This window comes from Cryptomeria japonica, chromosome 10 (assembly GCF_030272615.1).
Source record: "Cryptomeria japonica chromosome 10, Sugi_1.0, whole genome shotgun sequence".
NCBI lineage: Eukaryota > Viridiplantae > Streptophyta > Pinopsida > Cupressales > Cupressaceae > Cryptomeria > Cryptomeria japonica.
Window position 1 is genome coordinate 574,776,786 of NC_081414.1, and position 144,179 is coordinate 574,920,964.

General features: G+C 35.1%; 1 protein-coding gene across 1 annotated transcript; it reads left to right on the forward strand.

The window, feature by feature from the left end:
• The first annotated feature begins 8,251 nt into the window (after nucleotides 1-8,251).
• On the forward strand, nucleotides 8,252-99,423 carry LOC131042758 (N-terminal acetyltransferase A complex auxiliary subunit NAA15). The gene is made up of 26 exons (XM_057976076.2): nucleotides 8,252-8,548; nucleotides 22,440-22,518; nucleotides 43,328-43,410; nucleotides 43,553-43,702; nucleotides 47,148-47,263; nucleotides 55,976-56,081; nucleotides 58,889-58,960; nucleotides 59,076-59,191; nucleotides 60,708-60,840; nucleotides 63,592-63,669; nucleotides 63,856-63,909; nucleotides 64,046-64,116; nucleotides 72,761-72,815; nucleotides 72,909-73,004; nucleotides 77,250-77,378; nucleotides 77,558-77,640; nucleotides 77,817-78,047; nucleotides 79,771-79,903; nucleotides 80,000-80,122; nucleotides 80,249-80,380; nucleotides 81,792-81,848; nucleotides 85,963-86,060; nucleotides 86,178-86,236; nucleotides 86,364-86,475; nucleotides 86,584-86,684; nucleotides 98,203-99,423. The coding sequence occupies exons 1-26, from the start codon at nucleotides 8,498-8,500 to the stop codon at nucleotides 98,436-98,438; spliced, it is 2,754 nt and encodes a 917-aa protein (XP_057832059.2). The 5' UTR covers nucleotides 8,252-8,497; the 3' UTR covers nucleotides 98,439-99,423.
• The last annotated feature ends 44,756 nt before the right edge of the window (nucleotides 99,424-144,179 follow it).

Below are 144,179 nucleotides of genomic sequence, written 5' to 3' on the forward strand. Positions count from 1 at the left end.
CAGAGCAAGGGTCTCATGGGTTTCTGTTGCAAGGTGTGGTTTTGGATGCAATTTAACTGGTGTTGTATCCAATCATGCCAGAAGCGGTGGATTGAGGTTGGTGTTGAATGATTCCTACGTTGGCAGAGATGGGGGTTTTGATGTGAGGCATGGTCTGGGGACACGACCCCACAATAGTAATTTTGCAGAGAAAGTAGGTGCTAAGGGGGAAAAGAGCCGATATGGGCCATATGGGAAGTTGGGTTTGTCTAAGATACAAGGAGAGGGTTTGTCTCACAGAGCAAGACTTCGGCTGGGCCTTCAACATTGAATAGATCTAAGATGGTTGAGCCTGTCATAGTTTATATGACAAAGGATGTGGAGAAGGAGGTGGATCACAATGAAAGGGTTTTTTATGAGCTAGGGCTTATAGGGTGTTTCAGAAGATTATGGTCGAGTTTAGGTGACCTACATAAGTGGATTTCGGTGAATTGGGAACCCATTGTAGAGGGTTGCGTACAGATTTACCCGCATGAAAGAGGATTTTTTTGTGGTAGTTTTTGAAACTGAGAGGGACAAGAACAAAATCCTATGTGACTGCCAATGGTGTTGGGAGGATAACCATCTGTTGATGCTGAAACCATGGCATTCGACTTTTAATCCACTTTTGAAATCTTTTGACCGGATTCCTATTTGGGTCATACTTCCTAATCTTCCAATGCAGTTTTGGTTTGATTCTTGCTTTGAAGCTATTGGTAAATATTTAGGTAATTTTTTTATGACTGATGGTGATTCTCTTAATTTGTTGCATACTACTTTTTCCCAAATTTTGGTAGAGATGGATTTGTCCAAGGATCTTCCATCGAAGATCTCTCTGGAATCATCAAGAGGTAGATGGGTTCAGCCGATGGACTTTGAAGGGGTCCCTTTTAGATGCAAGAGATGCTTTAAAATTGGGCACATTGCTACTACCTGTGACAGGCGTAGAGTGGAGTGACCAGCTTCGTGGTGGAAGGAGGTGGCTCCTCACCAGTACACAATGGAGAAGGTGGTGGTGAATGAAAACACCCCCTAGGCTTCATGTGGTAGGTACAATGTTATCCATGAAAAGGAGACAGAGTTCAAGGGCAGTTCAGGTCCTTTAAAGAACGGGGAAGCAAAGTAGAGTAAGGTTGGGGTCCGGGAGGGTGTAGCGAAAGATGTTTCTAAGTTGGGGTCTGCCACAAAGGTAATTGCTATGGACCAATCTGGTCGGCTTTTCCTGGAGGAAGGGGGGAAGGAAGTGTTGGGAGGCTCCAACTTGAAGTTACTGGAAAATGCAAATGGGGAAGGGTGGATTGAGGTGAAAAGGAAGAAGAACATGAGGCTCAGAGATGAGAGTATAAGAAGGGTACTGTGTTCTCAAGAGGAGGGGGTGTTAAACCAATAATGTAATCACTGATTTGTTTAAGGTCTGTCTTGTGGGGAGGGGCTCCCTAGATGTAGCCCCAATTGGTTCGGGCCAGTTCAAAACTCGTTTTCTTAATAAAATCAACTATTACCAACCAAAAAATATATATTTTCTCACACGTCATAGGGGACACTTTCCAAGGAACATGGAGACTTGTGAATGTCTTAGGATTAAAAGGTTAATGTCACCTTATCCTAATTGCATGGTAATCTTAATGTGATTGGAGATGGTGACATCTTGGTTTGCCATGGAGGACTTTTGAGTCTTTTGTGAGGTGTTAATTTATGATATTTTATTTGGACCATATGATCTTCCTTTGAGGAGTTGATAGATCATGATGTCATGACATGTTTCTGATTTTTCATTGGAACTTTAACAATCTTCTTATTTTTTCTCTTTGGTTTTGAGTACTAATCATTTGCTTGGAGCTTCATTATTTTGTAGGGCCGCATTTGAAGTTGGCATGAATTTATTGGTGGATGCTCATGGAGATTAAAGACTTGGGTGAGGCTAGGAGATCACTTACTTATGGGACCATGCGTTCAAATGTCCACTCTTTGGTGAATATTTCAACAGAAAGATTAAGGAGTCTACACCTTGTTATTCATGCCAATCCTCTATGGACCTAAAGAGAAGATTGTCATTTATTGTAAGATTATATTACTTGATTATAATTATCGTGACTAATTTTGTAGGTATCTTGTTGGAGCATGAAATCATGGCAAAGATTCAGGCAGTAAATGATTGGCTAAGGGATGCTCTTCCATTGTTTGTGATTCTTCTAGGTGTATTTACAATGTATGATGTCAAATGAGAGAATGTTAGGATTAAGATGTCATCTACCTTTTAAGGCCTGTGACATGTTTCCAACATCCCTATAAAGTGTCCTTACACACTTAGAGTGTATTGGAAAAAATATTTATAATATTTATTCTTGCTATTGTTCATAATACATTCATAAGGGGTGATGGGTTCGATTAGTTATGATAGAGGTGGGTTGCGAACATAATTTTAGTTAATAATTTTTTCCTCACATGTGGATGTCTAGAATGGTATAATTAATGACATGTGAAGATGAAAATGAGTGAGCTTAGGGGTTCTATAAGTTGGCACTCGAAAGAGCCAATGAGTGTCTATTGAAATTCTACCATCTATTACATTTAATTTAATATTTATCTCCCATGTTGTAGTGTCTTAAGTTGTATTTGTATACAATTTCATACTTACTTGGGCCTCACTTTGGTGTTTCTGCCCTCTATGCCCTGATTTTCTCTGATTCTGCTCATACCAATTCTAGATGTGTGATCCTTGTTCTCTGCTTTGATCTTTGGACCTTTGTTCAACTCATATGGATTGGACAAGGGCATTTAGTGCCCATTTCCTTATGGAAAATGGTGCCTAATGCCCTTTTCCAGGACAAAAGTGCCCAAATTTGAACCATCTGACAATCTTAAAAGCTTGAGCGGAAAATAATTTATGATCTTGGCCTTCTTTGTAATTTTCAACATATTTCATGAGGACATGTATAAAAGCAAGTCTTATATCCTCATTTGAAACATCTCTCAATTACATTCCCTCAAGAGTAATACAAATTCAAGTGAGAAAGTGATCAAACATCATTGGACCAGTGAAGAGAGGTCAATATTCAAATTTCAAGAATTCAAGATGATATCCATGATCAAGCTCTTGTAAAACATCCATGGATTTCTACATGACAACATCAATATTTTCACGAAGAATTCAAGACAAAGGAGATTCATAAAGGTATAACATTTGAATTTCACATCTATCTTTTGCCTTATCAAGGCATGCTTTCCTTTTAATTTCAATTCATCATAGGGTTAATTCCAAACTCGAGGCTTGACTTAGGAAAAACCCTATCAACTTAACAAATTTTTTTCCTCTTGTGTGTGTGGGTGACAAATTTTGGAGACAACAAATATAGATCTAGAAAGAGCAGATTAAGACACATAAGACCAAATTTTGAAGAAGTAGAAAGGCTAGGTCAAGGTCACCTAACATTAGTGATCAACATTTTTTTGATGAAATTTTAGGGAGACATTTAGAGTGACATCCTAATTATAAAACCATTTTTGTTGTTTGCATCCAAGACTTTTGGATCAAGGTCACGTAACATCATCGACCCACATTTTTGAGCCCAAAATTTTGCCATAGGTTGCTCTTTGCTTCCCATTTATAGATCTATACTTTATGTTTGCATTTTTATTTTGAAACTCTATATGCATGCTGATCATTGTCAATTTTACATCATCAATCCTAGTTATTGCATTCAATTTATATCATTCCAAAATAAATTTCAACTAAAAACTAGTAAGTGAATTCCAACATGTGTTCAACCCCTTTACCAATAGGTTTTGAGGTTGAACCTATTGAATTTCATTTACCTAAATGTATTCTTGTGAAATGGGCTTGATTTCCTATTTTGCATGCATAAACTAGCTCTTTGTATTTTCACCTATTACATATGTTTGGGAACCCAAGTTTGAGGAAAAGTATTGACGCCAAAGCTAATGTCTTTTCATATTTCACAAATGCAATCCAAGGGTTGGGGACATTTAGAATGAAGCATCTTGTTTAGTGTTGTAAAGCTCTTGTCATGTCTATATAAATGTCTCCTTAGATGTATAACTAAAGAGGAACAATTGAATGTAGAGTTACTCTATAGGAATAAGGATAGGTGGAGATGTAAGGAGGTTGTTCATAGGTACATAGGTGCTACCATGTTGGAGGAAAAGAGGACAGTGGAAGTGAATGTATTGTAATCACATTTATTTGTTGATAATACATACTTGGCCTTTTTTGTTGATGGATTTTTTCTCGCAAGGGTTTCTCCATGTAACTCTCATGTTATGTGATACTATTATGTTGCTATTTTGTGCCACAATCTTGTTATCTTATGGTGATATTATAAATTTTTTATTACTTTTATAAGTTCACACAAGGTAATGTTTTTTTTTTTTTTTTTTGATCAATAATAAGTTTAGATTTTATTAGATATCAAAATTTTAAGCCTAGGCTAAACTAGGTGGGGCTACAATAGGGAGCCACCTCCCTCAAAAAGCAAAGCACCAGAGTGTAGGACCCATGAAAATTTCAATGATCATTTACTAGATTTATTACCTCCCCTTCATGAGAGTGAAGAATCACTTTGAGAGTTCCTTCGCCTTAAACTCTATTTTCTCTCTTTCTCTTCATCTCCATCATTCAATACCACCTCCTCCATCTTAGAGTCTTCTTCATCAGACCTCCCCTCTCATCTAAATTCGATGACCGAGATTGAAATACATCTTTCTCCATCGCAACACAACACCCAACCCTTGAGTTAAAGTTGGCCCCTTCATCCAGATATTTGCACTTTCTTGCCTTATCAACACTACAAATAACATTAACACTATCAATAACCACATACACTAAATCTGCCATGATTATGGGCATTGTGGGACCATTTAATTAGGTTTAGAGATCTTTGTCTTGCATGGTCTCAACATTAGCTTTCTTATTCAAATATTTTACATTTTGATTGCCATGTTCAACCACATAGCATTGCTTCGAGACCTTCTTCCACTACGTGTCTTGCTTATTCAATTTCTTATTTTTACAATATGCAACACTGTCCTATTTGGAAGCATCTTTGACATTTGAAAATGACACCTTCATAATCAACCGGTTGTAGCCAACAACCATCTCCAAATTTCAAGAGTAAATTAGTAGGAAAACCCCTCTTTGAATCTATTTCAACCAAGATTCATAAAAGGTAGCATGTAGAAACTCTAAAGAGCTTTCTTTTGGCCCCCAAAACTTTCCAAAGAATCTCAAATAGCTTGAAAACAAGAATCAAATCAAAACTACAAAGGAAGGTTAAGAATCTTGCCCATGTTGGGATTTTGTCAAAAGATTTTGTTGAAGGGTTGAAAGTCGGATACTAAGGTTTCAAAAGCAACATATGCTTATCCTCGCAACACCACTGATACTCAAAGAGGATTTTCTGTATGCCTTGTGCATATTCAAAGACTACCATGAAAAAACCTCGCGCACCAGAATAAATCTCGACATCCTCGGCAAAATGGGGTTCCAGACCTTATTGATTTACTTGTGAAGTTCGCCTAGATTCAGCCAAAAACCCTTAAATTTGACAATCAATCCCTTCTCAAAGAAATAATTTTTGTTTTCTTTTACTTTACTCGCTACCTCTATGCATAGGCAAATTGTTGGCCTTTTGGCTGTTGCAATGTCTTGATTTAAACCCAAATCCATCCCATTTCTATACCCTTCATCTACTATACTCCTAAGAAGTTCCCCTCACAATAGTTCTACACTTGCTTCTTCCACTACACAACACCTTTGACTGCATTAAGGTAATATCATTTTATGCCATGCTCATACCTACCCTATTTCGCCTATGATTTCGCCACCATTCCACATTTTGCCCACTCTAGCCTCTGTCACTAATGGTGGCTCAAGCCTTTTTCACCCATAAGGAGTATCCCTTGTCATTATCACTTGGAATGAGAGGGGTAGGGCCAAAATTGCAATACCCATGCTTGCCTCCCACCAACACCTTGTCACTCCATTGATGCATAGGAATTGTGTTGACTACCCAGAAGGATGTGCATTGCCTTTGTTAGGAGCACTCGAGGCAGATAGAAGCTGTCGCAACACATTCCCACCCTGTCAATCTGCACAAACCCTAGCCCCCTGTAGAGAGTTGCAACAACATAGTTTAATACTAGTATAGTTCCACATAAGGTAATGTTAATAAGCATGATATGATGGTTGTTTCAGAATCATAAAGAAGAATGGTCTAACCATGGTATTTCCACATCAAGAAAAAATAGTTTTTAGATTTGCATATAAGTTTCATATTTACATTGTAGTAACTTCCAAGCCTTGTATCACATCCTTTGACTGATGATTTGGATAAAGATTGAATTTCTAAACTTTGGTATTAGAACCTATATACATCTCAATAGTTATTAAAAAAGTACTTGATTTATAGAAAATGTCACTTACTAATGGAAATGCCAAATGAGTGCATGCAAGATTCAAATCCTTCTAAAGTTTGCTTATTTATTAATGACAAACTAATTGATTACTTAATTTTTAAACGTGAATTTATTTTTCTTTATACGTGTGTTTTAACAACTTTCATGGAGCCATCTTTATAGTAAAACTAAAAGAGAAAACTCCCTATAAAAAATCTAATTTTGACCACTTTGTAACCTCCAATTCTAATGGACTATGCTCCAAAAATAGATGAATTTCAAATAAAGGACAAGTCACGTCATGTATAAGACTCACCAAGTCAACAACACAATAAAAGAGATGGAAATATTCACAATTGACATAATTAATATATAATTTATGAAAAAAAAGTTATATACAATGACTTTCTTTGTGTTATTTACTCTCTGATGTTAATGATGTAGTTTTTGTGCATACCATTGACAAATATACATGATCTAATACCAAATGTTATAAATTCAATCTTTATCCAAATAATCATACAAAGGATGAGATGTGACGCTTGGACTAATATTCTTAAAAATAGATTGCTAATGTCAACTTATCCTACACTTAGGTACTTTTGGCCAATGCTTATTTGTCATAAGATGGGACTTTAATCCCCTCTTTCTTGGTGGAATTTTGACACAACCTTTAAGAATGACATGTTAGTGCTTCTATATAAGGTTATTTATTAGTTCGCTTTCATCATTTACAAGCTTAACTGACTCTGGGGAATCAAAATTCCCCCCATACTTGGCTTTGGTAACTTAATAGCATATGGCGAAGAATGAAGCCTAAAATTGTTAGTGCCTTTTGGTGTCTAGTTTGTAAAAGACTTTTGATTGGGTGAAGAATTTCAAATATTAAGATTGCTCATTGAGATGTCATGCTTGCAACAAACTAGAGAACTCGAAGCATCTTGCTTGAAAATGAATTCATAAGCTTTTTTGTCTTTTCTTCCTAGATTTTTTCTTGGAGAACTGCTTTATTTGACGATTTCATGCCTTGACCATCATAGACTACTTTATTTAGAGTTTCTATTATGTTTCATCTTTGAAAATCTAAATAGATTATTTTTTTATAGTGTTGAGTTATTTTCTCTTTCTCTAAATGAGAAAGTTCATTTTCTCACCTCTAGATACTTTCAAATCTAAACACATGCAAAAAAAGGTGGCATTAGCATTCTAGCACCCATGGCCTAATTATGATGACCAACCTTGCTTGTCAAGTAAAATTTACATGACATTTATATGTTCAAAGTTGCCCTTCAAATGTTATTACATATCTTATTATAAAGAAAATATCATACACAATATAAATATGATCCTTTAGAAATTTTGTTTATTTGTTCAAAATATTCATATGTTAGAATCTTCTTAAAATTTTGATTGTGTTTAATGAAAAAAGTGCATAAAAATGACCTTTAAATTTAGCCTCCACTAACACTTCAAAAACCTTCTCAACTACTAAACAACACTCTATACTATAAAGAGAGTCTCCCAAACTAATCCTTCTAAAAAATAATATTTTGATATTTTTCCCATTTTCAATATATAATTTATATATTGATAAACTATATGCCAACCAATTATATTTTATTGTAAACCTTGGAGCATATAGTTTATAATTTTGACAATTAATATTATCGTAAATATGAAAAGGGTTTGGAATCTATGTTTAAAACCTTTTTAAACCTCTCGTAACATTAAAAGCACTATAATAGCTATATTCCCTGTCTTTTGGCGAGACGAAGTTAGCCACATATCTAGAATCCCTAGAGCAGTCTTCCTAATTATTAAATTCCTTCGTAAAGAAAGCAAAGCACAAAATCGCAAAGAAAAACACATCCCTTCGTATTATCTTCCATCTTTTCAATTTTCTTCCCTTTTGGCTCTCTTCTCTATTTCGTCGCTCTTCTTATTGTCTGCACGCAATAAGGTGGACACAAAAGAGAAGAAAATTTCATTGCGATAGGGTTTGGAGCTATTTTTTGGTTGCGGGAAAAGAACAGGACGAGGGTTTTTGCTGCTCAAATTAGCGAAAATGGGGGCCGGTCTGCCCGCTAAAGAGAGCAATCTCTTTAAGCTTATCGTGGTATGTTAATACACTCGGCTTTGTTCAGAATTCATATTTATTCACTGTGTATATGCCATTCCTTTCTGTCTCAGCATAGTTTAATTTAAGTACATATGGGAAATTTGATTCTACATATACCCTGTAGTATCTCGGTTTCAATGCCGGTTATTTAACTCCCTCAGACGGAAAATTATACCGGGTATATTAGGGTTGTTTTCAAAGTCAACTGAATGGATACCCTCATGTAAATGAGTTCGCGATCTTTGGGTAGTTAAATATTATAGTTTGCGGGATTCTTGCACACTTACTGTACTTTGCATACGAATATAGGTTTACTTGTTTTCTATTGTGGTTTGGAGTTTAAGTTGGGTTTCTTAGAGAAGGGAGTTCTCCTTGAGTTTCAAGTTGATTTTTTCGTGCGTTAATAGGAGTTATTCTGGTCGTGGAGTGCACGGTCAAAATTTGTTTGACTACTGTTGAGAAGGAGCTTATCGTAGGATAAGTTTCTTCATAACTTGCTGTTAAGACACAGTGAGGGGATTAAGCTCTGAAGCTTTTTGACCGAGAAATACTTGCTTTTTAACTTGGATATTACATCGTTTGCTTTTCTGCCAAACAAATCTAGTTCTGAAATTGCTAGTGTCAATGTTTACAACAGCTTGTATGCAATCGAAACCAGAACAGGATGTAAATTTCTTTCCAAATAAAAAACGTAGACAAGCAGATGCCCGGAAGGGCACTGGGATGGCACATGTGACGTACTTGTACAACAAGTTTAACACAAGATTCAAATGCCATGCTATTGGAAATGATAAATGATAAACAAAGAAGAATTCAAAATGAATGGTGAAATGATGTTTCAAGGTTTTAGCTTTTGGGAACAAGAAACATTTTAGGATTGTCCTTATATGTAAACAAATTGATAAAATTCAATCGTCATCATGCCAAAAAAAAAGTACAATCCTTTCATATTTATTCACTTACAAATATATATATTATATTAAGATTGTAGATGATTTGTATAATGCAATTAAAATTATAAATTCACTGCTTTGTAAGGAGAATTTCATATGATAAGTTTTCTTTAAAAGTAACAAGAATTGTTAAATTCAATTGTCAGCATGCACAAAAACAAGTACAATCCATTCATATTTATTCACTTACAAAGATATATCATAATCAGATTGCGGATCATTGTTTATAATCCAATAAGAATTATAAATCACCGGGTTGTAAGGAGGATATCATACTGCCAGAAGCAATTAGTGGGTACCAGATAAATTTTTTGTACAGCAGAACATTTGTGAAACCCCAGAAACAGACTGGTTGAACATAAGTACATCTAAATTTAGAGCTCACATTTATAGAACAGAAGACAGAATTGTTAGGGACAGATTTAAAATGGTTGTTTGATTATGGGCAGAACTGGTTTTTAATTGTTTTCACATTTTAATGCTTTTTGTTTACCATCCAGAAATGGCCTCATATATGGCTGTGTTTGGAGGAATGGATTTTTTAATGCTACAGATTCTGGTTAATCTCTTTCTGGTAACAGAGCTTTAAGTAATGCAAATTGTAGGTTAAGTATAATGTTGATAGCTTATGCCTTGGACTTATCTTCAAGGTAAGTTTAACACAACCCTCAAGCAAATGGGTTCTCCTACAAATTATGATATTTATCCTCATAAATGTCCTGATTGAAAGTGTTACAAATGTTAATGTATAACATTTTGCAGTGCAGACTTACTTTAGTCCATCGAATGTATCACAACCAGGTTGCCTCCCTTGTAAATGTTTTAAGGGCTATGGTGAGTGTCGGTCAAGCCTCAAATATAGGTTCATATTGTATTATTATTTAGAATGAAAGTAATTGTCTGGCCTAGACATGGTAGGTAATATATGTGGAAAGATCTCTTTTTCCTGCAATGCAAAACAGTATATAAAAAAATTAATATCAAACTCACCACTGACCATTATAAGCACAAACATACATACAAGTAATGAAAGGACAGCCAAATGGACAGATGGTCTAAGTAGAGAGACATAATTAACAATTATGGTTTGGAATATTATTAGAGAGTCTAGGTATAAAAAGGCTCCATGATACACCTTCTATTAGTTGGGAATATTTACAACTTGAAATGGCTGTTACATTCATTTTTTGGTTGCTATTGTTATCCATAACTAATTTGGAGATTGCAATGATCTCACAAGATTATTTTTAGATGGAAGTAGCTGTAAAGTCATCATTCAATTTTATGAAGTGCTTTTCACCTCTGAATGATGGATGTCTTATGAGCCGATAATTGATGCACTTGGTTCAATTGCATACGTGCTCTCCCAGCACCTTTGTTGTCAATTTATACATACCTTGATTGCTCAAAATGCAACCAAACCATGGATAACTTCAAGTTTCCACAAAAACTACAATTCTTTAGTAGCTTTTATATCCATGTATTTATTGTTTTTGAAACCATCTGTAAACTGGTATATTTCTTGCAGCTGTATAAGCAAAGAGTTGCAGTTCTTTTAACCTTATATGAGATGTTTATTTTAGTAAAATGTAATATTGAAATAGTGCTTTGCTATTCAACTAACATTCGTAAGTCCAGTACACAACTGACAGACATTACTTTCCTCAACATCATTTGCAATTAACTTTTTAGTGGCGGGTTTAGTTCTGAGATAATTGTCTTTATCAAATTCAATGTTGAAATATTGTTCCTTGGTTGTTGTCTGAATGTGCCCTTTGATATGTTAGAGCATCTATTTCTCCTTGAATACTATTATCTGCCAATGTGTCCTTGTTTGTTCTCTTTGCCTTTGATTCCTAAAAGTTGCCTTCATTTGCATATTGCTTTCTTCACTATAGAGCTTGCCTTTTTTTTAATTCTCCTGCAAGAGAAGTCCTAGTTATTAAAATTTCAAGATTACAAATCATCTCTATATAATCGATTGAAGCTTTGTAAGAATGCATCCCCAGATTTGGATGAATTTTTATGGGACACGGAAACAAGATTTTATCTTTTTTGTCTTTTTACCCCCCAAAACTCATCCACGTCTCTTAGTTCTGAGTTTATTGAGATGGTTTTGACCAAGTTATATTCTCCATTCATCAACTACTTGATCTCTTAATATAGAGGGCTATGGTTTCAGCAGGTATCTTGTAGAAAGCTTTTCGGTGTAACACAAATCCTTGAGAAATATCTGCATCTTCGACATGTGGTATGCTGTTATCCATTGTTACATACCAGAGACTGCAATAGCTTCCTTCATGAGGCACATAGCTATCTTTGAGATGATATATAGATATATCTAAATATATAGATTAAAGGACTTGCATGAAAGAGGATATCCTTTCTTAACACCAGCAGTTCGACTGTAAATGAGTTGTTTAGGTCCTGACTATGCCCTATTTATTGTTTTAATTTTTCACTCTATAGATTTTTATTCTCTTTCTGGAAGATAGCAATACAACCAGATATACCTTTGCAAAGCTTTCCTAATGAAATGATGTTCATCTCTGCTTTCAATTGAGAAAGGCCTTTAGAAAAGGAGAATCCTACAGACTATAGAAAAGTATGTGGAGCAACAGTAGGCCTCGGAGAACTATTTTCTAGGATCCTCATTTTATTTAGTAACTGTTGCTCTCGAGGAACTTGGTTGCTTTATTGCCATGAAATTTCAGTCTCTTGTTCTATTGCTCGATCAATGATTAGTTTATTTGTATTGCTTGGTCAAGGATTTATTCTCAATCACAATGTTATATGATTGGTGACATTTGTTGCGTTGGTTGATCAGTAAAATATCATATACGAGTGGGTTTTGGTAAAATCACTATTATATCTAGTTGAAACAGATAACTGACAAGTGATGCATTACATACCCATTTATTTTGACTGCAGATGACACAGTGTATTTTTATGTGCAAATTGTAATATCATTCCATTTACATTGCATTGACATGGTGTGAGAAAAGTTTAAAATGATTTCAATTACCTAGGTTTAAAATAAAATGAGAAAAACTTTACAAAAACTGGGTTAACTTAAAAAATGGTGTAATACTAGTAAATTTAGAGAAAGTACTGATTTTGCTAGTTGATGTAAAGTATATCATGTAGAGATAAATCTAAACATAATACACAACAAAATGGCAATCAGAAAAAAAAGCACAGGGCTTTAAAAAAATATCTTACTTTTACATCTGAGTGTATGTAAAAAAATATATGCTTGGACCCAAAATACTAGTTCATGCTGTTGTGGACTGCATGATGCTCATACAGGAGCAGATACACAACAAAATGGCAATCGGAAAAAAAAAGCACAGGGTTTTAAAAAAATATCTTACTTTTACTTCTGAGAGTATGTAAAAAATATATGCCGGGACCTAAAATACTAGTTCATGCTGTCGTGGACTACATGATACTCATAAAGGAGCAGCCTTGTGTTTTATACCTGAAAAATCTTATTTGGTTTTAATTTTCAAAATTGAACTATGAAAATAAATTTGTTTGAGATAAAACTTTAAAGGAGCTAAAAGTGAACTAACCTAATCCTGAAGTAGAAGTCTTACATTATCCTCTGTGCTGTTATTGCTCTCTTTAAGTGAAAATATGAACCCAGGAAAAGTGAGAGATTAAAAAAACTCAAAGAGACTATTTAGAAGACTTGGAAAACAATGTGGCAAATCCAGTGGTCATCATTACTCATAAGTAATACTATTAGAGTATAAATGCGAATTGCATGAATGATGTAGTTCCTCATTGTGCAGAGAAATTTGCGTGTCTTTCATTTAAGAGGGCGTTGGCATGCTTTGTGAATGGTTTGGAAAAATGCATGTTTTGTGCACCACGAAATTTGTGTGCATGTTCAAATTTGAGTTTGGGATGGAGGCATTTTCAATTTTCTCCAGATCAATTGTTCATGAGATGGAGTTTTGCATGATATTAGTTTAAGTTAAAGTGATGAGCCAAAATTGCTATCAATAGCAAGGCTAATATAAGGTAGGAACTAATATTGAAACACGTTTATTACAAGTGAGGTCTTATGAAGGAAGTAAGACAAAATTGTTAGGATGTAATTTGCTGCAGCCTGCACCAAAGTGTCTTTTGTGGGAACAATTAGAAAAGACCCAATTTTGTGAGATCTTAGGTTAGGATTGACTAAATTAGCACACATTAACATTGAGTTGATATGTATGCAAAAGGTTGAGAATGGCAATACCTAAGCTATTACACATGTTGTGGTGGAATTGGTACCTCGAGTCTTTTAATAGTTCCGTATGCATATCAGATCTATATTTAGATTACCTGTACTATTCATAGATATTTGCTATCATTGTCATTGTCATTGTCATTGTAATTTTCTATAGAGATGATTGGCTTGCAGTTATCTAATCTTTTCTGTCTTCACTATGCTACCCTCTAGGAAATTTTTGATTCGTGTATGCATTTGTTTTATTTGTCACCGTTATTCTATATAAAAAGTTGACTTTATTGTCCCACATGCATTTTTCCATCCTCACAATATTTCTAAGTTGTCATTTTGCTACCTCTTTTCAGAGTTTTTGCAGCATGTTTCAATCTCTAAAACTTCTGACTTCATAGTGTTGATTTTTTAGTGTGGACCATGCTTGTCACCCATGGTTGTACCCTTGCTTGTAACAAGTTGTCATCCAGTGAAAAGATATAACTATAATCATGTTTGTACCCTTGCAATTTTTAGAGATTGAAACAAATAATCATAGATGGGTTTGTTTGAATATTCATGAAATATAGGTTAATGAGTTTGACTCAAAAACTATGCAGTTGAATCCTGATATAAATATCATCAAAGGGTAGTTCATCTCCATGTCTTGTATGAAAATTGTAACTCAATTCGGGCTCATATTCAAATGATAACGACAACATATGACTATATCTACTTGGACCCCAATGATACCACAATACACATTGGCTCCCAAAGTAATTTTTTCAAGGATTACTGCAATAGAGGAAAGACCTACTGGCTAAATACTAACATCTCTTAAATATTTTATGTTGTGGGTGCAAAGGCTTTATAAGAAGTGGCATCCATCTGTCATGTTGAGATAATGTATGTATTGCTCTCTGCTAGTTATATTAGAGAATGACGATTATTTGTTTTGCTTAAAATGCTATTGTATTTGTCATGTGAGCAACAAGGGTAACAAAATGAGTTCATCTTCTAACACTAGGCAATATCTACAAATGTCTTATAAGGATTTAAATCTTGATTGCACTGTGTCTAACATCTATCCTAAGTGTATATTGAGTTTTGAAATTTTCAAATACCTTCCAATCAGCTGCTCAAAAACATTTACCTCTATGATGCTTCTCTTTCACCATGGCTTGAATGGATAGCAATTTAACACCACAAGTGGAGGGTTGTTTTTGTAAAGTTATTTCAATTTCAATTAAAGAACAAGTTATGAACTATGTATGCTATAAATGTATATGAGGAATTATGTTGATGTCTAATAATTCTGATTTTATCTGCAGGTCTGAAAGAGAGAGATCATTTTATGTTTTCTATGTCTCCTCCAAATGAATTCAATTGGTATATATATCATTTAGGCAACCGGTCAATTGGTGTATTGACCGGTCATGCCTTTTAGGCATGACCGATCAATGCACCCATTGATCGGTGCCTTTGTAATTATACCATTAACACAAGGCTGTTTATCGGTTCAAAACCTCGATAGCATATTGTAATATAATATAATGATTGATCAAGATAATGAATCGGTTCATGTAAACATCGATGATTCAAAATGCACGATGTATGTAATCCAACCGGTGCAGTTGTTAACCATTGTTAATTCCAAATGAAGCGGTGTATGTATTAAGCCCGATAACAAATATGCTCGATGATTAAGCCCGATAACAGATGTGGATCGGTGCCAATAGTTATGCACCCGATAGCAAGTATGTATCGGCTAATAACCCGATAACTTATAGCATTTAATATGCTATCGGGTTAATACCCCGATAGCATATTAATGCCAATTAATAATTGACATTAACAACCCGATAGCATAATGCTAAGCAATGTTTGTAAAATCCGATAATCATATGCAATATAAGTTTAGACATGAAGCATGTAAATAACAGAACAAGGAAGGTTAGAAATATCTTATCTTGCATAAGCTACCATGCATTAACAGTTTTGCTAGCTTTTTTAGGAGTTTTTAGTTCTTCGCTTATTCTGTATGCAGACATGTTTTGACCTCCAGCCTTCTGCATGGTTTTGTCGGGGGGCCTTTCCTACATGTGTTTTTGTACTTGTATCTTATGGCTTTGTCTTTCCCAACGTGTCTAAGATTTCCTTTTGTGTTCACCTCTTATGGTCAAGGTCTTGGATTGTATTAGTACTGTGTTGGTGTCTGTTTTATTATCTACCAAACATTAGAATAAAGTACCCAAAGATAATTTACCCTCTCTTGAAAAATCACCGCTTATGCTAAGATTGATAGAAGATCATATGTCGATTCCAAGGCTTCTTTAGTCAGGTCCTGACGTGTGGATAAGCTCAATGGGCATTGGATCAACTTCTTGGGGCGGCAATGGATGTTGCTCCCTTCGTATTTGTGTATCAATGCAATCGGCAATTTCTTCTTCTTCCTCAAGGATAAAGTGCATTCGATGCCAGTCAGGATAATTTCTTCTTACACTCCAAGCTAAGCTATATAATTTTGTGATGACGTTTTCCTGCTCGTTGTGAAAACTCAAGTTCGGCTGCAATATTGGTTCAGGAGGAACGATTGGTAGACCCATTCTTCATTGTGTTAACAGGTGAAGTTTTATTGGTGGATCGGAAGGAAAATTGCTGAATTTCTCTAAGGACTTGGCGCCGAAGAGCCGAAATTCTTCGCCTTTCTAGGTCTTTCTTGATTGCTACTTCTATCCGCCTACCCTTTTCTTCCTCCTCAATGATTATGTGATTGTCTTGCCTGAATTGAGAATGATCTAATTTTGATTTCCAAGCAAGTGAATGTAGCTGATCTGCAATATTTGTTTGACTTAGTCCTGGTTCAGGTTGCTCTAGCGGCCGATCAAATGGAAATTCATGCGGCAACACCATGCTGCATCATATCTACTACCCAAAATTGTGAGCAATCACTTCTCTATTATCATGCCCTTCTTTTAGCGCCAATTTATGTTGGTGTCTGTTTCATCATCTACCAAACATTAGAATAAAGTACCCAAAGATAATTTGTCCTCTCTTGAAAAATCACCGCTTATGCTAAGATTGCTAGAAGATTATATGGCGATTCCAAGGTTTCTTTAGTCAAGCCTTGACGTGTGGATAAGCTCAATGGGCGTTGTGATTTGCTGGTAATACACAAAGGGACTTACGCTTGGATCAAATTGTCAACAACTTTGGGACTTAGATGAATTTATCAATTAAAGCTCTCTCTTTCTCTCTCTTTTTGGGATTTTCAGGGTTTAAGACTCTTAAAAAGACAAAAGGGATAAGGGTTGAGAATTCTACTCTAATCCTATGAATTTCAGAGACGGTATTGATTCGGTGAACTCAATAAACCACACTTTGTTTTGCTTCACTTAAGATAACTTACACAATGTAGATGCAATCTTCAAGGGATGTGCTTATGATCAGAAGTTTAAGCATGCATAAATTGGAAAGCTCAGACTAACTTTGCACAGTGAATGAAAATCATCCATTCACCAAAAGTATGAGCGGAGATACAACATAAACCAATACTTATAAGATCTTTCATTCAATCTAACAACATGAAATAAATTCTAAACTAATGTGTTGAAGAAATTGAAAACCTTGCTTAATCACTCAAACAATAGGGATTACAAAGCCTTAATAGAAAGCACACATGTAATATATTAGCTGGAAATGACCTTCATGCAACAATATTTCAAAAACCTCACAGTTTCCAAATGAGAGGAAGCAACCTTATATAGTAGTCAAGAAATTATGAACGATCGAGATCGAACAATGATCAAGGGCCCAGATTGAAAGAACAAAACCCTAATTAGGGTTTCCCCAAGCTCTAACAGTTAAAATGAGCAAGGAGACAAGTGGCGCAATTGCTATTCTCACTGAGGTGAGTGTCCAAGTGGTGCAACTGCATTCATCCCCTGCTCATTAGCTGTAGCCCTGACTAGAGCAGTGGATGCAACACTTGAGGTCGAATGACCCTCATCCGATATATACTTTCTGCTTGCATCTCCAATTATTTTCTTTCCTTTACCCCTCAAAGAATTTTCAGTGGGTTCTTTCCTTGTTTTTGATCCAACACTTGACGAAACACCATGGTTTGAAGACATTGATTCATTGGTTCCCATGAGATCATATGTGAGACTGATACCTTTGGATCTAAGACCCTTTGTCTTCGCCGTTGCCCACCATTTTGAATATTCAATTACTGGTCTCACGAGGTCGCTTAAATCAGACCTCTCAGAATCTGACCAATCAACCAAGGCAAGGGGCTCATTTCTTAGTTTATCAAAGTGAGGCTGCTCAATCTCGGGATCATCTTCAAGCTGATCTGCTACTCGAAACACTTCTGTTACCCTAATCAAATTCAGGGGAAGTTTGGACCACAATCTCCTTTTGATTTCAAAGCTATTAGCTACATTAGCCCAATAGTCTTCGAGATTAGGTCTTTGCTCGAATATCTCTCCATCAACCTTTTTCATCTGGTGAAAAGGGTCAAAATGCTTTCTGGCCTTATACTGGAAGAATGGGTACCAAGAAAGCTCCTTTTCAACACTAGCGGCAGCTTGTGATGATGGACATGTCTCCAATCCATTTCCAATAGTGAGAGAAGACGTTCTTGCCTTCTTTTGCTTCTCTCTTTGAACAATCATGTAATTTTCAAGCTCCCTAACAACTTTAAGCAACACTACTCTTTTGATGGGATACATAGGTAACTTGTAAGGAGGTCCAGAGAATCCTTGAATTCTCAGATAAGTAAATCTAGGGTATTGGATGTACCAATGCCCGAATCTGCTGATAAAATCTTTAGATTCCTCAGAGAACCTTTGATGAAGACCACCTTGGAGCGTTTTGGTAATGTGCGTCAAGAATGTATCGTTGACTCTCTTAAAGTGAAATTTTTCCTCCAAGTGTAGTTGTGGGTAGCAATCATAAACAACAAACTGATTCTCCTCATTTCCCACTTCTCCTCTACAGGTGAGTCCTCTATATCTGTAAGTTCGAGCAATAGAGTACACCAAATAGGAACTCATATAAAATGTCTTGTTCTCCTCCAAGTTCTTCAGTTGGTCATCAAGATTATTACTTATAATCTTTGCCCAATCAATCATCTTCACTCCGGTAGTTATTTCGTTGATGAAGTAGTACATCTAAGGCTCAAATGGTGTGTCTTGTGGACTACCCTTGACTCTGTTTACCAAAACTATCAGGTTTCCAATATCTTCCTTGAAATAGGCTCTCAAAAGATCCTTGGGTAACTTGGAAGCACCCTTACTTGGCTTATCCAACCACAAATGGTCGATATTAGCCTCATATTCTTCAATATTATCTTGGTACAAACGTGTTGCTTCCTCCTTGGTCATGTAAATAGGGTTATGATATTCAGGGATGCGGAAAGCTTCCTTGATAGCAACATCACTAATGCTCGCCAAGATTCCCCCGTCAGATGCTATGATCTCTCGGTTTATAGGATTGTAGTGTTTAAAGCATTCCACCACCAACTCAGTACACTGCATCGCTAGAAGGAAACTAGCAGCCTGTACGATTCCATTTCTCATTATCTTTCTGGCAGTTGCTGTAGGCATCAAGTTGTCTAGGCCATACATTCGCTTCTTGAATTCCCTGAGGTTCATATGTCCCAAGTTAGTGTCTCCGACCAGCTTCCACTTGGACCTCATCTTGGATTCCGGAGGGGAATCTTTATCCACTTGAAACTTCATCCTGGCTGTGTGAGATATTCCAAAAAATCTGCAAAACAATCAAACCAACTTAAGTTAAATTCTATACTTTTAATCATAGTTTGTGAGTTTGGTGGCTAAGTAATCTATGGTTTTCACTTTCTTTTCAACATTTAGTCACAAAATGGGATTTTCCACACTTGATCATTAAGGTTTGATTCGCTTCAAAATCAGATTTTGAAACATAAGTCCAAGAAATTCTATTCAACGTTACTTCAACTCGCCTCGGAGGGCAGAAAATAAGAAAGAGAAGAAGATTAATCTGTGAAATTTACTCTTTTTTTTAAAACAAAACCGTGTTAAAACCTTGATGAACTTTCACCTTTGAAGAATGAAGAAAAAAAAATGAGAGAAGAAGCTGCCACAAAATCAGTGGGTTTTGCTTTCCAACCAGTCAGAAATTCTCAAAATCTGAGTATAATTTGATGAACAAAAGGTCAAAAACACCTTCAATCTGCAAAAAGCACTTCAAAATAACCTTTAACCTGCAAAAAGAAATCACAAACTTGCTCTCAATATGCTTAGAACTTCGAACTTCATATGTGAGAATGAAGGAATGGACATTGTATTTGTAATGAAGTTCGAATCTGTATTTAGAAACACAAAAGACCTTCGAGATTTGTTTCTAACTTGTCATTTAGTCTTTTGAATCTGCAGGGAAACGTTTCTAATTTGGTCTTTAGTGAACTTGTCATCACTTAAGCAAGTTCGAACTTCATCTTATCTTCCAAATGCAGGTTTCTAAATTGATTTTCAGTTCATAATTCTAACTAAATTTGCAATATTCTCCTTTCAAAAACTTTCTAATTCTCTTTCAGTTCGAACTTCATGAAGATCTTGCTGACATCACTTAGCATGTATCCCTCTCTTGGGCGGACTTTCCTTGACTTGTTTCTCCTTGCTAGGGCGGACTTTGTTCAACTTGTGATCAATGAGGGCGGACTTAACTGATTTAATGCACCAAAGAGGGTGGAGTTTATCAAACTTGTGCACCATTCCTTATGTCCATGGGGCGGACTTCATCTCTTCCATGCACACCACATTCGCTATGGGCGGACTTCTTAACACTTGGGAACCATATGCTCATGACCTTAGGTGGACTTCATCTCAACTTGTGCTCTTTCCCCATCATCTATAGGGTGGACTTGGCTTGATGTATGACCCTTTGGAGGGTGGACTTTCCACATCAGGGACCACATGATCAAAACTTGAAATCTCCATAACTTGTGCAATTTTTACCGGATTGCCTTGAAATTTGAAAATTGTGCTTCAATCATTCACTGAATTCCTCGGGATTCCTAAAATGGATTTTAGAGGAATTTGTTGATCATTTCAGTGCTTCTCAGTGTCAATAGTGCAAACCCTAGATCCACTTTCTGAAAAATAGAAAAAGCAAGGTTCCCAAAAAATAAGAAAAACTTTCTAAAAATAGCCATTTTGGGGATTGTGCTCAAAATGCCAAAAACAAAACTTCCTACAAAATAGGACAAAGCAAAAAGCAAAACTTTCCAAAAATATAAAGTTGTCCAAATTAGCTCAAATCAATTGTGATCTTGGTCCTTTGGGCTTCCTAGACACAACGACGACGTCTAGACTTTGTTCTAACCATGGCTTGCACAAACTGATTCATAATGCTCAAAACTCAGGTTGCTCAAAACTGACAAACTTGACGATACTGATGCAGGAAGGTCACAAGGCTCTAACAAAAACCCTATAAAGCAGGAAAAAGGGAGGGTCCCCATTTGCAATGGGGTGATGTGTGAAAAGGTCACAACATACTGTCTACTTTTTCATCTCTCGGAGCTCTTTTGACATTCCTCTTGGCTATTGTAGCTTGCTGTTTTTCCAAGTCCTATTTATAAATATTTTGTTCGTTCATAAAAATTAATATATATCATACAATTTTCATTCTTCTTTGTACTATTTCCTCTATCAATCCTTTGATACAGCTGCCTGAAATTGATTATCCATCTGTCAAACTTTGTAACTATCTGTCTAGACTCTATTTGTTTGCCTATATATATATTTTTCAGGATCATTGGTGCACTTTGGAACATAAATCCTAGTAGTAGGGGTGGCCCACAAACCATTATCATGCCATCCTCACAGTAGGAAGAATGTGATATACTCTGATCTGTCCATGACCATAGTATTACTTTTTCTTATTAAGCACACAGAAAGGAGGATGCTGATTTTGTTGTCATCAAATCAAAACAGGACATATTTTGCTTTTCTGTTATTTAATTTTCTCTTCTGTTACACTTTTATTTATGATAATGACAGATATGGTGGTGAAACCTTAGATTGATGGAGGAATTCGAATGCTAAAAGCATTGATTAATTCAAAAGTGGTAGATCCATTGCAATTTCGAGATCTTGCTAGTAACTATAAATAATCCTAAATCCATGCCATTGAGAAATAATAAGATTCATTCCCTTTGTTTAGGGTGTTTCAATCTTTTGGTTTTAGTTACTTTTCTGTTGCTGGAGTACCTTTTTTATAGCTTAATTCCTTTGAAATTTGTATTTTTAAGTTCCATTGATGTAGATTGTCCATTTGTGGGAATTAATATAAAATAATTACTTTCTTTTCTGTTTTTTCCATAAATGCATGTATAAGTTTTATCTTCAATGTACTTCATTAATTGTTGAATTCAGTATGCTGCAATTGGGATTGTGATATTTAAGGGTTTTACTTATTGTTCTAATGCCTGATTGGTCTGAGAAATAGACGAAGTTGTGAGTTATGATTTAAGGGGATTGCTGTCAAAGCTATGTTAACTTTCTCAGCATGCAAATTAACCTCACTTTAAGCACTCTTTAATAATCACATACCCTCTCTCTCTCTCTCTATGTTAATCTTGACTATTGATTTTCATAATCAAATTTCTAATAAATTGAGGTTGTCACCAATTCTATGCTTATGAATGTAATGGAGTTTTCATTTTGATTGTTGGCAGAAATCCTATGAAACGAAACAATATAAGAAGGGTCTTAAAGCTGCTGATTCTATACTCAAAAAATTTCCAACTCATGGAGGTATATTTGATTTTGTTTTGTAAGTCTTGGAAACTGTGTATTCCTTGCTGCTTCTGATAAATATGGTCTCTTGTTCCATTAAGGCAATGCTACCAATATTGAGTTTCTGTAGTTCTATTACTTGAATCTGTTAATTCTTGGTTCTGAAAGTTATTTACCATATATATTCACCTGGCCAGTATGCTGATATATTTGTTTATGTTTTGTAACTAATCACGAGTCATGTCAAGAAACACATAACCTGATCCTGTTATTATCATTAGAAGGATTCGTATTATGTTGTTTTAGAAAGGATGTAATAGTAATAGCTTGGAATTTAATTTCCATAAGCAGGGAGTAGTATCTTGGTAACTGCATGAATTATTGGAATACATCTTTGCTGTACTTGATTTGTTCCTTAGCTTTTCCAATGGCTTTCTTATATTTTGGCTATATAAATTTCAGGAGTAACTTGCAAGTAACTTGATATTTATAGTTATATCTTTTCACTGGATCAGGCTTCCAAGTAACTTGCAAATAGTATAGCAGCTGCAGTGGCATGCTATAGAATTAAAATTGTGGGTCTTTTGGGTACAACTGTGAAATTTTGGAGAATAACAAACTCACTCAATTGAAGCTAGAAGTTCTCCACTATAGATAGTTACACAACATAAAGCCATTTGAAGGCTAGAAACAAAATTACAAGAACAAGCAAGAAATAAACAAAGTATGAATTTTAACCATGCATATGGTCAATATTTGAATCGGAATAAGTTTTATCTTGAAAAGAATGTCAGTGGGAGTAAGTGTGTCATCAGCTATTATATTTAATAAATAAATGCAATGCATATACAACTATGGTAGATTTAGGGTCAAAGATCACATCCAAATATGCGTAAATGCTCCACACTAGGCCTTACCCCAATAGACTTCTATTTTGGATTCATGTCACTTAAATCCCTATTACGTGAACAATTATTAATATGACAAGTGCAATTAACTACTCCTTTCCACAATCTCAAGTCAAGATTCATGCCATGCAATATACACCTTGCCATCTCAACAAACTAGGTGTTCTTCCTTTATAATCCCCTACTTTGATGCAAAGCATAGAACATAATACTCTAATGAATGACCCCATGCTCCTTGAGAAATATTGTGCACTTGTCACTTGTCATCAAATAGAGCTTAACAAGGACATTTAAATTTTTTTTTTTTTGGTCAGTAATTGGTATATTGTATTAATTCATCAAGAAAAGTTTTACATATATCAGTAAGGAGCTAAAGTTCCAAAGATCTCCAAAATAGCTATCAATAAAAATTTATGTCCTAATTTCACCAATCTGTCTATCTATCATGCCACCCCCATAGCTACAGACATAAATATGAACAAAAAGATACATCCAAACAATCTACTTTAGACAACTAAATTTTTGCAACATTTAATCTGCTATCACTATTTCCTTGCCTTTGTTCTGAAGAGAATGAGCCTACTTGCCAATTTGAGAAGGTCTTGTTGCAGCATGATGCTCCTGAGGGATGCCTATCCATAACGTCCTCATCTTCTTCTTGGAGCCCTTTGGCCTTCCTCTTTTTCGTTGGGATGGAGATGCTTCTAGTGCCACAGGTGAACGTTTTCTGTATGGTCCCCATTTCTGCACCTCCCAACAAAGAGACCGTGCCTCCACACTCTTTAGAAATATCTTAACCTCGGTTGTGCCAATCTGCATAGATAGCCTACGTGCTTCCTTATCACCAATTGCACTTCATATGAGGAAGGGGCGTAATGGGGGCGCAAATTCACTCACTTGGAGCCACGTATCGTCAGGGCATACAAAACCTTTATTTCAAGTGCCATAGCCATTAAAGTTTTGAAGTGTCTGCACCATTCTTCTCTGATACAGTTTTCCACCAACCACCTAACATTTTCCTTTGTCTCGTTCGAAACACTAGGTGGCCAACACAGATGCGTAATGGGGGCGCAAATTCACTCACTTGGAGCCACGTATCGTCAGGGCATACAAAACCTTTATTTCAAGTGCCATAGCCATTAAAGTTTTGAAGTGTCTGCGCCATTCTTCTCTGATACAGTTTTCCACCAACCACCTAACATTTTCCTTTGTCTCGTTCGAAACACTAGGTGGCCAACATAGATGCAATGTTTGCATTGCATCTGTATTTAAATGGAGTGTTTAGCTATTCCTCGCCAAATACGATCCTGACGCGGGTCAAGAATTCTCTTGCATTGAACTTGAAAACGTTGGCTAGCTTCTCATCTGAGATCACTCCCCAGAAAGCTATCATTGACTTCAATGCAGTTAAAGAAAAGTTCGCCTCCATCCTGTCCTGGTATGAGATGCTCTTGCTCATGATTGCACCGAAAGTTTTGATGTTTCAAACAAACAAACTTCAATTGCAGTTTCTTATGGACGCCAAATTCATCGTACCCTTCTCCAAAGGATCCAATGCCGAGCGTGTAAGGATTAAATTCCAGCTCGACATTCATCAAAATTTCCATCAAGCTCCTGTCCATTAAATTCACATGACCACTTGAAGCATATTACAGTTGCTTTCACCATCCACGTTATCACTCCATTTGCCGCTTTGTACCACCTAGGCTTCTTGAGAAATGAGGCTCCTTAGTTTCACAGGCTTATCGTCAGATTTGAAAAAGAAATGCTATTCTCAAAAACTTTCTGCCACCAACTCTGCATTTATGAAATTGTCCCTTTCCTTCCTCTATTGTCATATCGAGAGGGGATCCGTTGAACTTATGTCCACACAACTATCAACCCCTACAACCAATTTTAATTCAAAAGCTTTCAATTGTTTGACCATTGAAACCAGATAGATGAATTCGTGTTTTTCCTTCTTGTAGACCGAAAGCAAAATTGGCACATTCATGTGCTTCTCGGTTACCTTCTCTATTGATATGAGACACTTTTAAATTTTGAAAAGAAGAGAGTAGCCACTTAATGTTTTGGATGTCTTGGTCTATTTTCCAGTTATCCGTCTTGCCTTTTGCTATAGAGTGAATAATGATCTGGGAGTCTCCCTCCAAGTGAAGGTTGGTCACATTCAACTTTTTAGCCAATTGTACTGCTAAGAGCGTAGCTTTGGCTTCTGATGTGTTATTTGTGTTCAGACCGATGTGATGCGTACCTTTAGCCAACATGTACAACCCTTCTCATCTCGTGCAATTCAACCCGCGCTGGCAGGTTCTGGGTTGCCGTGAGCTGCACCATCAAAGTTTATCTTGATCCAATTTGATTCCAGAGGGGATCAAGAGATTGTCTTATCATTTGAAAGCAAAGGATGAACCCTTGAAGACCCATTAACGAGCAATTTTAAATATTATTTTTATTACAATAATAATCCAGCAAATTTGGGATAGCACGATCATTTAGGGATTTAAAATATAGTATTCTATTTTATTTTTATTTATTATTTATATTCTTTATTGTTTTGAACTTAAATTAGTTTTATATATAATAATATTATTGTAATTATTAAAATCTTAAAAAGTAAAAATAATATTAAAAAGTTTTCAATATCTACTATTTATATGATAATAAAATAATTTATATATATCAATATTATATATAATAATAAATATTGTTATATTATATATAACTTAATGTACGCTATAAAAATATATTTTACATTATATATAAAATACAATATACAATATACAATATACAATATACAATATACAATATACAATTATAAATCTAAGTATAATATTATTTTAGAAATACTATCTATTAACTTTTACAATTAACTACTTAATATTTTAATTTTCAATTTATCGTATGGCTTTCCATAAACATTTTATTTATTTGTTAAGAAATTGTCAAGAACATTAAAAACATGTAAAGAAGGAATAAAGTTAATCGTACCAACTATTTACACCATGGCGGAAGTAATGACCTACTTGCTCACCATGTGAATAGCTTTCCACCTTTTGCTCAAATATTATTGAGTATGTTAGAATTAGGTCTTTCCACCATCATGACCTTAGCATTAAATTTGACATTTTATACCTACCATTGATGTAGACTTTGTACAACAATTATATAGAAAAACTTTATGATATGTCTTGTGTAGTTTACATTTTGATTATTCTCTACTATTCTTTTGTCATATATATAATGTTACATAAGTTTTGTCATGTATTAAAAAATATATTTTAGTTTACTTTTTATTCTACTTTTTAATTATTAGTGAATTTTAAATAAAACATACAATTTAGTGTAGAATAGGATTTGTAGTTAAGTATTAACATATTTTATATTATAGTACAATTTATATAATATCTATTATATTTTAAATATCTCTATTGCTGTCTTTCCTCCTACATCTCTCTTCCACCTCTTCCAATACCCCTCTCTATTACTTTTCTCTCACCTTCTACCTCTCTCTTCCTCTCTTTGTCTCTCTTCCACCTCTCCCAATACCCCTCTCTATTACTTTTCTCTCACCTTCTACCTCTCTCTTCCTCTCTTCCTCTCTATCTCCCCCCCCTCTCTCTCTCTCTCTCTCTCTCTCTCCTCCTTTCTATCTATATCTTGTTATCTCTCCTTCACATTTACTCTCTCTCTCTCTCTCTCTCTCTCTCCCTTTCTATCTATATCTTGTTATCTCTACTTCGCATTTACTGTGTCTCTCTCACTCTCTCTATCTATATCTCTCTATTCATCTCTCTCTCTCTCTCTCTCTATCTCTCTATCTCTATATTTCTATCTCTCACCCTCTCTCCCCTTATTATCTGTCTTTCTCTACCTATATCTCTCCCTTTCTCTTCCTCACTCTCTTTATCTGTCCTCTATATCTCCCCATCTCTCCCTCCCTCACTCCCTCTCTATCCCCTATCCATCTCTTTATATTTGCCTCTATCCCCTATCCATCTCTTTATATCTGCCTCTCTATCTATATTTCTCCATATTTCTCCTTTCATCTCATTATATCCCTCTCTACCTATATATCTCTCCCTTTGTCTACACCCCCACCCCCCTCTCTCTCTCTCTATCTCTACCTCTCCTCTTTATATCCCTCTTCTGCATCTCTATCTTCATTTATATATCTCCTTGATCATTATCTAATCCTCTCTCTTTCTTTCTCATCTCCTCTCTATCTCTCTCTCTTTTTATCCCTCTCACTTCTCCATTCCTATTATCTTTTTGATTTAGCAGTTTTATTTCAATTGTGTTTGGATCCATGTAATTGGATGCATATTTGATATGAAGCTATTACTTATCCATTGAAACCATTGTTTCAAAACAACATCATTTGCTAAATGGCCTACCAATTGACCTCACATATTGCACAGATGTATGCAAAAATAGATTCAAAATTTTCCTAATTTACTTTTGACACCTCTTTGGCGTACCCATTGCACACCAAGGTGCAATTGCTAGTTATATTTTTACCCATGGTGGTGGTAAGGCTGGATGGATGAACAATAAGTAGAATGTTGTTTCCAAATATTTTATAAAGACACAATAGCATAGTTTAATTTAGGTGAGACATTAGTTGCAATGGTTATTTCATCTGCTTGAGGGCTTGTCTTTGCACATGATGGACCTTACAAGATTTGGTTAGAGTTAGACTACTGTCAATATGAACAAAAAACCAATGTTGCCTTAACGTTCAAAAAACATTGAGCTAAACATGCATTGGATTTGTGAACAAGTGCGCATGGAGAGATATATTTGTATGATTACAAAGCAAATGATAATTATCTTCACCAAATCTTTGGTGAGGTTCCATTTGTTTGTCTTGGGAGATGATTGGGATATGGTATGTTGTCATCAATGGAGATTCTTTGGTTAATGACATCTACTACTCCCTATGCCCATCTCGAGGGAGGGTGTTGAGTGTTAAGATCGATTGATGTCTTGTGTATGTACATCAAGACTATGGCCTTTCAGTTATCTTTATGTTTAATGGTCATGATTTAACCCTTGTATATTGTTAGTCAATGGCCAACATTTATGTAGGCACATCCACACAAATTATGCCTTGGATGAGGTTGACTATTTGTATGTTATCCACCTAAACATTGTAATCTATTAAGTTCTTTCATCGTTAAGCAAGTGTGCTATGACACTTCATGAGGTGTTCATATCTTATTTCTCTTTTTCTTGTGGTAATTGGTATGATGATCGTTCTTGTGGTAGGGATTTCAAATTCCTAATCTTGATGGATTTCTCTCACTTATTCTCAATCATTGCTTTGAAGAAATAAAAATGTTTTAGAAAATTATTTTTAAATTTTAGAAAATAGACCCATAGCTTTCCATAGTAGTCATCAATGAATGTGAGAATTTTCTTAGCACTATATATTTAGAAACACCGATTATGCATGATGGGAAGTGATGCATAGTTCAGATGTCCCATATGATAATGCCTTAGTTTGCTGCTATTGTCAACCTTAGGAAGTAAGGCCTTACATTCCTTATGTGATTCATTTGTAGATTTGTCAAACTTGTAGGTTTTGGTCTCATCAGCCACAATCCCTACATCCAAAAACTTGTAGTTGTCTTTCTTGTTCTTGATGAAGATTTTATCACCATTTAATTCCACCATCATACACAATCACAAGATATCTGGTGTACAAAGAACAAGGTTACATCCATTTTTGAAACATAGTGAACTTTGAATATCTTGATATACCCTCTTTTGTGCTTCACATCTTTGAATCCACTGGTAGGAAGACCTTTATCATTCAATTTTTGAATGATTATATCACCATTCTTTTGATGCTAATATTCACAAAATGACAATTCCGAGATAGTTTGTATACAAAGAACAAGTTTACATCTATTTTTGAAACATAGTAAACTTTTAATATCTTGATATACCCTCCTTTGTGCTTCACCTTTTTGAATCCATTGATAGGAAGACCCTTATTATTCAATTTTTGAATGATTGTATCACCATTTTTCAATGCTAATAGTCACACAATGATTCCTCGTCCATGGAAATGGTGCGAAGTGCTTGAATCAACATATTAATCACTTGAAGAACTCTTATCATAAGAAGCAACTTTTCTTATGATGTCCAAGTGACTAAACTTCCAACACTCAAGGATTTCCCTTAACCATATTTAAGGAGCCTTCAATTCTGCTTTCAAGTCCTTCAACTTATTGAAGCATGAGCTTTTCATATGCTTAGCTTTCCCGCAATATTCACACTTAATTGATCTCAAGGTGCTTTTTTCTATAGCCTTTTTCAAAATTGCATTTGTTCTAATGCTTTCCTCGAGACTGCTTTATTCCTTGTGTGTAAAGAACCTTGCATTGCCCAATTGTGCCAATGCTTCTATCCATCTCATTTTGAAGAAGCTCTTTAAGTTGTCATAGAATTAAAGGCATTTTGATGTATTGATCCAGTCCCTAGGGGGTCTTGGGGACAAATCACTCTTGTGAAGGACGGGGTCTTTAAAATAAAAATATAGTAAACCAAATTCAAAATCAAAGTGGAAGCCTTTAGCAAATGTGTGCTACTTATATATTCACAAACAATAATGAACATGTTACAATGGATTTTTAGAATTGTGTTAACAATAATGTTTACAATAAGTGGGGTCTATGCTTGTACAATATGTCATCCTCTTTAATGTGAGAGATGCACAAATATACGGAATGCATTACTTTATAGTTACAAAAGAAGAAGTAGAAATGCAATGCCCATCTAGAACTATTGACCTTCCAAAGGATGGGTTCTTTAAAATCAAAATATATTAAACTAAATTCAAAATCAAAGTGGAAGCCTTTAGCAAACGTGTGCTACTTATATATTCACAAACAATAATGAACATGTTACAATGTATTTTTAGAATGATTGTGGTAACAATAATGTTTACCATAAGTGGGGTCCACGCTTGTCCTATATGTCATCCTTTTCAGTGTGTGAGATGCACAAATATATGGAATGCATTACTTTATAGTTACAAAGCAAGAAGTAGAAATGCAATGCTCATCTAGAATGTGATGCCCCCATCCAAATTCTAAATCTCTAGAACCAAACAACTCGAGAAGGCTCCTTGTATTATCTTTATAAATAAAGATAACAATGTGTAAGATAAACCAGATTGCAAATAATCAATAGATTTAAGCTTACAAAAGAATTAACAAAGGAATATATGCTGAACGAAAGAAGCCTCTCGATAAGTATTGCCTTTACAGATACCAATTATTATTGAGCAATCAGACATGTAGCACTCCAAGTTTCCTTCTTTGAAAGGCGGTTTAAAATACGCAGAGTTGACAAAGAGGATCCGATCAACCAAGTACTATAGATGCACATTCGGTGATGACTAACTAACGAATCAAGTTTAGTCTAAAGGTACAATTGATCGATGGATATCACGCAGCAATAGAAACGGAGCCAGTAATGATCGATCCCCATTATGACATGTAGAGCACAATTGATTATTACACTTCACGATCTTCCAAGGAATCAATGCTTCAGGCAATAGACGTCTCCATAAAGTAGACCCGAGAGGCTAGCATCATGAAAGACATCGATGCATACACTTTGTGGATACAACAATCCACATACAAAATAGAGATGCAGCGAATAATGCAATACCCACATTAGTACAGGCTACTAATCCAGGATTAAAGGTGATAACAATAATAGATAACTTTGATAGTTAAAGATGATACAAATAACAATCAATTAATCAAAAGACAGAGTCATTAAAAACTAAAGGACAGCACCCTTGCAAGAGGGATGACCATTTGGGAAGGACATAACCCTCTGTCCACATTAAGGAAATATATATGCAGCCCATCATCCATTGAAGGGGGAGGAAGAGAAAAAACAGAATTTAATCTGCAAGTAGCAATTGAATTGAATAAGTATAGTAGAATTCAGACCAAGACATGTCATCACAGCAGATATAAATATAGCACCATAGAAGACATCAACACATTATTACCACAAACATGAATACATGCTGTTGAGCAGATTTGATAGAATCGGCCAATTGACAGAGACCTGAATTGAACCAGGAAGGCTCGATGAAATGGTTTGTATGTCAAGCACAATTATTATAATCTTGTGATTATCCTTACAGAGGATGCAATCTATATGCTACTGTGATTCTTAAATGAGTTGACATATGTTGTGCGACTAATAATGGCAATACGTTTTTATTTCATATCTGAAAGGGTTTGGTGTGGCGGAAGGGGGAGAGTATGAAGAAATAGAATATCTTATGTAGGCTTATATGGAGGGTCAAAGGAAGATTATATGTATTCTAAATTGAAGTAGTGATTATAAGTCTTCTAAAGCAGCGATTAAAGCATAGAAAGATTTGATAACAAGGGACATACCTATTGAAAAGGTTGTCTCCTTTGTGAAGGATGTCTCTCTTCATAAGAGAGAAAGAAATATAAAAGGCAATTAGAAAAATAAAGAGAAGGGAATAAGTTTGGGGGAGAAATATTGTAAGTAATGAAAGAGTTTAAAGGCAGCGATCATTTATTAACAAAAGGTTATGTCCTCTCAAAAGGACATCACTATTCCAAAGATTTTATATCTTCATAGGAATATGACGCTATAAAGGGAGATTTTGTAATGCAAATAAGGGAGTGAGTATATAGAATGAAAAGAAGATTATCAAGGATGTATGGAACAGTATTGAAGATCTACATTGAAGGAAAGACGATGAATTTGATCACTTGCATCTGGAAATGAAGGATAAGTATTAAGAGGATTATTGGAAGATCTATAAATAATTTTGGGAGCAGACTTTGAATCATTTATAGAAGGTTTAGAAAGAAGAATGTTGCGGATTGGAGTATAGCAGAATTCGTCATTGCATAAGTCCATTTGTCAAATTAGGAGATAAGTTCTATCCTCCAAACTGCTTTTAGAATTTTAAGTTAAAAATTATGATAAAATGTATTCAGTTATGATAAAATCATGTTTATTAATATATTACAACTCTCACTTTAAGTCAAAATTGTGGTCTCAGGACTAAACCAAAGGCAAATCCCAAATCAGGGCATTACATAGAACTATTGACCTTCCAACCACTTGTGGGATGCACTTTTTGATGGTTATTAGTTACGTAGCTTGTGCCATTCATAGTAGATTTGTTGAATTTGCTAGTTGTTTGTGTGAGGTCACACATAGCCATGCACAGGAACATGGGACAAGAAAGCCAAAATATCATGTGCAATGGTGCAGGATGACTCCAAGAGCTGTGCACTTGGCACAAGTGTTGTGGAGGAGAGCATAGAGGTCATGGCACAATGTTTTTAGAAGCTCTTCAGTTTTCATTTGGTTTTAATATTTCAGTTATTTGGCTACTTTGAATAGATGATGTGAACCTTGGTGCATGCACATTGTTGTACTTTGAATGATCTCATCTTGTGGGATAGTGCGCAAGTGCTCAAGATCCAAGTTTGAAGCATGCCAAGTTGTTGCTTTCTCAAGAAGATGAGGAAAGTATGGCTTGATTTCCACATTGAACACTTATGCAAACCCAAGTATTGTTGGAGATTGGGAACAAAAGCATTTCCACCAATTATGCACATATAGTGTATCGATTGTAATGCAAAGGTTTCATCTTTTGGTGTGAACCATTGAAGCATTTCTTTTGAAGATGCAATTGGGCTTTGTCATTGATCTTGTATGAGTGAGGTTTGTGTCTTGACACTTGTTGTATTTCTATTGTTGGCACAAGAGAATTTGCTATACCTATCAATTATTACTTTGAATGTATTGTAGAAATTTCTATGCTTTATTGGCTCTTCTTTCTTGTGTGTATGGTGTTGTGCAAAAGGATGTGTTCAAGGTTGTTGCAAGCTGAAACCCAAGACATGTTATCCAATCTCTCACACAAAGATTGCCAAACACATTGACAAATCTAGGGTCACGATTGAACACAATGGATGTAGGTAGTTTGAAATTAACCCATACTTGGTTGAAAAAGAGGCATCTGATTTCTTGCATTGTGAACCCATATAAGCAACCATTATGGCAATATTTGAAAACTTGTCTACGACCACAAATACTGAATCGTTTTGGTGCTTTGTCATAGGGAGTCCTCTCATGAAACACATGTTAAATTCCTAGTCATTAAAACTTCAAAAGAGTGTAAACATACAACTTCCTAGTTGTGGGCTTTGCGATGCATCAAAGAATGTGGGACTTAGATGAAATTCACCAACTTGTTTATCCTATTTGAACGCAACATATTTTTGTGCAAAATTCTGATTTGTTGATTAAAGGCTATCCTTGTTGGTGAATTTGTGGTTGTGCAAGTCCAACACCACAATGAGTGTGCAAATGAATCTTTTGCTAAGGCAATTTGTTGCCTTATTGCCTTTCCCCTTTTGCTCAATTATTCGATAGAACTACTGCTAGTATGTCATCAACTGTTGAACGTTTTTCAACTTTATTTGTGTTTGCAAAAATAGAAGTGTCTTATGATCGAAACAAATGATTGTCTCCTTATTGAGTATGCAGTGTTTATACTCGACAATTTGTAAAATGGCATACTATTCTGTCTCATAGGTAGAGTAGCATTGTACCATTCCATTGAATTCTCTGAATGGTAGGCGATTGTATGCCCATGCTAAGTGAGCATTGTTTTGAGTGCATAGTTGGCAAACATTGATTTGACAAAAACGCGATAGACCCAAAATTTGTGAATCAGCAAAAAAATTGCTTTAACTTCTTTAAAAACACATTTTGTTTGTTACAATTAAATGACAATATATCCAATGTGTGCATAAATGAGTACAAAAGTGTTATTATCAAGTTTGAGGAAGTACCTTTCTCCATGAATGGGATGATGGAGTTGATTGTTACACCTCCAATCAATGATCTCCCAAATGGGATCAAATTTAAGTTTATCCCTCTTGTAATAGTTTTGGATGTACTCTTTGGCCCTATTCATGGCCTCATAAATGTACCCTATTGGGTTTTGATCCCCATCTACCAAGTGCAATACTCTAATTGATGGCTCTAACACCTACAAATCCAAACAAGTTAAAGTTACAAATTTATAATGAAAGTAAATACTTTTAAAGATTAAAGATGAAATATTCATTTTGAATTTTAAATCATAGTTTTGAGGTTACCTTGAGAATTTTTGTAGCACTCTGTGCAAAGAGATAATCAAAGACTATTTTTGTTATCCTCTTTCCTTTAGGCTTCTTTAAATAGTATGAGTCTAGCCATGCTTGATTCACAAACATTTGTTTCAAAGAAGTCAATAAACTAATAATGCTTTTCAACGTTAGGAAGTTCGTTGTAAGCCTTGTGACACTCGCTTGAACTAGCTCATTCCCTTTGATGTCATCTCTCATAAACTAAAAACCAAAGGGTGATTGTAATTTTTTATTTATGCTTCACACATCTTCTACAAGCGATCTCACCCAAACAATTTTCCCTATGCCCTCCAAAAGAAGGCATGGCAACGTGTTGGGCAAGGAGGCCAAAAAAGTGATAGGTGGTTCTCTTCAAACAATTTCGTTGGTGCATTGTAAGTTATAATTTGGTCTACTTTCTCCATACTCGCCTCTAAGACAACTTCCTCTAACATTAGATTTGCATTTTTTACTTTGTCAAAGGCATTAACTTACTTGATAAAAATACCTCACTATTTGAAGCTACCAGAAAGTTGATAAGGGTGTGGTTCTTTGCATCGATAACCCATTTAAAGAATAGTGCAGCCATATTTTTGCCATTGCTTCTTCTGTACTTCGACAACTAACTTTGTATCTTCCATTACATGCACAAGACACTTTCCACTTAAGTCTTTTCGAGAGTGTGCCTTGTAGCCTTTTCTTGCAATTGTCAATGCATTTACTAAATTCTCCTAGCACATGCTATCTGTCGTATTGAAAGGAAGGTTGTTGAAATACCAAACATTGGCACATGCTTTTATTTGCTTCTCAATGCACTTCCTTATTCCACCTTGTACCATCCAATGGTAGTTGTGCACTAGGATTGTTTTTGGGTACAAAAAAGCTATATGGTGTTTGCATAGGCACTCTACTCGAAGTAGATGTGCTTCGTATGCATGGACCATGAAAGGAGCCCACTATGCCTTACAATGCCATAAATTCATTTATTTTTGCTTGCGATTGAGGACAATAAGAAGTAGATATGGATGCTGCTATGGCTACTCTTGTCTTCTCTCTTTGTAGTTTTTTTCCATTCCATCAATGCAGGGTGTGCATTCATCTCTCGTTTTATTTCTTCTGTGTTGTCATAGGGCTTGGCATCATGACATATAATGCCTGCAAGATCGTATTTGAGGTTATTGATGTCTCCATGATATAGGTTCTAGCATCTTGTGCAAACAATTGTCCCAGGTGTTAGTCCTTGTATGACATTTCCAAGCAGGGTCTCTGGCTCTAGAGGGACGAGTTCTAGTAATTGGTATCAATTGGGCTGAGATATGATGTAGAGTGGGCGGAGCTTGCCATCTATGTTTAGATGCATTTGTTTTGATCTTAATGGGATGTGCAATGCCTTGCTAGAGTAGGCATTGCATAGTCACTGCTTGAGCTCCTAAACAACACGCTATTGCAGAGGCATCCAAACTAATGCTGCATTGTTGTGTATGCTTTGACAAAGTGACCAAGTGATGTGTGAAGTATGAGGACCAACCTATGGCAGAAGCTAGCAAGTTCTATAAACCTCTGTGATTAAGTGATGTTATGTGAAGTTGGCCTGTCTAGAATCACTTTGATTTTCACTGGGTCTACATGTATGCTTGTGTGATTAATGATGTAGCCTAGATGATGGATTTATGCAATGCTAAAGGTGCACTTGCTTCATTTGGCTTGCAACTTGTTTTGGCATAGACCGTTCCTCCCAATTCTTGTTGAAGATGAAAATATCATCCAACTAGACAATGACAAAGGAGTTGGTGAAGGGTCGTAGGGAGTCATTAATTTGGCACATGAATGTTGCTGGCACATTGGTTGGGCCGGAAAGCATAACCTTTCACTCATATGGCCCCTCAGCTTTGAATTTTCATTTCCAAAATTCTATGAGATGAATTGGTACCTCGTGATATCTTGACATAGCACGAGTGTATGAAGTTTTAGCAATTGCCCTACTTATGTGCTTGGTTTAACCAACTTCCCCAGTGCCTTACTTATTGTCCATCCTATTATCTTATATATAATCTCTTTTGGGTCATCTACTTTTCAAGGCATTTTACCTTTTCTCAATTTAGAGGTTGATGGATTAGATGCCTTATTAAGCATATATATAATTCATGTGTAGAAGAAGCTTTCCCTTGCCAATTTAATGATATTTAAGAACCAAAAGCTTAGGTGAAAGTATCTTTGAAGGTCTGGTTTTTGAGAAAATTAAATCTGCGCCCTTCGTCCTCTGTTTCTACAAGTCACAACTAGGGTATTTAGAAATCTGTGGCAAGGGCAATTTGTGCAGGCATTTACAAAATATTTTGAGTAGTTTTCGAATTTGGGAGTTCTGTGCAAAAAAATATTTTTCTTTTAAATTTGAGGATAGATTTGAAGGTGCATTAAATTTTTTTTGTCTTGGAAAATCAGGGTGACTTTGTTGGAAGAGAATGAACTCTAGGATATCGTAAAAGATGAGATGCTTCCACCTTCAAATTCGTAGCAGTTGGCAACTCATAAAAAGAAAGAGGTAAAGTCCATGTGGATAATCATGGATGCGGTAAATGATTATTTAGTTCTTCATTTATTTGAAAGAAAACAGCCATTGGGATGTTTGATGCTCTAGTTAGTCTTTACTAGAGTGAAAACATAAATAGGAAGATGATATTGTGAAACAAATTCAGATCCATAGAGATGACTAAATAAGATTTAGTCACACAACTTCATGACTAACTTGCTGCAGTTGGGGAGAAGGTTAATAACACAGAGATAGCAGACTTGGCTTTGAATTATTTCTCATCTTTGTGGTAAGCATTTGTATAGGGTATTTGTGCTCGATAGAATCTTTCTTCTTTTGGATTGTGGGACGACTCTATTAAGGAGGAAACTTGAATGGAGTCAAAAGTCAACAAGAAGGGTGCTGATGATAATTTAGCCCTCTTTGGATAGACAAAGAAAAGTATAGAGCCTACCAAGGGTAAGGGAAAGGATGTGGATCTATCCTTACAGTTAGGGAAGGACTTGTAAAATCAAATGCTTCATTTATCATTAATTCAGTCATTATGCATCAAAGCGTCCAAACAAGGAAGACAAAGGGAAGCATCAACAAAAGCAAGTGGCGGCTTTTGTAGAAATTCAATTGAACAAGTTTGCTGTACAGTTGGAGAAGGATTTCATAATGGTATCTTGTCTTTCTCCGAAAATGATTCCAAGAGACTCTTGGTATGTGGACTGTGGGGCATCTAGACTAATTAGATCAACCCAATAATGTTTTACCAATTTTAAAAAACATAACTCTGGAGTTAAGGTTGAGTTTGGTGATGATGCCAAGTATTTAATAGGAGTTGGCACAATTCCCTTTCAACTACAGTCAGGTAATTCTTTAGATTTAGATGATGTTTTGGTTGTTCATAGTCTGAAGAAGAATTTGCTTTCAATTTCAGTTATGGAGATAAGAGTGATGACTTCTCTTGCAAGACTTGGATTTATTTCTTGAAAACCAAAGATGAGGTCTTTAGCAGGTTATAGGAGTTCAAAGCTCTTGTTTCAAATTAGATAGGGAAGAAGATCAAGGTATTGAGGTTGAACAATGAGGATGAGTATACCTACAAAGACTTTTAGGGGTTTTGCGTGGAAGTAGGGATCAAGAGGGAGATAATGGTTCTGTACAACCCATAGTAGAATGATGATACAAAGCAGAAAAAATGATGCACAATAAGGGCTGTTAAGGCCATGATTCATGACTCAGACTCTCTAGTGTTTCTTTGGGCAGTCTACATCCAAAATAGGCGTTCTCACATGATCTTGGAGGACAAGACACCAGAGGAGGCATTCACTAGTATTAAGCCATAGGTGAGTCATTTTGCCATTGTTGGTTGTCCAGTTTATATTCATATACCTGTAGAGAAGAGGACTAGGTAGGAACCATCCAATTGAAATGGTTTTTATTTGGGTTACAGTGAGACTTCAAGGCCATTAGGGTCTAGATTCTAGAGCAGAGGAAGGAATTAGTTAGTAGGGATGTAAAGTTCGAGAAAGAATTTGCATCTAGAAAGTCCCAAGAGTTCATTCCAATTATAAAAGATGAGTAGAAAGCTTTGAAGGTTGAGTCTTTGGCTCTAAAGACACTAATTATTTCTATTTGAGAACAACAATCTTAGGAAGAGGCTTTAGCCCCTTCTACTTTAATAAGGAGACATTGAGGGATGCTTAGGAGCATGTTGAGGCTCTTAGGAGTATATTCAGGGAGAGCAAGCATTCTAAGAAGTTTCCAAACTACATGGAATTGATGAGTAGCATCATAGATTTAGACCACAAGTTTACGAGATGCTATGGTGGAAGAATACATGATCATCATTAAAAATGATGTTTGGGACATAGTGCCAAGATCTTAAGGGAAATTAGTTGTGAGTTCCAAGTGTCTCTACAAAATCAAGCATGTTGTAGATGGTAGCGTCAAGAAGTTCAAAGCGAGGTTTGTGGTGTGAGGATTTTCCCAGAAAGGAGGAATGAACTATGAAGAGTTATTTACACTAATTGCTAAGTACACTTTCATAAAACAATTATGTCTTTAGTTCCTTTATGGGATGGAAAATACATCAAACGGATATTAAGACAACTTTTTTTCAATGATATTCATTAAGGAAGAAGTGTAATATAGAGTAGCCTTAAGGCTTTGAGACAAATAACAAGGAATCCCATGTTTGTAGGCTTAAGAGAACCTTGTATGGACTCAAATAGGCACCAAGAGCTTGATATTGCAGGATAGATGGATATTTGCAAAGTATGGGTTTCAATTAAAGTGAAGCAAATCCTAGTCTAGATTATATAATTGTTGGGACTAATTTTCTTATTTTGGTGTTATATGTAGATGACTTGTTTATTACAGGAGCAAAGTAGCTTATTGCAAGGTGCAAAGAAAATTTAGTTGCTGAGTTTTAGATGGACATTGGCATGCTCTATTTCTTGGTTTTAGAGGTTTAGTAGAAATCAAGCGAGATTTTTCTTGGATAGGGGTAAGTATGCAATTGAGATCTTGAAGTGATTTCAGGTGGAGGATTGCTAACAACATGGTCATGCTTATGATCATTAATCTGAATAAGGTGACAACTACAGATTCAGAGTTGGTGGATCTGATGTCATATAGGCATCTTATAGGTTTCTTAATGTATTTTGTCAACATTGGACTAGATATATCTTTTGCAATTAACTCCTTGAGTCAATTCATGGTGGAAGCAAGGCATGAACATCAAGTAGCAGAAAAACATGTGCTTATGTATTTGAGAGGCACATTGGAGTATGGTTTGAAATCTTGGAGATGGTGAAGTAAAGTTGCAAGGGTATACAAACTTAGATTTGGTAGATAGTGCAGCAAATAGGAAGAGCACCTGGGAGTGTTTCCTTAGCTTGGGTTCAACAATGGTATCCTGGTTCAGCAAGAAGCAAATTTATATGGTACTTAACTCAGTAGAGGCAAAACACATGGCAGTCAATATTGCTAGGTGTGGGGCCATCTAGCATCACAAGTCACTTGCAAGATTGTTTGATCAAGAGTTGGATCTCATGTTCATATGCTGTGATAATCAAAGTTGTGTCAAATTTTCTGAGAATCCAATGTTTCATGATAGGTCTAAACCTAAGTTACCGGTTCGGGTTCGGGCACCGGTTCGGGTTCGAAGAACCCGGTACGGCAAAATTTTGAAAAGGGGTTTGGGTTCGTTAGTACAAAAACATGTAAATTTTATATATATATATATATTTTGATATTTATGAAGCCTATAAGCATGAATTAAAATTTGCATGTCACATAGCATCATATAAACAACAAAACAAACATAAACTTGTAATCATAGCATCATGATCATACCATAATAGCAACACAAATGAGGTGAAATGAGTCAATAAAATGTTTTAGAAGTCAATTTTGGGTTATAACTTTCACTTTTTACAAGGCGGAATTGAAAAAAAGAAGAAGTTTGCATTGTTTTTTGACTTTACGGGCCGCCCAGCCGCTTGGGTTCGACTGGGTTTGACCCCGGGTTCGACTGGGTTCGACCAGGGTCGAACCCACTTTGGGTTTTTCGAACCCTGGTCGAACCTAGTTTGAACCGGACCTGTACCAGGGGGGGGTCGAACCCACTTTGGGTTTTTCGAACCCTGGTCGAACCTAGTTCGAACCGGACCTGTACCAGGGGGGCCCAGAGGCGAACCCGGTAACCTAGGTCTAAACACATAGAGATCAGATAACTTTGTTTGATATAGGATTCAAAAGGGTGATTAAGCTCCAGTATATTTCCAATTTTCCACAGATCAGCAGATAGTTGATATTTTGACCAAGTCTTCAGCAAAAGGGAAATTTGAAGCATTCACAGACAAACTTGGATTGGTGCAAAATTACTTCCTTGATAAGAGGGAGGGATGAGTTTTTTAAGCTCAGATAGGAATTTCCACACATGTTTAGTTTGAATGTGCTGAAAGTGGTTCGAGTTATTCTATTTTGCATTTTACTTTTTGTAAATAGTGAAAGTACTGTATTGAGCTAACTAAGCATGGAGTGTAGATATACATTAGTGATTTAGACATATCTTCCAATTCATCTCTTGCAAGAGATAAGCAGCGTTTTATAGATTAGATTTTCAGCTAAACAGCATAAAGATAGGCGCAAGATAGGAGAATTATATCTAATGATAAAATACTAGAAGAAGGTCGGACTAGTGCACAACAGTAGTATCTCTCTTGGAGCTCATTGTGTATATAGGACATTGTAAAAACAAAGTTCTTAATATTGACTTCATGAGGGGGCATTGGTAGAAGATCATGTCATCCCATGAAATGAGGTGTTCAGCCTCAATTCATAAATTTTTGGAGTACACCTTGAGCTGGCCAAGGAAAATCTTCTGGTTGTGTGATCAATTACACTAGAGGTAGTTTGGCTCTAAGTCACAAGGGTTGAGTTTGAGTTTGTGTTTGATGACAATAAAATTCAGATGAATTTCAGCAAATAAAAAAATTGGTGATCAAATTCCTCTTATATAAATTTGATTTTTTTAAATATAAGTAATAAATTCATAAAAATAAAACAATATTATATTAATCCGAATTCATACAATATTACATTATAATATAAATTTTTATTTTTTATTTATTTTTATAGATGTGTGTGTGTGTTAGACTTTTTAGGACATTGGTGGTAGGGTTACCTTCACCGGGTCCTCGTGTTTTTCTTTATTCCATTGCAGGGATCCAATGGCATCCATGGCGTGCTCGAGAATCTTAATGTGCGGCAGAATGCAGTAGCTTGCAGAGAGAATATGTTGGAGTGAAGCACTTGAAGACCGGCATGGTGTATGACTGAGCCATGAGAGAGCAAAAGAATGGAAGTCAGAAAGGTCCAGGATTCGAAATCCTGATTGATAATTGTTTTTCTTCAAGGGGAGCAGTAAATTTTTCTTAAGATATTTAATTAAAAAAAACAATGCCTTTTATCCGTACGAATATAAAGCAAATTTCAACAAATTTCTAGTCATGTTTTGAAGTCTGCTGAATTTCGAACTTTATAGTTGAACCTTGTGACTTAGGTCTGTCTCCAAGAATGGATGGATCCAAATAAAAAGTTAAGATTAGCCACCTGAGTAGTCAACATTGCAATATTGTCACACATTTTCTGGATTGATTTTCAAGATTTGGTGCTCTTTCATTGCACATAGGAAAACATTTATCTTTAGCTTTATTGTCATATCAATGGGTGTCAATATAACCTTGACTGATTAGGGAGAGTTACTCCTTGCAAAGATATTAGAGAAAATATTTCACAACCTCTTGACATTGCAGGATATGAAATGGAAACAAGATCAAAAGCCAGACATTTGAGTTCAGAAATTGAAAAACCTATACTGAAATTTAAGCTCCCAAACGTTGTATTCATTAGGCACTAGTAGAGAATCTAGAGATCACCTTGCCCTCAATGTGTTGATCAGTAATTTTCAAACTTTTCTGTTTTCTGTATACTATATAGTAATAAAACAACAATTTTGTGTTTGTTATCTTTTTTGTTCACTCTTTTCCAAATAATTTTGTTAAAGCAAACATTTTTGTTCTTGATAATTATTTTGATAATAATGCTATGCTGTATGATATAGAGTCTTGTACCATCTTACTGTTTGCTATAAAAGTAGTGATGGCACATAAGTTAAAAATTAAAGTCATTAAACATGAGGTTTTTTTGACTTTTATTGAGAGTGGATGGTAGTGGTTCTTAAGCTGGCTGTGTGATGCCAGACCTTATGTTGCTGCTCTCTGATTTTGCTGTTCTGTAGGATTCAGGGCCTTCTCCCTACTAACTTAATCAAAAACTTAAAGTCATCAAACATGATCAAAATAATAAATAAATAATAAATATAGAATTTTATTTCTATTATTCCTCTCCAGAATTTCCTCAGCATGTTTCATTCCCCATTTACATTTTGTCAATGCTCATGACGTAGATACAGCTGCAAGACATATATATAGCAGATTCTTGTATCAGTTTCCTAATCTTCTCTGCTTCTGCTACTAATGCTTTCTTGTAAGTGGGTAAAGGACTGGAGTTTGAATAGTACATTATGTGCTATAGTGATTTGATAAGTATTATCCTCTATTAATGATGGGAGGTTTTTGTAAGTTTCAATGTAGTGCTATAAATTGTCTGTATGTATTTGTGTCTTTCAGAGACAATGTCAATGAAAGGTCTGATATTAAATTGCATGGATCGCAAGGCAGAAGCATATGAGCTTGTACGGCAAGGTTTAAAGGTAAAAATGGGAAGTTTGTGCTTCAATGCTATACTGATCAGGTTGTCCATTTAACCCATTATTGTTCAATCTCCATGTGTTGCAAAATGGTTTCCAAATCCAAAATATACATTCATTGTGGTGTATTGTTGCATCTATGCAGAATGATTTGAAAAGTCATGTGTGTTGGCATGTTTATGGTCTTCTGTACCGTTCAGACCGGGAGTATAAAGAAGCAATCAAATGTTATAGAAATGCTCTGAGGATTGATCCAGAAAATATTGAAATTTTACGTGATCTCTCTCTTCTCCAGGTGAGCTTAGTAAATAAACTTTTTTATAAATAATATTTTTCTTTTCTTCTGTAGTTTGAATTTCTTTTTTATATGAGATTATATGCTGATGTATGCTGAATTTTTGTTCCTTTTTATGGAGTGTAAATGGGTGCTTTCTTCACAAAAGTGTCAACATAGTTAATATATTGACCTTAAAGACTGCAAAGTTTAACTGGTTGTGGAATCAAGTGAAACGGGCTTAGTTGTGGAGCACACTTCTTGTAGATTCTCATACCCAAAGCAGAAAAGTAGCTATGGTAGTTATGAACTGTTCCAAAATGAGGTTTTGTAAGGTAAGTTAAACTTTTTTCCAATGGTCACCAAATAGCTGTCAACACAGAGAATGCTGAACAAAGGCAGAAGACAATTGACAAGATTCTAAATTGTTCTAGTGTCTAAATGTGTTTTTTGGTCTGTTAGGCCAGAACCAAAGAAATTGAATAATAGAGAACATCAGACGTATTAGCCTGCACATCTGATATGTTTAGAAAGAATCACCAAATATGACTTCCTGGATTTCAAGAATACATAGGTTGGAAAACATGGAAATTTTTTTGTCAAAGAATGTTTAATTTCAGGGTCAAGTCATTGGGAAATTTACTGTGTAGAATTGAATCCATCATGCCTTTACTTCTGAGTAAACCATCCGAGAAAATAAGGAAATCTGAGTGACCAATGAAAGTGCCCTGACACGCGAATTAGCCTGGAGCAATTAACGGCCTTACCGGCTGACCTCCTTCTGACAAGGCAGTCACTATTGAATTTTCATGCCTCAGCAGTCTTTTGGTTGGGTAAAGCTGGACAATCCAATGAACACAACTTTGAACTGAGATATCTAAAAAAGTTGGGATTAATAGTCATTTCTGAGAAACATTTAGTTTAAAACTCCAGTTGGTTTTCGTTAATAAGCTTGTCCCAAAAGATAACTCAAAATTTACATTAATAGATTCCATAGCATTCATGGATTATGTCTTTTGGTCTTTAGACTTCTTGATTTTTCTAGCAATCACACTTTCTGTCTTTCTATGGCAATAGCAGTTTTGAACTGTTACAAAATGAGGTTCTGTAAGATAAAGTCAAATTATCCCCAAGGGTTTTCTGACAACTGTTAGCACAAGGAATATGCTCATGCTGATGCAAAGACAAAAGAGAGTGAAATTCTGTGTTTTCTTAATCTGTTGCTAACCAGAAACTATTGCTGTTAGAAATCCTTCTCTGACCACTTGGAGGTTAAGTCAGTCTAAGTATGTTTTCATGATTTTACTGTTACAAATGAGTGGGGTCTAAAAGCAGTGCCTAACTTTTTGTTGACCATTAGTCCTGAAACCAAGTACAGAATAATAGAGAATATTAAACATGCCAGCATGCACATCTGTTATGTCTGAAAGAGTTACTGAAATTGACTTTTTAGCATTGAACCACGGAAACGCATTTCCCGGATGCAGCGCCCCTCTGCCATCCCTCAACCGCGCCGGAACGTCCAGACGTCTTTGGGACATCTTGGGCCCAGGCATCCCTAGAGCGCCTTGGGGAGGATGTCTGGAAGTCCCCCATCCTGGGACGCAACAAAAATGCACATTTTAAAAAAAGTTCATACTTTTTCTTATGTACAAAGAGAGTCCTGCAGCACAATGGGATGTAGAGCCAGAAGAGCCATCACAGATTAATGAGGATGCTACAACTTCAGATGTAGGGCTGGTTGGTGTTAGTTTGGTGGATCTTGATCATGAGGAGTCCAGTAGTCCCGGTGATGAGGAGTTTGGGGATGATTAGAGGCCTCCCTTGACTGCATTTTGACATTTTGTAGTTTGTACTTTTTGTAATATTATGCTATTCATTGTAATCATCTTTATGATATTTTTCATTTTGATATAATAGAAATCTCCAATTTGACAATTTCATTTGTCAAATTTTATTTAGTGCTTAAGTACTTAAAATTAAAATGAAAATCTTAAATCTTAGTATTGAGTATTTGCAATTTTGTTATTTTACTAATTTGCCAAAGTTTCACTGGAAATGTAATTCTTAGACATCTATTAATAACTGCTTTTTCAAGTACTTTATGTATATCAGCACTGCCACTCCTCGTTCCGAAACTCAGTGGAACACTGCGTTCTAGCTTTTAAGAATACATAGCCTGGGAAAAAGTGAACCAAAGTTTGAAAGCAGAAGGCTTAGGTTATTGTGGCAAGTCTGTGGGAAATTTACTGAGCAGCATTACATCTGTTCTAGCTCTGCTTCTGAGAAAACTGTGTGTGAAATCAGGAAAGCTGAGTTTACTCATGAAAATGAGTGCCTCAAAACATGAATTAAACGGCAGCAATTAAGGGCTTTACTGGCTAGCCTAAACCCAACATGTAACAGGAAAGCTCAGTTTACTCATGAAAATGAGTGCCTCAACACATGAATTAATACGGAGCAATTGAGGGCTTTACTGGCTAGCCTAAACCCAAAATGTAACAGTTATTTATGAAGAACATTTAGATGAAAAATTTAAAACCTCATTTGGATCACTTCAATAAGCTTGTATCAGGAGATAACTTAAAATGTGCTTGACTGCGAATATTTATGCTTTTAATACCATTATGTCTTTTGGCCACAGAATTAAATTCGCCAAGCTTAGTATCTGCCAATTACACTTTCTCCCTCTCCTGTTAAAATTTCAGATTTCAATGGCATTGTGCACTTTTGGAATTGACCTCTCTTACAAAGTTGCCTCAAATACTAGATGAGATTTGGTCTGTAGTGTACTATATAGCTTTGCAAAATTGTATTTTGAGTCACTTGATTGCTACCTATGTTATTCTTGTCTACTCTTGTTTTAGTAAAATAGCTTCCTATAGTTCTGTATCATATTCTGCTTGTCACTTAAGGAAAAACACAGTTTTTTTTTGTGAGAATAGTGGGATCTGTAAGTTTTAATGGATGGAAGAAAGCTGTTTTTAGCTCTTGTTTCACTTGGTCTTTACCTTAAGTAATGTTGGTTTTAGTATTCATTGTGTCATATTTTTTTTCCTGCGTGTTTCCCAATTGTGAAAGCTTGTATTTATCTAGCACGGCCCCATCATAAACATGTATCTCATAAGTGAAGAGAGGTATCTGAAAGACTTGAGGTGCCGCCCATTATGTTCTTACACTTGTGTTGGTATTGCCATCTTGAATATTTTTCCATTTAGTGCTATAACATTGCATATTTTTTGAAACTTCCTCATTCTTTTTTATTTTAAGAGTTACACATCTAAAATTACGGGTCTTTAATGTTGTCTATGCATTCATCCATGTAGACAACTCCACAAAGTCTAAGTTGATATGGTTGCAAAATAGGCTTCTTGTCACAAATGAGCTGCTTCGAGGATAGAATATAATCTCTTGTCGTTGGCAGCTTTTTTTACTTATTTTCTTGATAGGGTAAACATGCATGCAGGCACAAATGCGAGATTTAGCTGGATTTGTGGAAACAAGACAGAAGCTGCTAACTCTGAAGCCCAATCAACGCATGAACTGGATTGGATTTACAGTTGCACATCACTTGAATTCTAAGTATGTATCCGCATCTCTTCCTTGCTTTGAAAGTCTTTGATGCTGTTGGCATGGTATAATGCAAAACAATCTACTGATTCATTCAGTTATGAATATCAATTTGCTTTTTGTGTCTTTTGCAAGTGTGTGCTGTTAAAAGATCAGATGTGCTTGGCAACATGGGTAATGATAAATAGCCATAGGAATTGCAATTTGATATGCTTCCATGAGCCTCGCGAAACCTTGAGCAAATGTTGATGCTAATATAGATGATTAATCTATAATAATTACTTAATAGACTAGCCATGATAATAATTACCCAACAATATAGGTTGATCATATCTAGTTATCCATAATTTTGTAATTGTCAGAATTTTGTACAAGCAGATGTTGACCCTTGAGGTCTAATGCTGCATTTGAGTAGAGTTTATAGAGGAAAGTAGGATATCTTGTTGACAAGGGCAATTCAACAACAGTTAAACTAACCTGAAGTATAAAATTCTTATATGGGACAGTTAGGATATTTACAGTCTAAGTCTTACTTAGCTTATTTTCAATTGTTTGCTGGAGGCCTGTCTTTTCTATTTAGCTGTCTTGGCCTGGAAAGTTATCTGTTTTCTTATTCTGCTGCATATTACAGGTAATAGTAGGAAACATCACCCCACACACAATCACACAGCCTTCACTTCTTGGTGTTGCCTTCCTGTATTACCGTCATTCCTTGAAAGTGCAGATAAGCGCCTGCAAGTAGGTGCCAAGTGCAGAACTATTGCCAACCACCTAGCCATGATTTCTTTATCAAGCAATCTGCAAGTTAGTGGATAATTTTTTTGTCCTGCCTCAGGTATAGAAGGGCACTGATGAATATAGAGGCTTAATCAGTGTTAAACCTGTAATGGTGTGCTTCAGTCAAAAGTTGTTCATCAAGTAACCACTGAATTGCAAAGAGGATCAAACCAGAATGTATTCAATACTTTTCTCAGCCACAGTTCCTTTATATTGCCCAGGAAAGCCATCTTCCTCTGCATGCTGAACAACATCACATTTGTGTCCATCTTCCATGAGCCAGTGCATTTGCATAGAAGAATGAAGGAACAGTTCAGTTTTCCAATGTTTCTTGACGGGACAAACTCAAAACTAACCTGACTTTAAACAAATTATTGCCAGACCTGTGGACCAAATCTGTCAACTGATAGGAAATTTGGACAGATTCAAATAGAAGGCAAATACTATTACACAAGATAATATGTTGCTTCTTTATTTTTAATCTAATACATAAGATATTTATAGGATTCTCATATCCTATTTTATTGGAAACTATCCAAACAACTTTCCTAAAACAACTCAATATAAACACATTTATACCACTAATATATTAACCTATTTAATAAACTATAAACTTAATAATATTCATTATGTGCATCCTATGATGCAATATTCCTAGCACCCACCATATTATATCATTCTCCAAATGGGTATAAGTAGACCAACAATAATTGATGGATATGTTTGATAGTTCATCCCAAGGTATGAGTAGGGACATACACATCTACTCATGACAAGCAATTGTAGAAGTAACCTTACCATGGTTACTATACTTTCACCCAAGGATAGGGACAAACACATGTACTCATGGAACCATGGATAAGGACTAGCACATCTATCCAAGGTCGTCAAGTTTGGATAGGGACAAACACATCTTATCCAACATCAGTTATGAACAGGCACATACACGTCTTCTCACAACAATTGTGATTGGGGACAAACAGATCTAATCATAATCACCAACTCCTATGGCTGGGGACAAATACTTCCAATCATTTACACCATCTTGTGAATGGGGAGAAACACATCCATTCACAAATAACCAAGAATTGTGATTAGGGACTTGCACATCCAACCACAACATAAAATATTTGAGAACCAAGTCCTTGTTGTTATGTAAGTAGCCACGGTTATAGACCATTGCCACTCTAATCGTAAATGATATGAGATAGTTGTTGTTGTCACCTAGAAACCGATCTTGGCTTTAGATATTTTGGTATAGATAGTTTTGTCACTAATGCAATTTAATGGCCTCGTCGCTAGTCACTGACGAGAGGTCACTAAATGCCCTCCAACCTTTTGTGCTTACATCCTTCAATTAGTTTGCTACTTAGCAAATTTGTCTTTTGAGGCTTTTTCATAGTTGTGAGGAAAGAATATATTCCTAAATGCTGATGCTATTTCCCCAATTATATAAGGCACAATTTGAATTGTGTCCTTTCAAAATTGGCATGGCTTATCTTTGCTTTCTTGATCCTTTGTATTTGTGGCCTAGCTTTTATCTATGATCTAAAGTTAACTGCTAAAGAGGATGCAGATTTTGGGCTATTAATGGCATCCATCCCTTTAGAAAAGCCAAATATTTCATCTTTACCTGTGACTATTTTGAGCATATATTTTCTTTCTTAGATAATGTGAGTTTTATATTTTGCCTGAAAAAGTCATTTCCATTACTTCCCTTCCACTTTTTGGCAATTTCGTTGTCGTATTCTTATGTCAGAAGTAGAGTTTGGGAATCGCTAGAACTCGCCCGGACTCGGCGAGTCTTGGGCTAGGTGACCTTGGGCGAGTCCTAGGGACTCGAAACTCAGGTTCGTCCGAGTCCTTGGCGAGTCGCGGGACTCGCTGACTCGGCTCAGACTCTAATTGTTTTTTTTTTCTCAAAAAATAACAAAAATGGACATTTTTTGATGTTTTTCTCTAATTTTTTTTTTTTCGGGGGCATAGCTTCCGAACCCCCACTTCTAGCCTATGGGGTGCGTTTCCCAACACCCCTTTTATTGTTGGTTTTTTCTCACATCTAACACCTTGTGCAACTTATCATTGCTACCCCTCAAACCCATTAGTGTCTCCACTCCCAAACCCCCACTAGTTTAGTGGGACCTACCTTAGACACCTTCGTAGGAGGGATGTAGGTTCTTTTGAGCCATAGATTTGTAGTTATTGTTCTGATATTTGTTTGGAACATTTGATGTAATGGATTCCATGTTCCATGAGTTTTGTATACATTTGACAATATTTATATATCTAAGTTTGCTATTTCCTTTAACTACAATTTACACTTATACTTATGTGATCAATGTACATTTGTGTATGTGATCAAATTAGCTTCTATTTGTTGATGTTATTGTGTCTTTAAGGTTTATTTAATAAAGGGTGAATGAAACATGTCATAAATCCTTAAAAATCTCTAAATTTCTTCGGTTTTCACTTTGCCTTGTCTCGTCAAGTTTTTTGGCCGAGACTCAAGTCCTAGGTCGAGTCACCCTTGCCGAGTTCGCGCCAAGTCCGAGTCCCATTTCTATGGTCAGAAGGCATACCCTATACCTTTACAACTACTGGCAAAATCATGAGATGCGAAACTCTAGCAAGACCTCCACTTCCTTCAAGAACTTGGCACGTGGCTTCAGATCCTCTTTCGTGGCCTTCTCTGGGAATAACCTTTTAAACTAGGAGTTACACTTTACTTTTGACTAGATCATGTCCTTTTCTTCATCTCCAGTAGCAGATTCACTAACAGTAGGCTATCACTCATGCTCTTGAGAGTCATCTTCTGAACTCTTTTTAGCATCCTTGGAAGGAAAAAAAAAAGAGGTGCTCCTGCATTGCCATTGCCTATGTGTATAGGAGTCATTGCAATAATCTTTATTGAGTGTGACAACATGAGAGAACTGAAATGAATAAATACCCACACACTTACACTACTCGTCTTACAACTAAAAATTATAATGTGCGCATGTTTCGGGCTCTCTCGTAAGAGAGTCAAGGCTATCCTTGCTCTAATTCCATGATAGGAAATTCGGAAGATTCAAATAGAAGGCAAATGCTATTACACAAGATAATATGGTGCTTCCTTGTTTTCAATCAAATACATCACACATTTATAGGATTCTCATATCCTATTTTATTGGAAACTACCCAAACAACTTTACTAAATATAATGAGTTGTTTTAAGTCCATAGAAGCAATAGTCTGCAAAAAATCGTGATTATACCCTATTAATTCTGAATCCTGGAGCTAGCCAATTTATTCCCTGAAAAAATCCTGATTCATGAAAAAATCGTTGACCAATTGTTGACCCAAATTTCAATGATTTTTTGCATTTAAATCACGTTAAAATCATGTTAAAAACCCCAGAAAATGGCAAAAAAAGTGAAAAAAATCATTGTAAAAACTTGAAAAACCCTAGAAAAACCTGTGAAATTACTGAATTGCTTAGAAATAGGGTTGATTCAAGACGGAATCAGAGTCAATGTGGAATCAACGTTGAAAAGGTTTGTTATTTTGTCCATTTTTTGGGGGGTTCATCATTCCCCATTCTTCACTTGTTCAAACCCACGATCTTAATGACCCAACAAAGGCAAAAAGCCTGCGAGCTCAATGGCCCAGCAGGGGTTTGAACCTTGGTGGCTGCCTCACCAATGGAGTGTTTCTACCATGACACTAATTGTCTAAAGACATATATAATATATATAGATAAAGGTATATGATATTTAATTTGTAATTGATATAGTTAATTGTTGCTCAAACAAAGACATACAATTCATTATGTGAGCAATTTATCCTAACTGGTCCACTAAATAAATCTGAATAACAACAAACAAGCTTACATAGTTGTAATGAAAGAGCCTCCAACACACAATCATTAAGATTTGTCTCTACCTAAAATAGTAGTTGCAAGCTTGGTAATGCCAAAACCAGTGGCTTGCTAATCTTTTACTTAAGCTAAACAAATGCCTTATGTTGAATTCTACCCCATATAAAAGACTTACCAATTGCCATCAGGGAATATAATGCATTGCAACTGTGGAATATGATTTGATAAGTTTTCTCAAATATTGAACTACCCCTAGAAAACTCCTTGCCTCAATCAGAATGGAAGTCTTGGATCATTTCAAAATGGCTTCCACTTTTACTAAATTCCTAACAATGGCTAGATCTCTGTCTGATAAATTTTGATCTCAGCTACTTCATAGACTTAGCTAATCTTTGATCTCAGACTTAGACAACTATCTGGTGACTGCCCTTTTAAAAAGTTAAACGAATATTTGCCTCTATGTAATCAGCAATATGAATATAAACAACAAAAATCTATTTTCTACAATCATGGGGTAAACTATTTTGTAAGAATCTTTCACAGGCTGTGTTTATTGTCTCTGTCTGTTTAGTTGAACCTGGTGTGTTTGTGTTGCAATAGCAATTGTTTTTGATTTGAAGGAAAAAAAGCAAGTGCTATAATCTGGAAATTTATTAATTTCAGCCTGAGGTCTCTTATAACATTCAAACAACACTAATATTCCATGGAATGCTAAGACAATAATAATAGAATAATTTCATAGGTAAATTACTGATTTTTCTGATTGGAAATTCATCAAACCCTTGCTGTTCATGTAAGCAAATTTATGACAGCAGATCACTGTTTATTCAATACTAACCAGAATTGCCCATGCAATAGCTCAAAGTGTCAAGGAAGACTAGGCGCCACCTTTAGTAATTATTCCATGATTTTTAGAAGCTCCCTTGCCAAAATCGCAGTCTTCCAGCTATCTAGGGTACGGCTTCCAAAGCAGGTCAAATCAGCAACCAATCACTTCAGAATTTCTTTATTTCTCCTCTAGCTGTAGTTATCAAACCCTCTTCAAAGAACAATGCCTCTTTATCCAATCTGCTCAAGCTTAGTCTCTGAATGAAACCAACAGTAACAAAATCATCTGGTATTTCACAACTCTAATGTTGTTGCACAAGAATCCAACGTTTCCTTGCACCAATACCTTCGATCACCTGCAGAATAATCTTCTGCTGAAAACCCTTGGCCAAGTCTCTTCTCAGAGCAAAAATCAGAATATCTTCAATCACATTATCCTTTTCAAAACCCAAGGCAACCTTATAAACTCTCCAAAGGACAGCCCTAATTGGCGCAGCTTCCCAAGTTGCCAATTTTATCATTTAAAAGATGTTTAAACTTTTAATATTTCTTTTTGACTATTGAGGTGTCAAAAATAAATCATCTCCAGCCCAATATAAAAAATGGCCCCATCCGATGAGAAATAGACCCCCACTTAAGTTATAACTTAAAGTGACTTAATAATATTAAAACATTAAAGTTTGCCACTTAATATCTAATTAAAGTAATTAAATATTGATATCTCTCTAAGTATCTATCAGAATTGCCTACCGCCAAACCATACTCTGCCAAACCATACTCTGCCACTACCCAACCCAACTGGCTAAAAATAGTAGGACTGCTAAAAATAGAAAGTATCTCAAACGGTGTCCTGGAGACCTCAAATGAAAGCCAGTCCTGTAATGCTCACTCTGAAGATGAAGAATCAATCTCCAGAAGACCCTCTAACCAACCTCATCAGCCTACGAGGGTCAGTGATAGGCTAATCTACCCAGTTGACATATGTCAACTAGAAGGGGGCATCACATATTTTATCTACTCTATATATCTCTATGCTATGGAAATAAGTTTTTAAAAAAGTAGTTTGTGTCTATTTATGTACAATTTTTTATGATTTTTTAAAATCCAAAATTTTACCCACTTTTTCAAAAAATCTTGTACTTTTGGTTTGCTGATTTTTTCCCCAAACATTATTTGTTGCTATGATATAAAGCATTGCAATTGTGGAATATGATTTGATAATATTTCTAAAATATTGAATTAACCCTACAAAACTCCTTGCCCCAGTCACAATGAAATTCTTGGATCACTTCGAAATGGCTTCCACTTTTACTATTTGTCTGTTAACTTTTGATCTCAGTTACTTAATAGACTTGGCCAATATTTGATCTCAGTTACTTAATAGACTTAGCCAATATTTGATCTCAGACTTAGACAACTATTTGGTGTATTTGGTGACTGGCCTCTTAAAAAGTAAACTGAATATTTGCCTATGTAGTTAGCAATATGAATATAAATAACAAAAAATTATTTTCTAAAATTCATGTGTTAAACTCTATTTTATTTGCTCTTTATATCTCTATGCTATGGAAATGCCCTTAAGTTTAAAAAAAAAATAGTTTTTCTCTTTTTCTACAATTTTTTATGTTTTTTAAAAACCCTACTTTTTGCCGATTTTTTCCCAATTTTTTCAAAAAATCTTATACTTTTGGTTTGCTGATTTTTTCCCGATTTTTTCAAAAAATCTTATACTTTTGGTTTGCCAATTTTTTCGCCAAATGATTTTCGCTACTATGGACTTTTAACAACTCAATATAAACTCATCCATACCACTTGCTCTAGACTTGGGTGACAGAACTGGTTTTTTGAGAAGGAGCAAAGAAAGCAGGAGAAAAGGGATGACGTAATTTCTTTAGGCTGCCTGATATTTATGGTACATAAATAGCCTCCTTTATTACTTACTCGAACTGATCAAGTTAAATTACCATTTCAATTATACACTTAAAAACGACAATTTCTTACTTATGTAGGGAAGTTTTTTGTCTGTGATAGGAAACTTTAAATTAAATCTGTAATATGTTTGGCTTGTTGCTACAGGGTATTTTCCTCTTTTACCAATATCTTGTGGTTTCATTAGCTGTTACATTCTCTGTTGTTGCTCGGTTTGATAATATGGTGCATGGCTCTACTACATGCATATATGGACACACAACATGAATTTGATAGGGAGATTAGATCTTGTCTAGACTAATTAAGGATAGTAATTGAGTTTGGAAAAGTAACCTGAGCTTAATGGTCACAATACAGGGGTAGATATGTAAATGTAAAGGTAATGTTAGTTTTAGGTTACTGCCAAGTGAGATACCAATTTGGTGTATGAGAAAAACCTCCCATTTTGGATGGCAAATGGAATGCGTCATCATACATGTGGATTCATACAGTTTGCAATAAAGAATTGTTGAGCACAAATTGAAATTCTTGTTGCTTGATATCATACTGTCTAGAGGTCTGGTCTTTGTAGTTTGAGCTACGTAAGGGTCTGTGTTTCCCATCATGTGGTAGATCCATATTGGACAGCTGTAATTGTTCCCAGCTTATTCAGAGAGTTCGAAGCATAGCTTGTGGATACTATGTGCTGTTTGATAAGCAACCTGCATTCACATGGCGATTTGCTGCAAAAATAACTAAGCTTCATATGTTTGTTATTCTACCTTCATAAACGGTTTTACTTGCATATGGATGGAACTTCTCTTATTTGTTAAGAAAGAAAGAAGGAAATTATTTGAATACCAACAAATGACCCAAACTAGATCAATGGGACCCCAAAAGTACATTCATTTGTAACTTTGTAATACATAAGACTAGGGCAGATGAAACCTAGGTAAATCTAAAGCAGTATATTCCATACCATCAAAACTAAATTGTGAAATTTTTTTAAATAGTATGCATAAAGTAGACATGCAATGAGATTATTTTCTGCCATTTTTTTTTTCGGTTTCATTAATGGTTTCAATGCATCACTTCCATGAGTCTAATTATTCTGGCAGTTGTTGGATGGATGCATGATTTTTATAGAAAGAGTGGTTTATGATTCAATACATGAAGGTTATTAAATATTGAAAGGTTGCAGATTATGATGCTTGCTTAAGGAATATTTGCAAGGCTAGTCTGCTGTTTAGATTTGTGAGGGATGAAGTATCCAATTTAAAATAATCCAATGTTTTCTTATTTGATCATTATACACCAAGGTAAAAAACTGGTTACTTATTCATGTGTGACTTTAGTCCAAGGCAAGCTGCTGAAGTTTTGGAAGCTTATGAAAAGACACTAGAAGAGGACTATCCTCCTGAAAATGAGCGTTATGAACATAGTGAAATGCTACTATACAAGGTACACGATGTTTTGAAACTTTAAATCCTTGTTACAATGTTACTTTGATGTGTTTTTACTAGAGTAATGGTATAGTAGTTTCCTAGAATGGTACATGTGTGTGCTGTGTGATATAAAAAATGGAAATCAGCTTAGTGAACAATTTTTATGTTTTTATTTTCTTTCCTACTTGTTTGCCTTGCAAAACTTGTTTCTACATAATGAATTTTCTTCTTCTTTTTTCTATCAGTAGACAAGTTGTTACGTCCAACATTATGAACTTCTGTTTTAATCAAAATTTTAGTGTTGGACATACCAGTATTGTACATAGTGCTTTCTGCAACTGTGCCTAGCATGTCTAGTATGGTGGGTAGCTATTTTGATGGATACCAGTATGCAAATGTTGTTGCATCTTGTAAATACATGACAATATAAACAGATGCCAGATATACCTTTTGATATATTCCTTCTAATTTTCAGAAGATTTTGTTCTATGCTTTGGTTTAAACTATTATCTAAAAGTACCCATGCATTATGCTTAATATCTAGAGCATAAATCTTCTCGAGAGATGATTTCTTATGTAGTGTTGTTCCTGATATCTGAATTTATCTCACCATCAATGCAAATTTTGTCAAAGTTCCATTGTGTGGAAAGGAATTAGTATGCATTGAGGATAAACAAATGGGTTGTCTAAGAAGTTATCTTATACTAGGAAGGGAACAAATAGGTTTTTTTGAAGTTTTGAATATTAGCTACAATGCTTTCTTGTGCAGAAGAGGCGGTATGAACTACATAGCTTCATGGTAGCATATATTTTTTAAGTATTAAGAAAAGACATTATACTTTGTTATCATTGCAGAACTATTTACTGCCCAAAATTATAGAGTTTCCTGGCTTGAAATGTCTGCATAAAAATGTACTACCACCAGGGCAATTGAGATAGCAAAAGATTGGTATCAGAACTCTTATCTGCTACATTCTCAGCTGCAGTGATAGAACTAAATGAAGCAGCATTAATAAGTGACAATGATTTGTAATGCTGTTCTCATGTGCAGACATGGAGTGTATAACTGAAACTAGTTTATGAAACCTCTGACATTGTCACTCATACTTAAAATGGGATCATTTTAGGTGCTGGTAAGAAGGGGCTTTCTTTTTCAAAATTAATTGCTTATGATTTTACTGGTTTTGATTTTGTCTGATTGAAACTCAGACTTCTCTTGGGCTAGTTTTGCTATATTGCTGATAAATATTTGCTCACATTGGCAGTTACTGTTATACACAGTCATCTATGGCTTATCATTTTGGTTATATCTTTGATAAATTTGTTTTGCTTGTCCTCTTGTGCATGATATTTGAGATGTAACATCTGATCTAGTTTTTGGTTGTTATAGTGCTTTTGGTAGCTAATGGCTATATTATTTTGTTGACAAATATCCCAGAAGAAGTAGGTCACCCAGAAAATTCAATATGTACTTTAAAGCTACTCAGACTTCTGAAAGTACTTTTTTTTTTCCCTGAAAACAACCAAAGTGTGCTGTCTTACCTTTCATTTTAAAGTGAGAAACCAGGCAATTTCATTGCTGGTAAGTATGAAATAAATACAATTTTTTTTTTAACAACATCCACAAAAGGATTTACTCACACATATTTTAGTCTATGCTTTAAACAATCTGTTGAATGTGTATATCTGAGAAACTGAACAAAATTCCTGTACAGATGAAGTAGAAACATTCTGGGATAATGTATCTTTATTTTATAAATAGATGATTGAGCACAAATTGGTTTTTAGATTTGTTTGTGTAACATTTATTTTGCATCAGCATTTTACATCACAGTCTGTGATCCATTATTTACCTCCTTAGCTCTCTATGATCCTGATGATGGATCATGGAGTGTGATCCAAAACGTTGATGCAAAATAAATTTTACACAATCAAATCCAGAAAATTTGTGTTTTTGATTATATTTTTCGATAATTTATATGCAAAATAAATAAATTGGTATGCCTATGCCATTTTAGCCTTGATGACTCATCTACCTATGTAATTTTAAGGAGTGGTACAGTAGTATAGGAATCTTTATAATTGGTACAAAGCTTGGATGTTTACAGGGTGCACTACAAGTAGCATAGATTTTGACAATTCCATGACATAAAGGTTTAGCATGAAGCCTAAGATGGTCTTTAGACAGCATCAAATGTTAGCATAACCCGCTGATCAATGTTGCATGCATGTTTATTGGTGAAGATGCCTCAATTCCTGAATTCTAAAATACAAATGAAAAATTGGACATCAAGGAGAATCTTTAGGCCGGCGATCCTATATTGTGTTACTGCAGGTCCCTATATCCTAAAATGTCTAGGACCTAACCCAGTCCTCAATTTTATTCATTTCATGGCCATTTGCAAAAAGTTGATTAGTGAATAGGTTCTATGGTGCAGGATGTAGCCTGCCAATCCTCCCTTATTTTTAGTTTGATGTAATTCATCTCTTTGCTCATATATATAAATAAATTGATTGTGATAATAAGAAAAGGAATTTGGTTGTTTCTTTCGTTTTTTAATCATTTACATGTTTGTGGCAATCACAATTCCTTTTAGTGATTGATACTCTCTTAAACATTGCAAAAAAATGTAGTTTAAGATAGATTTCGTTTGAGCATTTCTATAGAGTGAATTTGTTGTGGGAGGCTTTTGTGGATGAAAGAGTATCCCTTCTAAATTTATAATCTACATTGAAAATATGTAAAACAAAGATGGAAGTTTTATATTTATGTTTTTAATATCTGGTTGTGGGTTGAGTACCACTTAAATGGATGAATTGTAGATTTCTCTTCTTGATGAATGTGGAGATCCAGAAAGAGCGCTAGATGAAGTCAACAAGAAGGCAGCTAAAATAGTAAGTAGATATGTATATTCTAACCCGAAGAATCAAACTATCAAGTGCAGTTTGTAAATCTCTAATTTGGAAAGTTGTGTGGGTTGAAATGTATATGCTATGAAATGCAATGCAGGTTGACAAGATAGCACTCAAGGAACAATGTGCTTCATTATTGCTAAAGCTTGGGCGTTCTGAAGAAGCTGAGGCAACATATCAATCCCTACTTGCAGCAAACCCTGACAATTATAGGTTTTTTCTAATCCGAGTTTAATTCTATAATAATTGTATGATGCAATTTTGAGTAACATTCTAGTTTTTTTGCCATATAGCTCATCAGGAAAATGCTATATGCAGGATTGTCTTGTGGCTATAAGCCAAGTCACAGAATATGGCGATTTTCATGGATGAGGTTCGAATTTAATTGAATTTCAAACTTTAATAAACAAATCGTTCAAATTCGGCCATAAAAAAATTCTCCTAAAAAGTGGGCAGATGGCAGAATAACTTTTACAAAAACTACAAATGTGAAATAAAGTAATCCAATACAATGACACTTTTGTATATAAAAGAAATGGCAAATTCCTAGAATAAGAGGGTGGTTTCCTGCACGCTAAGATTCAATTCGTCATGGTCCCCGGCTAATAAAGGCCAGACAGAAAATGATAACTTGCAAACCCACATTGAACTATCACCTAGTAAAAAATTTCTTAGAGAAATGCAGGTGTCAAGTGCACTTCCTTCTGCAGGTTCAAAAGGGATTCTGCTGTACATTGTATGAGGCATATCATATATGATCACTAGCATTACTGAAATTCCTATGTTTCTTATGGTTTATATTTTATAAATGTTCCATCTTTTTATAATGACTTCTAATCTATTTTTGCAATGTTAAGCTATTTTGATAATTTATTAGAAGTAGACATATATTTAAAAATAAACAAAAGTATATAAGGCGAATTTTATCCGATTTTTTTTTTTTGAATTTTTCCCTCGTCGAATTTCATCCGAATTTCATGGCTGTTGAATTCGAATTCGAACCTTGTGACTTAGGCTATAAGTTGTTGAACTCAGATTTTATACAAAAGTAGAAATTAAGAATCACATTATAGCTCATGTTCTGATTACGGGCTTCCAGTTTTGCTTATATTGAGATTGTGCAGTTGTCAATATTTGTCCGAGATGCATTTTTCTTCCTTATCTTTATATTATTGGATGTTGGTTTGCGTCCTCGTCTATGTTCATTTTTATCATTTTGGGTATTCATTTTCATTTGACAAGGGTTTTATACTTAATTGGCATAATATCTCAATCTCTTATCCTAGGTGGTTTCTTTCTTGGGTTTAGTACGCTGTCCTGTACTTTACTTTGACTGGAGACTTTTATTTTGCTTTTAAGGTTGGGCAGATTTCCCTGTAAGTGTGACATGAGTTGAATCCCACACAAGCATTTTAATTGGTGAAACATAATGTTGCATTGACACTAAAATGGCACATATTGTTTTTTGATAAGTTGTTTTTAAATGCAAGGATGTTCCTTTCCTAAGAAAGAACTTAAAGGACCAAGCTGGATGCCACATTGTTGATGATGCGTTTAAAATAGTCAAATGCTATTAGAAAATTCTTGAAGTTCGTGGAATTCTTAGTATTTGAAATTTGAACGATGTTCTATTTCATATTTGATTGTAGACTTAACTCAATTCAAGGCAAGATGTGCTTAAACATTTATTTTCAGTGTACTCAGACTTTGTTTTATCTTGTCTTGCTAGATATTATGAAGGGTTCCAAAATTGTTTAGGCCTATCACTCGAAAGTGGGAAACATTCACCCGAGAATGTTAATAAGCTATCTTCTTTATATAAGTCTCTTTATGAGCAATATCCATGGTCTTCAGCTGCCAAGGTAAAACTATCTTTGTAAAAGACACACTCCCATAGAATCAGCATTATGTTTATATCTCTGACATTGATTGAGATTTATTTTTCCTTGTTCAGTATCTAAAATGTTAACAGTGGTCTTCTTCTTTCCTGAGTCATGGATTTGTTTTTCTTGGCAAATGAGATCAATTTTTAAAGGGACTTAGTGTCTTTGTTTGTGCTCTTCCAATTTTCTTCTTGTTTGCTAAATTGGTAAACACTAATAGCTACTGTCTTACGTAATGCACACGTGGAACACACTATGGATCTTAGATGACAGTTGAGCTTAAAAACCATCTACAATATTATTCCATAAAAGTTTGCCTGGCATCTGCACACGACCTTATGTGGCTGGATTGTGGATGCATTAAATTATTTAAGGATGTGAGTTCTGGGGTTCAAAGGCTAATCCAGTTTATCAAGATGAAAGTGTGTTCAGATGGTTTTCTCATGATCAATTGCTCAGCTTTACCATGATCAACACTAAGAATTTTGGAATAGAATTGCATTCCTCAACCTTTGCAGCATCTTAGGATTGTGGCTTATTACATATAAATGTTTACTGATATGATTTTAGCATTTCATTATGTACTACAACAATAGAAAAAAATGATGTACAAGAAGTATGTCTTCCGATGTCATAAATATTCTTTGTTTGTTTGAAAAAATATATTAACTTGATAACCATAGAAATTAATATATTGCATATATTCTTTTACTATATTTTTTTCTGCAATTATAACAATGTTGTCAGATATACATGTTATACTTAAAGCATTTATCTTCCACACCTAATAGGTTTAAATAAGGAAAACCACCAACAAAAGCATGCTTAGGTGGGTTATACACAAGCAGAAGCAGGCAGGGAGATGCTGAAATCTTTTCCATGCAGAAGGAAAGAAACACCATTGCGCGTGAGGAAGATGAGTTCTTGCCTGACACTGTTCTTCCAAACCTGTTGCCTCTACCCTCAACTATGTCTCCCTCTTTCTTCACCTTAATAAATCTAACCCTTTTCACATCCACAGTTTGCATATTTTTACCTGCACAACTCCCACAAATAGGAAATGGTCTCAAGATAGATTGTCATTGTTGACTATTGAATAAGACTGATGTCCAGCTGACTGTATTACACACCAATGTTGGTATCCACTGACAGTGTCATAAAGTCTATTCAGGGTTGGTGTCCCTGTGACAACCAGCTGTCATAAAGTCTATTCAGGGCTGGGCACAGTTTCATTTCCTCTGTCATTCAGTGCTTCAAAATTTTTGTTTCTTGACGAGTTCCCAAGAAGTTCACAATTGTGATGTACTTACTACTTCAGCTGATTTTGCGTCAGTTTTTATTAATATTCCATTGATTTTCGAAATGACAAGAAAATTTTGACAGTTCTGCTTGAAAGTCTTCATGATGTGGGAAAATAAATCTGATTTTTTCTGAGGGAATGAGCCTTTCAAATGGCAACACAAAACATAGCCTTGTTACTAGTTGCCAAAAATAGTGTTATTAATCTAAATCATTAATCATGAAGCAAGAGGGACTACTCAGTAATAAGTATTGATTGAGTTCCAGATTGTTAAATGAATTTTATGTTGTTTTGTGTTTGGATGAACATTGGAGCTCAAAGGGGTAATTCCCTTGACTGATTTGATAAGGATCTGTAGCTGACATCAAATTTCAACTGAATTTAATATTTGAATTGGGTCCGATCATTCCTCAAACTAAATTCGTAGGATTCCAATTGTCTTTCAGTTGTCATGTGTTCAATCTGGGTCAAGTAGCCCAGAGTTAACCTGCATTTCAAGTCCTTACATTAGGATTTAAGTCAAGCTTGAGTTAACTGGATTGTAAACAATATCAGATTGGTGCCCTGTATCTTCTTATTCTTTGAACTTGTTTGAGGATTTAAGTCTGATGGTCATGTCGAGTGGATTGGACATTGTAATCTGATATAAATTCAAGTCAAACCTGAACCCTTAATGAGTGGGTTGGTTAATAGGTGATTGTGAATAATCATGTGTAAAGTGGATAACGTGATGCTTATGGAATAACCTGGTAAATTGCTTGAGAAAATAAAAGAAAAATCTGGGTTGGATTCTGCTTAAGCTGTTCAGTAGTGATGGGCCCTACAGATAGCTCTGCTTCAGATGCAATATTCTTGGACAAAATCATCCTTCATGTCTTAGGTCATACTCTTCTTATATTATGATACGTATTGTACACATTGAGCACTTTACTAGTTTTTGTTTGTCTTCTCTGTTGCATTTTTATGCTGGAGTTCATGGGCAATATTTTGCTGTTTTTGCTGGATGTTGAACATCGTGTGCTGTTGATCAATTTTAGTCATCTTTAACATCAACAATTCACTTTTTTTCTTTTCAATTACAGGGTTCTATGCACTGTTCTTTATATATGGCTGGCAATAATGGTCTACACTTGCTACTTTTAAAAAAAAATATTATAGAAATCTATTTTTGTATCAATTTAGATGAGTATAAAGTTAAACAAGGTTGTATATTGTCATGTAAGTCCAATGGACTGTGGCCATGACAAGGCCTTTTTTCTGTTGAATTTTTTTTTGTTGGTTACAAGTGTAAGATGCATGTGGTTTTTTGTGTAAGATGCATGATAGTTTCTCACCAAATTTATCTGAAAATATAAGGTTGGTGATTAAATGAGCTTTACTACATATAAAGCTATAAACATACATGCTGGATTATTGTTTTCTTCTTTCAGCGTATTCCTCTTGACTTCTTGGAGGATGATGATTTTCGGAATGCAGTAGACATTTATGCCAGACCATTACTAAGCAAGGTAAGTACTATCTGTAATTTTAACAGTTTGGCTTCAAAATTCTTGTGATGCTGCATATAATAGATATAGTTTGAATATTTGTCATTATAGAAGCCTGTAATTGTTTACGATTACTATAAAATTTATCTATGAAGTGCTCTGCCAACACCTTTGAGTAACTTGTAACATGCATTTGATTGTGTTTAGGGAGTTCCTTCACTATTCTCAGATCTTCGCCCTTTATATGATCATCCAGGAAAGGTATATCCAAAGTTCTAGAAACCCTCTAGCATATAGTTGGATTATTATCGAACTAATGAAATTTTATCACAATAATTGAGAAGCTGATTTTTGATTTTGAATGCTCATTGATTGAAAGTCTGTCTGTGGACAATAGGCAGATATTCTGGAGAATTTAATGATTGAAATTGAATCCTCTCTGGAGAAGAGCGGAAGCTTTCCTGGAAGGTGAGGCAGATTGTATTTTATGTTGCAAACGATTTTTAATAAGAACAACACTTTGTGTCTTGTAATTTAGCGACTTAAGGGCACACAGCTTTCTTGTTAATTTAACCTACTGACAGGCTCTAGGCAGAATGATTGTCATAACATGCACATATCACCAGTGTTATAAGTACCTAAAATCTGGACATATATTACATATATCTGGATACTGACTGGAAATCTAAAATGGAAAGCATATACATACTGAGAAATAGCATGTAAAATTACAGATAAATTGATGACATCAGAGTTTGTAAGTGATGGGAAAACTAATACGACAGAAGCTAATAAGAAGACTGATTTAAATTTTAAAAAAAGATTTTTGTCCCTTTTAGAGTGCTTTTAGAAGGTTTGCAAGCTTTTGTTAAGAGAATATTCTGAAAAGGTTTACAGAATGTTGGTCCTTTTTACAGAAGCAGTAAAATGTAATACATGAGCATACTTTCCTTTATTGGGGTAGATTTTAAATGCAGCAAGCAATTGATATGTTGAAACATATACCTGACACTGAGGCGCTGGTTCAATTGCCATAGTTGAATGTTGATATGTTGCTTACAAGGCATATTGAAGATGTTTGATGAATGCATGAAATTTAGGAGACCATTAGCTTTCATATGCCATGTATGTTAGGGTGTCATCAATAGTTACGTCAATTAAATGCTTATTCTTACATAGGTTATGTGCTCCCTTAAGTGCCATGCATATTAAGTCTGAATGTCAATAGGTGGGTAAGTAACCCGTATCTAGGGTGGTGGCTTTGGGGATCAATTATTCCATAAAATATGTAATATTTTCAATGAAATGATTATAGGAATGCCAAATATAAAATTGGAAAAATTACTAAAAAGAGTTCCCTTTCCAAGAAAGGTTATTTATATGCTTAATAAAGTAAGACATTAAAACATATTTTATATTGGTCAACACCTTTAGGATAGAGTTGTAGGATATACCGCCCGCCTCCCTTGGTACGCTACTGCTACTTGGTATGGTATGAGTACGACATGACACAAATACAAAGTGGATACTGTACCTGCACATATCTGGAAAAAGTTTTTTTTTTTTCTAGCTATGCTGAATTCTTCTACTCCATATGAACACCAATCCAACCAAATTAAGTCCAATCAGACACATAAATTCAAAATTGACAGGGTATACAGGAACCCCATAGAAATAACAACTAATAACCCAATTACAGAGCAAATAATTTTTTTTAAAGAACATAATACATAAACAATCTTTCAACTCAACACATTACATATACTATCAATACAACACAATGATAAACTATTATATTGTTTAGCAGAAGACTTATAAACAGTATCCATTCATATTCCTCTGTGGGTTCCCTAACGTTTCTACTAAGCAACACATCTAAACATGAACTAAATAACAAAGAGATATTTCATTGAAGATGCTATTAATTCGTCACATCACATAACCAACAATAATCATCTATCTTTAGGTACATACATGATACCAAAATAAATGAACATCTTTTCTTTACCTCCCATGGCCTAACATTAAACATTCATCACTATATTCATTTAAAGCATCAAATTAAATATTTCTAAGGTAATCTTTTGACATGAAGTAAGATCATTTTAACCATCCCAATATACCATTCACCTAATTGTTATTTCATCATTACAAGTTTTTCAAATACAATAGTCCTAATAGAACCACCTCTTTAAGGAGTGTTTCAAATACAATATCAAGTACAATTACAATTTTGCTAACAATTACATTTTCAATACATTTACTTCGAGAAGATACATAACAAATAACAACATAATGCTAGATCATCTTGTAACTGGAATATGAAGACACTGAAGAGCACATGGTAAAATTCCAACCAGCTGCACACCCAAATATTCCTAATATTCCTCATGGGTGAAAAAGTAACGCCACCCAACCATGTGGAATCTGTAGGCCCACCCCCTGTGCTAGGAGATGGACACAAGGCCCCAATCAACAAACAAGATGGATAGAGATAAAAGAACTAAACAATCTCACAACCAAGATACATAAGATGCCTTTTCACAAGACAAGAAGATAAAGATAACAACCAAAGGTTTCCAAAGAAAGGATTCCAATCAAACCTTCAAAGAACTTTTCACAATCAAGGACTAGCAAAGTAAGAATATCAACCAAAATCTTCCAGGAACATCAAAAGACTTCCAAAGGCAACCAAATAACTTCCAAGGTAAAATAACAACCAAAATGACATCCCAAGAGACTTCCAAAAACAATCAAAAGACTCCAAGAACAATTGAAAGACTCTTAGAGGCTTCCACATAAAAACTGACACAATAGGATAATAGGATACATAAGGAGAGTGTCATCGCATAGTCTCAACTTGAGTTATCTCGACAGTCTGACCCTCTCCTAACTCCAGACCCCGGTCCCTAAGGAGAACTCATGCGGTACCATACAATCCTTTTATGAAGAGAAGGTATTGCACAACATGCTAGATCCAAGCGCCTTTCAGGACGAATGCCTCTCTAGATGTACTGGCCTTCCCAATCTCATCCTTTGTCTTTACGAGCATTCGAGGTGATGAGTGGGGCACAAAACATTACCTTATTAGTGTGTAAATCCAAGTAAACTCAACCCAAATTTTTATTATTAATGTTATCACCTATTAATCAACTCTCTGATGAGTTACCCTGGCAGCCACTTTGGGCCTCGACCCCCATAGAGAGCCACTCCCCCATTATGCACTTAGATAACCTATCCTTTGGCCCAAAATAAGCATCATGAAACATATGATATATAAATAGGAACATCAAGAATCCATATACATGCATAGATAGCACAATCTGCAAATAGGATTTCCAAATAGAGACCAATCACAAGGTCAAGTCTTGAAACTGAATCATAACTTCTCAATCACCATTCCTTCCCACAAGCCAAATCAGGAAAGTGCATTTGAACTCCGATCAAGCCAAAATAAGACCAATCAGATCCAAAAATACTTGGATAACAAGGCACAAGTCCAACATAAGTCTTTGGAACAAAACGGGAGTCTAAATGGGATCAAGCTGCAAATACAGGACCCAAAATAGTGATTCTGCGCATATGAGCATTCTTGTTGCACATATGCACCTTCTTTCTGCGCATATTAACCTTCTTGTTGCGCATATACATTCTGTTCCTGTGCACACATGACAAAGACTGCTCACCAAATAGGGAGACTTGACACAAAAACGGGCTACGAAAAGACTCCAAAGTAAAAATCTAATCAAAACCCATTTGAGAAGGGTCTGATAACCTTCTAAAAACATTGATAAATCAAGCACTTGGATTCATACAAGAATTTCAATCAAGTAATAAGCAAAACTGAACAACTAAAATGCAAAATACCCACGCCCGATTTTAGCAAAACACAATCTTTCTAAACATAAATTGAATAATTGATTTAAAATAGTAAATATAATCAAATACACATTCCCAAATCCCCCTAATAATTCATTTTAACCAATATTGCAAATTAAACTGAAATTAAAACTCGGAAATAGGAACCTACTTGGAAATGTGAAGAAAGATAGAAGAAAGAAGAGAGAATTTGCAGACAAATTTTGGAACACGAATACTCCTCAGAACAACAACCAAAATTCCAATAAGCAAGCTTGAGAAATCCAAAATATGCTACAAGAAAACTTGAACAAAAATCTTCAATCAACACTGGATAACTACAAACCCTTCTCCAATTCCATGACACAAAAATTTCCTTCAAAATTCTCCACAAATTACCACAAAATTATTCTCCAAAAATTCATGGAAAAAGAATTGTAAAACATAACTCTCATAAGACAAAGAAACATGACTCGGACTCGGGACTCGGAGTCAGACTCGACTTCAGACTCTGTTGGACTCAGGAAAGTGAAAAACTCAAGAAATTTATAGATTTCAAAAGATTTAAAACTTGTTTCATGCACCCTATATTGAATACACCTTAAAGACACAATAACATCATCAAACTTGGCTCATTTGACTACATACACAAGTATACATCAATCACATAAGCATAAACGCAAATTATAACTGAAGGAAATAACAAACTCAGATATATAAATATTGTCAAATGTATACAATATTACAAAACTCATGGAATAAAAAATCCATGTCATTATATGATCATCATCAAATGTTCCACAAAAATACCAAAGGTAAATACAACTACAAGCCTATGGCTCAAAGGAGCGTGCACCCTCTCGCCCCGACCCCCTACGAAGGCATTTAAGGTAGGTCCTGGATGATTCGGCAGCCATAGCCGCTCCCTGTGACACCATGCCATGCTCACCAACATCAGGAACATCTGTGTCACTATCAGTATCTGCCTCTGAATCTCCTGTCTCTGCTCGTGCTCTTTGCTCCTCCTCTGCCATGGCTACAGCCTCAGCCTCTATATCTACCTGGTCGATCCAATCAGTGTCATCATCACTAAAGACAACCGCAGGATCTGTCTCATTGGCCCGCTCAGCATCAGGATCAACCTCATCTAGAATGATAGGTGAGATGCCAACTAATGCATTCTTTCTCATTCTCAGACGGAGGTTGTAGTGAACAAAGACGAGATCATTCATCTTCTCCACATATAATCTATTGCACCTCTTGGAGTGTGTGCTCAAATATACTCCAATTGCGCTCACAATCAGATGCGCTGCATGGTTGGCTCAAGATGTGAATGGCCAACTTTTGAATATTTGGTGTCATTGGGCCAAAAAGGCTCCACCAATTACTAGATTTTGAAATGAGAAAAATAAATAAAATCAGTCTCTCATGAACTCATTTAACAATATACAATAAAACTAAAATTAAGCCTTACAATTTATTTTTACCTAGCATCATAGTTGTCCTACCGTCTTTGGCGATAGGAAGAGAGGAGGTCTCCCCTTGTGCATTTGAGAACAACTGTAGCTCTCGAATAAGCTCTATCTTAGTAGTACCAACAGGTGCCATCTTCTCCATGATCGAGTATAGCCCATTAAGGACCTCCACATCAGCCTTGAAAGAAGGGATAAAATGGAATGCCGGATTCAGATAATAGGCTGCTGCATGGATGGGCCTATGATGCAAGTATGGTCCCATTTGGGAGATCATTGATAGGACCTCCACATCTCGTATCAATGATCTCCCAAATGGGACCATACTTGCTCTCATTTCCTCCATAGACGGATTTGATGCCCTCCTTCGCCCTATCCATGCCCTCATATGTGTAGCCTATTGTGGGCTTTTCTCCATCTGCAACTCGCAACAAAACCACCAAGGGCTTAACAAACTGCAAAATTGAAAATATTGTGTAATTTAGAAAAATGAGCAAATAAGAGAATATATATAATAAGTTATAAAACAAAAAGTTAAATTGTATAATTTATAAATTTTTTACCTTCACTATCTCATCACAAGGGACCCAAAAGTTTCGCTCATCAAAAATGTAGTCTGCCATATCTTTTCCTGCAGGGGTGGCAGCATAGGATGAGGAAGACCACTCCTCACCAACAATCATATGTCTCAAGGCCAACTTAGAGCGAAGCATGGACTGCAATGTGATGAAGTTTGTGGCAAATCTTGTGATTCTTGGACGAGCTAACTCCTTCTGCTCTGTGTATTGTCTCATAAGAGCCAACACCCATGAATGGTTATATACAAATTTGCACACATTTCTTGCCCTTTCTACACATCTCTTGACCCATGAGAGTTTTCCAATATCCTCCAACATGAGGTCAATGCAATGGACAACACATGGAGTCCAAACTATAGATGGGTGCCTCTCCATCAATAGTCTACCTGCAGCAACATAATTTGTTGCATTGTAATTAATGAAGTTACAAAATAGTAATTAATTTGCAAACAAAATTAGTTTGTAATCAAAAGTTTACCCGTAGCAACATAATTTGCTGCATTGTCGGTCAGCACCTGTACCATGTTCTCCTCACCCACCTCATCAATGACCTCCTCTATCTGCTCACATAGGTAGGTGGCTTTCTTGCAATGTGCGGAGGCATCAATGGACTTGATGAAAACGGTGCCCCCTGAAATAAAAAAATAAAGCAAGATCAATGATCACTCAATAAATCATTAAATAAAAAATAAAAAATTAAAGACTAAATGAAACTAAAATTAATCAATGACCTACGGAAGAAACAAGAAAATTAAGGAGAGTTCTATTTCTCCTATCCGTCCAACCATCAGTCATGATGGTGCAACCTTTAGTGCTCCATATCTGGCATTGTTCACCTAATTCCTTCTTCACATCATTCACCAATTGAGTCAAAATGGGTCCCCTCAAATCACACTCAGAAGGGGCTTTGAACCCTGCGCCGCATATGGTAAGGGCATCAACCATTTCTTGCCAATAAGGAGACCTGTCACAAATAAATTCAATGAGATAAGTTAAGCATGTACTATGTACTATGTAGTATGTACGAGAAAAAATAAAATGAAGAGAATAAAATTATAAAAATTAAAACAATCAAACATAAAAGTTATAAAACATTCACCTGGCTGTAAAGAATGGAACACTGCCGTAGACCCAAAACCTGCGAACTGCCATTTTAGCGGCATCATGGACCTCCTTGTTCCAACCCATGTCCTCAAACGACTATTGGGACCCAGGAGTAGTGTGAGGCACAAAGAAAGTATCCAACCTAGATTTACAAATCCTAGGTCCAATGCTAACACTCCCACTACAACTAGTAGTGCTAGGAACATGAGAAGTGGCAGTAGCACTACCACTTACAGAAGTAGAAGCAAAAGCACCAGCACCAGTAGTAGCAAACTGAGTGGGACGATATGGAGGTAAGGAAGAAGGGCCTCCAACACAACCTAATTGTGTCCCTCTTCCTAAAGTTGCCTCTCTCCCAATGGCCGCTCGATCCTCCTTTTGTTTCTTTTTCCTTTCAATTTCCTCAACCATTACATAACAATCACGTACGGCCTCAGGGAGTGCTTTTAGGCATGGTTCAGCATCATGTCCACGTGCACCATAAATATGGTATTTCAGTCTATATATACCTCCATGGAATATTGTTTTGCAAAATGTACATTTTGTTTGCCCCTTTCCTTGCCCTGGAAAATGTTCATGATATTTCCAAGCATGGTCCTTTCTAATGGGGGGTCTAGAAGCTGAAGTAGACATTGTAGGATAGTTTTGTGAAACTTGAAGTTGAGGCAAATAATAAAGTGAAGTTTGCTGCAATAAAACATAATAAGTTTACAAATATACAAAATATTTTGGAAGAAAATGTAAAACTTTCAAAATAAATGAATAGAAATTGGAATTTTTGCATACAAGAAACAAAAAAATCTTGAAATGAGCTGCAAACTCTTCCTATCCAACTCTTGATGCACCAAATCCAAACACAATGCAGCCCCAATGTGATAAATGGAAGAAATTTTGAGCTTCCTCGTTGGTTTTTCTTCAATGCACCCTTGTTTTTCTTCACAACTCACTTTTCTCCTCCTATTTTTCCAAATGAATGAAATGAAGTTCACTTTTAGGGTTGGAGGATAAATAACATAAAAAAAAGAAATTAAAAAAACTTTAAAAAATACATTTTTTTTTGCCTGTTTTGGGCCTTGCCGCCGGTCGAGTCCCAAGCACGGGACTCGCCGAGTTTGGTGAGTTCATGCCAAACTCGCCAACTTGGCGAGTCTGGCGAGTTTGCCCCCTCGGCGAGTCCGGGGCAATTTTCCGATCTCATAATAAATAAAACTCAATCACCTAAATAAAGCTCACTAAATCATGCACAAAAAACCTTAATTCGAAAATTATAAAAGTAGCTTTAAATTAATAATATCAAATTAATATCAAAAATAAAATCCCAAAAAACAATTAAATAACAATAATTAAATATTAAAGCACCAATTAAAAATTCTCTAAAAATAGTTACTCCCACTTGACGACCAAGAAAAGTATAAATAAATAATTAACTCCCACTCGAATAAATAATAAAATAATAAATCATAAAAATAAATAAAATAATAAATCATACAAAATAATAAAATAATAAATAAATTAATAATAAGATAGTTTCTGTGCAATCTTTCCTTCTATGTGATTTTTCTTTTGTACAATTTTTCTTAAATGTAGTTAACCTTTTACTTGGGCACACTTATAGATGATTATTAATGATTCTATTGTGGTTTTGGTCATTGATTGTTGACAAGTGCATTCATAGTTAAAGGTTTGCAACTTTTATCCTATTTATTGTGTTCTATGGATCAAAAAATATTTTTTAACCTTGTCAGTTAGTTTTCTCTTCAAATTGTCTTTGGAAAAATGTATTCATATGGACACGTGTCCTTCTTGTGGAGTTGTGGAGTTTTTGACCTTTCATCGTTCGTCATGTATCTCTCCTATTTAACAAAGATGTACCATTGTTTCTTTCATTGTTTATGTATCCAACTTTCCTTTGCATAAAACTATATATTTTCTTGATTGTTAATTGAAACCTTAAGCATACTGTTCTATTTTTGATATAGTTTTAAAGATGAAGCTTAAGGTTGATCAACTGGGCTGGAGTGATGTCTAAAATATGTTAAGAAGCAAAACATAATCACTAACTCATCAATTTAGGTTCTAATACTGTCCTCTTTATCGCAGTTCTCTGAAAGAATCTCCTTCGACACTTTTGTGGGTTCTTTTTTTTCTTGCTCAGGTTTGCAATATTTCATCTGCTTTTTGGATGCAATGTTGGTATGTTCTCACAATGAATACATGTTGGCTTATATGTTGTTTTTATGGTTGGCAGCATTATGACCTTCGAGGGAAGCATGATATAGCTCTTGGGAAAATTGATGATGCCATATCACATACTCCAACTGTCATTGATCTTTATTTAGTGAAGGTTTGGTTGGATCTTTATTGATAGTGATGAGCTACATTGGATGCATGAAATTAAATAATCTATAATTCTGTTTATTTTCCTTGCTAGTGGTATGACATCCTTGCTGCTTTGAAATGATATATTTTATTGAATAATTGAACCAGACCTTTATTTCTCTGTATGATGAACTTGTTCATTTCACTGACCAAATAAGGTCCATATCAATCTTAGATGTAGATGGGACAGCTGGTTTGTTGGGGTCATAGCTGTGTGGTCATAGATAAAAAAATTCTCTTCAAGAAATGCCAGACAGGTAAGGTAGTGTAGAATAGGATGAAAAGTTGTGGAACTGCAATTGACAAATCTGATCTCCCCAAACCTACTCCGGAAGACCCTAAACCTACGCAGTATGATTCTGAGCCAAATTTCTTGTGTACCTGCCAGATTCTTCATTCCCCCCTTTTTGAGTCTCTTCATTTCTTGATGTACTTGGCTTACTTAGGTGCCAATGTGAAGGCAAAAGTTTGGTGCCTTATTGTAAATAATTCCCACTTTTAGCAGAACTTAATTTACATTGCAATGTATATCATGTGTGTTATTAAATATTTTTGTGGCGCATTATGTTTCTGCAAAATAGTCTGTTGCCCATTGGTTTTCCTATCTAATCCAGATTTGGTATATAGAATTGATTTCGTCTATGCTTGTATGTTCCATGGAATAAGGTAAGATTATAGGGAGCATGGTATCGATATGCTACAAAGAAGTCTTCACAGCTCCCACAAGAGTTCCATTGCAATGTATGTTAAAGCACTTGATAGTTCTAATCCCTAGAACACCTCTGCCAAAAGGCCCCTTGTATAGACTTGATGTTTTGGAGGATGATGAGATCAAAAGAGAATTCTAAGAATCGGCACAAATTTATCATATCTGACCAAGCACATTGTCTGATGGAAACTTAAATACTTGCATGGTAAAAGGACGAGAGATTCTTGGGGATGATTAATGATGCAATTCAGACCTTTGTAGACTTCTTTGTGGTTGTCCATGTGGGTGACATACTCATTTTCATCAAAACATAGGAGGAGCATCTAGAACATATCTATCATGTTCTTTACACTACAAATTAATAGAAACTATGTTCCAACCTAGATAAATATCTGTTTGGGATCTAATGATACTTCATATGGTTGTATTGTTGATGGGATGCAAAAGACATGATTTGTAGGATATGCAATTTATGCAATATGGTTTGCACTAAGAAACAACTTGGTTATGCAGCTTCCTCAATGGGGCCTATTTCTATGGCATGTTTGTGTTGGAATGTGTTGACGGGTGTTTTTTGACCACACCAACACAGAATAAAGTTTCCAATGGGCACTCTATCCTCTCTTGATCAAAATCTCATATATGCTAAGATTGCAGGATGATCATACATTGATTCCAAGGTTCCAACTGCATACTAGCGACTTTACGATGGATATAGACTCGTTTGGTTGATGTTGCTGGTAATCCAAGGGACTTATTCACACTGAAGAAGACTTGAAACAAATTTTAAAACTTCATTCGCGAATGATTTTGGCAGTAAATAACTTTTTTTTTAGAACTTTTCAATAAGATAATGCAAGTAAAATAGGAAAGGGCTGAGGAATTCTAATCTAAATCTAGGAACTCAACAGATAGCAAAGACTTAGGCGAGATCGACCACACTTTACTTTGCCACTATCAGACAACTACATAAAGAGGGTGCAATCTTCAAAGGTTGTGCTTGTAGGATTTTGAACCATCTATGAGCACCATCAAAGAACAATATTCATTTGATAATCCAAGTTAAAACACACATGTAAAAGCTCAGTCCAGCCTTGCCCTGCGAATAGAAATCATCTATCGGCAAAAGGTATGAGCAAGTAATCTCACCATAAAGCAATGCAATCTACTTCATTCATCTAAGTACTTACAGCAAATCTATTCTAAGTGAGGAAGATGAAATCATGCAAGTTTTGAAACAACACAAGTGAACACCAAAAGCCAATGTATCACTATTATTACTTCAAAAACTTATAGCAACAGTTTTATACAGTTCTCCCTCTATTACAAATGAAGGGGTGACCCCCTTTTATAGGCCTCCAAGAAGGAAATGAATGGCCCAAATCACAATCAAATCGATGGCTAAGATTCAACATGCAAAACCCTAATTAGGGTTTGACCAAAGATTCCCAAATATGACACCAAGTAGTGGGGAGAGCCATTAATGAGGAATCTTGCTCACTACACATTAATTGCTCCTTGCTCCCAAAGAGGGCGTCCATAATGCAATAAATGCCCATCACTTCTCAAATCGCCCATGAAGCATTAAATGAGCCACTACCTTGAATATGGCAGCCACCATGCAATAAATCAGCCTCCACCTGGTCAAAACGTCCACCAACAATAAATGCGCTATTATGAATCCTTTTGAGCCACCTTAACTTATCTGGTTAGGTGGCTTGTGGAAAATCGCTGAGAATTAAGCTTTGGACGACAAATTATCACATGATGCTAGTGGTATGTGTAGAAGTATGTGCTAAGCGCTAGTATCCAAACAATTTACATGGAAAATTGCCGAGAGACAAGAAAACCATAGGGCTAACATGAAAGTGACAAAAAGAGGTGGCTATTGAAAAGGAAGCTTGAGCATCGTGAGAAGGAAAAAGGCTATTGCAAAGGGTAAAATGAGCCTACGAAAGTACTAAGGAAATGAACACTAAAGTGGATAGAAAATATAAGAGAAATTGCAAGGTTATGCAATTTATGAAACTACAAGAAAGTAGGTGAAATAATAGATCATTGCCATGTACAAGCAAAGTAACCATTACTATATTGGGTATGTATTGACATCAAGTTGTTGACAAGCTGTGGCAACATTTCAAAAAAGAGTAAGAGAGCTAAACATAAAACTAAGACCTCTTATATGGCTCATTTGTCTTCAAATTAGGTATGATACTTTGTCCTCGATCCTCCACCCTACGTCTATTTGCACCTTGTCTTTATTGTGAAGCTTCTCAAAACATATTTGTGTTCCTCATCAGTTTTGGACATACAAGAAGCAACAAAATAATACAATTTTTAGAGTTGAACCATGACTGCTTTTTGAATAATGGTAGATAAAATAGTGGACACAAAGACAAAGGGCAAAGAAAACAATACAATTTTAGTCTATGATATAACTCCACCTCTTGATAAAGTGGTTTATCAAGAATTAGATAGAGTAGATCCGACACTTGTGGAACAGTTGTATGACCTTGTTATTAGAGTCTACCTCCAAAAATGTTCTCAAAGCATGTGTGGGTACAGCAGATCTGGAACAGTTGTATAACCTTGCTATAAGAAAATGAATTGCATTAGATGTGAATGTGGCAAGTATTCTTCTGGATGTTTATTAGTTTTGGACATACAAGAAGCAACAAAATAATACAATTTTTAGAGTTGAACCATGACTGCTATTTGAATAATGGTAGATAAAATAGTGGACACAAAGACAAAGGGCAAAGAAAACGATATAATTTTAGTCTATCATGGTATGATATACTCCACCTCTTGATAAAGTGGTTTATCAAGAATTAGATAGAGTAGATCCGACACTTGTGGAACAGTTGTATGACCTTGTTATTAGAGTCTACCTCCAAAAATGTTCTCAAAGCATGTGTGGGTACAGCAGATCTGGAACAGTTGTATAACCTTGCTATAAGAAAATGAATTGCATTAGATGTGAATGTGCCAAGTATTCTTCTGGATGTTTATTGGCACATTTATATATGTAAAATATTTAATGAAATGCTTGAAGACATTTAGTGTCTGGATAAGAAATCCTGTAGGTTTTCTTTGACATTATGTGTATGGAGAACTATTTTTAGTTCATTTCTTATGTGCAAAGTCACCCAATCCCCATTTTCAGTCACATAGCCGTTGCCATCATGTTCCCATTACTCATTTCTGGTGATATAGTTCGACTATGAAATTCAACCAAATGTGACTTAGGCAGGATAGGATATAAAGTTTATGGACATGTTTTATTTGGTCTAATTATTTTGTCTGTCAAATGTCCTAACATTTTTCTTCTCTGTTTACTTGATTTATCAGGTTTTTCATCTATTTTGTTCTGAGCCTGTGGCTCTATTTAAATACCATTTGGCTGCTTTTCTATTTTGCCTTATGTCAATATTAGTTATTTCTGTAGCAGCTTTTTCTTATTGAAATGTTCGCAATTCCTAATACGTTTTTTGATGACAGGGTAGAATATTAAAACATGCAGGGGATCTAACAGCAGCTGCCACATTGGCAGATGAAGCTCGGTCTATGGACCTTGCAGATCGATATATAAATAGTGAGTGTGTTAAGCGCATGCTTCAGGCAGATCAGGTATTAACTAAAAATATTTTCTTAATTTAATATCATGAAATGTCAGGGAAATTTTAACTGGGAACTCAATTCAGGGAAGATGCTTTCATCTATGGATTGTTTGTTGCATTGTGGGTTTAACTGTTTGTAGGGGATTTTCTTTTAATGAATTTTAAGACATTAAACCATATGTTTTGAAGGTGGAAATGGCTGAGAAGACGGCTGTACTCTTTACAAAGGATGGTGATCAGCACAATAACTTATATGATATGCAATGCATGTGGTATGCTTATAGTTGTGAAATTGGAATAAATATATCTCATGTGGTGGTGCATGAGTAATCATGTAATCTCGATGATATGAATATGAGTTGAATTGTACAAATTGAATTTGGATACTATAGGATATTGCAGTTATTAGTTGTTCCTAAAAGTCTGAATGAGAATCTTCTTGGAGCAGGTATGAACTAGCTTCTGGTGAGAGTTATTTCAGACAAGGTTCCCTTGGGCGAGCTTTAAAGAAGTTCTTAGCAGTAGAAAAGCATTATGCTGATATGAAGGAAGACCAATTTGACTTTCATTCATATTGCTTGCGGAAGATGACCCTTCGTGCATATGTCCAAATGCTGAAGTTTCAAGATCGTCTGCATTCTTTTCCTTTCTTCCAAAAAGCTGCAGTTGGTGCCATTAGGTTAGTTTCCGTTTGGGATTAATGTGATTCTGTATAATTACCCCACTTGTCTTAAAATGTTGATAATCAGTACTAAGATGCTTGTAGCTAGTAGTTTGCTTTAGTGTAAACCGTATCTTGGATTAAATGCCACAACATCATACTATAAACAAAACTCCCATACAATAAATAAATACTCTACTTCAATGTCAATTTGTCAAACTCAAATGTCATGATAGATATTCATTGTTCGATATTAAATTAATAATATCAGCAATAATTGTCATAAATTTTTTCAAATTCAATTAATTTATGTTTTTTTTCTGGTTTTTGGGGTTTAATTATCACTATCGATGGGCTTCATGGGTCAGACAAAGCTATAGGTGAATAAGTCTCTCCTTACAGTTTTTTTAATTTTCACAAAAAATGACAGCCCACCTATTATTGAGAAATTATCAAATTAAAAGATAGAAGAATAATTTACATAAAATTACAACCCACCTTTGATTGTAAACGTGTGCAATTAAAAAGATGAAAGAAACCCATGGAAAATGTGGGATTAAAGATGTTGGTTGTTTAATGAGTGCATGACAAACACCATCAGTTTATTTGGCTACTTCTGATTTTCTTTCTTCATAGAAGATGATTGTACTGCAAAGTCTGGGGACAATCTTTGGTGCTGCTGCTGACATTTGTGAGTATGACTACATGGGGTTTCATTGGCTTTTTCAGTGAAGGATTTGCATGTTTTGAGTTTGTTTGGGACTGTACACACACCCGGATGATCTTAAGTCGGACTCAAATCCTGCGAAGAGAAGAGAGTGGAAAGAGAAGCAGAACCTCCTTCCCATTCCAGTGATAAAATATTGTTAAAACCGAAAATAAGGGCGATTGAGAGATGATGTACATTGGATGCCAAATAGTCAGAAGTAAAGTGGGTTGAAGCATTTGTTTGAAACTAGTACAAGGTTTAGTGACTGGATTGACATTAACCATGTGATTAGTTTGGATTCAAGTTTATGATTTAAATTGCTGAGCATACAAAGTAATTTGAGAAACACGTGCATGTTATTTTGTGTGTATATTTTTAGTTATTCCAGTGGACCTTTAGCCAATATACTTAGATTCATATTGAAAAGTTGATTCTGAAAATTACATGAAAATAATCAGCTATATCTCATTCATATCAATATGAGCTATTTCAAGCATTTTGGAGGCAGGAGTGAAAATGACTAAGGTGATTGAATATCCTTGGTTATTATTGTGACAGGGAAAGTCTTTTGCATTTGAATTGGCTTTTTGAAGTAAGCCACAATCCTCATTACAAAGCCTTGTGTTAGTGGAACATCACTGTCTCATATCTTTATTTAATGTTCTATTGTGAAATGAATGGCTTATTTCTAATTGTATTTACCTCTCAGCTTTTAGTTCTAACAACATAACCAGGGTGTCAGTTATCCCTATATTGTTTGACTTAATGGTACCATCGTTGATATTAAGAATATATAAAATGGTTCAAATAAGGATTAGTTGTATTGTGTTTTAACAATAGGACAGGGGTATCAGATATCCCAATATTATGTAATGGTTTAATATGGCACAATCATTGATATAAAATGTATCTAAAATGGTTGAAGTGAAGACCAATTTTATTGTACAACTAGATATTTCACAGTGATAGAAATAAATTGTTCTTTAACGTTTGATTTTGAGTTTCTGATGGATTTATTTTGTAAATCTGCAGATGCTATCTGAAATTGTATGATTCACCTCCAAAGGTAGCTGTTGAAGAAGAAGCTGGATTTATGAGTCTTCCCTCCTCTGAAAGAAAAAAGATTAGGGCAAAACAACGTAAATTAGAAGCTCGAGCTAAGAAGGTCTGTGGGTAGCTTTTCCAAAGATTTTACAAATTAATTTTAGGTTTCCATACAACTGCTTGGATATTGAATGTTCTGTCTTCCTTCATTTTCCAGGAAGCTGAGGAAAAAGCTAAGGAAGGGGAAGCAGCTAATGTGGCAGCAACAAAAAGTGGGAAGAGAGGTTCACAACATTCAAAGGTTGTTGATCTCGATCCTGATGGGGAGAAGTTGATACAGGTATTTGTATGAGTTATTTGATTTATCATGTGCGAGTGCTGATTAAAATTCAATTTACAAGTAAACTCTATCTGGAATTAAATTTCATTCTAGGAGTGAAGTTATTTGTAATTTACTCTTTTGCAGGTGGAAGATCCGTTGGCAGAAGCAACAAAGTATTTAGGGTTACTTCAAGCACACTCTGGCCAATGTTTGGAAACACACCTACTTGCTTTTGAACTTAACATGAGAAAAGCAAAGATACTTCTTACCCTCCAGGTGCTATGTGGTTTAATGTAATTGTTGCTTGATAGTGGTTATGAAGATTGTATTCTAGTTTGACTTTTACCTCTGGAAGGCCATTGTGTACATAATTTTTATAGATATATCATATAAATGATAATGCAATACTAGATGAATAAATTGCAACATTTAAATTAACAAACGTTACAAATTTTATATGTAGAAGATGACATTGACAACTTTAACTGGCTCTTTTAACCTCACTTCAAAGTATATCAAAATTGAACTGAAGACTGATGCAAAGGATTATTTGTCATGTATGAGTATCCATATCGAAATGAAAGGGAAAATGCCCAAGGCATTGATTCAAGGTCTAATTGATGCCCCAACTTAATAGTATTTAATTTGTATTGTTGGAAGAGTAATCACCATGGTTTTATTCCTTATGACCATCTTAATGTTATATCTGGATGCCAAGGAATTTCATTTGTGATAATTTATTATATGTTTTGCAAATTAATGTGATGATTAGACAGGACTGGTTCTTAGAAGTAGAGAATTTGGGGAAACTGTGTGGAGATTTTAGATGAATTTTTGAAATCAAGTGAGGTTTTCAAGCTCTTGGATTTGATAAAATTAAAAAATTCTGAGATGGGTCCAATATTTCTTGAACTTCAGCAAGAGAAATGAGACTAGTAGATGTGTTGATGCTGGAACACTTTTCTACCTTTTGTTTATTTTGATGTTCTACCTGGAAAGGATGCTTGGGAGAAAATCACAAATCAGCATCAACAAACTAGTGTAAAATTATAGAGCAATTACAGTTAGAGTTACACAAAGTGGTAGTTGATACACAAAAACACCTAGTCTCATAAGAATCTAACATGTGCATTGATCAAGAATCCTAATAGCCTAAGAAAAATCTTAGGATCTTTATTTTATATGCTGGTAACAAGTTAGATGTTTAAACTGTCAAAGAAAAAGTATAAATTTGGTACTGGGAAAGCTATTTGGAAGGTAGCATTGTATGCTGGAGAGCTTCTAATGCAGTGGCATTTTACAAGATTTGAGATATATTAATGTTGGAGAACTTACAATGCTGTGTGATATTTTACTGTTTTTGAGATTTTTAAATAAAAAAAAGGAGGAACCTGGGGTTTTAGTAATTTTTATGAAAGCTGTGCAAGTAAAAACAGGAGACTGCATGGTGAAGTGAATAAGGGTTGCCCTCTGTTGTTCGATCTTTATGGACAATCATAGAAACTCAAAATAAAAATAGCCTTGGAGAACACCCTAATGAACAAACTCATTCACATGGTTGTAGCTAAATGCCTATGATATTGTGCTTATTTATTTTATCATTTTCTGCTGGTATGTTGTATTGGCAGTAAACAGTAGATATTGAACTTCGTTTACTATTTATTAATTTTGTTTACATTTGTGGCAGGCTGTTAAGCGGCAGCTTAGGGTGGATCCAAATGATCAGGAGGTCCATCGGTGTTTGGTATGCTCTTGCCTTCAGAGTTTATTTTGGTCAATTTATAATATACAATATTTAACTTCTGATGTGGTTCCTTGATCCCATCGACCTTATAACCTGCCTTATTGTATTTTTCAGTTACACTTCTACTTTTTTCTCTCTTTAAAAGCAAGTTCATCTTTTGCGTGCTGTGCTGAAAACCTAAGTGGTATTAAAATAAGTCATTTAATAGGATGCATTCTAATGATGATTTAATGCTTTTGGGTCACCTTTCTGTGCTATTTCTCCGAAGCTAGCTTTGTATTCGCTGTTATTCATGTGCCTTTTCCTTGTTATTTGGTCACTTGAATTTGAGGCAGCATTTTCGTTTAGTCTTATTTGTGTGTAGTTGTTAAAACATGCAAGAATATAGCACGAGAAAAATAAATGAGAATGACAAAAACAAAAAGATCAGATGAGATTTGCCATCAGGAAAGCCAATGTCGGGAAAAATTCAAGCAAAGATCCACTATCAAAATCAGCTGTACAAGCTTATCACTAACAATACCAACCTAGGATCTTGCCACTTGCATCTAATGTAGGGAACTCTAGCAACTACTACATATAATTATACAATCTCAAGAAACAAGGCAATGATCTTACACCTTTAATTACCCATAAACCTAAGACTAATATGACTGGAATGCAATTCTAAAGAGGAGTCCATTTCTCCAATCTTTTCTTGCTTTCTTGTCAAGGAAGAATTCACTCCATGAAAGATGAATCCCCTTGCACATATTCCAATGGGTGTTTTCATGTTGAAAGATGGGTATGTGAGACGACCAAGAGGTAATGGACTGCCTTACATGTGAAAGGGAAGAAAGAGAAGAGATTCAACTCTCTTAACGAGTGTTCATTTCTGTTGTTTTGTTATATGTGGGATGAATATGTCCACAACCAAAATTGTCATTTTTGACCTGTTCTGACTATGATGAGTTTGTATGCAGCTGAACCATTGAATGACTTCCACTATAGTCAAAACTGTCACCTGCAAAATTTCTTTCTCTTTTTTCTTTCTTTTTTTCTTGTAAGTCTGCTCAACAATCTCCTTACAGCATGATTGATCTCCCAATCACTTGATTATGAGTGTTTATCCAAATGTTTTTGGATTATTCTTCGCTGCTGTTTGCTCATGTAAGTTTAACTAATGAGTTCTGACTATTAATGCTCTTTAAATATGACTCAATTTTGATTTTGTTCATGTATAAATATTCATTCTTGTATTTGCAATTCATATTGGTTCTAATTCATTACTACATTGTTTGAGCTGTAATGGTGCATTGTGTAATTAGGAAACATTGGATCTGATTGGTCTCTACAAAAGAACTCACAAACTTTGATAGACCAAGTTTTTTACCCTGTCAATTTGTGTAGTCTATACAAGTCAAGATTAGGTAAAGTCAAATTGATTGAACATTGCTTGACACTAGGAAACGCTAGAAGAATGAATGGATGGATTTTGAGACAATTATATGGCATAAACTTCAATTTATGCATGCTTGTACTTTTTGTTTTACGAGAAAGTTGGATTTTGTGGTTGTAACTTACATTGTGTTAGTTACTTTCTAGACATAACTAATGCGATGTTATTAGATCATGAACATTAGCAATCAATGTCTTTGTGTACAAAAGAAAAGAACCAAGAGATTTATTCATTAGATCACAAATTGCTCCTAAGATGCACCACAGTGGAGAGAAATATTGTCAGAGTCAATTAATTATTGAGTTTGATTTGATAAACCCCAATGCAATTGGTACAAGCATGATAAATTTGGCTTCTCTCCAACTTGAGACTCATGGATTGCTATATTTATCAATGTAATATAAGGAAGTTATAGATCACTCAAAACTTGGCATAACTATACACTTTTTTCTAGGATTGGCAACTGCTTTGTACTTGACTTTGGTGGAAGATAAAGCTACAATGTGTTGAAACTTGCATTGCCAAAAAAATTCTCCTAAGCCTAAGGGGCAAATACGTCTAGTCGTAAATCTGAGCTAAACCGACCCAATTAGAGTTTGTATATCCTGTTAGCATGATTTCATTTGTCCTTTGATAGAGAATGCCAAATAATGCCTTTGACATATCACAACACTTGTTGATGCCATAGTTTTAGGCCTTGGATGTGGCAGCCCAAAATTTTGACTCGGGCTTGGGACTTAACAAAAAAATTGTCACGGAATTGGCATGAAAAAACCTTATAATTACACACAAGAAATTAACGCATTTAGAAAACATAAAAGTTTAATTTGACTATCAATTTGTCATATTCCCTTGATCACCAAGGTGGTTGATTTCATTGAGGAAGTTCATTCACCTCCACATCTTGAAGAATGCAATAATATCGATTGGGTTTTGTCGCTGGTTTATTTGAGGTTCTTTTGGTGTATCAATCGTTTTTGGATTTGCAACTACCTTGGGGTGGTGTCTTTCATAGACTAGCAAGGTGGATGAAAGAAGAAATAGTACTTTCATCTTTCAAGGGAGTAAACCCTAGTTTGTGGCATATGATTGGTCACATGATGGGAAAAATCACGAAGAAAGACTTTGTTTCTTTTACATCTTAACTAATAATGTTTCTGAATAAACAAAAGTAGGGTCACTGCCACTCTCTACTCAATTGTTCTGCTGCTGCTTCCTTCTGCATTTGTCCTTTCCGTGTTGTGATATCGACGCAAGTAAAGCATGGCATCTCTAGACACTGGTGTTTGTTTCACATTGATCAACTCTGGGATTGAATTGAATGCACCCAATTGAATCAGCTGTACACTGATTTCTGTATGCTTTTGGCAGAGCCGAGCAATAAAGTGCACGGTTAGATCAGTCATCTGCTTTTGTGTTATATCTATTTCTTTTTTTGGATTGTATGTCTGTAACAGACTCAAATTATGCTCACTTGAGAAGCACTGGGTGCTGTAAATTAAAACTGAGTTAAGTTAATGTGTAACTAACAGTAGAGTTATATGCAGATGATTTTGCCACCTGCTTCTAATAATATTCTATTATCTACAGAACAATATGTTTATCCTTGTTTATTTGCCTTATTCAAATGGCCACCTTGGACCAGTTGGTGTCCTCCCAGATAAACTATAGGATGCCTATTCACATGGACCTTCTGAGCAGTAATTTTAATGTTAAGGTTTCATTTGACAAATTCAACAACATTAGTCCCTGTCTTTGTTAATATACCCATCTTTCTTCTGAACTTCCCCTTCTTGAAGACAAAAGGTCTTGAAATTTGTAGTAATGTGTGGGTGACGATCGGTCATATGTTGTTGTCAAGTCCACAATAGGTTATGCCATTGTAGCACATGATTTTATTGGAATTCAATTATTTAAGGAGAGAGTACTTGGACAAGGAGTTTGTCTACTAAATTCTTTAAATTATGTATGTTCAATTTGAATTTCATCACCGGAGACTTTTTTTTAGATGTAGTGATCAATTTGGTGCACTAGATGTTCAAAGAAATAAATTTCTCAACTTGGAGAGAATGTTTGTCCTCTCTTTCAACCTTTTTTTTTTTTTTCTCAAATTTCATTTTCCCCTTTTTGTGCTTTTTTACAAATAATAATTAAGGCGTTGACTCAAAACACAAATGACAAACATAATCAGAGCCCATTGTTGAGGATCATTACCACTTCTCCAGCATGACACTACAGTCATTATTGAAACATGAATGAAACATCTTATAGCTTGCATTTTTGTGATAGACAAGAGAGAGGGCTAGACATCCCAGTGTGTTATATGCTATCATAAGCTCCTCTTTGGTTTGTTGCATAGTTAGAATACTAATCCAGATCAAATGCATGCTCATATTTAAATCTCCTATTTTCTGCTTACCATGTTGACCTCTAGTTTATATCATTTGCAAATGCATAGATGCTATTTTGCAAAGTGATGCCTAACAAAAATATTTAGCATAGAAGGACGTAGATGTTTAAGCATTCTCGTCTATAAAATGTAACATTATTCACTCTTGAAAAGTGTATTATTCAGGAGGGAGTGGAAAAAATTATTAGAAAAAAGCCATGCTCTATCCAATTATGCCGATAATGTTAAATATATTCTTATGAATATTTGAATTGTATGATTCTCAGATACGCTTTTTCAACATGGTAGACAGCTTGCCTCCACCTGAGACACCTGCAGAGAAACTTGTTCATGGTGTCATAGAGATTGAGAGACCTAGTCTGGGGTAGGTAAATGGGAACTGTGACATTTTTGTTTTACAATTCGATAATATTGTTATTTATATCTGAATCTTAGGGGAAATAAATCTTTCTGTGGTAATAACTGGCTAATGTTTTTTCAGGGTTCCACATGGTAAGCCCTTATTGGAGGTTAATGAGTCATTCCTTGACCGTCACAGAGGTTGGTGCTGCTATCTTGTATTACCTAAGATCTTTTTTATTGCTTAAGCTTTGTTGAGAAACTTGAGGACTTGGTCCAAAGTTTTTGTTCATCTCAAGCTCAACAAATCTCTATGGCCAACTGCCAGATTCATTGGTGCATAGAGCAGCAGCTGCTGAGATGCTTTTCCTTCTGTCCCCTGAGAAAAAGGCAGAAGCCATTACAATTATTGAAAATTCTGTCAACAATATTACCCCAAGGTATAATCTTGAAAATATTGGTCACTAATAAGATTTTCTGTTATATTGGTTGGTTGTATGTGTCCAAAAGTAAAAGAACATCTAAGATCTTGATGTTGATTATATCAGAGGTGGTGTTTTGGGAGGAGCCAGAGAATGGAAATTGAAGAATTGTATTGCTGTGCACAAGCTGTTAGAAACAACATTCCATGATCCAGTTGCAGCTTCTAGTAAGAATCATTACTTAGTATTCTGTACAAAATGAAGGCATAAAATGTTGTGTTACAAACTTGATATGTATAATTTATTGTTTTTTGCATTTTCATTTTCACTCGTAATAGAACCATCTTTTCATCCAGTATGTTGCATGCCTAATTTAATGAGTGCTGTTACAACAGTACATTCTAAAAATGGGTGTACACAGAAACAGAAACAACAACTATCAACAAGACATGTAAGCACACCTTTTAATTTTTATCCTCGTCTTGCTCACAATTATACCCAAGCCCCCATTTTTCCTTGCATTGGAAGTCAATTTTTTCTTCTTAAGTTATCATGGTCATATTTAGGATTAAAGGTTCCTTTATGCCCCTCCTCATTATAGAAAAAATTATCTTCTGATGTTGTGTGTCTAGAGTATCCCTTTTCTCTTGCTTGGGCAGTATCAAGTTGTGTGGCATTTAGGATTGCTTCTTGGAGTGTGGTAGGGTCAAAGACACTAAGCCACGGATGTTATCTGATAATCCCTCTATAATTAGGTAGGTGAGCCTTTCCTTGGATATTTCAGGAACCATAACCACTAGTCTTTGGAACTCTGTCACATAATCTTCAAAGGTTCCTTCTTGTCTTATTCTCGTTAATTATTTGAAGTATCCTTGGAGATGTTTTTGGTTAAACCTCTCAATGATCTTTTTTGTGAAGGTATCATAGGTCTTTATGCTTTGATGATTTTGGGTGATTTAGCCATGGTGCCACCAATCATGAGCGACCCCTTCTAGATGCAATCTGACAAATGTAATGGCATCTTCCTATGATAAGTAGGTCTCTAGTTTTTGGATCCATGCATGTATAGTGATTTTCCCAACCCATCAAAGTTAGGGATGGTCAATTTTCCTACTTTGTGTTGTAAATCTTGATTAGTTTGATTCTTCCCTCTTCTATGAATATTCTTTGTTCCGGCCTCTTAATATGTCATGAAGGCGATGCTCCTCTTGACTTCTGGGTCAAGCCTTGCATATGCTTCAACAAGTTCATTCAAATTAGGTTTGGCTGTGTTAATCTTCTCATCTTCCCTTGATGGCCTTTGTCTAGTTAAGAAGGGTGGAGGAGTTGTTTCCGAGGCTGATCTTAATGTAGTTATATTGTCACTTGCAGGTTGGCTAGGAGTGACATCTCTCATTTCTTTGGTTAGGTCTAAAAGTATTCATGGTGGTGTTTATATTCTGTAGGGTTTGAAGAAGGGCTTGAGTTGTTTGTTCAGTTTTCTCCATAAAAGATCTCAATTCATATTTTATTTGTTCACTCCTTGTGTTGTTTTGGCCTTTAATTTTCTTTTTTTCCCTCTCTAGAGCCCTTAAAGTCCTTTGACTAAGTTGCATTACTTCTTGTTCGTCCCTCTAGATGGCAGGAATAATACTCTGGTACGACTTGTAACGTCTCCAATTCGGGATTGACCCTGTTTTTGACCAATAACAGCAATTCCAACAATTACATTCTAAAGTGAACTCAATTTAATCATTAATAATTTGAGAAATAATGAACAAATACATAAGTTAGTGAATAAGCATATTATGATAAGCATTATGACTAGCTTATAACAATCATAGCTTAGTTTGGTAGGAAATTGGGAAAGGGCGCCGGTAAACTGCTCAGCCCAACTAAGCCCGAGAGCACGCAACCTCCAATCATGGCAACTCGCCTCTTATCCCACAAGCGATAGGAACATCCAACTATGATCAGTTCCATCCCTTGGGGTAATCTATTCACCAAGCAGTAGGAACACCCAACTATGAGTAGTTCCGTCCCTTGTGGTAATCTATTCACTGCTTTTTTCCACAAGTGTAAGGACTGTCCAGCTATTATCAATTCCATCCCTTGGGGTGGTCTACTTAGTTAGGGGAAGCCAGTAAACTGCATCTCCCTATCTTATTCCCTCCAACTCACATCTGATTGGTTATGTATATATATATGCATATACACATACATGTATGTAATCTATTTATTTAGAGAAACATAATTCAAGAAACATTCTTATTAGAAACAAGGCCCATGAACACATATAGAAGAATTGATGCATAACACACTTAGTTTCCATACCAATTACTTTATTTATTCTTTATAATGGTTGTATGGTCTTAATCGTATTTCACTCAGATCTGATCCTCTTCTTTTTACCATGCCCTTTGTTTGAATGCTTGTTTGATCCTTTATATCCTTCCATTGGGGTTGGAGGGTCATGACCTTCCCTTTGGTCACAACCACTTGTAGGAGAGGCAACTCTTTGTTTGAAATTGCCGTTTTTCTTAAACTTACAGAATAATTCAAATCAGCTCTTCGCAATATCGTTTATACTTTATAGTTAACTATTTGTTTATTGCTGCTTGTGGGGAGATCACTGTAACGAGAGGAGGGACGATCTATATTATTCAATTTATAATATTCCTTATTAAGCACAGCCTGCTGTAGAACACAAACTGCTTTTACCTCATGATTATCGCTGGGGGAGGGGAAATTGTGAAGTCTTACATATTGTAAGACAATTTCCAGATTGTAATTAAGATCTGTTCATTGTTTCAGTCTAGTGTCATTACGAGAACATTACATCCATGACCCCTTCATCAAACAATTTGAACAGTGCAGCCACATATTTGATAAACTATACCACATTTGGTGGCCTTACATCCATCACCCCTTCATCAAACAATTCAAACAATGCAGCCACACATTTGATCCTATCTGATGCATCTACAGATTTCAAAAAGATTGTGCCAATATTACAAGAGATAATGAAGTTGATAAGAGCTTGAGTCACTCTATCCAACCACTTGTTTAACATTATGGTGCATCTAGTCTTTGCTTGTTCTAATTGATCCTCGTTTTTATCTTTTACATTGATGAGCTTACCATCCTTAATGCTTAATAAGATAGGGCTTTGAATCAAGGACATGCTAAGTCATCAAGTTCGAATTCGGCAACCATAAAATTCGGATGAAATTCGGCAAGGGTAAAAATTCGGCATTAAATTCGCCTTGTATAATTTTATTTTATTTTTTTAAATATAAGTAATATATTCACAAAATTATAATTTATTAATCTCTAAATTTAAAATAATATTATATTTAAGTTGAAAAGTTTAAAAATTAAATTTAGATATTTAAATATGTTTAGTTATTATTAAATATTAATATTAAAAAATAAAAATAAACAAGTAAAATAATATTAAGTTTAAATATATTAAATGTTGATTAAATAATATTAATTTATTAATAAATGTAAATTATTCAAATATAAAACATATGTTTTAAAAATAGAAAAGTTTTAAATCAACTACATATAATAAGAAAACTTAAAATTCTTCAAAAGAAGTCGCGACATGAGAGAGAGCAGTGGGTGGGAACACGACGGGAGAGAGGGAGTGGGAACAAATGAAGGAAATGAAAGCTAAGCCAAGAACAAACGCTACCAAATCGTGACTTTGAGCAGACTGATCCCGTGGTGGGGCATTTTGCATAAAAAATATCCTCTCACCCACCATTTCTCTGTTGTCATGCCTTGAAAAAATATGTTGTGCCCTAGCCACGAGCAGGAGGAATTTTGTTTTGAAAAAATCTAATACAAAGTGCTCCGTACGAATTTAGCGACGAATTTCAATGAACTTTATACATTTTTTTAATGTTCGCCGAATTTCGGACTTCAACCATGAAATTCGGCGAACGCGGTGACTAAGAGGACATGTCATTGCAATAGTGTCCACCATACCCTAGTAGTGTGGAGACCTTGCAACATTGAATGACATGCTAGATTAGTACTAGAGATTTGCAATTACAATCTTAACCTTTTCATGGACATCCTTCCTCCATCCTTAACTCTTTAGAGAGGTTTGTAATCTTGGTGTAGTGTGAGGTGCAAAGGAAGAATTAATGTTTTCTCCACTTGTTTGGGTCTGTGTTGTAGAAGTAGATGTTGACTCAGATTTTGTGAAATAATCTTGTGTATTATTTGTGTCATTCAAAGAATTGACCCTAGCATTTGTAGAATTAGAAGCGACTTTCGTCTCAATTCTTACATTTTTTGTCTAAACATCAAAATATACTTGAAGAGCTCTAAACATATAAATATACTTGAAGAGCTCTAAACATATAAATATACTTGAAGAACTTGTTTTGCATGATATGTGACATTTGTAAGACATTTGGCAAATAGTGGTGCCATGTCTTGGGTCCTTTGCCAAATGCCACTAAGCAATATATGCCTTCATTGACACATTAAAACAAAAATTGTATTTGACCTTGGTTATAGTAGAGGCTGATGTGCAATGTGCCCACACAAAGTCTCCCAATCCAAATTTGCAAAAAACATTCGAATTCAGTCTTTCATGTGCAAGTTAAATAAGGAATGATTGGTTGCTGGCTTTTGAAATAAGGAAATTGCTTTTGCTTTTTCAACTAATTTTATTTCTGCTGTTATTTGCAAAATATACAGCTTTTAATGGTTGGATTGTCTGATTAAAGCAAACATGACTACAAGTACTATTGAAGGATATAAAGTACATTAAATGTAACAGTTTGAAACATTCTTCTGCTAGGAGTCAGCATTGAAGATATTTTGTTGCAGTACAAGGGTTCTACAAAATTTAAGAAATATTTGTTGTAGTACAAGGATTCTTCAAAATTGAATAAATATTTGTTGCAGTAGACTCAATCAAAGACTGACTAGCCTTGAAAATAACACAAGCACTTTCTCTTGCTTCAAAATGAAACTAATTCAACGCTACAAAGAAAAAATACATCTTTCTGAGTTTAATTTATAACAGGCAAAGCAGCAGATATATCTGCAAATCATCACTGGGTGCATCGATGCAATAGATAAAATGTTCTTCAGAGTCGCTAATAATGAAGATAGCTTCTTTAACATTATGGAACTATTTCCTGACCATCTTCAAGCCCAGGAAATCTATTTCCCTAATAGATTATGAAGTAGGAGGTCAAACATGATGGGACCATTTCCTACCCATTCCTTAAAAGGGGAATAACAAGAAACTGCTTGAGCTCTAGTAATTGAAAACAATACAATATCAATCGAGAGAAGAAGAGATTAAGGGTTCCAATTATTGGTCTTCTCTTTTCTCTTATTTATTTAACAATTTATAATCTCTCTTGAAAAAGCCTCCTCCAAATAGCTATATAAAACTTATAAACAGGAAGGCACAACATCATTTAGAGATTTGTAACAACACAGAATCTAAATGTTTTTGAAGAAACTTAAGGAGCATCTAGAAACTTTTGAACTAGATTGCACGTGGCAACGTTCACAACATAATGAGAACACAGCACAAATTTTTTCTGAAATAGCTTAGTAGCATATTCAACATTGATTTATATTACAATAGGTTTAACATGTGGAAATAAAACTATCCAAATATAAGCTCAGAAAATTTGTCCAAATTTCTTAGTATATGATTTGGCAAATACATAAATTCAGTCTAGTAGCAGAAGTTTCTTAATAATTTTTTTAACCAACATTTGTGACAGATTTGGCAAATACAGAGATTGATTTTAGTACCATACAATTGAAATATTGAATAGAAAGAATGGGCACAATCTATGTTGCAGAGAAACAAATGATTAAGTTGTTGGCATCAATATCTTCCCTAGCTGTGTCATGACACCAATGACACCTTCCAAACATGAAAATAACAAATGCCAAATCTGTCCCACCACATAACAATACGTAATGCAAACCCTGATCACAACAAAAATTTGAGGAACAATGTTGAAAATAACAGCAAAATGCTGTGCATGATTTAAACGTGCTTACTAAGGAAGAAAATGGGTCAATGGTTGGTTTTATTAAGAAATGCAATTTTGCAGGTCAAAAGAATGCCATTAGTGGCAATTCGTGTTTTTTCTGATCAGTTGTGTGTTTTTGGTGACTTATGCTTATATGGATTACACAGTTAAATCAACACATCTTCTCAGCTTTCTTTTCTTGGAAACAGCCTGAAATTGTTAACCGTGAGCACTAAAATCAAGATAAATGCAAATTAACACAAGGCTCAATGAGTCTAAATGTTAATGCAACCTAAATAAAGTAAATACCTGCAATACTATCTGCTTTAAATGATGTCTAAGACTTTAAAAGAATGAGTTCTTAATTGAGTTGGCCTGTGCACAAATGTGGAAGGCTAATTTTTGGATTTGGACTTCATCAAAAACTTGGCAAAAACTCAAATGTAAAGTGCTACAAATGATAACCCAAAATTATATCCTGAAAGTTTCTATAAGGAACAGCATTAGCAGGCTTTGACTTGGCACACATTTTGAGGCTTTGTTTGGACCTGCTTGGACTTGGGTTTGCTGATTTTTTGGAGACTTCTTTAACCACGGGTAGAATGGAAACAAACTGCTCTAAAAGGGTGTATGCACTAGTGTGCGGGTTAGACTAAATCTATCAGTCCTATTGACTTCTCATGAAGTGAATCTAAACTGCAAGTTAAGTGATGAAACTTTGCCATGGCTGGGTGTTGTCACTGTGAATCAATGAGATTAAGTTATTAATCTGTTTTTCCAGTTGTTTGTAAAGTGGAGACTCCTGTTATTCTTCATCAAGTTGGTGAAGACAACAAGGTACCTAGAATGAATCTTGGAAGGTTAAGACAAGAAAGAATTGTGAATGTGAGCTGAAATAAACTCTAATAATTTGGAAGTAAAAAATGTTTTTTAACTTTACATTTGTTTGGCAACCAAGACATTTTGACTTTCAGTGGGCATGCCAAGTGATTTATCATTTAATTAAATTACATCCTGTCCATTAGGAAATATACAAAAATCAAAGATGAACAAAGAGTAACAAGGATCAAAGAAATATTGCCAAGAAATACAACAAAAAGAATTACTTGTGATGTTGACAGAGTTCCTGTTGTCTTCTGGATGCCTATTACTTTTCAGCATCTTTGATTTGGCCTTGACCATGTGAAAAAAGGGCCCGTATTGGGAAAATACTGAATGCATCAAAGAAATGGGAGATATTAAAAAAATGAAGTAGATGGATGGGAGAGATGCGAACCAAGCTTGCTTGAAGAAGCATGATGCCTCCATTTTAAGTAAGTGGAGCAGCTATGTAGGTGAAAGGGAAGATAACTTCACAGGAGGTCGTGTTTATAAGTCAGATGGGTAGATATGGATCATATAACAACCTCAACTAAATGTGCAATTATTTATGGAGGTTAGGAGATACTTTGGCCTGAAGAGTTCGGATAAGATTTTCCGAAGAGAACAAGGCATAGAGCCATCAGAAGAAACTGACAAATTTAACAAGCCAGCTAAAGCACCAAAATGAAAGGATAAGTGGCAAAAGGTTATGGGGAAACTAGAATATTTGTTGATTTTCCCAGGTTTTATTGGATGTATTTTAATGTATATATCTGATTCAATCTGATACTTGCATTCTTGGAATTCTATATGTTTTCAAATTGAATAACATTATACTATATATATTCCTTTGGAGAGGCATGTCCTTGAACGGACATGTCTCTCCTTTAATTATAATAATTTAATCAATATTATAATGTTTCATCAATCAATTATTAATTTAGAATAATATAATAGATTAATATTGAATATTAAATTTTATATGATTAATAATAATATAATAATATAACATAATAATATATTATTATTAATCAACATATATTATATGTATTCTAAATGATCATTCGACTCAAGCTACAAACATTAACACTCCCTCTTAGCTAGGGAGGATGATCAGACAAAATGTGTAGTGATCTCCCATGTCAACACTTATGGCCCTCACCATAGATACACAAAACATAATTAACACTCCCTCTTAGCTAGGTAAGATGAATGTAGACAATATATTCAAGCATCATAATTTAATAGATAGTGATCATTTTAGTCATTCATGAGATTCATACCATCTAATCATTTGGTATGTAGTATCACCTAAACACGTGATCTTGAAGTTCATCACATCAATCTTGCGATTGATAGGATATCACCTAAGCATGTGATATCAGTATTGCCTACACGCAATACTTAAGGATAATCATATGAGAAAGCTTAATTTCTCACCTTATCCTAGTTGTGATAAGTGCACTAACATTTTATACAAATTTTATATCACCTAAATACATGATATGAAGTATCACCTAGACACATGATACAAATGTCCATCACGTCAATCTTGTGATGACAGGATATCACCTAAGCACGTGATATCAGTATTGCCTAAACACGCAATACTTAAGGATAATCATATGAGAAAGATTTAAATTCTCATTTTATCCAAGTTGTGGTATGTGCATTAACATTTCATATGAATGTTTTACCACAACACAATCATGGATTCATCCATGATTCATCAGAGATCCACCATGATAACTGGTTTGGACATTATAAGATCATCACCTTATAATGTCTCCTAACAAGTGTTCATTATCTTGAGAGATTGTCACCTCTTAGATATGAACCCAAGGGATAAAATTCAAAAATGTCCTGTCATGACAAAGAAGTTTACACATTAAACATGCAAATACACATTGCAAAGCAAATTACCTTTCTATCATACCTAAACCTTTTCTGAAGTGATCAACCTTCACTCTGAAAGAGGTTTTTGGTTAGAATATCTGCAGTTTGATCTCCAAGGGAAAACCCCCCTACTCGAGGGAGAAGCACCCAGCATAAAATGTCTTTATATATCAAATATGTCTACCAATCATGCAAGATACGGGCCCAATATATGTTGCTTCACTCCTTGAAGCAAATTTCACAAGAGCAAATCTAATTGGTTTTCTTCAGAGGATCGATCTGCTCTAACTAATATATAAACTGCTCTTCACATAAATTGAATGGATCAGAGAATGAGTTTGCATCTTTCTATATATATGAGGGAGGCACCCTTTCACAAGGGGTCGGTCCTCAATGACACCATTTGTCTCTTCACAAGGGTGACCACTACAACATCAACACTCCCTCTTAGCTAGGGAGGAATCCTTGTTAATAATATAGTCATGAAATAACATCCACCATGGCTACTCCTAGAGAGTGGAACACGATTCATCATGGTACTCAACATGATGATATCCATCATGGCTACTCCCATGTATGAGAATGCATATGAAGTATGAACACAAGTGCCCATCACAGAGTTGCTCAACGTGATGTTTTCATCTCATCATGACGTTCACCATGACTACTCCCAAAGGGTGGAACAGGGTCCTTCACCTCAAACTTCTCCCTCACAGAGAAGAGTGTATTAACAAGGGCTTGCTCAAACTTCTCTCACAGAGAAGAATGCATTAAGCATATTTTCATGATGGTGTGGCTCCCTCTGATATCAGCCTTCTGACCTCCTTGCTAAGGTTGCTTCTGATGAAATGTTAGACTCCCTCTGAATCTGATATCAACCATCTGACCTCCTTGTCTAAGGTTACTTCTGATGAAATATTAGACTCCCTTTGAATCTGATATCAACCATCTGACCTCCTTGTCTAAGGTTACTTTTGATGAAATATTAGACTCCCTTTGAATCTGATATCAACCATCTGACCTCCTTGTCTAAGGTTGCTTTTGATGAAATGTTAGACTCCCTTTGAATCTGATATCAACCATCTGACCTCCTTGTCTAAGGTTACTTCTGATGAAATATTAGACTCCCTCTGAATCTGATATCAACCATAATTTTGTTTATAAGCATCAATTTATTTCTCCCTTTAATTCAATTTTATTGTGCTTTTGTCCTGAAGGTATGTCAGAGAGAGATTACAAATAGCTCATAAACTAAATTATCTTGAACAGAAATACCAATGATAGAAGCATACAAGATTTTACAGCCAATATTATAGCATAAATTACAAACTCAATAATTCATGTGCCTTAATAAAACATGGAATACTTATCTTAAGTTTAAAACATTTCCTTTCATAAGGTGAGCCCATATAAGAAATATCATGCATGAATCATCTCTCATCATAATTCCCTTTGAATGATGTAGAACATTTTCATAATTTTGATCAACACTTTCATTATGATCTGCCACACACTGTCGTTAATAACTTTTGCAATTTACCAAATTTATCCAATCTCTTCGGTGAGATGTTAGAAAATCTAATTACAAACATTTCCTCCAAGTTATAGCCAGATCCAACGGTTAAAACAAAAGTTATGACATTTTTCCCAAAACTGCTAACCCTAGGTAGGGTTTCAAGTGACTTGCACCAAAGTTGTCATATCTTGCACAAAACTGAATAAAATTTAATGAGATAAACATATTTGAAAACTAGAAACACAGATCTTTCCATCCATATATTATAGTCCTCATTTTGAGGCCAACCAAGGGCCGTGCAATGGCATATTTCAGACTGAAAATTCTAAAAAAAACTGAATTCTCCAACCCTCTCCAACCTCCAAATTAAACTTCACAGGCCTGAGCTCTGATACCATGTTGATTTTCCCAGGTTTTATTGGATATATATTAATGTATATATCTGATTCAATCTGATACTTGCATTCTTGGAATTCTATATGTTCTCAAATTGAATAACATTATACTATATATATTCCTTTGGAGAGGCATGTCCTTGAACGGACATGTCTCTCCTTTAATTATAATAATTTAATCAATATTATAATGTTTCATCAATCAATTATTAATTTAGAATAATATAATAGATTAATATTGAATATTAAATTTTATATGATTAATAATAATATAATAATATAACATAATAATATATTATTATTAATCAACATATATTATATGTATTCTAAATGATCATTCAACTCAAGCTACAAACATTAACAATATTTGTGGAAAACATTTACCTTCATTCAACTGAAATCAACCATTGTCAAGCAGTATGACATATGGCCTCATGAATGATCACTTACTGGCTGCACACAAAGCATGGGTGCTGTGATCTGGCTGGTTGCCTGAAGGTGCTTCATAGATTTCCCACCTTTCTACTTGCAAATTGCCACACATCTTGTGAGGCTTGAACCTGGCTCTTTTATGAGCCAAAGCTCAGGTTTCATCATCAGGCCGCTACCAAGAGGATCATGTTTCATCATTAGTTGGATGAACTCGATATTTAGTGCCTATTCCTAAGTATTTGTTTGTTTTAATTGTATTTATCAATTTTCAATTCTAGTAAAGATTGTTGGATGTAAACTTCAACATTCAGGTTTCATCTACATGATAATTCAGTTGACTACAAACAAGAGACTAGAGAAACTGACCTGAGCTAATTTAATTAGCTTCACTGAATGTGATGATATTATGCTACATGGTTTATGTGTAATTTGAGTATTGAATCAGAATGAATCTAGTACAGGATTTAATTACTTTTAACACATTTTATTTATTTTTACCTGAAGTGCAGTACTTTATGATATCTGAAAGGCATTTACTGTTTCACTGTTTCACACTTTTTTTAGATACCTTAAAATCATAGGATATGAGTATTTTCAACGGTGTATTTAATTAATGGCTTTTCCTTTTTTGGTTTTGTAGGATGGAGATTGCATTGTGCAGACATGTTCCCTTTCTCAACATATTTTAAGGGTGTCAAGAGTTCTGCTGTTCTTGGATCAGTCAATAGCAAGATTTGTGGGAATGAAGACAATGGACATCTGGGGAAAAGTCACAACGAGACTGTTGATGTATTGTCAAACTCTGTAAATGGTAATGCAATTGATCTGAAAGGATTAAACATTTCAGCCCCAGAAGAATCTCTTCAAACTTGTTGAGCTAGCCACCACAGCAAGTAAATTGGGTCAGTTTCTAGCATCTATCAAAGAGGTTGCCTTAAAACTATGACGATGGATCTCAGTCCAATCTGTTGTTAAATTTGAAAAGATAATTTAACCTCATGTGGATGAATGGTGGTGGTGGTTGTTTACATTTCAAAGGAGGTTCCAGGTTTTCTACTTTAGTTTTTGCTGCGATTATTATTCATCGATAATCAATGAAGGTGCTGGCCAGTCTCTTCACATCTGAGTGCACCAGATTCTGAGAAATATGAGTTTTTCATCCATCTTCTTAATGCAGATCGAGATTTTTTCTTGCTTCGCATCATTTCAGTGATGCTAGAGCACAGCAGTAACTTATCATAACAAAGGAACTGTTCACATTATCCAAGGCCACATCAATGTGGAGTGGCATTAGGCTTCCTTTTTCTCTCTAATTTAAAATTTAATTCGTAGTGTGCCAGTCAGCTGCTATTCTTCATTTTTGGAGCTTGAAAAGCTGGGGTGAGAGTGGCTTTGTTGTAGCTTCTTGATGGCTTTTTCTGTAGGACATTGTTAAGCCCTTTTTTGAATGGATGTTTATCACATGCTAATGAGAGTTGCAATTTTGACAGCATAAGAGCTAGCAATTTGTTCATAGATGCGTGCATTGTTGATTCACATCTTATTTTTCTCTGATAAAAATTGTGTAAGCCTGAACACGTGCTGGTCTAGCAGTTATCCTATTGTTAAAAGTATTGGTGTCAAGAGAAACTGAACGAATATTCCTTGGAGACACTGGACTCATGCAAAATAAAATAGCTATGAGTAGAACAACTTCACCCAATCTGTCAAAATCCTGCAGATGTCATGAGACATTGTTGTACATGAATAATTAATTTGATGTTATTCTGAGGCAAACAACTCTTGGCACTAAGGATTTAACTCTATTTAAAACAGGAATTTCTTCCTTGTTTAATCTCAGCAGCAGATTTTGGCATTTCAATTCCTTGTGCGTTTACCGTCCTTCCTTATTAGTAGGGACCTCTTATTAAGTTATTTGATTTCACACAATCCTAGGTGATGGATCTGTTTCTTTTCAGAATTTTCTGATTTGAATGTTTCAATTTTGGCATAAATGCTGATATTCTGACAGTTTACATCATATATGGATTTTATATGCTTTTTGACCTATTACAGACAGGGAGGCACAGCAACAGTGAGGATACATATATATCTTTCTTCCCAGTATAGAATTTCTGGCTGCTGCTTCAAAATAACAAGGCAGTTAGTCCTCTTTGTTGATTGACATTTTGGTCTAAATGACTTATGAATTCTGAAGTTTATTGTATGGCAAGGTATTCAGGCTATAGTGGTATTTGGCACCGTTATGATGTATGATTAACTTAACGGGACTTGTCAACATATGTCCTATTAGAAGTCAATTGAAATTGATTAGTCCAAATCTTGTTTTATCACACTCAATGTGCTAATGTATGCCAGAATGTGTTCAAAACTACTCTGTTACAACTCAAAATTTCATACAGACTAGAAAATAGGAAAAAAGGCGATGTTTGAAGAACTATACAGCAATTAAATAATCATGTTTTGTGGTGTACTTATGGCTCTTATGATTGTGCAAGCATTTTGAGCATGCATAGATTACACGAGATCTAAGTTTAAAATATGAACATTCATGTTGGCTCCTTGTGAAGCAGTTCTTGGTTACAATCCTTGTATCCAAAATATTGGAAGACTTTTAGGACATACCAAAATTTGTCCTGCTTGTACAGAAATGTCCCACATTCAAGGTTGTCCTAGTTTCTTGAAACTTGTTCGTAGTCACAGGCCTAGATATTCTATTATATGTTGAATGCTTTTCTACATTTATTCATTGTTGCAACTTTGTCCTATAGCAAATACTTAAGAGTAAATTATGTCATCCAAGCAATTTGTTGGTAATATTTGAATAACTTGAAATAATGAAGAATTGGCTAATAAAACCTAAAACCTCATAAAGATATGAAGTGTGGGACTGTGCACTATCTTCTCGTATATAAACTTTGTTTTCGATGAATAATTTGGGCCAGATGTACCGTGGTTGAAACCCACAAACACATTTTGTTGTATCATAAGGCAGTTTACAATATATTTATCCTCAAATTTTATCTTATTTATGAAAACTTCAGAAGCAACATACGCAAAATCAATTCATTAGCATTTGGACATAGACCTTGTGAATAAAATGTGTACACTTGGAGGACCTTAGCAGCATGCTCTTTTATGCTGTAAGATGCCACGTTTGTGTACATATCTGACATTACAGTTTTAATTGCTTCTAGTTTCAAAGATGAACGTTGTTGGGTAAATTCTTGATTCTGAAATAAAAAAATCAGTCAGTATACGTATCAAAATACCAATCATTTTTTGGGAGCTCTTTATTGTATAACAACAGTGTTTGAAATAGCCTTGGAATCTGAAAACAACAGGTGAAATAGTAGTGAATGAACAGTTGACCTATAGACAAGCAGGTTTTGAAAGGATTAATATCTTTACATCATAATCCTTGTATAATGAGGTTGCAGCTTAGCTGCCAAACAAAACAAACTTGGACAGCCAGCCACATACACAAGCCTTGTCCTAGCATTTCAAGCCCCTTTGACTTGGGTGTGGGAAACACAAGCATGTTTATGAAAACTCCTCTTCTTTGAACAATTTCCCACAAGCCATCATTCTCTAAAGGCTTAGAACAGTGAGAGGAGGTTTAGCCTTCGCCCTGAACTGAGCTGTCGCAGATGAAGAAAGAAGTGCTGAAAGTTACACTCAATACTCAATAGAATATAAGATTGAAAAACTCAACACCTAGCAGCAGGAGCACAAAGGTGAGTGGACAACATTGGGTCTTGAGAGGACGATCCATAAGGAGAGATTTTGAAGTCTTGGTAGTCCTATCATACTCACATCTTGCAGGGAGAATGAGGGCACTCTGAAGCAAGGTGTCTAGTTGCAAAGCATCTCTTGGAGCCAAAAGGAAGAGCACATCAAGCAGATAATATCTCTAGGTACTTCTTTAGAGGTGTCATTGTCTATGATGCTAGCAAAAGTAGCAGAGTTAAAGTTTGATCATGCTGCCTCTTTTTGTAAAAAGTAACAAAGAAAATTGCCAATATATTCAAAACATGAAACTTTATTTTGTCAAAATGTAGGGAGGGAAACTGCTCTTTGAGTGAAAGGGAGTGTTGTTTCCATATCCAAACCTTAGCCTCCAACATGTGCTTATCAACTTCCAATTGGAAGGATGCAATGAAATATCTCTTAGAATGGGGATGCATTTCAATCCTACTCAAGGACAGACCTCTAGGATTGCAAAACCCATTTGTTCAGTGTTAGAAGGGAGAGCAAATAATGATTGAATCTATAGATGAGGGCTAGATGTTTAAAATATTTTTCATTATCCATTATCTCCTATCCACATTTAACACTAAGAGATGAATGAGAAAAGGAATTTGGTTGAGTTTTATGTTGTTGAATTGGACAAGTAGGTCCCATCAAATGACACAAACCAAGAACACTAACATGGACCCTTCCCTAGCAATATTAACATAAGATCCACCATTGTACCAAGTATTGAAGAGGAGGCATGAGCATGAGTAGGTTGCATGTGAACACAATCACAACATGAACAAAGTTGGGTTTCATGATAGTAGGGGTTGAATCCATGACCACAAAATGTGTTGCATTGTTGCGCTAAAACTTGCATCAATAAAATTCATGGCAACAAGGAGAGAACCTACTACCACTAATGGAGTGGCATAAGTTTCTACTTTGCTAGGGCACATGAACCAGGGGTGGTGGTTAGGTTTGTCATGTTTCAATTTTTTCTTTTATCATTTCATGGAAGTTTTTTGATTGAATTCAACTCATGGCTAGGAGCTTACAATGTTGGATTTCAAATAGATTTTTCTACAGATTGGTTAGATACAAACGTATTTTCCCATCTCGACATTTAGAGAAGATTACCTTAAAAAAGGTGTAGGAAGTGTAATAAGCTTTGTTCCCCACTGGTAATATCTAGTCTTTTTCATAAAATCACTTCTAGAGAATACTAAATCTTTTGATTAGTGAGTATCTACTTGGGTATATATTAAGTTTGACCAATGTTGGGGTGAAGGCATAACTTGTTTTGAAAAAACCTAAAATGAGATAAAGTGCTTCCCAAAAATAAACTACTTCAAAAAATCCATATATATATACACACGTGTGTGCAACCATTGTGGGTAATAAAAATCTAAAATAGAATATGTGATGGGCATTATTTGGTAGTGTTGATATAATTCCTGGTTTTATGCACTAGGTGTTTTTGATATTATATTTGAAATGGGAATTAATAGGTGGTTCTCACTGCTTGCATGGGAGGCTTTTAAACTAAATGTTTTAATAATCCATGATATTTAAAAACCAATTTATTTAGCATGATTAATGTTATTTGTGAATAAGTACATTAGGATTTATCAAATTTAATATAATTTTGCAAACTTTCAATCAATGCAAGAGATTGAGTATAAAACATATTTATAATAAATCTCCCATTAAAAGTGTCTTGTTGCACAAAAGGTGGATGCGTTGAAAAAGAATGTGATGAAAGATTGGATGGTGGTTAAATAGTAGAATGTGTTGAAGGATTGATTGTTGGTGTTCAAACTAGTAGCATGATGTGACATTGCATTCAAAGTTCTTAAAAAATATCTTATATGTTGAACTATTTTTATAGAGTTGAGGGATGAAGAATCAAGGGCTAGGATTGACTTGAGAGATCAATGGAGGAGACTACATGGAGACTTGTGAAATATTGGTCTATTTATATGCAAAAGTTTTTTTTTTCACCCATGCATCTTGAAGCTTGAATCAGATTTGTCTTGATTCATCATGTTTTAGATTGTGCAAAACAATTAACTAGATCAAATAATTGATTTTAGCCAATTAATAATTTGAAGGGAGATAAATAAGTAAATAAATTTTCAATTTATTTATTTAAGGTTGGTCTTTAGAAATTAATTAAATAAAATGCTTTGATGTATTCAATTGACACTAGATGAAGCATTTGATTAATCATAGAAATATCAAAATAATTAATTAAAACAAATTTATTCAATTAATTTAAAAATGTTGATTGAAAGAGTACTTGTGATAACATAAATATGAAGAAGCAATTTTAAGTTTCTACAAGATAATATCTCTTTGTGCACATGTGCAAGTTTGTGTTTTACATTATGTCTCCATATTTTGTGTTCATAGAAAACTCTCATGTTCTAAAATATCATGGGATCCATTGGAGGTAGATATGGTACTTTGCATTTGGAACACTTTGAAGTTTTGTAGATTTCTTTTATACAATATAATAATATTAAAAGTATTATAGATGAGAAAAGATCTTCATTTAATGAAAGAAAAATTGGTAGAAAACAAAAATAAAGGCATTGCATTTTCTATTTTTACTAGTCGATATGAAGGTGCTGAAATTGTTAAGGCACTGCATATTTATTACATTTTACCACATAAGGTGCCATTATTTTTGTATAGGCATCAATAATACCTATTTTATATTGAAAATTAAGGTGTTGCAATTTTAGTTGTCAATAATGAGATTTGGCAAAGAAGGAAGGTGGTGTTTTTGGAAATAGAATATCTATTGAAAATTTCTCTAAAAGCAAACATGACATATAAACACTTTGCGGGCTCCTCCTCGCTTTATCTCTCCTTTGATGGTCCTAATGACAATATTGCCTAGACAATGGTTTGTTGTAGGCAAAATAGGAAGTCTTCCCCTCTCCCCCATACCCCTCCTTGTCAAGGCTCGGGTGTCTCTCCCCTTCCTTGAGTTGGGTTATGGGTTGTTGCTTGTTTGACAAGTTTTTCTTTTGGCCTGTCCATCCCTTTTTTTGGGGTTTGCTCTCCTGTTTTGTTGTCTATCTTACTGCCTTCGAGCTGTTGTATTAAGGGCAAGCACCCTTGTTTTTGATGCTTTCTTAAGAAAAAACACACAAATTTGAAGTTGTTTGATTTTTTTGTATGAATGTGAGGAAAACCACATAGATTTTGATCAATGGTATGAAGTTCTTATGCTATTTATTTTGTTCAAATTTATTTGTCCTAATCTGCAAAATTACCTTAAAATTTTTTTGTTGAATTTGTGATAAATATTAATAGGTATACTAATTTGTAAAGTTATTTTAAGGGTTTAAGTGTTTAGAGGTTAAATTATCATACATTGCATAATTTTTTTAGTGATAAGGGTATTATCATGACATGACCCTCCATCTTGAAATGGACACACATATATTTCACTTATTATTCAGTAGTTATATCAATTGTCTGCAATTTTTTGAATTGTATTATTGGTGTCTTTATGTTATGTGATGGATAGAATCTCAAAAGGTTAAAGAATATTTTGGAGAGTCCTCTAAGAGGATGGATGACCATTTTGATAGGATTAGCAATTCATTTAGAGATTGGCTAAAATGTTGGTCATTATTTTATTTAGTTTAATGTGTTAGAATTTTGGGTTTCCTTTTTTTTTGAGTTTTGATGTGAGTAAGTAGTGAGAACTATATTTTTTCCTCATGAGTAATAGGTTGAGGTCGAAAGATTTGATTATCAATCATTCTTTATTGCTTGTAATGTCTATTTGTCTTAGTTATTGCCTCATTTTGATGTCGTAAGCTTTTAAGTGTTTGCTGGTCAACTTGTTTTGTGGTTGAGCTTTATTTCTAATACTGTACTTGTTGATGGTGTTATTTTTTGTATTTTTGACAATGTGTATGAATTATGCACTTGAATTGTATGTGCAAATTTTTGTATGCCTCAATCTTGTAATGTTTCAACTTCATTGTTTTCATTATGGTATGCGATTAAGTGCTTGTGAAATGATTTGTTTGCAAGATAAACTTATGCTATTATTGATTTCATTTAATTAAGTATTTGCAAGATAACCTTATGCTATTATTGATTAAAATTATATTATTACAATGCCTCACAATGTGCATGATTTGCTTGAGTGAAAAATGTTTACATGATATAAATTAAATAAATGTATTGCATAATTATTTTACTTAATGTTCTAATTTTTTCTTTATGGAAAATAAAAATAAGAAAGCTATTTTTGTAAGGAAAAACTGCATTTGTGAAAGGAAGGCTACATGATTTTAAATAGGCTTTTTCATTAAAAAATGTAGAAAACAAGTTATTGGAAAAAAACCATTTTGAAAAATGAAAAATATTATAAAACTTATTTAAAAAAAATGCTTATATGAATAGAAAAACAGTAATTGGGGGATAAAAGTAAAAAAATCCAATTGGGGTAGTGAGTGGTATTCTATTTTTTGTTTTGACTTTTCCATGCCCAATGGGTGTATATGGATTGTTTTTTATTGAAAAAGGAGCAGAAAACACGGGTGTTGATCCTTTATACAATAGCTCATAGGTGGAAAAATAATACAAACAAGGGTACACACAAAACAAAGTCAGGTAGACCAATAACAACAACATTGTTAGAAGCCTGCCAATCCAACAACAACCCAAACCCAACTCCAGAGTGGGGAGAAACACCCAAAACTTGACATAGGGGGGTTTGGGGGGAGGGGAGGACTTCCCCTTCTGCCTGCGACAAACGACTGTCAGAAGATACTACTATCTGGGACATCAAATGAAGAATCAAGTGGGGCGCTGGCCTACGAAGTTTCTGTCCACAACAACAACAAACTGTTGCAGAACAACATCTAGAGCAAAATCATCAAAGCAAAATGTTGTTGTTGGACAAGAATAGTGGAAGTAGGAGCCTCCAGGATATAAGAGGCCACATTGGTAGTAATGACAGGGTCAACAAAAGCATCAACAATAGTAAGAGGTACAATCTCATCCCGAGGGGAGACATCCTCCTGAGAGGAGCTATCAGGGTCCAAATCAAAAGCATTGACTATCAAGTGATCAATAGTAGCATCCTTCCATCAAGTAGCAACAACTCTTTGATGAGAGAGAAAAATCCAAAGCTAAGTGGCCCATCGAGAAGCATCTCTAACAGAGAAAGGGGAGGCCCTCATAATCCAATGATTGAGTCCTCCCCAACCATAAGAACTACATCCCTAGGTAGAGGCGTAGAGATGTCAATATGACCAAAATGCGAGCATAGGTAGAATGAGCCATGGAAGATGTAGCATCATCAATATTCAAGAAACAACCAAAAGAGTTGCCAATAGCCTCATAACAAGAATGCTCCTAGAAATGAAGGGGAAGATTAGGAAGCCGAACCCAAACCAGATGCACATTAAGTGGATTGTTAAATTGAGTGTAATCAATTTAAATTATACATTCATTTGTGATTTATATTTTATAGATATAAAACTCTATTTTAAAAATGATATGAATAACCAAATGGGCATATATATGTCCTATTTGGACGTCAATTTTTATGCCATACATGTGAGTATTGGAAAATATGGCCTTAAGATGTTAGGGCTCTAGATCAGGGTATAATGGAATGGAATTCCTATCCACTTGCACGATGAGCTAAGAGGAGACAATGAGAGGTTGATATAAAACATTAATTAATAGAATGAAAACTATATAAGTGAATGTTAACAAAAGTTATCCACACGAAACTTTAATATGCTCAAGGGGGTACATAGAAGGAAATTGGGATGTTCTTACATTATGTTTCTATTGTTGAGGATCCCTATGGTATGAAGGAATACTCCTTAACCTCTAGGTGGATCTTGATGATTGTGATTTGACACTTCATTACTAAATCCTATGCTAACCCTCTCCTTTTTATGTTGAATTCACAAAATTTGATGTGTACATATAATCCCATAATGTTTTCTTTGATTAGTGTGTTATTTTAGATACCATCATGTTTTCTTTTTTGTTCGATGAGTTTGATATCTTGTATTCGCCTAAGTTAGTTATGTGCTATACTGATGGTAATTGGTGCGTTTCTTGGATGATTTCCTAGTTGGTTGCCTCTTAGCCCAAAGGGATAGGCCAAAGGGTTGTATATGGTTGTAAGGTGTTGAACCATTGTTAGGAACCAACGTATTGTTTGGATAGGTTCAATAGCATGCAATAAGGAGTTTCATCTTTTAGTGTTGTATCTTTTTTTATTATTTTGAAGAAATTATATAATTTGGGACATTGGATTTATCAATTGTAAAATTATAATAATTATTTTGAACTTGTTTGAGTTGTAATGTAATATAGCCACATAAGTGGTGGGAGTGTTATATTTATTTTTTATATGTCTTGATATTTGTGTCAAACACACATGACATTTTGTTTTCTCATTTCTCACATTTATTTATGCGATACAAACATGATCAAGAAACCTAGTTCCAAATTATTGTAGAATGAACATGTAAGCTAGTGTAGATATAATTTATACAATGTATAATTGATGTCATTGAAATGGTGTATTAGATCCAATTGAAAATGGTATACCATGTGGTAGTTCTATCCCTAGAGTTGTTACCTTTCCCATCACACGTGTTTATGAATACTGTATGTGTGTTTAAAGATTAAATGAATTATTTATGAATGTGCCTCTTTTCCTATCTTTGAATTTATATGTTTCTTAACACACTTGTGAGTTACCTAAATTTTGGTCTTAGGAGTTGTGCTTACTGTCAAGGCAACTAGCCTATAGTTAGTTAGATGTACCATTGGGTTACATTATCTCTCTAGCACTCTTAGCACACAATCCTTAGATTTTTATGTTGTTCTGCATCCTAGAAGATGTGCAATTTTATTTGGTGTAAATTTTGGGATATTAAACTAGAAGGAAATTAATGCAATTATAGAAGGAAGATTTAATGAAGGACCACTGAGCTATGTATCTAACACAATTAAAACACACACATAAAAGGAAACACCAAAAGTTACATCAAAATTTATATTGAGAAACCATAAGTGAGAGAAAAAATAACCTCAAAAAGATTTATCCACATATTATTAAATCCTCAACACATTATAGTTTGGAAATATATAATTTTCATAGCCCATGATGTTAGTATGCGTTACTTCTAGATTTTATTGTGTGAGTTTTTCTCGTCAATGTTTTGGATTAAAATCCATGATCCATCATCAAGAAGTAGACAAAAAGAAAAGAGAAGATAAATGAATGATTATTAGTAGACTACGTAGGGTAATAATGAGAGTAGGGGGTGTGGGAACCTTATCTTCTTGGTTATTGCACCCACTCATCCTCCTTTTTATCCTTCTTAGCTTGCCAATAATTTTTCATTTCTCTCTTTTTTTTTTCACTTTCTACTTCTTGATAAGGGGATTTTGATTAAAAATATCAAGGAAAAAATTAAATTAGAACTAAACACAATTCAAATCAACAATATATTTTACCACAAAAAAGCCTTCGCATGGGCTAGACCACAACCACAATATAACAACACAATTACACAAATGGATAACTACCATATAAGGGTTCTACTAGATATCTCTAATCCTTGAAACACCACTTCCATACTTTTTGCATGGGATACAACACCCATAAAAAACATTAAGAATACTCACATAATTGTACTTTGTTATTCTTTGTTACCTCACTTGCTCATTTTTGCACTTATCTTCTATTCTATCCTTGCCATTTTACTTGATACACTTGATGGCTATGATTTATCCTCTATCTCCTTGGCCTCAACTGAAACAATCATAAAAAAATGTATAAATATTAATCCCCATCCCGAAAGATGATTCACATTGCCTACAAGGTGACACAAAGCTCTAGGCCACATGAAACTTGTAGATGATCAAGTTTAATCAATCTCCAAATTAAATTTCAAAATAACAGAAGGGAATATCATCATATGGTGCTCCTCTTAGCTTCCCTTTGACCCAATGTGACTCCATAAGGAATAATTAGTCTATACAACATCCAAAATGCTAGTGCAAGAGAAAACCATGTAGGCTTGTTGGTTCGAGTCAAGACTTAGATGCCATGTATAATGTTTTCATGATCAAAATATTATGAAATGGGTGAACATGACATCACCCCATTCTCAAATAACACACTCTCCAAATTATTATAATTGGTAAGAATTTGTGATGAAATAAAACAACTTCTTTGGTACCCCCTAGCGACCTACATAGTGAAAACAAAAAATATTATTGACACAAGTTAGCTCCCATACCTCTAGGATTCTCTTGCATTAAATTCTGTGGTTAACTCCTTAAAATTGTTTAATTATCTCAGTGTTGATGGTCTATTGGAGAATTCAGTTCATATGATAAAAATCTTAGGAAAGTCCATGTTTTTTCTAGTGACTTCTTGAAAATGATAGAACCACGAGACTCAAGTGCAACTACAAGACTACAACACATGTGTAATAGGGTCTTGAAAGTGCAATGAAATACACAAATGATGTTGATGTCAAGGGTTTACCCAAAGACAAAGGTGCTAGCATTAGAGGTTGAATTAATTCTAGAACAAGATTGAAAAGAAGTTCCAAAGTCAATTAATAACCAAGTTACATATTCAATCAATAGTCGTTTTCCTAGTAAAAGTAGTCATAAGTAGTTGCCCAAGTGAAATCATAACCGATTTTAGAAGAATCACCTAATGAAGGAGGGTCATTAGTAGAGACAATCCATTAGTGACTTGAAGTGCATTATCATTTGGACCATTCACTAGTGATATTTTCCCACACTTTTTTTAAAAATCCCTTGAAGGAGAATTACCTTTAGGGGCATGATTTGTGTTCCTAGAATATTTGCTTGTGTGGTCCTTTGAGTATTTTATGAGATATTGATAGATCCTTGTACATGATCTTTGATGAGTGTACCTGTTGGTTGAAAATTTTGTAAACAAGTGAGGTTTACAAAATGATGGTTTTAGCCACAACATGTGAGATTGAATCTCTCCTAATTATAAGGGAAGGCTCCCCCTTTTCTTATTACTTTAACTTTTTGAAAACAAAATTCTACTTACTCATCCTATTTTGAGCTTGGGTGTTACTCCATCTCATTCTCTTTCTTCTAAATAGATCTTTATCCTTTTTTCTCTTTTTAGAAAGGATATTACAATTTAGAGAAATAATGATTTAAACAATTTCTAATTAAGTTCCTACGAAATAACCTAGGAGCACATATATAAAATTTACAAATAAAGAAGCAAAGTTTCTATGAAAGCACAAAGTCTTTTGTTGCTTCCCAAGACGAGAAAATAATGTTGAAGCTCAAAGTCTTCAACTCACTATTATCTTATCGATCTTTTCCAATAAATTTTGTAGCCCAAAACAATATTTTTTTGAAATACCAAAAGAAATCTCAAAGTCTTTATGATGCTATCCTCCAACATGTTCTATTCTACAAATTTTGAAATGTAGCACAAAGTCTACACAATCAAATTTATTCTACTCTTTCACAATATTTCTACAAACTGATTTTACTCAATCAATTCAATTAACATAACAAGAATGACATAAGAATACTCTCATCATAGAACACAATGAACCCAACACAAAGTTTGAGTGCCAAAGATGTTGTCTTTATTGATTGAATTAGCAAAAACATAAATCAACTCAAAGTTTCACTTTGCTTTTCACTTTGGTAGAGTCTAGTTGCATATAGATAAAAGATTAAAATTAAAAAGAGCTCCCTCATGTATATAGGAGGAGGGCTATGAGAAACATTAGGAAAAACTCAACTAACTATGACTAAGTCAAAAGTAGAGTTCTATTTGACTTAGGAATTGTGCAATCCTACATGTGAAATTGTATATACAAAATGACACTTGAAGTGTCAATTGTCTACTAAAAAATGCACCTATAGCTAGAAATCATGAAAAATGACTAAGTGTTTGGATCTTCATCTTGAGCATCAACATCTCCATTCTTCTTCAAGAAATCTTCAAACTTTTGGAGAGCAACTTGTACTCTTGAATCCTCTGGTTCATTAGCATGGCTTGAGATGATTTGAGCTCGTGTGATTGAATTTGCCGAACTGGAGTAGTTGTTTTTGGATTTCTTCAAGATCGATCCCAGACTATCCAATCACTTGAATTTCTATCAATTTTTCAATTGATGAGAGTGAAATTTACTCTCTCAACATCAACCTGAACAAGCAAGTTGAACTCTTTTATGGCTAGTCCTAGAGGTAGTAACTTGTGATCCTGATCAAGTAAATCACAAGGAAGATCATCAATCTTGTCAGTGATCCTTTTCATCCTATCTTCTCACCTAGGCTTTTTGCTTCTTCTAGGTCTTCAATTAGCTGCTCTAGAACTTATATGTGATAGTAGTTCCTATTGTTGAACATACAATTTCGTAGAAGGGATCACATCATTGTCAACTAAAACATCTAGGGAGAAACCCCTGAGCTTTGTTTAGGCATAAAAATTCTTTTCATGTATAGATATTTCATCCAAGAAGACATTTAGTGTTGCATCTAATTTAGATTTAACACTTTCCACATTACTAATTAATTTAGAAGAAGGGCTCAGAAAGTGTGTTCCTTGACTAAGCATCTCGTCCATCCACTCACCCATCACTCTACCTCATGAGGTAACTTGCTCAAATTATTTTATGACATGCTCATCAATTGATGAAGTCACTAGCTCGATAACTTCTGAATACCTTGTTATCTTAATTAACACAATGGTGAGCTGCTCCACTTGTGCCTTAAGTTTATCTTTCTTGACCTCTTAATTGTATCTTACCACACGAGCATTGAAAGTTGACTGCGCATCTTCCATTGTACCTTCATGAGTTTTTTACCCAAGCTCAATCCTTCTTATCACATAGTCCTCTGCTTGGGCTTCACTTATATTTTTGTCAAGAGGAGGCTTTGCTACTTTTGTATACTTGTTCTTAGCACTATCTAACTTAACCCTTGAGATGGTTTTGGCTTTCTTTACGGTCTTTGGTTTGACAAACTACAATTGACCAAAATCAAGATCATCAAGTGAAATAGCCCGCTTCTTCCTTTTGGGAGTGTTAGAAAGCAACTAGGGTGGTAAGATGGAGTCATCATTAGTACCCGTAGACAATGCTTGGGAATAAGTTCCTTGACCTTGAACAATAGCAATTACATTTGGAGGAGTGGAAGTCATAATAGAAGATGGATTTTCTACACTTGACATTGTAAATAAGGTCCCCATATCTAACATGAACTTATCAAAATCCTCAATTGTGGTTGTGGATACTTTAGATAAATTTAGAAAAGTGGAAAACACTTTCTCAATGTTATCCCGAGGGGTACCCAAGTCAACTTCATTTGTACTAGAAGAAGAGACAATAGGAATGGTCACATTAGGAGAAATTGACACATATGAAATAGTGGACCCAAATAAAACTGATTCAAAAACATGAACCTATAAATATGTAGCAATTGAAACATGACTTGATACCTGAGAAATATGTCCCTCTGTGCCTTCAAGTTTAGTGCTTCTGGGGATCTCTGGTAGACCCTCTTCATCAAATTCTTCTTCTTACTCTCCATGATTCTATTGTTCTTCTTCAAGTTGATCTACATCAATAGGTTCATCCTCACACTCCCCTTCTTCTAGTTTTAGTTCTTTCTTCTGTTGAGAACCAGAAGTAGAAGATTTTTCTTGTTCCTTCCCTTTTCTCGTTCCTACAACGAACTTGTATTTAGGAGCTTTAGGCGAAGTAACATGATCTTGCCTATTTTTCGCTCTTAGTTATGATATTTTTCTAATAAGTCCAACAATATCATCCTCTAATCTAGTGGTAAATGGTTTCAATTGAGCCCCTTTCTGTATTATCGAAACATTTGTATTTGCAAGAATCCTTTGAAATTTGTCTCTTATAGATACCACCTCCTTTTGGGATCACTGGATAAATGAGAGAGGAATATTTGCAATCCTTCTTTTATAAATATGATCTAGGATATTACCATCATCAACCAAGTCATCAAGAACATTTGCCAAGTTGAGATTGAATATTTAGTCTTTGGTGAGGCAATCCAGAAATCGTCTTCTAATATCTTCCCCAATTCTGTAATCTGCCTAGATATCCTCAATTCTATGAACATGAGTGTAGCTCTTTTTCAATTTGTTCTTCGTACCTCTGTAGTCAAAATTATTCTTAGCCTTGAATTTTTTCATTGTCACTCTTCCCATTTCATCTTCCATAGCTCTTGCTTTGGAAACTAAATTGATAGAGTACCTTACAAAAGTTAATGAAAATTTGAAACTTGTTTTATGAGAACCTAATTGTTTCTCATGTACCACCACCATTTGCCTTGCCAAATCCATTATAACAATCTTGTTAGATGGATACCTTGGGAGCATGAAAGTCTTCTCATCATAAAATCCTATCCTTAGATAGGTGAAGGTAGTAAATTGCAATAACACACTCCCACATTGATTGATGACCTCTATAGTGCCTCTCCCTGATTTATCTTTCCTTTTTGTGCATTGATATAGTATATTGATATAGCTTGGACTATTTTGTGATGCTTTTGATAGATGTTTATGGATTTATCTATGACTTGGATGCTCTATAGTTGATGATAGACATATCACATTTGCATTTTATTATGTTTTCATACTGATGATGATGTTAATAGACTATTATGATGGATGGACTTACATTTGATGATTTATATGCACTCATTATATATGCGAGGTTTACATTTTCTTATGATGACATGATGATATCTTCCTATGTGCTAACCTCAGTTCATGATTATATCTGATATGATGATAGTGATGGTGCTTGGTTGTCATGATTGTCTTCTACTGCAGTTGTGTTAGGGACGATGTCATACCACTCATCTATGAGCATGATATGACGTTGGGACTCCCTTTCACTTGTTTGGCTATTTCATGTTATATGTTATATACATACATTGTTGTGTGTATCTTGGGGGTGATAGGTTCACAGGTACTAAACATCGACTCCACCTAGCTCCACATGTTTGAGCGTGTCTTCATCCCAATGACAAGTTGGTTGAAGGTGACACAAAATCCCATTCTACACTCTAGATTTAGCTGGTATCATGTCAGTTTTTCTATCATGGTTAGAATTGTTTTGTGGTATTTTATGTTACCCCATGTTGGGTTGTCTTGAGGAGTTTTGATCATTGGTTAATTAAATTATTAAATTAATTAATTAGCTTATATAGTTTAATAATGTTAAATTATATTATGATTGGCATTAATATTAAATATTAATATGTGATTATTATTTGGTTTAAATTTTATTATTTGAGCCCTTTTGGATTTATTATTTATTTATATAGTTTGTGGCTTTAATATTTATTTGGTTTGTGGTTTAATATTTAATTGGGCATTTATATTTTATTGTGCCCATAGTTTATTTAATTGGTTTTCATATTATTAATTTTGTTTTCTTTTTACCATTTGGGTTAATAAAATATTATTTGCTCTACCTACCCTATTTTATTATTGCTTGTGTGACATGAGAGGTTTAAATAATATTATTTAATATTTTTCTACCTTGAATTTGGGTATGGTTAGTAGGAAATATTATATTTCCAATTATTTTGATTGGCCGACAAATTTCATTGTTTTGGGTATATTTTTCTATTTATTTAGCTTTCTGAGTTTTGTCCATGGTTGGCTTGATGCAGAAATTTTGCATGGTTTGAAGATCTTGGATTTTTGGCTTTGGATTGAGTTGAATTTTGGGAGGTTGGCTTGGGCTGGATTGTGGATTTGGACTACACCTCATGAAATTTACTTTCCTTTAAACAACTTCTGATTGCCAGGTTGGAGGCTCTGAGCCTTCTTTGCCTTTTATTTCGAAATAAGTGTCTACTGTATGCCTGTGGAAATGCGCATTCATGAAGTGCTGAAAATATATGTAATAGTGGTGTATAGGCCTTGACTGAGACTTGGCTTCTTATTCCTTTGGGTTTTGGGAATTCTGAGTCTTCTCGAAAATGTTCGATATTCAACCAAATGGTTTTTTATTGTGTTCTGGAGATTTTGATTTCTTTTGCCGTGCGGAGCCATTTATTGTTGCGGTTTGTATTTTGTTATTTTATTGTAATGTCAAGGATGAGATCGGAATTTATAGTAAGCAGAGCTGAGAATCTCTTATTGTTGGAGTGTTTTTTATTTTTTTGTTTGAGTCTATGTTTCTTTGGAAATGTGGCTTTGTTTGGGTTGGTTATCGCCCAAAACCCTTGTATTGTTGTCGATTATTGGATTTTATATTCTTTCGTGGACTTAGCCCATTTTTCTGCTCCGTATTTAGAGTTATATATTGCACTCTATCGTATGCGCTATTTCTTTTGGTATATGCGCTAAAGGAACTAGCAAATGCACTAACTTGGGTCATATATGCGTTACAAAAATGCTTATATGTGCTACTATGTCAGACATATGCATTGTTTCTTGGGATATAAGCATTGTATAGTTGTATAAATGTGTTATTTAATATTTTAGATGCGTTAATGTGGGTAACATAAATGTTGTTCTGCCTTGTGTATACGCTGCGCTAGTTATTAAATGTGCTAAAATAGTCCATGAATTAGCTAGACTACTGTAATTGGTTTGCCGAGTCCTTTTTGCTTTCTATTTTCAGATTTTGCTAGTCTAGAGGCTATCATTGTGGATTTCCTGAGCTCCTAAGTTGTTCTAGGATGGATTTATTGCTTGATATTTACTAGTGTGTTATTTTGAATTTGAGCAAGAAGAGACATCCCTTGCTGTTATTCTTTGGGTTCATGATAGTGGTATTTTGATATGAGATTCTTGAATATTGTGTGATTCTTGGTTGCCTATATAAGGCCGTGTTAATAACATATGTTTTCCATGTCTATGAAGAGTATCATTTGATTCATAACCTTGATTATCTAGTTATGTTGCATTGAGAGCCCTTGATTTGGTGATGTGTATGTTGCTACCCTAAGGTCTAGGCACATGCTAGGAGGAGTGGGCTTCCAAGTGAGCGACTGGGGTCATGAGGATTAGATTGCCAAGATTACTTGTGATAGGTACTAGGGTCTAGACTGCCAAGATAGGTCATTGGGAGTTTATTGTTTAATCAGGTGATAACTTAATTAATTAATCCTAGGAGGGATGGGTAGTAGTAATTCACTTAAATAAGATAAGAAATGGACATGTGGTGTCCCTACTGGGTCCCTAGATTGTTAGTATGGAACCAAGAAGGGTTTGGGAAGACTTTGGTGATCCAAGTAAACCAAAATCCCTTGATTTCCTCAAAGGCTGAGATGGTTCCACATGAGTGTCATAGATTATGGGATAGGTTCCCAAGTTGCCATTGTTGTTTTATGGTGATAGCATGTGATGACACTCCTTTGCTAAATGTAGGTCTTAGAACCTTAAGCCTCGATTTGTTGAGAATCCTCTGGAGGTCTTATGTCTTATGCTTTGTGCTTTTGAGTTAGCCCCGTGATGTGATTTTGGAGTATTTATTACATAGTTGCCATGGTTTGTTAGAGTTGTGTGAATATTGGTGTCATTGATGTCAAACTAGCTATCCAGTTTGGACTAGACATTATGTACAATTTTGTGTGATCCGGATTAGTCCAAATACTTTGTGCAGTTGGTATGTGCAGTTATTTGTTATGGACAAATGCTATGATCCAGTTGGATGGAGATAATATGATGAGGTTATCTTTGGAAGATCTTCGTTCCAAAATTTTGAGTTCGTATTAGTTTCAACATCGTTTATGAGTTTCAGTATTAGTTGTTTTAGTCATGGTAATAGTATCTCTTCGAATTTCATGTTGCATTATTCTTCGTATGCATGGAGTCTATATCTTTGGAATATTTGAGACATTATGCTTAATTTTGTCAAAATGGGTATGCATCGGTTAGGAGTTTCAGTGTTAGATGTTTTGGTCATGGTAGTAGTATCTCTTCAAATTTCATGTTGTAGTATTCTTCATATGCATGGAGTCTATATATTTGGAATATTTGAGACATTATGCTTAAATTTATAAAAAAGGGTCAGTATTTTTGGGTCTAGATGACTCTGCCCCACTTCGGTAATATCGGTATATGCATTGGCAAAATAAGTATGAAAAAGGAAGCATGTAGAGATCTTACAGAGGCCGACGTGAGTGTCTTTTTTATGTCAGATATTTATAGTAGTGTATGTGTGGTAGAGAGGAGATATAGATGTGCATGTTGGTATGTGTGAGAAGGAGATCGAGAAAATATATGAGGAGTGTATGCGAAAGATAACAGAGAAGTAGAGTGTATAGTTACAGACAACGAAGGTAGATACTGTTGCAGTGGTGTAGTAGTTCTTCACTGGACATGCTATAGGATAGTTGTATAGATATCTTTAATTAGATCTATTGTAGAGTTTTTGAATTGTGTTATTAGCTTAATCTTAGAATTGATCTTATGCATTTGGAGATGCAATCCTTTTTAGTTCACCTTTTTCTATTGTAGTGAGCATTTCGACAGTGAGCCGTTCTTTTGTATCTTTGCACTGAGCAGTCCAACAGTGAACCATTTTTGTAATCTAGTAATGAGCCACCTAACAATGAGCCACCTCTTTGTAAACACAATATAACTAGTTATATTTTCCCAAGAGTTAACATTCTCTGTGGTTTTTCCCTTTTGCATTTTTCACATATAAATCTGTTTTTTCTTTTGTGGTCGTGTTCTTCATGATTATTCTACTTTTGCAATTTTATGTTCATTAGGTATGATAGATGAAGTTTGATATTTCTGAGGAAGATTAAAGTATTTCTACAAGTTTTTTTTTATATATATTTATGGGGATATTGATTCACCCCCCTCTGAGTATACTGGTCCTTTTAACCTAGTCAACAATTGGTATAAGAGCTTTGGTACCTTGCTTGAAAGCTTAACTGCTTGAGGGAGATCTATGTTGGTTGAATCATGACACCTATATGCATGATTGGATATTTTTCAGTTGGATGAAGATTTGAAGACAACCCTTAAAGAATTGAAAGTGTTGAATTTGAGAATGAAGAATTGAAAGAGAATACGAAGATAGCAAATGAATGTGTGCAAAAGATGAGAGAGAAAATGTGGAAATTCAAACTGAGGCATAAGGAGGTTAACAATCAATTGAAGCAGGTGAATGAGATTGTTAAATATTTGATGCAAAATATTGAGGATAAAGACAAGATAAAGCAATCTCTGATAGAAACAATCAAGCAGAAAACTAAAGAATGTGAAAAGCTCGAGCAAGAGTTTAAGAATTTGAAGTCAGAAAATAAAATCCTTGACAGTAGTAAGCTCCTGGAAGATTTGATCAACATGCAACAAGTTAACTTGGATAAGATCGGACTTGGCTTTCAACGCGTTATGTGTTTGGATCAGAATGACAAAAAGGAAAACAAAGAAGTCAAAGATGAAGTGGAGAAGAAAAAAAAAGATGAGAGGAACTCTCAAAATCGGAATTCTAATGCGAGAAGACCACTCTTTCGATATCCTAATGCAAAAAGGTACCCATCTTTTAATGGCTATTATTTTCAATGCAATAAATTTGGACATAAGGCAGTAAGTTGTAGAAGCATTCAGTGTTATAGTTGCAAGAGGTTTGGTCATAAAGCAAATCATTGTAGAAACCATGGTATGATTCAGAATCATAATCTGGTTGAAGCGAACAAGAAGAGTTACAACTTTCATGGATACTGTTATACTTGCAATAACTACAGATATAAGGTTAATCAATGCAGACATAGATCACATCCAGTAAGATCAGAAAGGAAGCATATCAGTTGCTTCAAATGAAAACAATCCAGACATTATGCTAATCAATGTAGAAATGAAAATGTGGAGAAATTTGTTGAGAAAAGTGTAATGAAGAATGGTGAATCAAAGAAGAAAGAAAATTTGGTCTAGAGAAAGAAGAATGAGATCAAAGGAAGTGAGCCTGATGTACTAGAATCTAGTGTAGACACCTCTTCCTCTGGTAACTAAGTATATTTCTTTAGGTTAGGGGGAGTTCCTTTTGAAAGAAAAATATTTTTGCCTCCCCATTTGAGTGGATCATGTCATTGATATGGCATGACAATGCTTTAAGTAATTTAAAGGCCATTTGGTAATCAAAGGAATTTTGCTGACATCATCAATAAGATAGTTCTTGGCAACAAAACCCTAAGGGAAGTATTTTTGGCAAGATAAGTATCAACTTTTTAAATTCATTCTTTCATTATCAGTTATTCATGCTTAAGAATATTGGGACTAGTGGAGGATTAGCAAAACAAGAGAGAAGTACAAGCAATCATGGAAGGAAAAGTGATCATCAAAGAATTTCAGGTTTTGGATAAGGTGTTCCTAGATGAAGTTAACCCAAAAAAATTAGAGATGTTGAAGCTAGTTTGAGTGATGTTGAGTTGCAAAGAGCCAAAAGATTGGAAAGAAATTTTTTGAATCTTTGGAAAAAAATACCTTGGTTTGCTAATGTGAAGGTTATTAGGATAACCCTTAACCATGCATGAGATGACAATATTATGTTAGATAAACCCTACCCCATCTAGAAAGAGGTTATCTCTATGATCATTGGTTTGTGCGACATTGGAGACATAATGAAAAAAAAGTCAATCTTGAACAAAGAAGGGGAAGCCCTAACTGGTGTGAAGGGTGATCAGCGAGAATTGATCATTAACACTAACCCTATGGTGAGGTATGTAGCCTACGACATTTCTTACAAAATCTATTTCAGGAATAGGGAAGGTGCCACCTTGGCAATTGCAGTATATATGACACATAAACTTGAGATGGAAAAAAAATCATTCAACTTATGTGAATTGTTGAGAGCATTTTTGTTAGAGAATGTCAATATGACAAAAGAAAAGAATTATTATTTCCGGTTTGGTTCATTTCTTGCGAGTTTGGTTATGTATTGTTTGGGATCCCTTATGGAAAAAGACAATATCATATGGGAGTATGGTGTCTTGATTGTAAGACATATATTTAGATATTTGAACAGTCTGAATAATAAAGATGAAGTCTGTGATGCTTATTTCAAATCCTTTCTGGACACATGGAGTGTTGGACCGATATCTTTTGTTTCCAGTTCTAAAGGTTCTTCCTCTAGAAAGAAGAAAATAAGTCAGTTTGTTCCTGTTAGTATTTCAAAGTCAAAGAAAATAAATGAAAAGTAGAGGATATTGTAGTGATTAAAGATCCAGAGTCTCCTGTAGTTGGAGGAGATTCGACAGTTGTAGAGCAGAAAGCCGAAGAATCAGATGATGAATCTAATTTGTTGAAGTTAGTGGACAACATGGACGAAATCAAGAAAATTGGTGTGATGTGGCTGAATTCAGTTGAGTCAGGCTGAATTGAAAGCATTTTGATGAATCATTTGATCTGAAATATCATGAGCATTGAGGATATAAGTAATTTATTTCTAGAATCCTTGAATGAGGTTCTAAATGAGAAGTTTTCTGAGCAGTCTGTTGAAGGTAGAATATCTAGAGAAAAAGGTTTGGATATGCAGAATCTGTTGATGCCCAAAAGATCTTATCAACATGTATTTAGGAATTGAAGAATTGTATCCGCAGTGTTAGCAGAGTCTATAGGTATTGTATCTCTCGGGTGACAACTGCAGTGAAGCACAAAAGAAAAATTGATGCCATTCAAGATGAGTTGACAAATTTAGGTAAATATTTTGATTTTCTGGATGATAAGGATGGTGAGTAGAGTAAAAGAATCAACTTTCTTCAAGCTTAACTCTTATTATTGGAAAGACAAAAAGAAGACTTTGTGAACATGTTTTGGAAGGTGAAGGAGATTGTTGAGGCTAAATTGGAGCATTTTTCAGCATTGCTTGGAAGTACAGTTGAGTATGAGCAGAACCCATTTGTTCTGGATAGTTTTTCTCATGCAGTTGGTTTGTTGGAAGAATGCAAAAGCCTTTCAGTCAACATTAAATTGACTATAAATTCTTGGGAAGTTCTTCTTCCAGATTTGAAGGAGAAATACAAGCTTATCTATTTGAAGAAGAGCAACTGAAGGTTATTGTGTGGTATTCAGTCTTTGACATTTTTGCAGTTGTATATATTATGTCTTTTTCTTCATTCTTTTTCTTTCATCAAAGGCATCCTTTGTCCTTGATGTCAAAAGGGGGAGAAAGGAATGCGGTTTATTGGATTTGAGGAGTTGCATAAGAAAGGGGGACTTGTGTCATACACAAATATATTTTGGATATATTTCTCCATCAATGACAAAGGGGGAGACCATTATACTTGTGTGAATATTGTTGTCATTGATGTCAAACTAGCTATCTGGTTTGGACCGGATAGTATGTGCAATTTTGTGTTTTCTGGAGTAGTCTGTATACTTTGTTATGGATAGATGTTATGATGCAACTAGATGGAGATAATATGATGAGGTCATCTCTGGAAGTTCTTCATTCAAGAATTTTGAGTTCTAATTAGTTTCGGTATCAGTTATGAGTTCCAGTATTAGATGTTTTGGTCATGGTAGTAGTATCTCTTGGAATTTTGTGTTGCGGTATTCTTGGTATGCATGGAGTCTATATATTTGGAATTTTGGAGACATTATGATTAATTTTATAAAAAAATGGGTCAGTATCTTTGGGTCCGGATGACCCTGCCCCATTTCGGTAATATTGGTATATGCATTGGCAAATGAAGTATGAAAAAGGAAGCATGTAGAGATCTTGTGGAGGCTGATGTGAGTGTGTTGTTTATGTTGGATATTGGGTTGGGCTTGGCCGAAACACTATTTCGTGTTTGTATCCTCCAGTATATATATATATATATATATATATATATATATATATATATATATATATATATATATATATATATATATATATATATATATATATATATATATATATATATATATATATATATATATATATATATATATATATATATATATATATATATATATATATATATATATATATATATATGTACAGTATTGTGTGTGTGGTAGAGAGGAGATATAAATGTGTGTGTGTCTGTGTCTAAGAAATAGATTAGGAAAGTAAATGAGGAGTGTACACAAAATATATCAGAGAAGCAGATTGTGTAGTTGCAGACAACGAAGACAGATAGTGTTGCAATGGTGTAGTAGTTCTTCACCGGACCTGCCGTAGGATAGTTGTACACAGATCTTTAACCAGATCTACTGTAGAGTTTTTGAATTGTGATTTGAGCTTAATATTATAATTATCTCATGCATTTGGAGATATAATCATTTTTAGTTCACCTTTTTTCTGTTGTAGTGAGCATTTCAACAGTGAGCCGTTCTTTTGTATCTTTGCAGTGAGCAGTCCGACAATGAGCCATTTTTGTAATCTAGTAGTGAGCCACCTGTTTGTAAACACCATATAACTTGTTATATTTTCTTGAGAGTTAACACTCTCTATGGTTTTTCTCATTTGGGTTTTCTACATATAAATCTAGTGTTTCTTTTGTGGTCGTGTTGTTCATGATTATTCTACTTTTACAGTTTTATGCTCATTAAGTATGATAGATGTAGTTTGATATTTTTGAGGAAGATTAAAGTATTGCTAAAATTTTCTTTTTATATATATCTATGGGAATATTGATTCACCCTCCCTCTCAGTATTTCGGTCCTTTCAACCTAGTCAACATGCTTGTATTCTTTGGTTGCTAGGTGTCAGCCTAGATCTAGTGTGTGTGTGATCTTGTGTCATTCTTTGTAGCACGGGGGGTGGTTCCTTATGGTTCTACATGGCCGTGTGGTTTGATTCCTTCTTCCATTGTCATGATCTCTTTGTTGGATGTATGTGGATTCATTATCTCTTCAGTTACAGATGGATTCTTGGAGCAGATTGATGTATTATGATTCATGTGGTATTTACATTAGTAGGATTAATGGGATTATTGTATTTGTAGATTGTGAGAGATATGTATCTTGATATAGGAGGATCTTGTATTCATATTTATTTAAAGGATTGATGTAATAAATTCTCGATCATGATTCTTGTAATGGCATAAGTGTTGTTATCCTTGTTGAAATTGCATTGTATCTTAGTTATTGATCATCTATGTAAATAAGGATTTGGATTTATGATTGTAGTAGGATGTATTTGGATTAATGATGGTATGGTAATGGTTAAGAGAAAATTGGGAATTAGGAACATCTAGATTGGTTCTTTTAAAATCAATCTAAGGAGGATAATGGTAAATGAAATTATAATTGAATGAATTCATGGTAGTTAGATGTATGAATGTTCTCTTACATTGTTAAAGAAGTAAATGATAGAAGGAATATGTTTTTGATTATGGTAAAAATAGGTTTTGAAGGGGCCCAAAACCTTATTACAAGTGGTCATAAACCAAGGTTAACATTGAACAGTACAATCAAAGATTAGAAAAGCTACCCAAAATATGACCATAGAATTGGCAACCAAAAGACAACAAAAAACACAAAAGACAACAAAATAGACTAAGCCGGATTCTTCAGGGTGTCTGCAACCTCCGCCTCAAGTTGAATCATATTCAACTTTGCCCTCTTAATCTCCTGTAGGTCTTGTGGAGGCTTTTTAGCCTTTCTCTTCAAATTTGCTCTCGTTTTCTTGCTAGGCCCAAACGATTCTTCTTGACCTTTGTCTTTTTCCACATCCAACTTGACAACTTGTGTGCCGTGATTCATCTTCTCCAAATCGACTACCATAGTACCCATAGTTTCAATAGTGGGAATAATGCCATAATACAATAGGGACATCATGACACACTGCATTAAAGCTGCCATTAAATTATTGAAAAGAATGGGAGTTATTTCCCCTTCTATGAATTTCATCATACTTGAGCAATATTGTGATATATTTATCCAACTTATCATCCGTGTTCCACGTCATCCTTTCTCTAGCTACTACCCCTTTATTGGCAAAGAAGTCTGCCACCATGTTAGTTTCCCGATAGACATGATAATTCACACAATTTGAAAAAGTTCCAATAATTTCCTTGGATAAATTAATCTAACCTTCTATAGTCCAAGAATATTTATAGTTACCTTTGAGACATTGGATAATATTATTCGAGTCTCCTTCAAGCCAAACACATTTACAATTGAGAAGACGAGCCAATTTTAAAACTTGATAGGCCCCTATGGCTTCAACAAGGTGGGTTGTTTGGTAACCCAAGGGGAGTGCCACTGTTGCAATAAACCTGCCATTCACATCTCTTATCACTCCCCCACACCTAGCCACCCCAGGATTACCCTCGGCGGCCCCATCAAAATTAATTTTCACCCATCCTAAGGGAGGTAAATTCCAATAAAATCCATCCCTGGATTTCTTTTTAGGTTTTAAAGAATTAGTGATATCAATCTTTGTAAGCCAAGCCTCAGCCACCCTATAGTCATAGTCTTCGCCAGTCAACTTCTCCTTAGACTTTGGATTAGCTTTAAGAGTATTCAATTTTTCCCCAATAACTCTAGAGATTTTTCCAAAGGCAATGTCCTTAGGGAGATCCCGATCTCTGAAAATTTTATTGTTGCATTCTTTCCAAATCCCCTAGGCCACATGTGGGAATGTATAAGACCAAAGAAACTTTAAAACATGATTCGTAGAGGGTGACTTGCACTGAGAATAAAAGTCTAAAGTAGATTCAGGAAAAACCTAGCTAAGATTCTAGAGCTGTAAGACCCGACTCCAAATGGCATAAGCAAAATGATAATGAAGGAATAAGTGGGAGACAGATTCAACCTCATCTAAACAAAGATAACTTCTATTTAAATTGTGATAATAGGCACAATATTGTTATGTTCTTAGTGTATTTTAAGTAACAACGTTGAGATACCCTAGAGAAGTTAATTGATGTGTTGTATCTGTTCCATCTTGTGCATTGAGTTCATATGATTATGTTTAAATTTGATTATGTGCTTATTTAAGTAAATGGATATTTAGTATATATCGAGTATTCTAGCTGTATACGTTGCATTAATGATTGATGATGTTAAATAAATAAATAGATAATTATTCCTATTTGTTGGTTAGATGGTTATATTTTTCTAGGGTATTTTGGTGGGCATTATATTTGGTTTCAGAGCCTATGTTCATACACTGGGTACTCTAGTTTCATGTTGATCCCATTGAGCATGTTAGTAGAGTGGTTGATATTTCTTTTGCTAGTAGCTTTCTTGTTTGTAGTAGCCCTAGATTTATTATTATAGATGTTTTGCACCTTGTCCAGTCAAGATGCCTCATAGAGGTAGAGGACATGGGCGAGGTGGACATCACGTAGGTACTCAATGAAATCCTTGTCCTGAGGTTTTTGAAGAGACTCACCATGAGGATAAACAACAAGATCAACAGGGCGATGATGTAATTCCACAATTGGTTAATGTGCTTCAGGAGCTTCTTGGTTTTTTGGGGCCGCGATATGAGGAAAATCAGTAGGGGGAATAATTTTATTCTAGTCATTAGGATAGAGAGGAGTATCAGGAGTGAGTGAGAGAGCATTCACATTTTCCTCGAAGGAGAGTTGATGCATTACCCAATCAGGATATAGTTGCAGTAGATCACATGAGGGATCTTCCTAGGACTCACCCTCCTAGTTTTGATGGATCTAGCAGTGGTTTGGAGGCTGAAAGTTGGCTCTTTGATATGGGTAAGTGTTTTTCTATGAAGCCATATAATAGTAACACCAAGGCTAGGTGTGCGATCATGCATCTTTGTGATTTTTCTTCTACTTGGTGGTGTATGGAAGAGCAAAAATTGTAGTTGGATATTGTGACAGTTTCATGGGAGTTGTTTCTAGACCAGTTTTGTGCTCGTTTCTTGTCGAATATTTGGATGTAGAGAAAGGTAGATGAGTTTCATGAATTGAGGAAGAAAATGATGATATTTGAGCAGTATGAGTGTAAGTTCTTTAAGCTTAAGCAACATGCAGAGATTGCAGATGATGAGGCTATATTGGTCCAACATTTTGTTAGAGGTCTTAATGATCGTATCAGTGGTGAAGTTCAATTTTTCGAGCCCAAGACTATGGAGGTAGTTGTGGAGAAGGCATGCTTTTTTGAGGAGAACTTGACTTTGGCTGTGGGAGGTACGCCTGGTGTGTAAACTATCAGTGCTCTAGCTTCAAGATCAATTGTGAGAGGTACACAGTCATAGGCATCAAGATTTGCTAAGATTTATCCTCCATAATTCAAGGGTGGACGTTTTAAGAAGAAGATGAGTTCTTAGAGTCAGAGCCACGCTCACAGATATAGATCACAATTAGATAGAGAGCGTAATAGGCAGTGTACTAGCCACTTTTAGGCTACTTAGCTAGCACAAAGTTCTTAGTAGAACTCTAATAGAGGCAGTTTCCAGCAGTCTAGTGCACCTTTAGTTAGTCATGGCTTTAGCAGAGGAGGTTGTTTCACTTATGGCCAATGGGGTCATATTGCAGTGAATTATCCTTAGAGATCTACTCAGATGTCTGTTCAGAGGCTAGAATCTTTAGAGCCTATAATAGTAGGTGATGCAAGGAGATCTCATTGTGTATTTGTGATGGTTGATAACCGTCAGGTTGAGCATCAGGGTACAATTGTGGAGACTTCAGGTGAGATAGGTGGTAGTCCTTGCTCAATATTTTTTGATTTTGGTGCTTCAGATTCTTTCATATCTCCATTTTTAGCAGAGTGACACGGGCTTGTAGTGGCAAATAAAGACAATAGGTGGCAGATTGAGCTATCTACGGTGTTTAAGGTGGTAGTGGATTCCCTTGTGCATGGTTGTGTGTTAGATTTGGGTGTTTGTTCCATGACAATGGACCTTCACGTTCTTTCTTTGGGGTCGTATGGAGTTGTGTCAGGCATGGAATGGCTTGAGGATGATTGGGCTAAGATTCGCTGCTGTGGTAAGAGGGTACAATATCTTGATGATAGTGCTAAGAATTTGGAGATAGTGGGTGTGTAGCAACATATTTCTCTTCACATGAATTCTGCTATGTAGTTGAAGTGATGTGTGTATTAGGGTTGTTAGTTGTTTTCCGTGAGGGTGAATGATTTGGATGAGGGACATACTTATGATGATCTCTTTTGTCATCATCCTATCCTCTAGGAATTTTCAGATGTGTTTCCTAGTGATATTCTGGGTATGCCACCTAAGCGTGACATTGATTTTTTAGATAGATATTTCTTGGAGAAGAACCTATATCTAAGGTACCCTATTGAATGACTACTCATGAGTTGAGTGAGTTGCGGTTGTAGTTGGAGGATTTGTTGACTAAGGGATTCATTCATCCTAGTGTCTCTCCTTGGAGAGCACTTGTGTTGTTTGCTAATAAGAATGACAAATCTCTTCTCTTATGTATAGATTATTGACAACTGAATGACAATGAAGAATCATTATCCTTTTCTAAGGATTGATGACCTCTTTGATCAAATTAAGGATGCTAAGGTCTTCTCTAAGATAAATCTTAAGTTGAGGTATCACTAGTTGTGAATTCACGAGGTGGATATTCATCAGACAAATTTCCTTACTTGATATGGACATTATGAGTTTAGAGTGGTGCCTTTTGGGCTTATCAATGTGCCCTCTGTGTTCACGAGTTTGATGAAATGAGTGTTTTCTTGATATATTTGTTCTTGTGTTCCTTGACGATATAGTGGTGTATTTGAGGACCATACAGGAGCATGAGGAGAATATGAGGTAGGTGTTGCAGTGCTTCTGTGAAAATCAACTGTATGCCAATATGACTAAGTGTGAGTTCTTTCAAACTGAGGTTAAGTATCTTGGTCATGTTATTTTAGGTGAGGGTATTGCAGTGGATCCCTCTAAGATTCATGCTATTGTGAATTGGCTAACACCCACTAATGTGGGCAGGGTTTGAATTTTTATGGGCCTTGCAATTTATTATCATTGGTTTGTTCAAGGATTTTCAAAGATTGCTCATCCTATTACTTCTCTTCAGAGGAAAGGGAAGAAGTTTGTTTGGTCGAATCACTGTGAGGCAATACTAGTGCACCTATTCTAGTAGTGTTGGATCCATTAGGAGATTTTGTGGTGTGCACAAATGATTCTTTGGAAGGATTACAAGTAGTGTTTATGCAGGATGGTTGTGTGATTGCCTATTGCATCAGCTCAAACATTGTGAGTTGAATGATCCCACTCATGACTTAGAGTTAGCAATAGTTGTACGTGATTTTGTAAGATGGAGGCATTTTCTTCTTGGGTATCGGTTCAAGTTTCATAGAGATCATCGAAGTTTGTACTATATCTTCACTTACTTGAACTTGAATGCTAGGCAATGTTGATGGATGGACTTCCTTTGTGAGTATGATTTTGAGGTTAAGTATATCCAGGGTAAGGAGAATATTGTGGCAGATGCTTTGAGTCATAGAAGGCATGAGGTTTTGGTGATGACTCTTAGTGTGGATTTGAGGAGTCAAATTCTTTGTGCGCTTCCTTCAGATGCTTGGTACCAGGAGGTTAGTGCAAAGATTATTTTAGTTATAGCTCTTGAGGGGAGATTTGCAGGCTATACATTGGAGTCAGATGGTCTTCTTCAGTATTTGGGACGTATTTATGTTCCACCTTTAGATAGACTTCATTCTTTAATTTTGTTAGAGACACATCATGCACCTTAATCAACACATTCAGGTGTCAAGAAGATGCACACGGATATGTGATAGTTGTATCATTGGGTAGGTATGAGGTGTGATATAACAAATTTTACATCTTGTTGCTCAAGTGTCAGTGTGTGAGGTCAGAGCAAAAACATCCAACAGGTTTGTTGTAGTCAAACCTAGTCCTAGATTGGAAATAGGATGTCATATCGATGGATTTTATTGTTGGATCGTCTATGTCTACTCATCAACATGATGCTATCATGGTCATAATTGATAGGTTGACCAAGGTGGCACACTTTTCTCTAATCTGATCTTCCTACATAACAATGGTAGTGGCTTGTATTTTCATGGAGGATATAGTGAGATTGCATGGTATTCCTCACAAGATTATACCAGATCATGATTCAATGTTCACTTTAGCATTATGGACCTCTCATCAGCATAATTTAGGAGCTCAGTTGAACTTCAGTTCAACATATCACCCTAAGACAAATGATTAGACTGAGAGAATTAAATAGATTTTAGAGGATATGCTACAGATGTATGTTATGGATCAACAGTCTCGATGGGAGGGTTATCTCTATTTGGTGGAGTTTTCCTATAATAATGGCTATCATACTTCGATTGGTATGTCTCCTTTGTAGGCTTTGTATGGGCGATCATGTCATACACCTTTGAGTTGGGATCATTTAGAGGATAGAGTGCTTCTTGGTTTGGAGATGTTGCAAGACATGGAGCAATAGGTGACTCGTATTCGTGAGAATTTGTTGGTAGCTTAGGGTAGACATAAGAAGTATGTGGATGCTCATTGTGTAGATCAACAATTTTTAGTGGGTTACAAGGTATTCTTAAGGGAACATCCATGAAAGAGTCCTATCTATTATGGAAAAGGCTTTAAGTTGGCACCTCGTTTTGTTGGACCATTTGACATTTTGGAGAGGATTGGTCTTGCAGTTTATCGCCTTGCCTTACTGCCCAGCTTGTCTCACATCCATGATGTGTTTCATATATCATTTTTGAGGCCGTATTATCCTAATGTGACCCATGTTTTGCATTGGAATGCATTATAGGTAGAGGACAAACAACTTTCTTTGGAGCCCATGCACATTCTTCAATGTCGGGGGTGGACCCTCAGGGGTTGCGATATAGAGAAGGTAAGGGTCCAATGGGACCTGAATGATGATTCTTTAGTGGTTTGGGAGGATGCAGCGTAGATGAGAGAGTTATTTCCGTACTTGTGTTCAGGCTTCGAAGAGTAAGCCTAGGACAAGGGGGGGATGATGTAGTGCCTCTCCTTGATTTATCTTTCCTTTTTGTGCATTGATAGACTATATTGATATATCTTAGACCATTTTATGATGCTTTTGATAGATGTTTATGGATTCATCTATGACTTGTATGATCTATAGGTGATGATAGACATATCACATTTGCAATTGATATTTTGGTTTCATACAGACGATGATGTTCATAGACTATTATGATGGATGGACTTACATTTGATGATTTATATGCACTTATTATATATGCAAGGTTTACATTTTCTTATGACAACATGATGATATCTTGCTATGTGCTAACCTCAGTTAATGATTATATTTGATATGATGACAGTGATGGTGTTGAGTTGTCATGATTGTCTTCTATTGTAGTTGTGTTAGGGATGATGTCATACCACTCATCTATGAGCATGATATGACATTGCGACTCCCTTTCAATTGTTTGCCTATTTCATGTTATATTATATACATATGTTGTTGTGTGTATCTTGGGGGTGACAAGTTTGCAGGTACTAGACATTGACTCCATATGGCTCCACAGGTCTGAGCATGTTTTCATCCCAATGGCAAGTTGATTGGAGGTGACACAATATCCCATTCTACACTCTAGGTTTAGTTAGTATCCTATCAGTTTTCGTATCGTGGTTAGAATTGTCTTGTGGTATTTTATGTTACCCCAAGTTGGGTTGCCTTGAGTTGTGACCATTGGTTAATTAAATTATTAAATCAATTAATTAGCTTATATAGTTTAATAATATTAAATTATATTATGATTGACATTAATATTAAATATTAATATGTGATTTTTATTTGGTTTAAATGTTTATTTGAATATTTATTATTTGAGCCCTTTTGGATTTATTATTTATTTATATAGTTTGTGGCTTTACTATTTATTTGGGTTTGTGGTTTAATATTTAATTGGGCATTTATATTTTATCATCCCCCCCCCTTAGAATAGTAGGGGTGGGTAAGGTTGTTTTTGCACACATAGTTTATTTAATTGGTTATCATCTTATTATATTTTTTTTCCTTTTTAACATTTGGGTTGATAAAATTGTGATATGAGAGGTTTAAATAATATTATTTTATATTATTCTACCTTGAATTTGGGTATGGTTAGTAGGAAATATTATATTTCTGATTATTTTGATTGGTTGGTAGATTTCATAGTTTTGGTTATAATTTTCTATTTATTTAGCTTTCCGAGTTTTGCCTAGGGTTGGCTTGCTGGAGAAATTTCACATTGTTTGAAGATCTTGGATTTTTGGCTTTGGATTGAATTGAATTTTGGGAGCTTGGCTTAGGCTGGATTGTGGATTTGGACTGTGCTTCATCAAATTTACTTACCTTTCCATAACTTCTAATTGCTAGGTTGCCGGATCTAAGCCTTCTTTGCATTTTATTTTGAAATGAGTGTCTTCTCTGTGCTTGTGGAAATGTGCATTTGTGAAGAGATGAAAATATATGTAATATTGGTGTATAGGTCTTGGTTGAGACTATGCTTCTTATTCCTTTGGGCTTTGGGAGTTTTGAGTCTTCCCAAAAATGCTCAATACTGAACCAGATGGTTTTTTATTGCATATTGGAGATTTTGATTTCTTTCCCCATGTGGAGCCATTTATTGTTGGACTTTGCATTTTCTTATTTTCTTATAATGTAGAGGATGAGATTAGAATTTAAGTGTTGGAAAATATAGTACTGTAGTAAGAAGAGCCGGGAGTCTCTTATTGTTGGAGTGTTTTCGATTTGTTTGTTTGTTTGAGTCTATGTTTTTTTTGAAATGTGGCTTTGTTTGGGTTGGTTATCATCCAGGACCCTTGTATTGTTGTCGATTATTGGATTTTATATTCTTTTGTGGACTTAGCCCATTTTTCTGCTTCATATTATATTGCGTTGTTATGTATGCACTATTTTATTTGGTATATGCGCTAAAGGAACTGGAAAATGTGCTAGATTGGGTCATATATGCACTGCAAAAATGCTTATATGCGCTACTATGTTAGGCATATACACTGTTTCTTGTGATATAAGCACTATAGAGTTGTGTAAATGCATTATTTAATGTTTTGGATGCGTTAATTTGGGTAGCAGTGGTGTTGTTCTGCCTTGTTTATACCTTGCATTGGTTATTAAATGCACTAAAACAGTCCGTGAATGCACCAAACTACTGTAATTGGTTTGTTGAGTTCTTTCTACTTTTTGTCTTCAAATTTAGCTAGTCTGGAGGCTATCATTGTGGCTTTTTTGAGCTCCTGAATTTTTCTAGGATCAATTTATTGCTTGATATTGATAAGTGTGTTATTTTGGATTTGAGGAAGAAGAGACATCTCTTGCTATTATTCTTTGGGCTCATGATGGTGGTATTTTGATATGAGTTTTTCTAATATTGTGTGATTCTTGGTTGCCTATGTAAGGCCGTGTTAATGACATATGTTGTCAATGTCTATGAAGAGTATCATTTGATTCATAACCTTGGTTATCTGGTTATGTTGCATTAAGAGCCCTTGATTTTGTGATGTGTATGTTGTTACCCTAAGGTATAGGCACATGCTAGGAGGAGTGGGATTCCAAGTGAGTGACTGGGGTCATGAGGCTTAGACTGCCAGGATTCCTTGCGATAGGTACCGGGGTCTAGACTGTCGAGATAGCTCATTGGGAGTTTATTGTTTAATAAGGTGATAACTTAATTAATTAATCATAAGAGGGATGTGTAATAGTAAATCACTTAAATAAGATAAGAAATGGATGTGTGGTACCCCTACTCTGTCCCTGAATTGTTAGTATGGAACTAAGAAGAGTATGGGAAGACCTTGGTGATCCAGGTAAACTGAACTCCTTGATTTTCTCAAAGGTTGAGACAGTTCTACATGAGTATCATGAATGCTGGGACAGGTTCCCTAGGTTCCCATTGTTTTTTTATGGTGATAACATGCGATGACACTCCTTCCCTACATGTAGGTCCTAGAACCTTATGCCTTCATTTTTTGAGAAGCCTCAGGAAGTCTTATGTCTTATGTTTTTTGCTTTTGAGTTAGCCCTGTGATGTGGTTTTGGAGTATTTCTTACATGGTTTCCATGTTTGTATCCTTTGGTTGTTAGGTGTTAGCCTAGATCTAGAGTGTGTGTGGGATCTTGTGTCATTCTTCGTAGCATGGGGGGTGGTTCCTTAAGGTTCCACATTTTTGGGTAGTTTTATGCCTTCTTCTATTGGGATGCTCTTCTCTTTGTTGGATGTTTGTTGTGTGGATGTGGATTCATTATCTCTTTAGTTATGAATGGATTCTTGGAGAGATTGATGTATTATGATTCATGTGACATTTACATTAGTAGGATTCAAGAGATTATTGTATTTGTAGATTGTGAGAGCTATGTATCTTGATATATGATCATCTTGCATACATATGTATTAAAGGAAATGATGTAATAAGTCATGATCATGATTCTTGCGATGAAATAAGTGTTGTTATCCTTGTTGAATTTGCATTGTATCTTGGTTATTTATCATCTATGTAAATAAAGATTTGGATTTATGATTATAGTAGGATGTATTTGGATTAATGATGGTATGGTAATGGTTAAGAGAAAACTGGGTATTACAAACATCTAGATTGGTGCTCTTAAAATGAATCTAAGGGGGATAATGGTAAATGTAATTATAATTGAATGAATTCATGGTAGTTAGATGTATGAATGTTCTCTTACATTGTTGAAGAAGTAAATGATAGAAGAAATTTGTTAGATTATATTAAATTATGATAATAGGCATGATGATGTTATGTTATTAGTGTATTTTTGATGCGGGAGCATCCCCAGTTCTTGGCAATCTTGCATCAACCAAAAACATTTCTTTTTCAGTTTGTTCCTGTTTTTGCAATTTCAACATTTCTTTCTACATTTTCTTTGATTTTCTCATCGGATCTTGTGGAGTTGGATTTTGCTTGTGAACATGGTCATCTTCCTTATTGCTAAACCACGGAGCATTTGGATCATTTTTTGGAAAGTTATCGCTTCGGGATTTCAAGATAGTTTTCTGGCTTAGAACACCAGAACTACCTAGAGCTATTTTGCTATTGGTGAATCTTGCAGATCCTTTCCGTAGCTTGCGTAGCTCTATTTCATTGATTCCAATGTTCCTTGGATTATGGCCGACCTTCCCTCTTATCCACACTTCATCCTTTGGATTTTCCGGAGGAATCTCTTTGGTGGAGGCTAACCTAGTGTTTTTATACATCTGGTCTTGATTCTTTGGTATTTGACCCATCTTGGGCCGAATGGATCCCTCATGACCATATAAATCAATGTAATTAAGAATAATTAATAAATAAGAGAGAATATAGAAAACATATCTTAAGATTTATAGGTCCAGAGTTGACCAATTCTGTAATTGAGCATATATGTAGAAGGCCAATGAGCCGAATCTTGTATCCCGGATGTTACCGGTTATTTGTAATAAGTTTTAATGATCTCTTTCATTTAGTTCTACATTTTCCTCCATCATATCCTCTTGTTTCCTTTGTGTTTACTCTTGCTGCTCAGTCCATATTGATCTCACTGAGGTCCTTCCTAATCGGTGTCTGCACCAATTTTAAGTAATGGTATTGAGATACCCTAGGGAAGTTAATTGACATGTTGTATTTGTTTCCACTTACGTATTGAGTTCATATAATTATGTTTAAATTTTATTATGTACATATTGAAGTAAATGTATGTTTAGTATATATTGAGTATTCTAGTTGTATACATTACATTAAGATTGATGATGTTAAATAAAAAAATAATATTCCTATTTATTGGTTAGATGGTTATATTTCTCTAGGGTATTTTGGCAGGCATTACAACCTCCTAGGCTTCATAAAAAACTTTATTCTTCTCAAAACCCTTGTTAGCCATATACAAATAGGAGCCAAAGAAGGAATTATTAACTTTTCTGAAATGATGTAAACTCTCCTTAAGAGTTAATTGGGAATAGTGTTTCCAAACTGGGACTTATCTTCTATCTCCTTTTGAAGATAAACCTAAAAAATTACTCATAGAAGCAACAACATACACCAAGTAGGAAGTCTTAGAGAATTTCAAGGTGGTAGGTACCTTAATGAGTTGTTCTCACAAGGCATCACTAATCTGCTTAACCCAGAAGATCTTCTTGTGGTTTATCTAATAATATGAATGCACTGATACATCTATTCATAATAAGGATTGGAAGTAGGAAGCCCTTTCACCTCACGGAGAAGAGTAATCAAGTCAGTCACTTCCTCCTTGAAGTCACTTCAAGGGAAGGTCTTGGGCCATCTAGCAATTGTAGGCCTGGGATTCTTCAGCCAATTACCATTAATGTGTTAAAATGTGGCGAATGATCAACAAAGTACTATACACTCAGCATGTATCCTTGCCAGGGTCCGGGGTTGGGCCGGGCCCTGGGCAGGGGTTCGGGGGCGGCAGCCCCCGAGAAAAGCGGGGGTTCAGGGGCCGGAGTCCCTGAGAAATTTTTTTTTTGGTATTTTTTTGATTTAAACCGACATTGTAATAAAACCCTAAAAAGGCCAACTTTGTTTTTGCCCTAAAAATGCATGTTATAAGAAGTTGGGATGCTTAAGGCATTGTAAGGTTGATGTACTATTTTTGCTGGATAATGAGAAAGATTGGATGACTGTGTATGGTGGACGTAACCCATTCTGGGTGAACCACGTTAAATCTCTGCGTTATCTATGTCCTGTTTTATTTCTTTATCTTTTGTATTTAAATCTGCATATAATTTTTAGTTCTTATTTGCTTCGGATCTGCTTGAAACCCTAATAATTAGTATCAGAGCGAGGTTTTCTGTAAATTGGCAGGACTTTCAGATTGAGTGGGAGCAATGGAGGATTCCAAATTCAAGGTCAAAAATTTTAATGGCCATAATTATCAGTTATGGAAAATGCAGATGGAGGATTACCTGTATCAAAAGGATTTGTGGCGGCCATTGGAAGGAAAGGCAAAGAAACCGACCACAATGTCAGATGAAGAGTGGGACATTTTAGATAGAAAGGCACTGGGATCCATTCGATTGTGCCTTGCAACATCTATAGCATTCAATATAACAGAAGCAAAAATGACTGTAGATTTGATGGCGACATTGGCTAAGTTGTATGAGAAACCCTCAGCTTCGAATAAGGTATTTCTTATGAAGCATCTGTTTGATTTGAAAATGAGTGAGGGAGGATCTGTAGCGGAGCACTTAAATGAATTTAATACAATTACCAATCAATTGTCTTCGGTAAAAATTAATTTTGCAGAAGAGGTTAGGGCTCTCTTGATTTTATGTTCTTTGCCAGAAAGCTAGAATAGCTTGGCTATGGCTGTAAGTAACTCTATCTCTAGTAAAAATACTTTGGTATTTGATGATATTGTTGGTGTTATCCTAAGTGAGGAAATGCGAAGGAAAAGCATAGGTGAGACTCCAACATCATTGGGTAGTGTTTTGAATGTGGAGAACAGAGGAAGATCAAAGGAAAGAGGAAAAGGCTCTGGGAATGAGAAGTCATGAGGGAAGTCAAAGAAAGGACGCTCTCAATCTAGAGGAAAGAAAGATTGCTGGTACTGCGAAAAGCCTGGTCATCTAAAGAAAGACTGTTGGTCTCGGAAAAACAAAGAAGGAGACAAAAATGAAAATGACAGTAAGGAAGCTAATATTGCAAGTAATACTTTACAAGATGCTTTAATCTTATGTTTGGATAATGTTAATGATTCCTGGGTAATAGATTTTGGGGCTTCATTTCATGCTACACCCCATAGAAAATATTTTCTAAATTATGTTCAAGGTGATTTTGGACAGGTATATTTGGGTGATGATGAGCCCTATCAAATTGTTGGAAAATGAAGGATAAAGATCAAGTTGCAGAATGGAAATGACTGGTTTCTGCAGGAGGTAAGACATGTTCCTAATTTAAGAAGAAATTTAATTTCTGCAGGGCAACTAGGTAGTGAAGGTTGCATAGTTACCCTCTCAGACAGTATGTGGAAGGTCGCTAAAGGATCATTAGTAATAGCTAAAGGTGTGAAGGTAGGCACATTATATCTGTGTACAGGTAACACTTACTCTACCCTAACTGCTACAGATAAAGTTACTGCAGGGACAACAACAATAAATATTGCAAGAATAGATTCGATAATGTGGCACCATAGGCTTGGGCACATGAGTGAGAAAGGGATGAAAACCCTTCACTCCAAAAATTTATTTCTAGGACTAAAGAAGATTGATTTAGAGTTCTGTGAACACTGTGTTTATGGTAAACAGAAAAGAGTCAGATTTCTCAAGGTTGGGAAAGAGAAGAAGAATGAGAAGTTAAAGCTTGTACATTCAGATGTATGGGGACTGGCTCAGGTATCATCTCTTGGTGGCTCTTGTTATTATGTTATTTTTATTGATGACTCAACCAAAAAAACATGGGTATATTTCCTAAAACAAAAATTAGATGTTTTTTGAAACTTTTAAGAAATGGAAAGCTTTGGTTGAGAATGAGACAGGAAAAAAGTTGAAGTGTCTCAGATCGGATAATGGAGGTGAGTATTGCAGCAAAGCATTTGAATATTATTGCTCCTTAAATGGGATTCGAAAGCAGAAGACAGTTCCAGGAACTCCATAGGAAAATGGTGTGTCAGAGAGAATGAATAGGACTATCATGGAATGCGCGAGGAGCATGAGATTGCATGCTGGATTGCCCTTACATTTTTGGGCATATGCTATACATACTGCTGTCTATTTGATAAATAGAGGGCCTTCAACCCCTTTGGATGGTGGTATTCCAGAGGAGGCATGGACTGGTAAAAAGGTAAATTATTCTTTTCTGAAAACTTTTGGTTGCGAAGCTTTTGTCCATGTTGATAAAGAAAATAGAACCAAGCTTGATGCTAAATCTCAGAAATGTACCTTCATTGGATATGAGATAGATGAATATGGCTATCGGTTATGGGATTTTGAAAATAAGAAAATAATTAGAAGTAGAGATGTTATATTCAATGAGAAGGTCATGTATAAAGAACAAATGCAGGAAAAGAAGCATGAACAGGACAAACAAGAATATGTGGTGTTGGATGAGATTCCTAAAAATGAAATGCCATAGGTACCTGATACTCAGCAACAACAGATTGTCCCACAAACTCCTGCAAGTGTTAGACATTCTATGAGGACAAGTAGACCCCCTGAAATATTTTCTCCTTCTTTGTATTCTATTTTATTAACGGATTTTGGTGAACCAAAAGAATATGAAGAAGCAATGCAGGTAGATGCCAAACAACAGTGGGAGCTAGGCATGAAAGAGGAGATGGACTCCTTGATGAAAAATAAGACTTGGGACTTAGTCCCTTTACCTGCAGAAAAAAGAGCCTTTCCTAACAAATGGGTTTATTGGTTAAGGAGGAGGAAGGAGGTCAGAAAAGATATAAGGCCAGACTTGTGGTAAAAGGTTTTGCACAGAAAAAGGGTATAGATTATGATGAAATATTTTCTCTAGTTGTAAAAATGACTTGAATTAGAACTGTACTTAGTCTTGTGGCTGTAGATGGTTTACATCTTGAACAATTAGATGTCAAAACAACTTTTCTCGATGGAGATTTGGAGGAGGAAATTTACATGTTGCAACCACAGGGATATGAGGTCAAAGGTAAGGAGAACTTGGTGTGCAGGTTGAAGAAAAGTCTGTATGGCCTAAAGCAAGCACCCCAACAATGGTATTTAAAATTTGATAGTTTCATGGCTGAACACGGTTATCATAGATGTCATTCTGATCATTGTGTATATTTTAAGAGATTTGATAATGGCAGTTATATTATCCTATTGCTTTATGTTGATGACATGCTTGTTGCTAGGTCTAACATGCAACATATAAATGATCTTAAACAAAAATTAGCCAGGTCATTTGCTATGAAGGATTTGGTGCAACTAAGCAAATTCTCGGTATGAAGATTACACGGGACAGGAAAATAGAACCTTGAATTTGTCCCAAAGTGAGTATATAAAGAAGGTGTTGAAAAGATTTAACATGCATGATGCAAAAGTAGTTAGTACGCCTTTGGCTAGTCATTTCAAATGGACTAAGGAGATGTGCCCAAAGGCACAGGAAGAGGTCAATAAAATGTCTAACATCCCATATTTATCAGCTGTTGGTAGTCTGATGTATGCAATGGTATGCACAAGGCCATATATTGCACATGCAGTGGGAGTTGTGAGCAGGTTTATGAGTAATCCAGGTATGGACATTTGGAATGCTGTGAAATGGATTCTTTGATATTTGAAAGGAACTACTATGAAGGCATTATGTTTCAAAGGATCTAATGCTGCTCTGAGTGGATTTGTTGACTCTGATTTGGTGGGTGATATTGATTCACAAAGGAGTACTACAGGGTATGTTTTTACTATAGGGGGAACTGCAGTCAGTTGGATTTCTAGGCTGCAAAAGGCTGTTGCACTTTCAACCACTGAAGCTGAGTATGTTGCTGCTACAAAAGCCAGCAAGGAGATGATTTGGTTGCAATGTTTCTTGGAGGAATTGGGTCAGACACAAGAGGATAGCCCATTGTATACTGATAGCCAGAGTGCCATTCATCTTACGAAGAACTCTGCTTTTCATTCAAGGACAAAGCACATTCAGCTCAGGCACCACTTCATTTGGACTGTTTTGGAGGAGGGTCAGTTACGGCTTGAGAAGATTCACACAAGTGAGAATCCTACCGATATGTTGATGAAGGCAGTTCCATAGGAGAAGCTGATTTCTTCATCAGTTTCTGTTGGTCTTCTTGATTGATAATTGTGGAATTTATACCAGTCGAGTCCTAGTGTTTTATCCAGTGGATGTTGCATGTACAATGGTGTCATATAGTATCAGTCTCCAAGTGGGAGATTGTTAAAATGTGGCGACTGATCAGCAAAGTATTGTACACTCAACACGTATCCTCACTGGGGTCCGGGGCTGGGCCGGGCCCCGGACAGGGGTTCAGGGGCGAGAGCCCCCCCAAATTTTTTTTTTGGGTATTTTTTTGATGAAAAATGACATTGTAATAAAACCCTAAAAAGGCCGACTTTGTTTTTGCCCTAAAAATGCATGTTATAAGCGGTTGGGATGCTTTAGGCATTGTAAGGTCGATGTACTATTTTTGCTGGATAATGAGAAAGATTGGACGACTGTGTATGGTGGACGTAACCCATTCTGGGTAAACCACGTTAAATCTCCATGTTATCTGTGTCCTGTTTTATTTCTTTATCTTTTGTATTTAAATCTACATATAATTGTTAGTTCTTATTTTCTTCGGATCTTCTTGAAACCCTAACATAGTGTTCCTCTTACACTTCTTTGATCGTTTGTCATAATAGGCCTCAACAGATTTTATATCGATATCTATATATTGCCCTATACTTGGACACTTGAACAAATAATCAAGGAAATCCTCATTCACCATAATCACCTTCTTGCCATCCGCATCTTTCACACTTTTACTTACAGGATCAAAATAATTAGCTACTGCAAGCATGAACTCTAGATTCTGAGATGACATAGGAAAAGTTACAACCATATGAATGCTACTATTAATAGTGGGTTCCATTAGATAGTAATGTGGAGGATTCTCGAATCATCTCAGAAACCCATCCATATCCATGTGGCCTATTTTAGTGTCCCTGATGTATGTGATGTTTGATGCCATTGCAGATGGTGGAAAGACTGGATATGGATCTTGCTTCTTGAACTCCATTCTCTTCTTTCCTAGAGATGGCTCTGACATCTGTAAACAACTTGAACTGCATCAGAGTTAAAAAAGGCCCTCCAAAATTAGATGAAATCACCATCATGAAGAAAACACCCTCACTATTGATAGATCTTCAACATTGGTACAATTTCTATACTTATTTTTTTTTTTAAGTATCAAGTGTAAATCGAGTATACAAACCCCAAATGCACATGACAAACTTGGGCATACTCCTTTTTTAAATGCAAATTGAGTCTACGCACTCAATTTACACCTAATAATGAGAAGTGTATATATTGTGTAAATCAAGTTCATAGACCCAATTTACACCTTGAAAAATGATGTAAAACATAGCGTGGGGTTTGGGTCTATAGGCCCAAACAACACATAAAATTTCATTTGGGTGTAGTTTGGGTCTATGGACCCGAACCACACATTTGGGTTGGAAATTTGAAAAACTTGTGTAGTTTGGATCCATAGATCTGAACTACACAAGAGAACAATATTTGGGTGTAGTTTGGGTATATGGACCCAAACAACACGTAGATTTTGAAGGTAGAGTGGTGGTGTGGATTGGGTTGACAAACTTGACCACACTACAAGAGACAATGACTGTGTGGTTTAGGTTTGTCGGCCTAACCCACACTTCACTATCATGGCACAATGGTAAATGGTGGAGGCATTGACTATGCAACCAAAAGAATGCGCCTACTGAACAACCCATATAGCCCCTATCATCTGCCAAAACCTGCGTGGATATGGATCCTCGAGAAAAGAAATGATGTCCCTGCCCCCGTGATGCGTGTTTTCTCAGTTGACGTGTGGGCGAAGGTGGGTATAGGTATTTGGGAGGGGGGTTTGAGGGCCCATGAGACTGCGAGGACCCCCTGCCCACTTTTTAATTTTTTTAATAAATATTTAATAATAAATTAATTAAATTTAAATATATAAATATAAAATATTAATTAAAATGAATAAAAATATAAAATAAAACATTTACTAAATTAATATAATATCAATAAATTATAACGATTAATTTAAAATAAATTAATATAATAAATAAAATTTGAAAAAGTATCATATCAAAATTAAAATAATATTGTATTTTCACACTGAAAAAGTATAAATATCAATGATGTATCAAATACAAAAATGAAACCTAATGTAGTTTCCAAGAATGGGTAGGGAAAGTAAAACAAATTTTAGAATCATGTAACTAAAAATACGTGATAATATAAATTTGCTGAAGAAATGGTCATGTAAAAAAATACAAACATAAATTTAAGAGAAATATAGATATGAGAAAACTTATTATGAATAACAAACTCCAAAATATGATGAGTGGGTTCACTAAAATGCAAATAAAATTAAAACATCATTTAGAAACCATTAATCCAAGACAACTCAATGAAATGAACACAAATAAGTAACTAGCCTATATTAATGGTTTGCAAATAATTGTGTGGGCAATTTTTTTCTAATATTAAATGCTAAGGTATGGAAAGCAAATAAGTAAACAAGGTACTTAATTTGATGATCAAAGAATGTGTTAGTCAATAAAGATTCTATATTATAATTTTCTTCTCTTAAAGTGTGATCTCCCTATTAGTTGAAAATATTATATTTTGAGTTGATCTTGTAATTTATCTAAGGTTACATTTAATGTTCTACATCAAGTCAATAATTATGGACTCATATTTTGAGTTTGGATTTCACCCTACATAAAGCTTATTTTTATTCTTCTTTCGGACTAGTTGATCTTCATATAATATACATATCTCTTGCATCTAATTATTTAATATATTAAAATTACATTAGAAGAGTTATTGTTATGTCACAAAGGAACACATGTTTTGCTAGGTCAACTTGGGAAAATGTGTGCATAAGATCAAAGAAAACAATGAAACCTAATTTTTGAAATATCTTGAGGTGATAATATTTGGTGTAAAATATAAGAAACATACGTAGTGCACTATATAAAAAATATAAAATTATACCCCTAAAGTTAAATAAAGTAACTCTTAGTGAATAAAAAATAATTCTTCTTATCGATAAAAAAAAATGTTCTTCTTTATCTAAAATACATCTACTTACAAGGTGAGGATAGGTAAAAAAATATTAAGTTTATTTATTTAATAAATTTATTTAAAATTTAATCATTATAATTTATTATTATTATATTAATTTTATATTTTTATTCATTTTAATTAATATTTTAATTTAATTTGTTTGTTATTAAATATTTAAAAATAAATAAGAAGAGGGCAGGGGGTCCCTGTAGCTTCGTGGGCCCTTAGGCCCCCCTCCCCAAATCCCTGTGCCCACCTTTGCCCACACATCGACTGAGAAAACATGCATCACGGGGGAAGGGGCATCATTTTTGTGCAAGTTTTGGTAGATGATAGGGGCTATAGGGGTTGTTCGGTAGGGGCATTCTTCTAGCTACATAGCCAATGCCAATGATGGAAATAATGTAGATAGGGTTGACCAACCCAAACTACACCATAAAATATGTGTAGTTCAGTTTGGTAGGCCCTAGCTACACATAACAACTATGCCATGAACAAAAACCAAACACAGTTTAGGTCCATGGACCTGAAACACACCTATGAATTATGGTGTGATTCAGAGACATGGGTTTGAACGATTTGGGAAGGATTGCATCGTGAGATGAAGAAAAGTAAAACGGAATGGTAAATTCAGAGCCATGAGTCCAAACTAAAAGCAAATCCCCACGCCAAAAACAAAGAAACAAAAATAAAAGAGAAAGAAAAAGACATACCTAGAAAAAAATGACTTGAGGAAGATGTAAGATGAAAACCCTAGCGAGAAATGCAATGAACAAAGATATGAAAATCAAATATCAAGGGTAAAAATAAAAACATAAAGCTTAAAAGACAAATTTAAAAGAGGAAAAAGGGACCTAATAAAACTCGAACTTGGAAACATAAATGCTCAAGTCGTGGGAAATAAATGAGATGCATATCAAGTTCACAGACTCGATTTGCACTCAAATGCGCATTTCGGGTTCATGAACCTGATTTGCACATAAATGACAATCCAAGTGTAGAGTTGGGTTTGAAATCCAATAATACACCTAAATGACCAAAAATAAAACTAACTTTAAAATTAGTAACCAAAGGTGAATTAATCGCTCCGAATAAAAAAGAGCTTAGAGTTTATGGACCACAATTTGGACAAAAATCATGGGGGCTATCTCAAAATTTTGCTTAGCTGAAATTGGGATAAGAG

Excerpts from the sequence above, each read along its gene's own strand:
- LOC131042758 (XM_057976076.2), top strand. The coding sequence starts at position 8,498 with ATGGGGGCCGGTCTGCCCGCTAAAGAGAGCAATCTCTTTAAGCTTATC. Across the intron at positions 77,379-77,557 it reads GCATGCTTCAGGCAGATCAG|GTGGAAATGGCTGAGAAGAC; the intron begins GTATTAACTAAA and ends TATGTTTTGAAG. Across the intron at positions 78,048-79,770 it reads GCTGCAGTTGGTGCCATTAG|ATGCTATCTGAAATTGTATG; the intron begins GTTAGTTTCCGT and ends GTAAATCTGCAG.